This window comes from Cricetulus griseus, chromosome 5, assembly GCF_003668045.3.
Source record: "Cricetulus griseus strain 17A/GY chromosome 5, alternate assembly CriGri-PICRH-1.0, whole genome shotgun sequence".
NCBI classification, from domain to species: domain Eukaryota; kingdom Metazoa; phylum Chordata; class Mammalia; order Rodentia; family Cricetidae; genus Cricetulus; species Cricetulus griseus.
The window spans coordinates 110,864,160-111,008,338 of record NC_048598.1 but is presented as its reverse complement, the minus strand read 5'-3'; the positions used below and the strand labels follow the sequence as shown (position 1 = coordinate 111,008,338).

The 144,179-nt window shown below is 36.8% G+C and overlaps 2 long non-coding RNA genes across 11 annotated transcripts; both read left to right on the top strand.

Annotated features, from left to right (window-relative positions):
• The first annotated feature begins 55,710 nt into the window (after positions 1-55,710).
• LOC103162863 lies at positions 55,711-115,927 on the top strand. 10 transcript variants are annotated; one of them, XR_004770215.1, is made up of 10 exons: positions 55,711-55,770; positions 57,811-57,940; positions 58,541-58,718; positions 65,798-65,908; positions 69,569-69,710; positions 81,648-81,751; positions 85,636-85,692; positions 107,802-107,925; positions 108,459-108,580; positions 111,033-115,927. It is a non-coding gene; the product is annotated as an uncharacterized LOC103162863 (long non-coding RNA). The 10 variants fall into 10 exon arrangements; XR_004770214.1 differs by lacking the exon at positions 108,459-108,580; XR_004770211.1 differs by lacking the exon at positions 111,033-115,927 and having other exon boundaries at positions 108,459-108,976.
• On the top strand, positions 86,849-91,357 carry LOC118238873. The gene is made up of 3 exons (XR_004770221.1): positions 86,849-86,898; positions 88,301-88,414; positions 88,843-91,357. It is a non-coding gene; the product is annotated as an uncharacterized LOC118238873 (long non-coding RNA).
• Positions 115,928-144,179: the final 28,252 nt, after the last annotated feature.

The following is a 144,179-nucleotide window of genomic DNA, read 5'->3' as shown; positions in this document are numbered from 1 at the left end:
CTCCTCACAAACTGTCCAATATCAAGGCATGGTTATCACAGGGCCTTCAGAGAATGTAAACTTAACACCATTGGTTACGGAGAGAAAGGGGCTTTTAGCGGATATATTTCTCTTGTTCTAAACTACCCAATTATGGCCACTATAGGAAACTAATACATACAAGAACCATTCAGAAATGCTCACAGAAAGCTGGGCAGTAGTATCAGTCAAGTCCCTTTCTGGCTGTTTATTAGTTAAGCCAGATGGCTTTGCTTTCTGAGTCATTCCATTTTTGCTGAGGTTTCCATTATGAAAGGCCCCACCATTCCTTTTTGGTTTAGAAATGTTTTATTTCCCAATTCTAAAATCAGAGCACTTCAGTATTGGGCCAGAATACAAATTATGCCTGCAGATTTAGAAATGTATGTGTCCCTGGACTTACAGAGACTTTTATAAAGGAGCTTAGGTATTTGGGAAATTTTCTCATCCCAAAATTGACCCAACTTCAGTTCACCACATTTGAATTCTCTTTAAGCAACAGGGAAATGAATTGAGAACTAAGGAAACAATACTAATAAAAAGTGGAGAAAAAGGAATTGAAGGCTTTCCTACAAAATGCTAATCAATAGGTTTGGGAAATCAAATGCTATTTTGTAAATATTTAAACATCAGGAGTATCAACAATTGTATACCTGTAAAATCACATGATATGTAGAATGACTTACAAGGACTTTTGACATTCTTGTTTCTCTTCCATTTGCACGAACTACATTTGTCCTCATCACATACACAAAAATACATATCCACAATCACATATACCAACAAAATAAAATCCTGTGTATAATGAAGAGTATAGATGACCAGGAGGCAATAAGTCCACTTATACTATACTACCTCATGTATGGGACCATATTATAACTCTAAAATAAGAATTATTTTAATAGTTTTAATTCAGATATATTCTTAGATTTCAACCTGTAGTCTAGCCAACATATTATGGGTCTGAACTATCTCTCTGTATTCAAGGAAGTCTGCATTCAAAGATTCTAAAATGCATTATTTACTTTTTGCCCTATTAAATGACAGCCATTTTTCTCTTATGCATACAATTTCAAGCTATGTCCTGAAAATATATTTTAGTATAAACAAATTACAGTTTCAATAGAATTCTTCCAAGTATAGTACTTAATGATCATCTGGTATATCCTACATTAATATGAATATGTGTCCTATGCAAGAAGACAAACAGCAAAATAGACTTATACTAATGATGTCATCATATTTGCTTGACTAATCATCTTTATTTCCTCCTTCCATTTAACCAGTGTGACCCAAATCATTAACATTAGACAAAACCAAATTTGTACAATCCCATGAGACTATATCTATAGTTTTCAAGTAATAAATTCTTACAGTGCAACAATGTAAGGAATGCAAGAAGATTGCTGTGTTTTCTGTGAGTTTTTGTATATCTGCAGAATCTGAATGGCCTTGAGCAAAACTGCAGGCTCAGTTGTTGATACTCAGATAAAATTTCTTAGAAAGAATAGATGGAATTCAATTTAGCTTTTCAGTCTCTCCTCCTTGACCCCTGCTGGGAGATGGGTTTGCCTTTTGAGGGCACCTAAATTTATGAATCATCCACTTGGCAAACAATCATGTAAATTAATGACACTTGATAAATATGCCTTCTGCAATTGCAATAATGACAAAATGTGTTTTGTTAATGGGGCCATTTATAGCTCACTAATTTTAGATCAGAAAGAATGAGGTTTATTTGTTCTGTAATTGTTTTCAATGTCCTTGCTTTGTCTTTGAGTTTAAAATGATTCTGACTATGAAAAAGACTTCTTTACTAATCTTATAAATATTCCTCCAATACTATCTTTTACTTAAGTTCATACAATTTCAATTTTCAGGAAAATATGTTTACTGCTCAGTGCAGATATACTCAAAGAACAAAATTTCTTCCATTGCTTCACTCTTTTGACATTTTAAAGCTCATTGGAGCCTTTTCAAAATAAAATAACTGGACCAGAAACAGCACCACAGATGGGTAGCTGATGTTTGGTCTATTTACTTTATTACTGGAGAAGCTCTTGGTCTTTTGGACTCAACATCACATCAATCTCTTGTCACATGATCTTGGGTCACCCTTTGGCCTTCAGGCCATCCCTTCCCAGTCATCAACTGCTTTGGATTTGGAAAATATTTCTTCCCACTGTTCATGTCAACATTCTTTGAGATTTCCCTATCTGATCATCACACATGTAGGTGCTGTATCTCAACAGTTCCTTAAGAAGCCCCACACATTAACCTTTACCTTTCAATTTTCCAGTCTGTGCTGTGTCATATCCACTGTTGGATCTTCCTCTGTAAAACCTCAAACTCTATTATGGGCTGCCTTCACCTTTCCTATCCTAGAACTTACAGGAAATGATAGCAATTGTAGAACATACTGTGATAAGAGGGTTCAAGTTTCAACTATAATTTTAGATATATCCATGCCTTTATTTTAATTTTCCCAGCCTTGCCCATGTTTGATGATTTACACATGGGACTGTACACAATGAAAATGTTTCTTCCTGTTGATTACACAATTTTCCTTAAAAAATACTTTTCTGTAACTGTGATATTCCTCCTATCATATGTAATCCCTTTTGTATTCATGCAGTCATTCTAGTGTCAATACATTCTGTATACCTTTTCTTTACAGAACAATCAATCAATTTTTTGACACTTAAAATGTATTTTGTAAAGATGTCACTCAGCTGGGTCATGTTTTATTATTGTAGTAATTAGGTTGGGAATAATATCGAGAGAGTATTGTTGGAATTATTTTACCAATATGTATAATATTTGATATTCTTTTGAAGGATTTTGTTCAGAATTTTTAAGCATGATGTAATTCTATGTGTGTGTCTTTGCATATATGTGCCTTATGTTCTAGTATTCAATAAAAGAACGGCCTGTTTATTTTCAGGTGTAAAATAAGTCTAAAAATGTTATGAAAACCAAATGGAGTATTCTCAAAAAATAATAGTACACCTACTATTATCCAGGACTCTATATATGGGTATTCATAAAAAGACATAAAATCAGTCTGTGTAAGAGAAATCAGCACTTATGTTTTCATTATGTAATGGTTTATACCAACCCTATATTCAATCATATCCAATGAAGAATTGAATAAACAAATGTTATACACATACACACACACACACACATACACACTAGAAGACAATTCCTCATACTTAACAAGAAATTTTATTTGATTTGTGTTGACATGAAGGGTATTAGACTTTGTGAAATAAACCAAGAGGAGAATGATCCATTCTGCATATTTTTTCTTCCAAGGTCAAGTACAACTACTAAGAATGTTGACATAGTTAAAAGCCATTTGGAATGGTACATATTGGGGACTTGAATTTGGAGAGGAGGATTGTGACACAGCAAATTAAAACTAAGTTCCAGTTAGACAAGAAGTTTAAAGTGTAAATAAGTGAATGAAAATAAAGTTCCATCTGATAATACAGTCATATAATTCAATGCCTCTGTTAGTCCAGACATTGTGAAGTAATCATTGATATGTTGTCACTGAGCATTATTTGATTCAGTTTTTAAAAGTACATTTCATCACTGAAATACAGTATGCATTTTATATAATATATACACTCAGGATTATATACATGCTAATATGCACAAAAATACATTTATTAGAAAATATTAATATATACATAACCAAATTTGTTAAGAATAAAAAAATACTTTCAACTTTCCATGTCCTATATTTTAAAAATATTTATGTTCATTTTTATTTCAAGAACTTGGATATTTTACTTGCATGTTTTCTGTGCAGCACTTGTGTCCATGGGATTAGAAAATGGCGTTTGATACACTGGGACAGTAGAAAGTGATGGTTCTGAGTGACCATCTGGGTTCTGGGAATGAATCTAACCTGGGTTGTCTGGAAGAGCATCTGGTGTTCTTAACCACTAAGGCATCTCACCAGTGCCAATGCATTAGCATTTTAATGTCAGATATTGTATTACCCTGAAAACCACCACATATAACATGGGCCTACTCTCTAGGTAATACTACCATTACCAAGAATAATTGAAGATTAGAACACTATGTGGTAAAATGGAGTTTTGATATAGATCAATATAAGGAATAGTTTATTCTCAGAAATGACTTTAGTTGCAGTTCTTGATTTACAAGTTGTTGACTAAAGGATTTCTAATATCTTAGGAATATCATTAAAAATCTCCCTTAGACCTTAATCCGACATCCCTTATTAAAATCACATTATATAATCATTTCTGAGATTTAATGAATACATGGACGCATTACACATCATCTAACCATAAGTTCATGACCCTACTTTCAAACAATTATAGATTAAAACATTAATCTTTCTCTCAGATCTTATTCAGCACTAAGCCTCCCTGAACCACTGGATGGAACTTGGGAGCCTATAATATATTTCATAAACAGTGGAATATCAGCATTTAATGATCCAACCTGCACAATATAAGTGTTCCATGCCTCATGCATAGCATTTAGTCATATGTAATCAATCAATAGATGATAAAAACATTCAAATATTTTAATTAGTTTCAAAGAACCAATAGTTATTTGAACATGTTTTAAAGATATTTTATGTCTCAATTATATGATTGACTCCAATACAGTCTCTGTAGGTCCTGGATGTATCTTTCAAAATATCTAAAAGGAATGTGACAAATTATTTAAAGCAATCTTTATGGCCCTTGGGAAGAAAAACTGTAGGCTATTTCACATGAAAATCTTAAGTTACTGTAATGAAGAGTTCCATGCATGCAAACACCCTGAAGCTGAATTGCAAGTGTCTTAGAATTTCTATTGAAGTGGTAAAAGATCATGAACAAAAGCATTTTCGAAGAAGAAGGGGTTTATTTAAATTTTCCTTCTACATCACAGGCCACCATTGAAGAAAGTCAGGGTAAGAACACAAGGTAGGAAATTGGAGTCAGGAACTGAAGGAATGCACTGAAAATGTTCTGTTCACATGATTGCTGCCCAGGGCTTGCTCACACTGCTTTATTATGTAAATCACAATAACCTCCCCAGGGGTGGCACCAGTTACAGACAACAGGACTCTTCTACTTCAATAATTAATGAAAAAATGCCTTGCTTATAAGCCAATATTACAGATGTGTTTCTCAAGTGAGAATACCTCTTTTCTTTTTTTGCAGATTTTTTTATTTGAATTAGAAACAAGATTGTTTTACATGTCAATCCCAATTCCCTTTCCCACCCCTCCTCCCCTACCACCCTCCCAAATAAAACCCTACCTATCACATATCTTTTCTGCTCCCCTGGGAGGGTGAGGCTTTCCATAGGGGGCCATCAAAATCTATCATATCCTTTGTGCCTAGGCCCACCCCTGTGTGTCTTGCTCAGGGAATATCCCTCTATGTGGAATGGGCTCCCAAAGTCCACACCTATGCTAGGGATAAGTACTGAACTACTACAGGAGGTCCTCTAGATTTCTGAGGTCTCCTTATTGAAACCCACTTTCTTGGGGTCTGGATCAGTCCCATGCTGGTATCTCAGCTATCAGTCTGGGGACCAAGAGCTCCCACTTGTTCAGGTCAGCTGTTTCTATGGGTTTCACCAGCCTGGTTGGGAACCCTTGGCTCATCACTCATCCTTCTCTGAAACTGGATTCCAGTTCAGTTCAGTGATTAGTTGTGGGTGTCTGCTTCTATTTCCACCAGCTGCTGGATGAAGGCTATCGGATGGCATATTAGTCAATCATGAATCTCATTATCAGGGGAGGGCATTTAAGGTAGCCTCTCCTCTGTTGCTTAGATTGTTAGCTGTTGTCATCTTTGTAGATCGCCAGACATTTCCCTAGTGCCTGATTTATTTGTAAAAGAGAATACCTCTTTTCAAATGACTATCTGCATCAAGTTGAAAAAAAGAATAATGTAAATGACTTTTACCTCTCTTAAATGCTACAAAATTACAAATAACATCTTGAAATCTAGAAATCGACATTTTGAATAATAATTTGTGACATCGAGGGTGCCTCAATAAGGATATATATATATATATATATATATATATCTTTTACTACTGAACTTGGATTATTTATTCATACAAAAATACCATTAATCAAATAATTGTCCAGTAACTCTATCAAATGATAAGTTGTTTTCTATATCATTCACCGCTAAGCTCATCATTGTCAATTTTGAATTGTAATTTTCTCAGTTAAAAATTATTTACTAATATATCATATCCATCTTGTATCAAATTTTTATAGACAAACTTAACTGTAATATAATTTATTACATTTTACTTACTTACAAAAATACCCCAAACAAAACAATTCATGTATCTACTCATTTATGTGTGTTCAAATGTAATCATTTCCAAGATAAAAGAATGATACTAATTTACAATAAAGTTTTATAATGTATACCAATGATTTTTGCTGTGTATCAAAATATTGAGTACATATATGTTCATGCTAATATGGTTACTGCAATGTTCAGGCATCCTGCTGGCCTGCCGTGTTACCTAGCAGATGGCACTCAGGCAGTATTCTGATCAGCCCAGGGTTACATGGGTACTAAGTCTACACTCAGGTGTAGAGGACCCTTAAAAACCTGACCCAGGTCCACATATGCTCTCTTACACACTCTCTCTCTTACCCTCTCTCTGGCTCTCCCTCTCTCACCCTGTAATAAACTGGTTAATGTACTCTCTGTGGTTCGTGTTCCATTGCACAGGTTCCGTCTCTTGACTTTCTAATATTTAAACTTTTACAAAAGAGCAACAGTTGCCACTTTAAAACTTTACTAAATTAAAATTTAGATAGCTTAAAATTATCTCTTTAAACTATACAATTTATAGTTGAATGTTGAGTTTTCAAACCATCATCCACTCAGGTTTAGAATTCTTCTTTTGATCCTCAGAGGCATCTTGTGTTCACTAGGAAATACTCCTCTCAGTTGCTGGTATTGAGTCAAATTAATCTACTTTATATTACTATTTGTTTACCCTGAATGTTTACTGTACAGAAATTCTTATATACATTATCTGTGACTGGCCCTTTTCATTTAGCAATATATTTTTAAAAATACATTCATGTCATAATGACTATTGCTAAATTATTGTTACTGATAATTTATTTCAATAGAAATCAACACAGTACATCCTATCTGTACATTGAACCCTTTTTAAATTCTATGAGTTGTTTTCAAGAATATTTTGGGGTTTTTTTCTGTGAAACAGTCTTAGCTGTCCTGGAACTTACTCTGGAGACCAGGTTGGCCTAAAACTCAAAGAGTTTGCCTCCCAAGTGCTGGGATTAAAGGGCTGTGCCACTACCACCTGGCAAAATTTTGCGGTCTTATCTTTGAGTAGATATTTTATTTTTATGTCTCCTGTGGAATGGAGTGTCAACCAAATACTATCTCATTACTTAACTTTTTGAAAAAACGGCAGGTAATTTTAAAGTATCTGGCTTTAAAGTATCTGAAAGAAGGTATTTGCTTTCTCCAAAGTAATTCTATTATAATTTATCTAAGTCTTCACCAATAGTTGTTATTATTTGTCATTTTTGTATCAGAGCAATTAAGTGGTGTTCATTATGATATGTGGTTAATTTTCTATACTGAATGAAGACTTTTCCATTGTTATAAATTCTTCTTGATTATCTGCATATCTTCTTTCAAAAAATGGCTTCTGATATTTTATTTGGGCACTAGTAATTCTGTATTGAATTGTTATAATCAATTAGCACTTGAGTAGAAATCACACATTTGAGAGAGAGATTTGGAGCTCTTGATCCTCACTATCTTCCCAGACAAAAATCACTGGAGCAGTCCCCAGTGGTCTTGAAAAGGCTTAGTTGCCTCTGCACCTTGCTTACTCTACTTGTCCTTGTTTGGAGTATCCAAGTTATAAAAAGCTAGATGGAAGGAAAATGGTCCACAGTATTCCAAAGAACATTGTAAGTAATGAAAAAACATTTGGGTTTTCTGAATTAAAAATATTTATGAGCTTAAATTTTAACAAATACATTTATTTCATGATACAGAGAGAGAAGGAGCAGTGTTGGACTATTAAAGTGATAAACCATTTATCCATTTTACATTTGTGGTGAGATCATTTCTATCATGCAGGAAATGAACTAACAGTGAAAAGGTGATAGAAAATAGGGAAGAAATAATCATATCATGTTAAAGCTGTTTTTTTTCTTTCATAAATATTTTGATATGAAATTCTACCCAAGGCCCTTCCCCTTTCTCCAAACCCTGTTGCATCTCATAAAGCCCAACAAATGATAACTCCTCCCCAGAAATACTCAAGACCACTCCCACAGGCTATCTAAACTGCCTGGCAGAAAACACTCTTGGTTTTTTTCAGTCTCCCTTTCTTCTCTCTTCTGTAGGGGGCTAGAAGGCCACCTGGCAGTGTTGTGTCTATTAAATGTGGGCATTTTCTAATTTGGCTTGATTTGGCCTGATTTGGATAGCTGTATCATTGGAAAGGATTATCAGGGAGTAGAAACTTTTCTTCTAGAGGTTCCAACACCTGATTTCTCTATGCCCTAAGGCCTTGCTTCAATATATCCTTAACAATGGGATATGATAGCCACTAGAGGTGACTTTTCAATTTTTCTATCCTCCGTGATCTTAAAATTTTTTGACTGTATGGGGACCAATGAACAGAACCCTCATATGTCTAAAGTCAAACACAATGTGGAGTCAAAACTAGATTGATAACATTGTTTTTTTAGGAAAATACTCACACAATGGAACCAGTTACCAGGTTTACACTGAATGTCTGCTCATCCACTCAGCCAGGCAGGAGAGGGAAAAAGAGGGCCACATACATGCCTCTCTGATATTTAAACACTTGCTATGTCACTCGTGGGCATGGTCAGCCTTTCTCCCTACAATTAACCTTTTAGTCTAAAGAAGATTAAAACTTAACAGTGTAAATTATCTTTAATTACCAATCATGAATTCGAATTACAAGAAGATATAGTAATACGCTTATATCATATCCTAACTATGTGTATTCCAACTAAACCTTAAAATAATCTGAAAGAGATGTCCAAGCTTGAAAACCTCCTTCTAAACCTAACCTTAAACAATAGGAAACTAGCTCTAACTAGGTACCAGCAGTTGGGAAAGGGGGCATAGTGTTCTCCAAGTTACTTCCTGCTGAAATGGTATGACAAAAGCTCATGGTGTCCTGTGGTAAGAAAATGTTAAGAGTAGTGACAGTCTTAAGTGGATTATATCCAGTCTGTGTTTGGTGGGAGATGCTTGATTGAAGGTCTAGGTTGAAGTCCTTGTAAAGATGGAAAATACACAGAGACTAGATACTATATGCTATATTCTTGTCTTTAAATTGTTTGATTGCAGAGGAAAGAGCTACAGCTGCTAAAATATATTTGATTATAGGTGCTAATAACTAATCCAACTTATATATTTTTAAAAAGCTTTGAATTCTAAATTTAAATATAAGGACAGGTTACTTGGGAAAAGAGTTTTGGCTTGTGTTTCCACAGAAAATGGAAAGTTATTTATTCCTTCGAGACCAATATTGTTTAATGAAGCAAGACCCCCTGAAACAGTGTCCCAGGTGATCCAACATTTAAAACAGCTGAGATGATGCAGCCTTGCAGACTACAAAGCAAGGACCTGGCCAGGTTTCTGTATTTTATCATGATCCCCATGGTATGGACATCACCCCCAACCAGCAGGAAGCAGTTTGGAATGAACAATTCCCAAATTCCTGAATATTGATTATAATGTTTGTTTTCATTTAAATGTAGTAGGTTATAAATGGCAATGATCACAGTCAATATCTTTTTAAAGGAAAAAAAGGGAAATAGCCCTGACCTTGCTGCCTGAGACACTAGGCCCTCCCTCACTCTCCACCCTTGTCTGCCCATCCTCCTACTACAGGGCAAGCCACATGTTCCATTCAGTGACTTACATTCCTCTCATTCTTCCCTGTACCCACCTCTTCCCCTTCCTAAACCTCCAGGACAAAGGTTGAGTAACAAATTGCTCCTTATTACCTACCATCCTCTTTTCCCCTTCCCCCTATCACCCCTCCCTATGGTTCCATGCTACCTCCTCATTTCCATCTACACACTGGCCTATACTTGACCTCATCTCTATAGCAGAATCCACTCTCATAGCCACCCACTTCATTTCTCAGTCAGCACCAGATATTAGAAGCCAATTTTAAAAGGCTGGGAAGGGGTCCCTAAACTCCCAAACAGATGTTGGTGAAAATGGCTTTTAAAGTTTCAACACCCAAGATGAAGTAGCAGAGTCCACCCTACAGACAATGCCATGCTCCAAGCCTAAGCCTTTAGTAGCTGTCCTGAGGCCACAAGGGGTACAAGGGAAGTCAACCACCATGAGGCTCCATCCTGCTGGAACACAACCCAAGTCAACTCTGTCAGGAGCATGCCCCAAATGTGGGCAGGATAGCCATTTGGCAAGATATTGCCTGGACCTTCAGCCATCACTCTAGACACTGGAAATCAGAATGCTCCCAGGCTGGCTTATCCTCTATGTCGTGCCATAGAGGTCAAGCCTCACCAATACTGGCAGCTGAGACTGTGCCAGCCTTAGAAGTACTCAGCCTGTCTGAAGATTGATGCAGCCTAGACTTGGTGACTCCCATTACCCTCTCCCAGTCTAGGGTATCACTGCAAGTAGTGGGCAAATCCATTACTTTTCTTTTGAACATAGGATCTACATACTCTGTTTTGACCTCTCACTTGGGTTCCACAGTTCCTTCTCCAATTCCTGTCATGGGGATAAATGGGGCACCCTCATTCCCATTTCAGAAAAACCTGGGATCACTTTAGCTGAAAAATCTGTCTCACTTCTGCTCATCTACTTATCCCTCTCAGATCTGATGGCGTTTGCTGACTAGCATACTGATAGTTCATTAGTTCAATAAGTTAAGTTTCCTGATAAAATTGCAGTCATGTGTGCCTCTTTTACCGGTTTCATAGTCAGGGATTAACAGGTTTCAGATGTAACTTCAGAGTTTTACATATCCTCTGTTTTTTTTTTTTTTTTTTTTTTTTTTTTTTTTGTAAAATGTTCATGTCTTTTAACATAAAGCCATAGCCTTTTTCTATGACAACCATATGCAAACCTTGTTCTGAAGGGACATACTCCTGATTTAGCAGCCATGACTCAACATGTGTTTGCCTGGCTTTGCCCCTCCTGCCCCAGTCACTAGAGATCAGATAGTCTCCTCATGACAGGGAACCAATCAGAAGTTAGCTGGCAGGGCTGTGCTTTATGGATCTGTGTGTGCTTTACAGTATAAGTTCACAACAGTGACATGCAGAGCATAGCAACCACCCTGGGAGGGCCTATAGGGTATAACAACAAGTTGACCAATCAACACAGGACAGATCATCCAGGCCCAGAAGTGCACCCATCCTGAGACTGTTACATACCACTAGACATTCCCCTTGCTCTACCCAATATATTTCCTGCCTCCCAGCCTCTTGGGGTCCTTCTCCAAGCATTCACCACAATGAATAGAGGAAGGGCCTGAGCTAACGAGGTTAGCTTGTTACACAACAATAAAATACCCTTTCCTTTTGCATTGGAATGGGTCTGTCTCTTGGTGGATTGGGAGATTCATAATTTGGGCACAATACTTCTAGCTGTCATAAAGATACCTGTAATTTCCTGGGAAAAGTTCTGCTTGTATCAAGAAATATGGACTGTTAAGTCCCCATATCCCATTTTGACCCACCTATTTTTGAGCATATCTTACAGGTTCACTCTTCCTGCCTAGGTCAAGGCCAACTCACAGATGGTCCTCCAGATAATGCCAACACCTGCATTGGCCATCCATTCTGCAACCTGCCTTCTCTGTCTCCTCAAGGAACAGGTGCCTGAGGTCTATAGGATGGCAGCTAACCAAATGTTTCTCCACCCACACCTGCTGAGTATGAACCCACCACTCCTGACTCTACCCTTCCCCCCAATTGTCCATTGTCAGCAGGAAGAAACCAGAAATGAACCAGTGGCATCCACATACCCAACAAGTCTGTGAGGTTATGATGAAATTTTACCCAAAGCCCCTACCCTTTCTCTCTCCACTCTCTGCTGCATCTCAGAAAGTCTGCCAAATGATGACCCCCTTCACAGAGAAGCTCAAGACCACTCCCACAGGGTATTTAAACTATCCTCCAGGAAACAGACTCTGCTTTTTGCAGTCTCCTTTTCCCATCTCCTCTCCAGAGAGATGGAAGGCCACCCAGCAGCTTTGTATCCATTAAATGTGGGCGTTTTCTAATTTGGTTTGATTTGGTCTGATTTGGATTGCTGCTTTGGTGGAGAGACTTATTGGGGTACAGAAAATTTTCAATTTTAATTAGTTGCTGGCATAGATAAAGAATTCCAGGAGAGGCTTAAGAAAAAAGAAAACCCTTAGGATATAATAGAAACTCATAGAAGAATGAAGAACTATATAGATCAAAGTCAAGATAAATTCTAAACTTTATCGTGATTAAAACACCATCCTTGTGTAGACGCTATATTTGTGTGCACATTCTGTGGTTTCTGTTTTTAATAAATGAGAGTAGCTTTGTATTCTTATTGTCTTTGCACATCACCAATAACATTTAGATTTTCCAAAACAAAGTTGTGTTTCTTTCCCATTAGAAATAAAGTTTTCAAAATTTGAGATGTGAATATAGACTGTTAAGTCAAATAGAACAAAGACATGTAAAGTTCATTGAAATTATTTTCTTGACTCTCATGAAATAACCTCTTAGATGTCATTGTGTAATACACAACCATGATATTTTACACAAGTACACAGAAAAATAAAGTCATACTTATTTTGAACAAAGTCTGGAATACATCAGGTATCTAGTTCTCAGCAAGACATTTCTGTGGTTTGTCTTAAATTTTACCAGAGCAAATATGCTTGTCAAATTGTTTCTTTATGTGGTAGTTGAGTAATCAAGCAAGTCTATAACATTTGGAATTCAAAGACCAGTTTGGCTAGTTATAGAAGATAATATATGCCTAAATCTGCATGTTATGCAACAGAAATTAAACTGATAATTGTAATACTGTGGCCAACTTCTGGTAGTTTTTTTTCAAAACAGTGCATAAAGAAGTGTTAATGTTTACCCTTAAATATATTATGAAGTTCAGTCCCTTCAGTTAAACAGGAGGTTAGTCATTAACTGGAGAATATCCAGAAAAATGGCATTGAGAAAGGCAAATGATTTGGAAATAACCCTTTAAGAGTAAATGTAGGGAAGAACAAATATTTATCTTGGATAAAAACTGCTATTTCCAAACATTAAAATTGTCTTTAGATGATATGTGGGAGAAAATCTTTTGATCTAATATTTATAAAGCAGAAAAATTAACATAGTTGTTAAAAGAAGGCTTTATTAGAAATTAAGGTATTTCTAGACATATCTTTTGATTAACAGATCTGTGCCCTTGAGCAGTGCTTTGCTAAGTCTGGGCATCCATTCCCACCCAAACCTTCTCACTTTATGGTATCAAAAAAGCATGCACAGCTCTAAAATATTTTTTCTGCAGGATTGTGTGTGTGTGTGTATGTATGTGTGTGTGTGTGGTCCATAATGCCAAGCATAATTGTAAAAATCCTGTACAACATATATTTCATTCACTTCTGCTTCTCACATATAGTCAAAACATGAGCTACATGCAATGGTAGCAGCAATACGGACAAAAATTCCATGCAGTATCCACACTCAGAACTAGATTCTTTCTAACCAACTGCCTTTCTGAATAAACTTTATATTCATAATGAGGTACTGATAAGTATATTATCACCAATTTATTAACATTGCCAATATCAAAGAAATATATAGACACTGATTTCTAATAAAATAAAAGCTAATGGTGATACATGTATACTCCCTGGGTATTCTTTCTAATACATCTTCATGGTTATGGGTAGAAGATATTACCTTTTAAAAGCCTTAGGGAAAGAGAACAATGGACAACAGATGATAATTACTCCAGAGTGGAGAATAGTAACCAGAAAGATAAATCTTAGATTTTATTAATATTCTATGAAAGTAATCTGTAGAACAATAGGAATGTTGCTCACATTCGATCTTTGTTAGGCTAACCATATTATTGTGAGAAAATGCAAGGAATAAAACACAAATTTATCCATAAAAGGTTATAGTGAAGTTTGCAAGAGAGCATGCACACAACATACACACACACAAATAAACAAACAAACACAAAACAAGCCCCTGAATGTGGGTGACAGTTAGGAGGCATGGAAAGTCTTTGGGGTCTCTGGCAGTAGAAGCAGTAGCTACCCCTAGTGCACAAATGGACTTTGGGAGCCCATTCCCCAAAGGAGGTATCCCTCTCTCAGACTAAATACACAGGGGAGAGCCTAGGCCCTGCCCCAAATGACAGACTTTGATGATTCCCCCATGGAAGGCCTCACACTCCCTGGCAAGTGGATGGGAGGTGGGATGGGGGGATTGGTGGGAGTCATAGGAGGTTAGGAGGGATGGGGAACTGGGATTGATATGTAAAATATGATGGTTTCTAATTTAAATAAAATATTTAAAAATTTAATCGAGGTGGTATTTATATAAAATATATATGGTAATTTTATTTTTACTGACAGTCTCCAAAGAAGAATTGATAAGTTTCAGTGTGTAAGAAATTTGTAAGAAGTCTCCTTGAGGCAGTTGCAGGAGGATGATGTTTCAGAGTAAAGATCACTCACAGTGGACTGGAATGTGATTAATGCAAGGCAATTCTATAGACCTGTAAGCATGGCACACAAACAGCAAGTAAGAAAATGTGAACAACTAGGCCACAAAATTTGTTCTTTTTTGGTGGGGGGGGAGTTTGTACTATGTTCTTTTCTAAGGATACAATTCAAATAAGATTCCAGAAAGGGGCTCAGGAAAACCTGACTATAGTAATACTGGGGCTCAGAAGAAGCAACTCTATGAGGAGGGTGATAAATTGAGACTCAGTATGACATCTTGTTCTGTTTGATATGTCATGTCTTGGGGTTACTAGGGCACTGTCAAAAACACATAAAAGTGTGGCTAGTGAAATATTATTTAGAATAAAAATACTATAGCATGATTAGAAGTATCAATTATCATTAACACTTCCATATATGACTTCCTTGAAAAGACTACCTTATATGCCATCCTAGAGCCTTCATCCAGCAGCTGATGAAAGCAGAAGCAGACACCCACAGCTAAATACTGAGCTGAACTCTTGGAATTCAGTTGCAGAGAGTGATGAACAAAGGGTTCAAGACCAGGCTGGAGAGACCCACAGAAACAGCTGATCTAAACAAGGATGATCTCATGGACCTAAGACTGATAGCTGGGAAATCAGCATATGACTGTTCCAGACCCCCTGAATGTGGGTGTCATTGAGGAGGCCTTGGAAATCTATGGGGCCTCTTGTAGTAGATCAGTACTTATCCCTAGTCACAAATGGAATTTGGGAGCCCACGCCACATAGAGGGAGACTCTCTCGGCCTAGACACATGGGAGAAGGTCTAGGGCCTGGTCCAAATGATACGACAGACTTTGAAGATCCCCCATGAAAGGACTCACCCTCCTTGGGTAGCAGAAAGGCGATGGGATAGGCAGTCAGTGGAGGGTAGAGGAGGATGGGAGGGCGAGGGAACTGGGATTGACATGTAAAAAAGCTTGTTTCTAATTTAAATAAAACTGCAGATTATGGGTACTGATGATAATGGAAAAATGATGTATTGCTTGCATCAAAAATAACTAATTCTCATTGGAAATTTATTAAAATTGTCAAATATTTAAGTTGCAGTTGCTATTCTTGAATTTTCACTAACCTACAAAATGAATTTACTGAAAATATTATATGTATGTGTATCAAAACTCTTTCAGGTAACAATGATATAATTGTTATCAGTGATTTTTGAAAAAATACACTTTAAAATAGAAGCAGTATTCATGGAAAAGTCAAATATTTGCACTAATACATAATGATCAGATAATTGAAAGTAAAATATATATGTTTACATTGAAATAAAATACATTAATTCACTGTGTGTAGTACTTAGGTTAGGAAGATTATGCTTCTTGTTTTCTTCTCTAAAGAAGTTCTGAAAAGCAAGCACATTCATTTACATTTTAAAATATTACCTTGCTGTGAACTCACAAAATGTTTTTAAAGAATCTCATACACATCAGTACTATATGTTTATGTTTACATATAAAATTCATGTCAAACACAATTATTTAATTTAAACATACACATTTCAAAGTGGATACACATTTGCATAAATACACACAGAGTTGGGATTTTATAAGACATAACTACAGGATTCTCCATAGGGTTCATTCCTTCAGGTATTCTTTTAGATTGCCATTGAAGAGGCTCCACTCTTCGGAAATACAAGCCATATTCTTTTATACTTAATTTTAAAATCATGTAGCAATTTAGACTATACAGTTAGTTAATACTAATAAAAATTCGATGTTTCATTTTATCTTGTTTTTCAACAGAAAATAAAATTTCATTAGATGAAGATATAAACATTGACTCATCGATTAAGCGTCTTATTGATCATTAAAATAAATACTAAATAAGTTCTTGGAAATTTAAAGGAAGTAAATAATATATAATTTTAATTAGCATTATTAATTAGTAGCATGTGAATTAAAGGGATAGGAATCAGTACTCTGTAGTTGACCTTTCTTTAAATGACAAAGGTATGAAAATTATACTGACATTAAATGTCCAAAACAGTCAAATTACCCCATGCTTCTTTATGAGTCTTGGTATCATTCTTTTTTAAAAAATCTTATTTTACATACCAAACCCAGTTCCCTCTCCATCCAGTCCTCCCAGGTTCCTCTATCATCCCCCCCTCCATCCACTCCTCAGAGATGGTGAGGTGGCGCCTCCCATGGGCGATCATCAAAAATCTGTCACATCCTTTAGGGCAGGATGGAGGCCCTCCCCCCTGTATTTAGGCTGAGCAAGGTATCCTTCCATAGGGAATGGGCTCCAAAAAAAAACAGTCCTACTCAGTGATAAAAATCAATGACATCTTGAAATTTTCAGGCAAATGGATGGAACTGGAAGAAACCATCCTAGCTGTGGTAACCCAGGCACAGAAAGACAAACAAAGTAAGTACTCACTCATAAGTGGATATTAGACATAAAGCAAAAGAAAACCAGCATAAAGTCCACAACTGCAGAGAAGCCAAAAACAAGGAAGACCCTAAGAGAGACCGACATGGACCTTCATGGAGCATGGGGGTGGGTAGCAGGTGAGTGGGGAGGGGAGAAGAGGAGGGAGTGAGAACATGAGGGATAAAGAAGGTTGAGTTGGAGGAAGGAGAGAGAGGGAGTTTAAGGAAAGAGATATCTTGATAGAGGCAACCATTATGGGGTTAACAAGAAACCTGGCACTACAGAAATTTCCAGGAGTCGAAAAGGATGACCCCAGCTAAGAATCTAAGCAATAGTGGAGAGGCTACTTTAACTCCCCTTCCCCTATAATCACACTGATGACTACCTTAATTGCCATCTTAGAGCCTTCATTCAGTAGCTGATGGATGCAGATGCAAAAAATCACAGCTAAGCACTGAGCAGAACTCCTGGAATCCAGTTGTAGAGAGGGAGGAACAATAAATAATATGAGCAATGAGTTGAAAACCATGTTGGGGAAACCCACAGAAACAGCTGACTCTAGCAAGTGGGAGCTCATTGACTCCAGACTGACAGCTGGGAATCCTGCATAAGACTGAATTAGGCCCCCTGAATGTGGGTGAGAGTTGGGGGACTTGGACAGTTTTGAGCGCCACTGGCAGTGGAACCACAATATTTATCCCTCTATCATTCTTCAATTTCAAATTATCACAGCTCTCTCAGAGAAAAGTGAAAACCACACAATCCCATTTGTATCCTAAAATAATATAGAACTTATAATTATAATGCTGAAATAATCTAGAAAGCGAAAGTGAAAATTCAATGTTTTTACCACCACTATAGATGAGAGCAAAGATAAAAAGAGGCTTTAAGAAAAAGATAAAGCTCAGTGGTTTGATTCTTTAAACAGCAAAGAATTGCATATTTTCATGAAACGTTATTTTTTGAAAGTATGTCAATGAAATGTTCATTACTTCAGCCAGGTGGTAGTGGCATACTCCTTTAATCCCAGCAATTGTGAGGCAGAGGTGGCATATCTCTGTGAGTTGAGACCAGCTTGGTCTACAAGAGGTAGTTCCAGGACAGGCTTCAAAGCTACACAGGGTTCAAAAGAAATTTTCATTACTTCTTAGTTGAGTACAGTCACATGTAGATTCAAACATTGCCAATTGCATCTGTATTTTCATTCTAAAAAACATTCTAATTTCAAAAAGTACATTGGAGCTTCTTGAGACCTATGAAATTGTGTTTATATCTTCATCATTTCTTTAATGAAATTCTCACGTTTGTGAGTGTAAAACCTTAAAAAGTAGTGAATCTTTCATGTAGGTAGAAAAAAATAAAAACAATCACACCTGGCTTTAGCTTTCCACTATTAAAATGGATCCAAGCAAGGTATGTGTGGTACACGTATGTGTATGTGTGAACACCGCTGTGGGTTCAGGCGTGCTGAAGAACAATTGTAGCAGGCCAGAGTTGGAGGGAGGATTGATAATTGAAAGTATAGATCTTGTTTAGGTAAGATGACTTTAATGTAGGTTGCTTTCTTTGTTTCCTGAAGGAATTCTCAAAATTATGGGCTACACAATGAATATCCTTTATCTGAAATTTGTTTCTGAGTTTCAATTTTCTTCTTGGGATTTGGAATACTTGAATATATGTATTAGAATGATAAGATGAGACATTATTTGGGTGGTCAATAAATAATCATTTTTACTTTTATTGATATATAAGTTCTTCAAAGTAAAAACACTGATATATCATTCAAGCAGTGAGAAATATTGTGTTGGCAGTGACTGCCTTAAGAAAAAGCATCCCAAGATCCCCTGCATCAGCTGATAAAGTGCAAAACAAAAACAACTTCAGTCTCCACTTCAAAAGTAAAGTTTAATATCAGAAGCTCAACCTTTTGGCTCAGAACTGTTTGCCAGATATGAGAAGGCTGAAGACAGGGGCCGCATGGTGGGGCGATACTACATGGACCATGAATTCAGGGTTTTCCTGTGCCTATAAAGCAAGCTCAAGGCCCTTCAGTACAACTTAGTGAGATTCTGATAAAAGGAAAAAGACTGAAAATGGCTTGGGGTATTGCTAAAGAGTACAGCATATATTCATCACATATTATATTTTATGTTCCAGTGCTGACATCTCAAAAAACATAAAATAAATTAGGAAAGAAAAATATATAGTATCAGAAGCAGTTGATGTAGCAGGAAAACTCTGGGAATGACCAGGTTTCTGGTTCCTCCAGTCACCTGCCAGCCAACACCAACATATAATAAAGATATATGTCTTAAAATTCTCTCTTTGGTTACATAAAGAGAAGTGATTGCATATTCTATTGTCTTTATACATCAATAGCTCCCTCACATACTGTCAGCATTTTATATTCTATGTTGATTTTTGAAATTATCTTCATCACAATTACCAAAGTCAGCCTGATTTATAAGAACAATTAAAATATTTTTAAATGTTCATTCACTCCAATTTACAGACAGACTCAATATTTTCTTTAATATTTTATATATTGGGAGGTAGATTTTTTTCCTCCATTGTCAACAACAAATCTTCCATCACTAACGTCTTATGAGCACCTCTAACATAACAACTGGACAGAGATGTGTGACAATTTTTCAGGCATGTACACTTGTGTATTGCTACACTCTGCTAACAATTGTTACACCTGGAATCTTCTAAATAATAATCCTTTTGAAAGCCTTCAATGTCCATTTTTTTTAATCTGGTATGGTATTGTTAACTTTCTATTAAAACAGCACAATTTTTTAGACCTAACCTTGATAGCATGGTTGAATTGCTCAGTCATATTTTACAGAAAGTACAGAGTTACAAACATTCTCTTTTTTTTTAGAATTTTAGGTGGAGGATGCAATAACAGTCTTCCAGGAATAACAAAATCTTATTTCTTTTTAAATATAGATTCTTTTCTCTTGTATTTTAGTTTGTGGTTTGCTTTTGATTAATAGCAAAGTTCTTTTTTTCTGGATTATTTAGTTTTTAATCATCTCATTAAAAATCTTCACTTATTTATTTTTTTTAGCTTGCAGAATATAACACTATTGTTTAAAACACCTGTTCTGTAATTAAAATGCTTTCTTTCATTTCATATATCAAAGGCAAATGAAACTAATATCCATAAGTCCTACTCCTTTTATTTATTCTTTTGAAGATATGTCTGTGTTAATTAAATGGAAATACTAAAGTCAAAAGGTATGGCTTCCAAGATTACTCATTCCTAACAAGATTAGCTTGCGATTTGACAAAAGTAAAAGGATAAAATATTTTAGGTTTAATTTATTCTTTGTGTGAAATACTTAAGTATTGTTTACTTTGCCTCTGGTGTTTTATTTGCTGTTTCTTAGAATGGCATATCCTGAAAGCAATCATCACTGTGTAATGAAGAGTAAAGGGGGCTCAACAGCTGGCTACAAGCTTTTTGCTTGTGTAGCTATTTGAATGTGACACCAGTCTGCTTTCCCAGACATCAAAGTATCCCTGGCTGGATTTGACATTGGCTACATTCCTTAGGTCTCACTACAGAGCATCTGCACAAATTGCCTCTACTCATCTGCTTAGTGCATGGATCACTCCATTGAAAATCTGAGTTTGTTGTTTGAAATAAAGAGGCTGATCCAACAAATCCTCCCAGTTTCTCCCTGACTGAGTCCTTGCTTTAGAACACCAAAGACAACGTGAAAATGTATTTGAGAGACGCATATCTGAAACATCCTGTCTATTCTCAAAATCCAAAGGAACAAGGCATACTTCACTAAAATATGCATGCCAATTTCCACGTGGCATTTGCAATAAATACATCTGTATGTAAAGAAGCTGCTCTCTGGGGGACAGAAAGAACAGTAGGCTAATGATCTGCAATGCATGGAAGTCTTTGTGTTGTAGACAAGGTTGTCGATATCTTTCTAGCAATCTGCACTATAAATTCTTGCCTCTCATGCATGATATTTGTACACTGTGTGAAGGTATATGGTGTGGGTGGTTTAATAAAGAGTTGAACATCCAATAGCTAGGCAGGATGTATAGGTTCGACTTCTGAGCAGAGACAGGAAGAATATAGAGATTCAGAAGACATCTTGAGATGTAAAGGGAGTCAGACATACAGAATGAAGGAAAGGTAAAAAGCCACATGGCAAAACACAGATTAAGGGAAATGGGTAAATTGAAGTTATAAGAGCTAGTTAGAAACAAACCTCAATTATATGCTCTGCTTCCATAATTAACAAACTCCGTGTCATTTTCTTTCTTTGTGAGCTGGCAGCACAAAGAAATATCTAACTAGGTGCCTCAGCTAGATTTAGGTTTGTGACTATTAAAAAAAGAAACGCATGGAGATATTCTATTATTGTTCACAATGCTTTTCATTTTCCATGAAATGGAAAAAATAAATAATTGAGATTTAGTACACATTTCTAAACGACGTAAGATGACAAATACTGCATAGGTCTAGAGAATCTATGACTAGCCATGAAGAATTTCCAGAAAAATCTGCATTTCTGAGAAAAATCTATTAGTAAATCATTAGATTATACTTGAGTATTAACTGTGGATATTTTAACAAGGTAGCTAAAATTAAGTCAGTAAGTAATTCTTCTTCTTCTCCTTCTCCTTCTTCTTCTTATCCTTCTCCTCCTTCTTCTCCTCCTCCCTCTTCTTCTTTTATCCTGAAGCCTTTCAATCAGTTGCCATATATACATAATGAATAATTTTGCATTTTGGTTTGTTCCTTTTCTTTAGCTGAGTTTTTCTGCATGCACTTTTGTCTAGAACATGTTCAAACGCTTTCTCCCACAGGTGGCTATTATTCCAGAATATCGTAAGTGTCCTTACATTCTGCTACACAAGGAGCACTCTCTTACATGTGATAGGTTTCCGGTTCATAAACCCTAAAGTCTCATAGTGCACATCACAAATACCACAGAGAACACCTTCTTTCTGACATGTCAGGTGTTCTCTACTACCATTGAAGAACATCATGGACCATCTGGATTATAAACACTAGTAATTAATTTCACAAAGTTCTGAAGATGGCAACTGTCAAGGGCCATCTCTATAGATCTTACTGAATTCTTAAATGGCTGGCAGTGCAAACAAGCACCCTTCTACAGGCTCCATCTTCATGACAGTTTCATAAATCAGTTAATACTTTACAAAATGAAGAGTTGGGTTTCCATTTATAATTTAGAGTGTATGCACAAATGTGCAAACACTTGAACTGGACATTAAGCTTAACAAATGAATTTTGTAGACATAAACTGTGTAACCATCGTACAACTCTATTCCAACAAAACTATATTCCCCTCTTGCTCTATCCACTTCCCTGCAACATCTGGTAATTGCTACTCTGTATATTCATCACTGTTAATTACTGTTTTTTCTCAGTTTCATTGTGCACAAAAATCTTATAACTAAAAAGCTACAAGGTTTGTCATTGTACAACCAGCCTTTTTTTAAAAAAAATCCAAATAAATGAGAAGCATTCATAAAATTCAAATATAATGCCCAGTTTCTAAAACATAATAACCACAAAAAACTTCTTTTTGAAAGTACAAAGCAGAATAAAATGGTTAAAAAAATGGTAGTAAAAATTAACAATGGACTAACACCCCCACTCAGGGCAAAGGTGAGCTGCTTCGGCCCTGATTGGACCCAACTTCCACCTGTCCACTCTGGGAACTCCTATCCTGGGGTCTGCTTTCAGATTGACTTGGCCCCTGAGGATCAAGCAACCCAGAGTCTGCTCACATTTCTGTGCTACTCCTGCTCCCACCCACCTGGAGAACTAGTGCCTCAGACCTGATTGCATCCACCCTGAGATTTCTCAGAATATCCAACCCTCTTGCAAAAACCAGAAGAGAACCTTGGACCCATACACACAAGGAAAGGAAGATACACCACCTGCACCCACTGGAAGAAGAGATGGGAAGATGACAATATAAGAATACATCTAACAACAGGAAAACCAATATGACATCACCAGAGTATAGGGACTCTACACCAGCAAGCCCTGAACATCCCAACACAGATGAAGCAGAAGAGAGCAACCTTAAAAACAACTTCAAGCAGGTGATAGAGACCCTAAGAGAGGAAATGAGAAAATCCTTCAGAGAAATAGAAGAAAAAACAAACCAAAAGATCAAAGAAATAAAGGAAAGCCAGGGAAAGACTATTAAACAGCTGTAGGAAACAGTTAAAGATCTGAAAACTGAAATAGAAAAAAAAAGAAAACACAAACTGAGGGTATGCTGGAAGTGGAAAAGCTGATTAAACAATCAGGAACCACAGACACAAGCATAACCAACAGAATACAAGAGATGGAAGACAGAATCTCAGACGCTGAAGATAAACTAGAGGAAATAAACTCATCAAGCAAAGAAAATGTCAAGTCCAACAAATCCTTAACACAATATATCCAGGAAATATGGAACACCATGAAAACACCAAACCAAAGATTAATAGGTATAGAAGATGAAGAAACCCATCTCATAGTTGCAGAAAACATATTAAAAAAATCATAGAGAACGTTCCTAACCTAAAGAAAGACATGCCAATGAAATTACAGGAAGCCTACAGAAAACCAAATAGAGTAGACCACAAAAGAAAGTCCCCTCATCACATAAAAATTAAAACACCAAACTGTAGGGAGACACTGTAACCACGCCTCCTAAGGGCTGGCTACAGATGTGCTTAACCACACCTGTCAGGTTGTGGTCAAGGGATGTTCATGATGATGCGTGGGGTGTTCTTAAGGTGCTACAGACACGTGAGAGCCCCTTCCCTCTGGCCTCCCTAGCTTCCTGCCTCTGGGCATGTTCTGGCTTGCACGTGGCTGGTACTATCTGAATAAGTGTTTTGGATCTACAAGGCTTCTCCGTCGGTACACCAAATATACAGAATAAAGAAAGAATATTAACAGTAGCAAAGGAAAAAGCCAAGTAACATATAAAGGAAAACCTATCAGAATTACACCGGATTTCTCCATGGAAACTCTGAAAGCCAGAGGGACCTGGATAGATATTCTACCAACTCTAAGAGAACACTGATGCCAGTCCAGACTACCATACCCAGCAAAGCTTTCGATCACAATAAATGTAGAAAAGAAGATATTCCACAACAAAACCAGATTTAATCAATATGTAACCACTAATCCATCCCTACAGAAAGTGCTGGAAGGAAAACTCCAACCTAAGCAAATTAACTACACTCACAAAAACATAGGCAATATATAATCCCACTTTACCAAAACCAAAAAGAAAAAGCAGGGTAAACCCACACACAATACCACTACCAGTAACAAATCAAAAACAAACATGAATAAGCACTCAATGGTCCTTAATTTCCCTCGATATTAATGGTTTTAACTTGCCTATAAAAAGATGCAGGCTAACAGAGTGGATACAAAGACAGAATCCAACCTTCTGCTGCATACAAGAAACACACCTCAAATTCAAAGACAGACATTGCCTCAGAGTAAAGAGTTGGGATAAGATATTCCAATCAAATGGACCCAAGAAATGAGATGGGGTAGCTATCCTAGTATCTAACAAATTAGACTTCAAACTAAAATCAATCAAAAGAGGAGAAAAAGGTCATTTCATATTTATCACAGGAAAAATTCATCAGGAAGAAGTCTCTTATTCTAAACATCTATGCTCCAAATACAAAGGCACCAACGTCCATAAAAGAAGAATTATTAAAACTCAAATCACAAATAAGACCTCACACAGTTATAGTGGGAGATTTCAACACTCCAATCTCACCGCTGGAGAGTGCCACCAGACAGAAACTTGACAAAGAGACAAAGGAAACAACAGAAGTTATGACCCAATTGGGATTAACAGACATCTATAGAATATTCCATCCAAACACAAAAGAATATACCTTCTTTTTAGCACTACATGGAACCTTCTCTAAAATTGACCACATACTCGGCAACATAGCAAACCTCAACAGGTACCAAAAAATTTGAATAATCCCTGTGTCTTATAAGACCACCATGCTTTAAGTTAGAATTCAACAACAAAACAAATGGCAGAAAACCTGCCAACTCATAGAAATTGAACAACACGCAATTGTAACACTCCTAGGTCAAGGAAGAAAAAAAGAAATTAAAGACTTCCCAAAGTTCAATGAAAATGAAAATACAATATACCCAAACTTCTGGGACACTTTTAAAGCAGTACCAAGAAGAAAGCTCATAGTTCTAAGTGCTCACATGAAGAAACTAGAGAATAGTCACGCCAGAGATTTGACAACACTTCTGAAAGCTCTAGAACAAATGGAAGCAAATTCACCCCTGAGGAGTAGATGCCAGGAAATAATAAAAATGAGGGCAGAAATCAATAAAGCTGAAAGAAAGAAAACAATTCAAAGAATCAATGTAAAAAGAGTTGTTTCTTTGAGAAGAACAACAAGATATACAAACCTTTATCTAAACTAATCAAAAGGCAGAGAGATAACATGCAAATTAACAAACTCAGAAATGAAAAGGGTGACATAACAACAGACATTGAGGAAATCCAGAGAATCTTCAGGCCATCCTTTGAAAACCTGTACTCCCCACAAAATTGGGAAATGTAAAGGAAATGGACAATTTTCTGGGCAGATATCACTTACCAAAATTGAATCAAGAACAAATAAGCAACTCAAACCGACCTATAACCTTTAAGGAAATAGAAGTAGTCATCAAAAGTCTCCCAACAAAAAACATCCCAGGGTCAGATGGCTTCTGTGCAGAATTATACCGGAAATTCAAAGAAGAGATAATACCAATACTCCTTCCTCAAATGGTTCCACACAATAGAGGCAGAAGATTCATTGCCAAACTCTTTTTCTGAAGCTAAAATTACCCTGGTACCCAAGCAATACAAAGACACAACTAAGAAAAAGAACTACAGTCCAAAATCACTCATGAAAATTGATGCAAAAATACTCAAAAAATACTGCCAAACTGAATCAAGAACATATCAGAAAAATCATCCAACATGACCAAGTAGGCTACAGTCCCGGGAGGCAGGGTTTGTTTAACATTTGAAAATCTATCAATGTAATCCACCATATAAACCAACCGGAGAAGAGAAACCACATCATCATCTCATTAGAAAAACTTTTGACAAAATCCAACATCCCTTCATGATAAAGGTTCTGGCGAGATCAGGGATATCAGGAACATAACTGAACATAATAAAAACAGTATACATTAAGCCAACAGCCAACATCAAACTAAATGTAGAGAAACTCAAAGCTATTACTCTAAAATCGGGAACAAGACAAGGCTGTCCTCTCTCTCCATTTCTCTTCAATATTTTCTTTGAAGTTCTAGGTAGAGCAATAAGACAACAAATGGAGATCAAGAGGGTACAAATTGGAAAGGAAGAAGTCAAGCTTTCACTGTTTGCAGATGATATGATAGTCTACATAAATGACAGGAAAACCTCTACCAGGGAACTCCTACAGCTGATAAACACCTTCACCAAAGTGGCAGGTATAAGATTAACTCAAAAAAAAATCAGTAGCCATACTATATATGGATGATAAATGTGCTGAGAAAGAAATCAGAGAATCATCAGCATTTACAATTGCCGCAAACAACATAAAATACATTCGAGTAATGCTAACCAAAAGAGTGAAAGACCTGTTTCATAAGAATTTTGAGTCTTTAAAGAAAGAAATTAAAGAAGATACCAGAAAATGGAAGGATCTCCCATGTTCTTGGATAGGTATGATCAACATAGTAAAAATGGTAATCTTGCCAATAGCAATCTACAGATTCAATGCAATCCCCATCAAAATCCCAGCAAAATTCTTCACAGAACGTGAAAAATCAATTCTCAACTTTATATGGAAAAACATAAGATCCAGGATAGCCAAAACAACACTGTACAATAAAAGGACTTCCAGGGGCAGCACTATCCCAGATTTGAAGTTCTATTATAGAGCTATAGCCCTAAAAACAGCTTGGTATTGGCACAAAAATAGACAGATAGACCAATGGAATCGAGTTGAAAACCCTGATATTAACCCGAATGCCTATGAATACTTAACTTTTTACAAAGAAGCTAAAGCTATGCAATGGAATAAAGAAAGCATCTTCAACAAATGGTGCTGGCATAAATGGATGCTGGCATGTAGAAGACTGCAGATAGATCCATGTCTATCACCATGCACAAAACTTAAGTCCAAATGGATCAAAGACCTCAACATAAACCCAGCCACACTGACCTCATTAGAAGAGAAAGTAGAAAATACCATTGTACGAATTGGTACAGGAGACCACTTCCTGAATATAACACCAGTAGCACAGACACTGAGATCCACTATTAATAAATTGTAACCCCTGAATCTATGAATCTTCTGTAAGGCACAGTCAAGAAGACAAAAATGATAGCTCATGCATTGGGAAAAGATCTTCACCAACCCCACATCCGACAGAGGGCTGATCTCAAAAATTTACAAAGAACTCAAGAAGCTAGTCTCCAAAACACCAAATTATGCAATTAAAAAGTGGGGTACAGAACTAAATAAACAATTCTCATTAGAGGAATCTAAAATGTCTGAAAGGCACATAAGAAAGTGTTCAACATCCTTAGCCATCAGGGAAATGCAAATCAAAACAACTCTGGGATACCCTCTTACACCTATCAGAATGGCTAAAATCAAAAACACCAATGGAGAGAATGTGGAGAAAGGGGAACACTCCTCTACTGCTGGTGGGAGTGCCAACTGGTATAGCCACTTTGGAAATCTGTATGGCGATTTCTCTGGAAAATGGGAATCTGTCTACCACAATATCCAGTAATTCCACTCTTAAGCATATACCCAAAAGAAGCACATTCCTACCTCAAGGACATCTGTTCAACTATGTTCACAGCAGCATTATTTGTTATAGCCAAATCCTGGAAGCAACTTATATGCCCCTCGACTGAAGAATAGATAGAAAAAATGTGCTAATGGTTGTAGAAGCAGACACTCACAGCTAAACCTTGAACTGAACTGAAATCCAGTTGCAGAGAAGGAGGACTGATGAGCAAACGGGTCCATACCAGGCTGGTGAAACCCACAGAAACAGCTGACCTGAACAACCAAGAGCTCTTGATTCCCAGACTGATAGATGGGACCAGCATGGGACTGATCCTGACCCCCTGAATGTGGGTGTTAGTGAGGAGACCTTGGAAATCTATGGGGCCCCTTTTAGTGGATCAGTACTTATCCCTAGCATGGGAGTGGACTTTGGAACCCATCTCATATGGAGGGATACTCCCTGAGCCTAGACACAAGGGGGTGGGCCTAGGCCCTATCCTAAAGGATATGACAGACACTGAAGACCCCTTATGCAAGGCCTCACCTTCCCTGGGCAGCAGTATGGGTATGGGATAGGTAGGGTCTTTTGGGGGATGGACTAGGGAGGAGGGGAGGGAGAGAGACCTGGGATTGATATGTAAATTATTCTTCTTTCTAATTGAAATAAAAAATTAAAAGTTAAAAACGAGAATTAACAATAAACTTTGACCTTCATCATGAGCTAAACATAAGCAGCCAAATTATCTTTATTTTGAAAGACTTTCAAAAGTAAAATTTCACATATTTAAATTTGGAGTTATAGTTGTACCAAAAGGATTTGGAAATACTATAGCAAGAAATGAAATCTTAGAAATGTATTTGGAGGAGATGACCTAGAGAAGGACTGATCTTATTTTGTGTTTGTTGTTATAGTATTATCATCCTCTTATTAACTGGTAAGAAGAAGTTGATATTTAGCCAAAATTGAAATTTCTTTTGCTTAGAAGAAAATAATGCCAACTATGTAAGTAGGCTCATCTAATTGTTCTAGTGATTTCAGAAGAAATGAAATCTTGGAAATTATTTGATGTGAGCTGCTGGAATGTTCACAGGCAATGCCCACCTCCAAACTCATGATTTCATTTAAGTTCAGGGTTTCTCATGACTAAAATAAGCAAGCTAATGTATAAAGCAGGTTTTGTGGCCTGAGAAGAAAATTCAGTGTTAAAGTACTTGTCATGCAAGTATAAGAACTGGTTTTCAGTTTCCCAGAACCCAAGGAAACATCAGATGAGTGTGGTGGCCTTCCTGTTTTAGTAGTGGAATGTTGAGACAGGGTATCCTTAGAACAAAGTGGCAAAAAAGATTATTCATATTGATAAGAGCTGGAATTTGTTCAGAAATTTCTGCTGGGGTCAAGAATTTGTGTATTCATGACCAAAATGAGCTCTTCTCTCTCTCTCTCTCTCTCTCTCTCTCTCTCTCTCTCTCTCTCTCTCTCTCTCTCTCTCTTTTTAAAAAGAAATGCATAGTTTTTTAGATTTATTTATTTATTATGTAGACAACATTCTGCTTCCATGTATATCTGCACACCAGAAGAGGGCACCAGATCTCATAACGGATGTTATGTGAGCCACCATGTGGTTCCTGGAAATTGAACTCAGGACCTCTGGAAGAGCAGTCACTGCTGGTAACCTCCGAGCCTCCTCACCAGCTCAAGCTTTTCTATTATGCTTCCCAAACTATGTTTTGGAGAACTTCACTTCCTGAAACCGCCATGTGTATTCTCCCTTAAAACTCTGAGCGACTTTGCAGAGATGAAGCCATTTAGTCTTGTAGAAGTAGTTTCTGCCGACTTTTTTTTTTTCCTATGGATTCAGTGTTTAAGGAAAGGCCCACTGGAATTGATGGAAGCAGAAGCAGACACCCACAGCTAAACACTGAGCACAACTCTTAGAATCCAGTTGCAGAGAGGGAGAAGTGAGAAGCAGAGTCAAGACCAGGTGGGAGAAACCCACAGAAACAACTGACCTGAACAAAGTGGGCATCATGGACACCAGACTGATAGCTGGGAAACCAACATAGGACTGTTCCAGATCCCCTGAATGTGGCTGTCAGTTAGGTGGCATGGGTACTCTATGGGGCCTCTGGTAGTGGCTCAGTATTTATCCCTAGTACACAGATGGAATTTTGGAGCCCATTCCACATAGAAGGATACTCTCTCAGCCTAGACACACAGGGGAACTCCTAGGCACTGCTTCAAATGATGTGACAGAATTTGAGGATCCTCCATGGAAGGCCTCTTCCTCCTCCGGAGCAGAAAGGGAATGGGATAGGGAGTTTATGGAGAGCAGGGGAGGAATGGAGAGTAGAAGGTACTGGCATTGACATATAAAACAATATTGTTTCTAATTTAAATTTTAAAAAGTGAAAAGGAAAAAATATTTTCAAAGATATAAATCAGGTTTCTGACTTACATGGCCCTGAGATAAGTGAATCATGCAAACGAAATCATGAATAGCAACATAGTCCCTCCCACTAAAACATTGAGATACAGAATAAATAGGACTATTGCAAAGTTTGAAGTTACTGGCATTTTGCAAAGAAGATCTTTGCCAGCTGCCACAGTGATGTTGAGTTTTCCATGAATCTGACATTTTATCTGTAGAGACAAATGGAAAGGTCATTCTTCTATAACAGTTTTCTAGTAAAAGCTGCAAGCCAATATGTGCTGAGTATCCAGTTTTCATTCTCTGGATTGTTTCCTTCGAATCACAAAAGTAGCCCCAAGAAATCCAAAATAGAAAATCAATGGGGCCTATGTGAATCTAAAATACGTGTGAATGTATTTGTGTCTTTGGGATGATGTGCATAGTGTCCTCTTATATTCTTTCCTCTCCCCGACTCTCAATGGTCACAACATGTACTAATCTTTGAGTTATCAGGACAAATATCTCCCTGGGCATCAATATGTTTATATAATTTGGAAGCTTAAAGAGAATACTGTCAAGTGATCATGAAATAATGACTTGGCAATCCTCACTCCACCAGGCTTATAAATACAATGACTGGGAAGAAAGTAGTGGAGTCAGGAGCTGCCAAACTATGACTGTTGTGAGCTGGAGGCATTTTCTGGATCACTGACGTCAAGAGCTGTGCTCGAATGTGTGAGATTTTTATGGCCACTGTTCTTTGTATGGCATTTATTAAATTGTTTTACAGGTACATCAGAATTTCAGAATGGAAAAATGGAAAGAAAGGAATGAGGAGGATTGGGTGTGAAATACTTCAACAGTTTTCTAAGAAAAATAAAAGAAATGAGGAACTGGTGCTTTTGCTTTCAGGCCAAGGTGGGGTTAGTCAATGTTCTTGACGAAACTGTACCTGCTGGCTGTAATTAGGTCAGGCCCTAAAGAAAATGAAACACTGTATTTTACACATTTATGTGTCTCAATTTTTCATGGACCTTGGCAACAAGAATGTGCCTGCAACCAGCATGAGGTTTCTCTGAGCCTGGATACTGAACTTGAATGGTGAATCCCAGGACACAAGGAAACCACTGGTTCCCATTCTTCCTGCCAACCAATTATAAGTGCTTGTTTGATGTCCCACTGATTTGGCTGTGCATGGCATGTGTGGCTGGACTAAGATAACAAAGGGCTTCAGACAGTGGTGAGTTGTTAATTTCCCCCAAATAGAAGATCTAAATGAATAACAGAGCACAAGGGTGGGGTAGGGAAGAACATGGGAGTATAACTCAGCTTCAAGCTAAGTAGAGAATCAAGGGCAGATGTAGACAGAGCCTCCATACTCTTTTAAAGGAACATCTGCTTAAAGACAGTAGGTAAGCTAGAAAGAAATTTCTGATTCCAGATGAGCATTGTAAGGCCTATCCATTGCTGCCTTAGCAGACTTCTTTCTCCCAAATACACTGATGAATCTCAACTTCCTGTATAATGACATCCATTGTAATCCTTTCTTTTTCTATATCACTCTCCTCTTTTAATCTCTATCTTTAATGAAAAAGGGCACACAGAACTAATTGTGACAATATCAAAGTCATCTTCTCATGTTTGTTTCATAAATATCATTCCTTATTCTCTGCCATGCTTTGATAACATTCACTCTTTTACACACCATCCTGTGTGCACGTCCTTTGTAAAAATCCTAGTTACTGATATTATTATTATTTAAATCTTCATGTTTATTAATATGTCTGTGAATCATGAATGTGCGTAGGTATGAGAATATATATATATATATAATATATATATAATATATATAATATATATATAATATATGTATATATATACATATATATGTATATATACGTATATACATATATATATATATGTCTTTGTGAATGAGTGTGAGCATATGTATGATCAGAGGAAAATCTTAGTTGCCAATCTTCACCTTCTACCCTGTTTATGTTGTGTCATCTTGATGCTTTATAAACCAGAATAGCTAGCCTAAAAGCTTCTAAAAGTTCTCATGCTTTCACCTCACCCCTGGAAGTAGCAGCACTGGGGTTAAAGATGTGCACTGCTTCATCTGTTTTTTTTTTGGGGGGGCGGTTCTGGAATCCAAAAGCAGGTCCTCATGCTTGCTAACAAGTATTTACCTCCTCAGAAGTCAATTATTTTCAATGAATCTGAAAGTCCTTGAAAATAAGTACTATATTTTCCTCCTTTTTATTCATCTTCTATCATTGAAGCTATGATATTTTATGCTCTTATGTACTGGCGAAATCATAATTTCTTCTCTTTGCAGGGAAAGTACTTCTGGCAGCAGAATAGAAGCCACTGTCTTTCAAGAAACTTCATCCCAGATTTCATTTGTTCCTTGACCATATCCATTTAATCCTCATTGGAATTTCTCCATTTCTTTTTCCTATGGGGGTTCTGTGCCATAAGACAGGAAGGGAGCACACAAGTATGAGATACCTGTGTCCTCTAAGAAGACAGGGGGAGAGTTTATGGTTGAATAATTTAGCTTCTTCTATCATCCATGCTATACTTGGAAGGTCTGTTCTAAGCAGTCCTTTCAAGTGTTTCCAGAGGTTTTCTCTGGGCTACCAATGATGTAAAACCATATTTTATTGGATTGCTTCTTTCCTTCCTTCTCTGTAATTCTTCTTATGATTACTCATTTATCAGATAGAATTTCAATATATAACCACAATTAGTAGGAGTTGATAAGGAGTTCATAAGAAATCGAATTAAACAAATGCAGAACCACTAAAATGTCATGAGTGCTAGGAGAGGCAAACAAAAAGGTAATATCTAGAGAAGGCTGGAATCCCACTAGGAAAGTAAAAAATTTTTATCTACAGTAACTTCTTACCTTCCAAGAATATTTGGGTACTGCTTCTATGTTCCTCACTACAATTACAATTGCCAATTTCCATTATGTTCAAATATTTTCATTTAAACAAAATAAATTGTTCTGTACTGTCTTTTGCTATCTTTCCTATCGTTTTGAATTTTCTGGACCTGACACATTCTGTGCATACTGACTTACTAATCTACTACCCTTCTTAAAAATGCTTGTAGAAGTTGACATTGGTCCTACAAACAATAGTACTGGTAGGAATAGCCATACCCAAATGAGGTAACATACTATAACTTCTGGGTTCTCTCATGACTATACCTCTCACATCTTCACTTTGTACCTATCATTCATTTTGTGTATAATCATGACTTCAAATGATGATTTAAGGAGAATTCATGGAGAAATAGAAATTTCCAATACTCTTCTGCATAGATCTATAGATCTGCAACTGGTATAACTTCTATTCTCTGATGTATTCACTGTTCCTGCATTTATGTTGTGTAAATTGATTTTAGTACAGGGAAAAGTGAGTTTCAATGTTTCTCTTTTTACAAAACAGTTTTTTAGATTTATTTATTTATTATGTATTCAGTGTTCTTCCTGTATATATGCCTACAGGCCAGAGGAGGGTACCAGATTTCATTACAGATGGTTGTGAACCTCCATGTGGTTGCTGGGAATTGAACTCAAGACTTCTAGAAGAACAGCCAGTCATCAAACTGTTGAAGACATGGACATTTAAATTAATTTATTTTGTTATTAGTATAAAAAAGAAATCAGGGAAACACAATAGAGTGACCTCCTCCAACTCTAATGGAAGACCTCCAAATGAGAGACATGAAAAAATAAATTCAATATTTCAAAAATATAAGACGTTATAGTAAGATGTACTCTGCCCTTTGCCCTCCTAAGCAACATAATTGTATAATGATCTCACTTGCTGCAGAGAAGCACCCTGACATCTTTATTATATTTGCCCTTATCTAGCATAGGATCTGTTCAGGCCAGCAATGTCTCCATTTAATGCTTCAGTTAAACACATCCAATTAAAATATAGTGGTCTTTTAAAATAAAGCCACCTCAACTGATTCCTAACTGGAAACATACATGGATGACATTTCATCTGTCTCATTATGGGAGGAGGACAATTTTGGGAATGTTAAACAAAAATATATCCCAAGCTTAATCTTTAAGTTATTTTATTTTAGTTGTAACTGACATCTTGGCATTCCAGAAAATTATTTTTATGTCATAAATAAAAACTGGCAAGGGTACTTAATGTATAGTTAATCACCAATTCCTTATAAGATGACCTTGTAAGGGGAGTTATCAGGGTGGTATTTCAAATACTGTTACTGGTTGATTTGTTGCCCCCTCTCAAAAGAATTCTTCAAAGTCTAATTTCCCCTACATCAGAAATGAACTTGTTTTATAAATGGGGTTACATCAGATATAATTAATTAAAATAAAGTTGTGTTAATATAGGATGCTCCTCTTACATATTATGAGTTTTGTTACAAGAAGCTCAGCATGTGAATACAGACATCCAGAAAAATAAAATGTAATGAAGAAGAAAGTTAGAGTTACGTACTTACAAACCTAGGAAGGCCACAGGCTGCCAGTAAAACATCAGAAATAAGGAAGTGTCAAGGAAAATATTTCCTTCAGGTTTTGATAGAGCAGGACCCCATCAACCCTGTGACTTCAGACTTCCAGCTTTGAGAACAGTGGGACAATAAATTTCTGATCATTGAAGGCATATGTTTGAGGGCATTTTGTTGCAAGCTTTCTGGTAAACTAATGTAATACTTCTCACAAGCTAAGGTATGGATTCTGAAATAGCAAGAACAAGAAGTTACAGGGCAGATTAGGAAAGTAAGATGATACAACATCTTCCTAATAAGTGGCAATGTGAAATGCAAGGCTGGATGATGTTCTATATCCACATGATAAGAGGTTGCAAAGATTAAGACACAGGCATTCTGAAATGGGGTGGGGTGGGGAAACAGGGTTATGTGACAGCCCTTAAGTACAAGGCTATTGAGTTATTTCTCTATAGCTGTGTGTTCACCACTTCTACAGACAATGATCTTTGAACAATAGGACATTTAAGAGAAGACCTGGACTGCAGGTTCTTTATTAAAAATTCCTCACTCACACGGGCACTTATCACTGTGTCTCTTACCATCTCTACCTTCCTTTCACTATTGTATCTTTTGCCTTTATCCTTCACCCCTTCATCCATTCCTCCTCCTCCTCCTCTATTTCTGTTCCCCTCTTTTTTTCTTTCCTCTCTCCACTCTCTCTCTCTCTCCTAGTGAAACCAACACCACACCTTTTACACATTGGATTCAAAACCTTGATCTAATCCCCAATCCCAATCTTACATTTTGTTTTGGACTTTCCTACTTAGCTTGATAAATTTATTTTTTAAAAAAGCATTTCCTAAAATGATCTTAATTGAAACATGAGTAGCCTTAGGCCTCATAAGAAAATGGAAAGAAAAGGAGGTCAGATTTTGGATAAAATACAAATTTAAAACATAAGACCAGATGAACTATGAACAACTTAAACAAATGTATTATTTAAGGATATTGCTTAACTTTCAAATTAGCTGAAAACAAGCTCATTTTTTTCTTCCTCTTTAAATAACTTTTGTGAATCAATGCAAACCACACTTGAGTTATTTCATCTGAGCGTGTTCAATTTGTAAATACAGGCAAAGGACTAAAAACAACAAAAACATCCTATTAAAAATCAGCCTAATTGGCAGAAAGCCTTTTCAGCTCTTTCAGCAGATTTAAAACTCTTGGCCGAGCTCTAAATTTATGGTAGTTTTATCTTTCATCACCATTGTCAGGTGACCTTCGTATCTGTGCCCAGAATTCAGTTCTCTGTGGATTTACAAGGTCCAAGTCAGCCCTTGAACCTGGTTGTGAAAGGACATTTGACACAGAGTGTCACAGAGAGAGTAACATGCCTCTTTTTTATCAAAATGTTTACTGGAAAGGATATGTAATGGTTCTTCTCCCAATTACTCACATGTTAATTTCAACTTTGTTTTTCTAGCCTCCTTCTCCCTGACCTTGAGTGACAGGTATATTAGCTAAGTTTGTCAGACTAGTGTTGGTCCCCCAGAGAAAACCCAGGAAGGGTTGACCTCATGCTAACAGTATGCAAGGCCAGCTCCGACTTCTCTATCAGTCAGTGCCTGGGAAGGCCAGGCAGACTCTTAGCTGCCTTCCCGAGTGAGTGAGCTTGATAATAAAGTTTATCCCATCACGAAGGAGAATATTGGTCAGAGTCCAGTTGCATGGTTTATGTTGAGAGTGAACTTTTCGACACTGCAAACCTGCCATATCAAATTAGGCAGAATAAAGCCGGCTGTTTGCCCGATTATTTATAACATCACAGGAAACTTGGAATGACTTATTAAGAGAATGGAAATATTTCTCTTTCCTTAGAAATAAGCTTGCCTCTGCCAAGATATACAGCGACTGGCTTGGGATGGGAATGGTGCTGAAGAGTTCCCGGTTCCAAGGTTATTAAAACATACCTGGGCTCGCTGAAAGCCACAAACCAGGTGGTGACCAACAGTCTCAGGGCAATCTGGACTGGCACGGGGAGCTGCTTACGCAGCTGCTGCGCTATCCCCATAAAAGCCAAAAGTAACAGGAGTACCTGATTCTGCTGACCATGCTGCTGACCATGAGCCTTGGTCAAAGGTGTTTATCACCTTAATAAGCCCAAAGTAGTGCACTTGAAAGGGTGACTTCAAGCAGCTTCACCTTCTTTGCTCATTTGCTAACTGCATGCAAACAGAATCACTTGCAAAAAGCTAAGCGAGCAAGGGATTTGGGAAACATAAACGTTTTTCACATGAGAATTTTTGTTTTTCACTTGAAGGTTACTTTTTTCCTTTTCAGTGATCCAAGTAAATAATTTAAGAATGTGGTAATAGAGAAAGCATTTAGGTACTCAGAATATTATCACCTGGAGATTTTTAATCCTTATTAATTTGGTGTATACAAAGTGCATTTAACTGGGTCAAAGAAAATCAACACATTAAGGATTCTTGCTACTCACTACCTGACAGCATTCTACAACATGTCCAAATTAAATAGGGTCAGCTATGAGTACCCTGGAATAGAATGCTAAATTTTTGAATCAATATTGTATACCATATTCTCCTCTGAACTTTTTCTAGTGTCTTTCCCTTATAACCCCCAAGAAGGTCTGTGAGACAAACTGTAATTACTCCCTCCAACCTCCCTCGTGTGGTCTGGCACAACAGGCAAACATACATATATTAATGCATATCTGTCTATTTTTAATATTTTCAGTCCCCAGAGTCTGTTTTAGAGTTGCAATCATTTTGGCTATCCTCACTATAAAATACTGCAATGGCATTTAAAATTATAAACATACTTTAAAAGATACATTGAAACAATTTGTAGGTTTAGTGTTTGAATAATCAAAATATTGGCTAGCAAACAGAGTGCATGAGGTTGTATTGAAAGTACAGTAACATGTCATATGTAATTCACTATCTATATATAATCTTTAAAGATAAATCTATGCTTGTTTTCCTTACATGGTTTGAAAGCTCAGTGACAATTCAATTATACAGCAGAACTATAAGAAAGTTACAGGAACTGTCATGAGATGGCAACAAATAAATGAATTTGCTTATCCTAAAATTTAAGGTAATGAAAAAACAGTAGCATGCACGTGTGTGTGTGTGTGTGTGTGTGTGTGTGTGTGTGTGTGTGTGTGTGTGGACACACACACACAGAGAGAGAGAGAGAGAGAGAGAGAGAGAGAGAGAGAGAGAGAGATTGATTGATTGATTCCTGGTATTGAATGCCTAGCTAGTTCCAAGGAGCTATTAAAATAATGAACATTAGAAATGAATCTACTCCCTTAATATAGGTTACAATGGCGCAACTGGGACAATATATGAGGCCACTGGCAGTAGGCACAAGATCTCCCTCTAATGCACAAAATGACTTATTGGAGCCCATTCTATCTGGAGAGATACCGTATTCAGCCTAGACACGATGTGGGGATGGAGAGGTGCCTTGGTCCTGCCTCAAGAAGATGATGGGACAGATTTAGTAGACTTCCTAGGGAGGCTTTAACCCTTCTGAGGAGCATATGGGAGGTGATGGGGAAGTGTTGGGAGACAAAGATCTCAGGGCTTGCCATGAGATCCTAGGCCATTCTTGGCTGGCCACATAGTTGTATATTAACCTTTACATAGCAGCTCCATAGAACCTCAGCTCAACAAAAGAAACAACTTAACCCAGTCCTCCACCCACAGGCTCAGCCTCCTAGGCAACCCTTCCTGGACCACTTACTCATGAACTCTTTACCCTGCCAAACATCCTCTTTGTGGCTTCCTAATATCCTGCCTACACTAACACCTGGTGTACAAAAAACCCATTCTACCCCTCCCTATATCCTGCTCTACAGATCATATAAGCTAGCCTGAGAAAAATAAAGTTTGCCACTTGATCAGAATCCTGTCTTGTTGTAGTTCTTCTGTGTCTCTTGTCCCAATTCCCTATCCCTGGCTTTTGCCCCAGGTTGACTTCTTGCAGGTGGGGAAAGGGAGTAGGGAGGAGGGATGGGTTAGGGGGTCTGTGGGGGCAGGAGAGGACAGGAGGGAGAGGGAACTAGGATTGATATGTAAAACAATTTTTTCTAACTTAAATATAAAAAGTAAAAACAAATTAATAAAAATACAAAAATAATAAAAAACAACAAAAAAGAAAAGACTCTACTATCACCACTTTAAAAAACAGTATTTATAGATAACTATGCAAGTTAATTTTATTCTTCTATTTTGAGTTTATTAACTTGTATTTAGTAAGAAAATTATTTTAAAGTGGAGAATTTAGTTATCTGGTTGCTAAAACCATTAAGAATTTCAGCTTCAATAGCTTATAAATAGTCACAGAAAGGAGTATATACTATACATGTGAACATACATTTTTATAATAAAAATATGTCTTACAGACACACCCACAAACATATCCAGGATTCATTCATGGTTAAGTTACACATGTCTAAAAAAATTCAAGGATTATTTTTCTTAACATTTACCGTGTGTGTGTGTGTGTGTGTGTGTGTGTGTGTGTGTGTGTGTTTGTGTGTATGATTTAATTTTTAAAGAATTATAAATTTTAAAGCATAAAAATGATGGTGTTGCTTAACATTTTCTGTATTTCATATTATTAACAAAATTTATGTCCTTTAAGACTTTTTAAACTGTAAAGACTTTTTAAAAAGCCCCCTTCCACCTTGAAACACGAAACTACATGAAGTGAAATAGTTTTCAAATTACAAAGCCACATATACAAATGAAATAAATAGCAATGATATGTCAAGTCAGCTACCCCTGTGAAACTCACTTTAAAAAGTTTAAAAATAAAGCTCTGTCCAGCAGGGGATGCCCTAGCCTCAGGTGAGTCTGGGCGCTGCTTTGCCTGCCGCCCAACCTCCTCCTTGAACACCTGCTCGCTTCTGCCTGAAACACCCCACCTCCTGGACAAGAGTGGACCAGCCCAGACCGGAAGGCCCATCATGATTCCAGACATAACTCACCCCTGTCTACACCCTGCCTTCTGTCCAGTGATGGGTGCCCTAAACTCAGGTAAGTCTGGGCGCTGCTGTTTCCCAAACTCTCCCATCAACCCCTGCTCGCTCCTGCCTGAAACCCCCTCCGGACAAGAGTGGACCAGCCCAGACTGGAAGGTCCACCCTGAGTTCAGACACATCTCACTTCGGTCTACACCCTGCCCTAAGTCCTGTAGCGATGCCCTAGCCTCAGCCTCAGAAGTTGTGCCACCTGCACTCACTGGAAGAAGAGATGGGAAGAAGACAGAGTAAGAACACACTCAACAACAGAAAAACCAATATGATACCACCAGAATCTAGGGGCTCCACACAAGCAAGATCTGAAAAGCCCAACACAGAGTATGAAGAAGAGATGGATCTCAAAAATTATCTTAGGAAGATGATAGAGTCCTTTAAAAAGGAAACAAGAAAATCCCTTAAAGAAATAGAAGGAAAAACAAGCAAAAAATTACATGAGATGGAGGAAAAGACAAACCAAAGATTTCAAGAAGTTAACAAATGTCTCAAAGAATCTAAAGAAAGCCAAGAAAATCAACCAAACAAGTGAAGGAAGCACTCGAAACAGTTCAAGGCATGAAAGATGAAATAGAAACAATAAAGAAAACACAGAATGAGGTGATTCTGGAAATAGAAAGGCTGGATAAATGATCAGGAACTAAAGATGTGAGTATAACCAATAGAATACATGAGACAGAAGAGAGAATCTCAGTTGTTGAAGACTCGCTAGAGGATATACAGTCATCAACCAAAGAAAATCTCAAGTCCAACAAATTTAACACAAAATATATAGGAAATATATAAATAAATATATATAAATGTAAATGCTGAACCTAAGAATAATAGGTATAGAAGAAGGTGAAGAAATACATCTCAAAGGTACAGAAAACCTATTCAACAAAATCATAGAAGAAAACTTCCCCAACATAAAGAAGGATATGCCTATGAAAGTACAAGAAGCTTACAGAACAGCAAACAGACTGGATCATAAAAAGAAGTCCCCTCAACACATAATAATCAAAACACCAGACCTTCAGAATAAAGAGAAAATATTAAGAGCAGCAAAGGAAAAAAGCCAAGTAACATATAAAGGCAGACCTATCAGAATCACACCCGACTTCTCAATGGAAATTTGAAAGCCAGAAGATCCTGGATAGATATCCTATAAACACTAAGAGAGCATGGATGCCAACCCAGAATACTGTACCCAGCAAAACTTTCAATCACTATAGATGGAGATATTCCATGACCAAACCAGACTTAAACAATACATATTCACAAATCCAGCACTATAGAAAGTTCTAGAAAGAAAACTTCAACCCAAAGAAGATAACTACACACATAAAAATATTGGCAATCCAATTCTACCAAACACGAAAAGAAACAGGAGGGCGAAATCCGCACACAATGACATCACCAAAAATAAATCCAAAACAAACAGGAACAATCAATGGACATTAATATCCCTCAATGCCAATGGTCTTAACCTGCTCATAAAAAGATACAGCCTAACAGAATGGATGCGAAGAAAGAATCCATCCTTCTTCTGTATACAAAAAACACACCTCAACTTCAAAGACAGGTGTTACCTCAGAGTAAAGTGTTGGGAAAAGATTTTCAAATCAAATGGGCCCAATAAACAAGCTGGTGTAGCAATCCTAATATCTAACAAATTAGACTTCAAACTAAAATCAATCAAAAGAGATGAAGAAGGGCATTTCATACTCATCACAGGAAAAGTCCATCAAGATGTAGTCTCAATCCTGAACATCTAAGCCCCAAATATGAAGGCACCCACATTTGTGAAAGAAACATTACTAAAGCTCAAACCACATATAAAATGACACACACTTATAATAGGAGACTTCAACACGCGGCTTTCGCCATTAGACAGGACCATCAGACAGAATCTTAACAAAGAAACAAAGGATCTAACAGAAGTTATGACCCAACTGGATTTAACAGGTATCTATAGAATATTCCATCCGCACACAAAAGAATATACCATCTTCTCAGTGGCACATGGCACCTTCTCTAAAATTGACCACATAGTTGGCATCAAAGCAAACCTCCACAGATACAAAAGAATTGAAATAACCCCCTGTATCTTTTCAGATCATCATGCTTTAAGCTAGAATTCAACAGCAATACAAATTGCAGAAAACCTACAAACTCGTGGAAATTGAATAACATCCAATTACACCATTCCTGGGTTGAGGAAGAAATAAAAAAAAAGATATTAAAGTCTTCCTAGAATTTAATGAGAATGTAGACACAACACACCCAACCTTATGGGACACTTTGATAGCAGTGCTAAGAGGAAAGTTCATAGCACTAAGTGCTCGTATGAAGAAACTGGAGAACAGTCACATGAGAGAATTGACAGAACAACTGAAAGCTTTAGAGCAAAAAGAAGCACTGAGGAGTAGATGCCGGGAAATAATCAAACTGAGGGCTGAAATCAATAAAGTAGAAACTAGAAAAAGAATACAAAGAATGAATGAAACAAAGAGTTGGTTCTTTGAGAAGTTCAACAAGATAGACAAACCTCTATGCAAACTAACCAAAAGTCAGAGAGAGAGCATGCTAATTAACAAAATCAGAAATAAAAGGGGGTTATAACAACAGACACTGAGGAAATCCAGAGAATCATCAGGTCATACTTTGAAAACCTGTACTCCATAAAATTCAAAAATCTAAAGGAAATGGGCAGTTTCCTGGATAGATATCACTTACCAAAATTAAACCAAGAACAGATAAGTAGTTTAAATTGTCCTATAACCTGAATGAAATAGAAGCAGTCATCAAAAGCCTTCCAACCAAAAAAATCCCAGGGCCAGATGGCTTTACTGCGGAATTCTACCAGAAATTCAAACAAAATTTAATACCAGCACTGCACAAGTTGTTCCACACAATAGAAGCAGAAGGGATATTGCCAAACTCTTTTTACTAAGCTACAATCACTTTGATACCCAAGCTACACAAAGATACAACTAAAAAAAGAGAACTACAGACCAATATCCCTCATGAACATAGATGCACAAATACTCAACAAAATATTGGCGAATCGAATCCAAGAACACATCAGAAAAATCATCCACTATGATCAAGTAGGCTTCATCCCAGTGATGCAAGGATGGTTCAACATACAAATATCCATCAATGTAATCCACCATATTAACAAACTGAAAAAGGAAAATCACATGATCATCTCACTAGATTCTGAAAAAGCCTGTGATAAAATCCAACACCCCTTTATGATAAAGATCTTGGAGGGAACAGGAATAACAGGAACATATCTAAACACGATAAAAGCAATATACGCAAAACCAACAGCCAACATCAAAATAAATGGGGAGAAACTCAAAGTGATTGCTCTAAAATCAGGAACAACACAAGGATGTGCACTCTCTCCATATCTCTTCAATATTGTACTTGAAGTTCTAGCTAGAGCAATAAAACAACAAAAGGAGATCAAAGGATACAAATTGGAAAGGAAGAAGTCAAACTTAGACTGTTTGCAGATGATATGATAGTCTACATAATAACCCGAAAAACTACCAGGGAACTCGTACAGCTGATAAACACCTTCAGCAAAGTAGCAGGATACATAATTAACTGAAAAAAATCAGTAGCCCTACTTTATACACATGATAAATTCAATGAGAAAGAAATCAGAGAAACATCACTCTTCACAATATCCACAAGCAACATAAAATACCTTGGGGTAACACTAACCAAAAAAGTGAAAGACCTGTAAAGTAACAACTTTGAGTCCATAAAGAGAGAAATTAAAGAAGATACCAGAAAATGGAAAGATCCCCATGCTCTTGGATAGTTAGAATCAACATAGTAAAAATGGCAGTCTTGCCAAAAGTAATGTACAGAGTCAATGCAATACCCATCAAAATCCCAACACAGTTCTTCACAGACCTTGAAAGAACAATACTCAACTTTATATGGAAAAACAAAAGACCCAGGATAGCCAAAACCACTCTGTACAATAAAGGATATTCTGGGGGCATCACCATTCCTGACTTCAAGCTCTATTATAGAGCCATAGTTCTGAAAACAGCTTGGTATTGGCACAAAAATAGACAGATAGTCCAATGGAATCGAATTGAAACCCTGATATAACCCACACACCTATGATCACCTAATTTTTGACAAAGATGCTAAATCTATACAATGGAAGAAAGATTTCAACAAATGGTGCTGGCACAACTGGATTCGGACATGCAGAAGATTGCAGATAGATCCATATTGGTCACCACGCATAAAACAAGTGCAAATGGATCAAAGACCTCACCATAAATCCAGCCACACTTCTAGAAGAGAAGAATCTTCTAGAAGAGAAAGTGGGAGATACCCTTGAACGAATAGGCACAGGAGACTGCTTCCTGAACATTACACCAGTAGCACAGACATTGAGATCTTCAATTAATAAATGGGACCTCCCGAAACTGAGACCCTTCTGTAAGGCAAAGGACATAGTCGATAAGACAAAATGACAGCCCACAGAATGGGAAAAGATCTTCACCAACCCCACATCGGACAGAGGGCTGATTTCCAAAATATACAATGAACTCAAGAAGCTAGCCACCAAAACACCAAACAATGAAATTAAAAATGGGCTGCAGAACTAAATAGAGAATTCTCAACAGAGGAATCTGGAATGGCTGAATGGCACTTAAGAAAGTGCTCAAAATCCTTGGCCATCAGAGAAATGCAACTCAAAACAACTCTGAGACACCACCTCACACCTGTCAGAATGGCTAAAATCAAAATACCAATGACAATCTATGCTGGAGAGGATGTGGAGAAAAAGGAACACTCCTCCATTGCTGGTGGAAGTGCGAACTTGTAAGAACACTCTGGAAATCAGTATGGCGGTTGCTCAGAAAAATGGGAATCTGTCTACCTCAAGATCCAGCCATTGCTCTCTTGGGTATATACCTAAATAATGCACATTCATGCAAGAAGGACATATGTTCAACCATGTTCATAGCAGCATTGTTTGTAATAGCTATAACCTGGAAGCAACCTAGATGCCCCTCAACTGAAGAATGTATAGAGAAAATGTGGTACATTTAGACATTGGAGTACTACTCAGCAGAAAAAAATCAATGGAATCTTGAAATTCGCAGGCAAATGGATGGAACTAGAAGAAACCATCCTGAGTGAGGTAACCCAGTCACAAGAAGATAAACATGTATTTACTCACTCATATATGCATTTTAGACATAGAGCAAAGGATTACCAGCCTACAATCCTCTTCACCAAAGAAACTAGGAAACATGAAGTACTCTAGGGGATAAATGCATGGACCCCAGGAATGGGAAGGGGCAGGAACTCCTTAGCTAATTGGGAGCATGAGTGTAGGGGAAGGGGAGCTGCCAGAATGAGAGCAGGAGAAGAGGAGAGGAGAGGAGAGGAGAGGAGAGGAGAGGAGAGGAGAGGAGAGGAGAGGATAGGAGAGGAGAGGAGAGGAGAGGAGAGGAGAGGAGGAAATGGAGGAGCAGAACTATTGAATTGGAGGAAGAATAGAGGAGAGCAGGATGAGATATACCATATTGGAGGGACCCATTAGAGGTCCGAGGATAGATCTGGCACTTGGGACACTTCCAATGATCTACAAGGATGACACGAACTGACAATCCAGGCAATGGTGGAGGGGATAACCTAAATGCCCTTCCCCTAAAATGAGATTGATGTCTACTTTTTATGCCATCCTAGAGCCCTGATCCAGTGGCTGATGGAAGCAGAGGCAGACATCCACAGATACACACCGAACTGAACTCTGGAACTTAGTTGCAGAGAGGGAGGAATAAAGATCAAAGGGGTCGGTACCAGGTTGGAGAAACCCACAGAAACAGCTGGCCTGAACAAGGAGGGACACATCGACCCTAGATGCTGTCTGGGAGGCCAGTACAGGACTGATCCAGACCCCTGATCATGGATGTCAATGAGGAGCCTATGTATTATAGGAGGCCACTGGTAGTGGATTCGTATTTTTCCCTGGTGTAAGAAGAGACTTTGAGAGCACATCCCATGTGAAGGGATGCAGTCATGTCCTGGACACATGGGGAAGGTTCTATGTCCAGCCCAGGATGATGTGCTGGACTTGATGGGGCCCCTGTTGAGGGCCCTACCCTGTCTGGGGAGTGCAGGGTGGATGGGGTAGGGGGTATGTCAGCGGGGGTGGGGGGAGTAGAAGGGGTGATGGGAGGGAGAGGGATAAGGGATTGACATGTGAAACAAGCTATTCCTATTTTGTACTAATAAAAAAATAAATAAAATAAAAAGTTTAAAAATATAAGTTACAAAGTAATATTCAATAGACTACTTTTTTGGAATTGAAATGTAATTACTTTGTAAATGTGTATTTTTTCTTACAACAATTTTCATCTTGCTATTTTAATGACATGTTTTTAAATTATTTTTCTGTCTTAATTTTTAAAATAATTGATACATTTGAGGATCATTTTTTTCTTTGCTGTATTTCTTTTTTTGAAAAAAGAAGAATCAAGACAGATTTTTTAAATAAGACTTAGTAATGACTTGCAATGTATCTATGTACGGTGTTTACTAAAATTCAGATACCTAGACCTTGTCCCGATGCATATTACAACCAATGAACTAGAGGCCTTTTTTTTTTTCAATGTACCTCTTCAGATTCAGCTGAGTTTTACCATTATTTTTAGATGGCATCTTTTGATTTCTTACTCTTTTAAAATTCAAAATAAGCCAGATTTCCTCCCTAGTTTTCTCACTGTTTGCTTCTCAGGAACAAATAATAGATAAATAAACAAATGAATAAGTAAATAATATGCGATGGTTATTAATGGTTAATAATACTGCTTTGTGATAGTATATACCCTGTGTCTAGAAAAAAGAATTATCCATGTCTTTGAAGAGGAAGGCAGAGAAAAAAGGAGAAAACCCCACTTTGTCAAGTAGTTACTGAATTACCAATCAAACATATTAATGTATATGCAATGTGTAATATGAAATATGACTCATGGAACAAGCATAAAGATGCAGGTTTGAGCATTTCTTCATGATTTTGTTTCATTATGAAGACTACTATAAATAAATTTTATTTTCTTTCAAATCATCTTTTTCTGTATTAATCTGTTACCTACTGTATGTATCTTAGCCATGGAACTGGAATAGATAATGAGATCCTGTTTTTGGTTGTTTGCTTATTGTTTTCTCTTCTGCATTTTAAATTGTTAATATTGTTGCTCATTTCCATACTTCTATGCAATAAATATTCCTTTTTAAATTGTCATCAGTGTTTATCCATATCATTTGAAAATATTTAAATAAAACATGTTAAAGGAGAGCAAAATAAGAGATACCATCAAAGAGGGAGTCAGTATAGGTTTAAAGAGAAATCAGGCACTAGGAGGACACCAACTAACCATCTAAGCAGGAGTGGAGAGGCTACCTTAAATGCCTTTCCCTGATAATGAGATTGATAACTTGTATGCCATCCTAGAGCCTTCATCCAGCAGCTGATGAAAGTAGAAGTAGATACCCATAGCTAAACACTGAACTGAACTGGAATCCAGTTGCAGAGAAGGAGTGATGAACAAAGTGGACCAGACCATACTCGTGAAACCCACAGAAACAGCTAACCTGAACAAGTGGGAGCTCTTGTCCTCCAAACTGATCACTGGGAAAATAGCATGGAACTGATTCAGACACCATGAATGTGGGTGTCAGTGAGAAGGCCTCAGAAATCTATGGGGCCTCTTGTAGTAAATCAGTACTTATCTCTAGCATAGGAATGGACTTTGGGAGCCTTTTTTCCATAGAGGGATAGTAGACAAACTATCCCTTTCAGCGTAGACACACAGGGGAGGACCTAAGCCCTATCCCAAAGGATATGACAAACTCTGTAAACCTCCGATGGAAGACTTCACTCTCCCTGGGGAGCAGAAATGGTATGGGATAAGTAAGGTGTTAGTGGGGGGTTGGGGGAGGAGAGGGAGAGGAAAATGGGATTGACATGTAAAACAATCTGGTTTCTAAATTAAATTTGAAAAATGGAGGGAAAAAAGACAATAGTATATTGCACACACAGTTTCAAATAATTGTCAAAAAAGAATTTTGGTAAGAAGAAATTATACATGAGTAACTCTATATATACTTACATATTAAAATAAGGCAAATTAAAAATATTAAAAATCTCATTAGGAAGTTATTTGCTTCATTATTTTGTGTAAATCTACATTGTATAATTATGCTGGACTTTGAAATAAATCAGTAGTAGTTTATTTCTAAAGAAATATATGTATGTATCTGAATATGAGAATAATAACAACATACACATATGGAAGGTGATTTTCTCTATCTTGGTCCCACTGGACCACTTTTCTCTTCACCCACTGGGTCTTACAGTCACTTAATGAAGTAACCACCCTGAGAATTAATATCAGTTACAATTGTTTAGCCAATGGCTTAGTCTTGTTATTGGCTAGCTCTCTCAATTATTAACCCATTTCTATTATACATGGCCTTGGCTTACTGGTGAGTTCCAGGCTCCTGACCTCCAGTGGTTTCATAGGAGTCTCTTCTTTCTCCCTGCCTCTTTGTTCAGAATTCCCGCCTAGCTAAATTATACCTATCCATTGGCTGAAACAGCATTATTCATCAGCCAATAAGAGAAACATATAGTCACAGAATACAGAAGGACATCCCCGATCAACTCATCTTTTTGTCTAAATAAATGGAAGGTTTTAACTTTAACATTGTGAAATTATATATAACAAAACAGATATCAAGCAAGAATTACAGTTACAATATTTAGTACAGAAAATTAAAAGAAAATATTCTATCATCTATCCTATCATTGATTGAGTCTAAAGTTTTATATATAACTTATCTGTTATCATAATTATGGGAAACAATAATGATAACTATCTGTCTTCAACTCCATCAAGGACCCAGAAGGATAAAATATAACCTCTAGACAGTCATCCAAATCCCTCTGTAATGTTGGGGCATCTATCTTCAGCCTATAAACCCAGAGTGTTTGGCAGATGTATTTTAATGAAGCAGGACCCTTGCATGACCATCCTGTAACTTGGCAAGGCTAGTAGTCCCTTTTCTGTGGGTCATGTGCATCCAGTTTACACAGCATATGGTTAAGCAATCTAGGCAATAGCAGTTCCTCATCCAAATGGCTATCCTTTCCATATTGAAGACAAATTCCATAACAAGTTTCTTCTATGCCCATCATCCTCTCAGACATAATTGGTGGTGCCAAGTGCAGATGGGTGTCATTGCCACGAAAAGCCCTAAGGTAACAAATCCTTTTGTTTGTTTGTTTGTTTGTTTTTGTTTTTCGAGACAGGGTTTCTCTGTGTAGCTTTGGAGCCTATCCTGGCACTCGGTCTGGAGACCAGGCTGGCCTTAAACTCATAGAGAACCACCTGCCTCTGCCTCCCAAGTGCTGGGATTAAAGGCGTGTGCCACCAATGCCTGGCAACAAATCCTTTAAATACCATAATTTGTACATATTTACAAGGTTTTGAAGAATACCTATCCATCTGAAATATAACTCTGAGAAATCTAGAAAACCTAACTAACATGGCTATAAATTTTTATTATTTTAGATGACTATCTATTGATCTGCATTTTAATTAAACATTAAACTTTTAATTTAGCTGTATAAACACAATATCTAAAAAGAGTAGAAATATACTTATAACAAAATTGACCTTAAATTTGTACCAATATACTAAAATTCATACCAATACAAAGTATTTATTTCTGTATTATTTTTCCTTTTTTTAGAAAGAGGTTGATTATGAACATCAACCATTTATAATCACCCCATTTAAATTACATAATTAATAAAGAAATCAGGCTATAAAATGAGAAGAGAGAAAGGAATGGTATATAGGAGGGCTTGTGTAAGAAAGGGGAGGGGAAATGATGCAATTATGTTATAATCTCAAAAAATAAGTTTAAAAAAATAATAATACATAATTACTTAAGGTCAAATAAGTCTTTTGACCTTGAAGAGTATTTTGAATTATGCCAGTGAAGGCATTAAGGTATACTTCAAGAAGATTTATACTATTATCTCAGTCAAAATGGGATAATTACATGTTAACTGTGACTGGAATGATTTCTCACTAGTTCTGAACCTTGTATGCCCTTGCAGAGAGTTAGAATTTGATTCCCAGTACCCACATGACTGTGTGCATCTATCTATAACCCAAGTTTTAGCAGTATTGATTCAGCAGTATTTCTGATCTTCACAGACTATTGTATGCACATTGTAAAGAGACATATGTGTAGGTAAAATACCACATATAAAATAAGAATAAAATAAATCTTTTTAAATAGTAGTAATGACATCTTTCAAAGATCCTTTGTGTACTTGCATATAACAAATGAGCAACAGAATGTGGGCTTGTTTATATATCTTGACTTATAAGGGGGGAGATAAAGACATTAAAGACTTCCTTGAATTCAATGAAAGTGAATGCATAACATACCCAACGATTTAGGACAAAATGCAATCAGTGCTAAGAGTGAAGTGCTGAGTACTAAAATGCCTACACAAAAATAAAAATTGGAAAAATCTCATACAAGCAACTTAACAGCACAAAGCTCTAGAAACAAAAAGCTCTGAAAGCTCTAGAACAAAAAGAAGCAAAGCCACCTAAAATGGAGTTGAGGGCAGGAAATAATCAAACTAAGGGGTAAAGTAAAAAAAAAAAATTGAAACAAAGAGAACAATACAAAGAAAAAACGAAATGAGGAGTTGGTTCTTTGAAACAAACAGCAAGATAAAGAAACCCCTATGTAAAGTAAATAAAATACAAAGAGAGAATATCCAAATTAACAGAATCAGAAATGAAAAGAGGGACATAACAACAGACACTGAGATAATGGAGAGAATTACTAGTTCATAATTCAATAACCCTTAGTCCATAAAATTGGAAAATCTGACAGAAATTGTAAAGTTCTCAGAAGTTGTATTCATAATACTTAGAACCTGGAAGTAACCTAAATGCCCCTCACTTGAAGAATGGATAAAGAAAATGTGGTACATTTACACAATGGAGTAATACTCATCTGTTAGAAACAATGACATAAGGAAATTTGAAGGCAAATGGATGGAACAAGGAAAATCATCATTAAATGTACTCATGGATACATGATATTAGCTGTAAAGTAAAGGAAAACAGTGTTGCAACAGAGTGGCTTGGTATCAAGGAGGACCCAAGTAGGGGCACATGGATTTCCTGGGGAAGGTGACACAGAAGTGATCTTGTGAATAGACTAGGACAGGTGGAGATGGGAACACGAGTGATTGGTTGGATGAGGGAGGCAGGAGAGAGTACTGGGAGATATGACTGGAAAGGGTATGTATTTCAGGGTCTGGTAGAAACCTGACGAAAGGGAAATCTACAGTGATGACCCCATCTAATAATCTAATCTAATAAATCTACAATTATGACCACCCTCATAATGGCGGGTGCATAGCCCAAACTGTCTATCACCTGTGACTGGTCAGGACTTCAGGGGAGGAACTGGGATGCTGGCCCAGCTATAAAATCTTTCACACACATTCTGCTGTGCATATGAGAAGAGCTTGTGATTGGTGACTACCCCGATTGTCATCAGAGAGCCCTCATCCAGCATTTGACAGCAACACACATAGAGATTCACAGCCATCATTAGGGCAAGCTAGGGAAATCCTACTGAAGAGAAGAAGGTGTAGTGTATGAGTTGGCGGGGGGGGGGGGGGGCAGTCAAGAATATCATAAAGGAAACCACAGAAACTGCCTGGACTCATAAGATCTCATAAAGTATGAACCCAAAGCCAGGGAGCCTGCATGGTACCAATCTAGGCCACCAACATATACTCAACATATGTGTAGCAAGGTCTGCTTGTGGGAATCCTAGCAGTGAGAACAGGGGTTGTCCCTAATGCTTTGGTTGACTTTTGGGAACCTATTCCTCATGCAGGGTTTCCTTGCTCAGCCTTAAAACAAGGAGAGTTTAATCCTAACTTAGCTTTATATGCCATACATTGTTGATATCCATGAGAGGCCTATCCCTTTCTGAACAGAAATGGAGGAGGAGTGTGATTGGAGGTGTAGCAGATGAACGGTCAGGAAAGGGCATGTGAGGAGAAAGGGAAGAGGAAGCTGCAGTTTGGATGTGAAATAAATGAATAAACCTAATTAATAAATAATAAATAAAGGATGGAGAAATGGTAGTTTGTTTGTTTTGTGTTCTTTAGCTAAGTCCCTGTAAATTCATTGCCCAGATTCATATTATAGAGGAAAATGAGCAAACTTTATTAGCATACATAATTATGGGCATATGGAATCTTTGTTTATAAGATTGTTTGGGGGCTGAGGAGTTGGTTCAGAGGATAAATTTGTTGCAGTACAAGTAGGAGGAAACGAATTCAAATTCCAAGTACTGGGTTAAAAGTTAGAGTAGACACAAATATCTATAATGTTTGTGTGGGAGAAGGAGTTTAAAGTAGAGGTGAAAAAACAGGCAGAGATGGAGACAATGCAAGGGACAGACACAGGTTTTTCTCTGTATCATCCTGTTCAGCAAGTCTAGCCAACCAGTGAGCAAGATGTTCAATTAAAGATCCTTATAGTGGGAAATTACCAATGTGGAGCCAAGTAGAAATATAAGGGTATTTAATAGGGAAAAGCCTTACTTACAGAGTGACCTAGCCAGCCGGCTTGGCTGCAGTCTGTACGCAAGGCGAAAAGGGTGAAAAACTGAAAGCGAAACTCAGCCAACTGAAACTCTTACTTTAGGTCACCCTGACCACATCCTCATAAGCATGGTCAGGCAGAACTGTAGCCAGCCCCTGAGCAGGCATGGCTACAGGTTCCCCTACAATTCCCCTTTTAGTCTAAAAGAGGATTAAAACTTAACTGTGTAAAGTATCCAAAATTAACAGTCATAAAGGTGAAATATAAGAAGACACAACAATCTGCTTATGTTACATCCTATTTTAAATAAATCCTAAAGTCATCTGAAAGAGGTGTCCAAGCCTGAACAACTCCTTCCAATCCCAACCATAAACAATAGGAAGCTATCCCTAACTAGGTAAATACACTACCCTAAATGACAACAATGAGGAAAGGGGGTGTAGCATCCTCCAAGTTGCTTCCTGCTGAACTGGGACGATGATAGCCTTGTGGGGTCCTGTAGGAAGAAAACGTTACTATAGTGAAAGTCTTGAATGGATTGTATCCAGTCCATGTTAGATGGGATTTGCTTGATTGAAGATCTCGATTGAAATCCTCAACTTGATTGAAGTCAGTACCCGAAGCTCTTGCGGGAGTGTCAGTTGAAATGGAGCAAGTTGGATCCAGTGCAGTCGAGGAGGTATGGCCCATTTTCTTTCCAGGGTGTCCAGGGATTGCTGTCAGGCAGGTCTTCATTGGCTGTGTGAGACTACCCATGCAGTGTCCTTTGCCTTCTGGAAATGAGTTTTCCTGTGAAGATAAAAGCAAAACACTTCCCTTTCCTTTGGGGGTGTTTCTATTTAATTTATAAGATATACCTTAGTAAAATACCTGTCATTTCTCCTGGTCAAGAGGTTTTTGTTTTCACCTCGAATCTTGATCAACTTTGATGGTACCCAAAGTTTTTCTTCTCCTGTGAAAACCAATGCAAAACCCCTACCCCAATGTAACACATGTCCTGGTTTCCATACAGAGGTTAGTACATCTTTGAAATATACTGTCTGACTGAGTTCAGCAGTTTTTTCCATAGTCCAGTGTCTTTCTGCAGCTGTTTATCCTTTTTCATTGGTGTTAACAAAGTTTGGTGTTAATAAAGCATTATGCAACCTATATTTGGGGGGTTTAGTCTTCCAAACTTGTTTGTTGAGTGTCTCCTTAAGTGTTCTATTAGATCTCTCAACCACTGCTTGTCCTGTAGAATTGTGTGGTATACCAGTAACATGCTTTATGTTATAATATTTGAAAAATTGTTCCAATTTTGTAGAGACATATGCTGGAGCATGTCAATTTTTATCTGTGCAGGTATACCCATAACTGCCATCACCCCTAGCAGGTGTGTAATAACAGAATCAGCTTTTTCAGAGTTAAGAGCAGTAGCCCATTGGAACCCTGAGGATGTCTCTATATTACGATGTACATATTTCAAATTTCCAAACTCTGCAAAATGAAAGATATCCATCTGCCAAACCTCTTTCCCCGAATGCCCTTAGGATTACAACCTGCTGGCAATGGAGTTTGATTATAAATGGAACAAGTAGGACAGTTTCTCACTATCTCCTTGGCTTGTTGCCAAGTGATGGAGAAGTCCTTTTTCCAACCTTTGCTATTTACATGATGTTTCTTATGAAATTCTGAGGCACACTTGCAATTAATAAATAATCAATCTCATCATTGCTTTGTGCTAGTGGGCCTGGCAGATCCATATAGGGATCTGATATGTATAATGTATATAGGATTACTTCTGTTTCTGATTGTTTCCTGTTATTGTAAAAACAGAGGTAAATTCTGTATTATCAGGAACAAATTCTGCAGTCTCAATGTGTAACACGACTCTCTCTGCATATTGAGAATCAGTAACTATATTAAGAGGTTCTGTAAAATCCATAAGCATCATGAGAATTGCATATAATTCTGCCTTCTGTACAGGTGTATATGGACTTTGAACTACTTTACTTACCTCACCTCCTTTATAACCAGCCTTACCTGATTTTTTGGCATCAGCGTAGAAGGTAAGAACTCCAGAAATGGGAGTTTGTCTTACAATACGTGGAAGAATCCAGACTGTCTTTTTTTATGAATTTAATTCTGTCAATTTTGTGATATGTATATGTCTTCTCTTGTTTAGGTATTGTGTTTATACAGATCTTTCACCTATAGTCAGAACTTATAATTAGGTTAGTTAGGTTTTCTAGATTTACAGAGATGTATTTGAGATGGTTAGGTATTCGTCAAACCTTTCAAAGACCTACAGAAATATGGCATTTAAATGGTTTAGGGTTTTTCTTGACAGTGAGACACAACTGCTCCTGGCACACCAATTACGTCAGAAAGGAGGATGGGCATCAAAGAAACTTGTTTTGGAGTTTGCTTTTAACATGGCAAGATTAGCCATTTGGGCAAGAAACTGTTTTTGCCTGGACTGTTTGTTGCTGTATAAACTAGACATGCAGGACCCACAAGAAAGAACTGTTGAACTTACAAAACAAGACAGTACTGAAGGGTTGCTGTTGAAATGGAGCAGTGTGGCAGACACACTGTGGCCTATAGGTTGAAGATGGATGCCCCAACATTACAAAGGAACTTTGGGTGACTGTCCAGGTAGCAAGATGTCTCTGTCAATTCTAGAGTTTATATATTATCCTTCTGTGGTCTTTGATAGAGTTGAAGACAGACAGTTAAGGTTATAGTTTTCTTCAGTTACTATAAAAGATATGTTATCCTTCTTTTATTTAGACAGAAAAGAGGAGAAGATAGGGAATGTACTGTGTATGTTTATCTTATTGATTGTTAAATAAAATACTGTTTGGCCAATGAGACAGCAAGTTAGACAAGACTAGGAGTCAAAGAGGATTCTGGGAAATGTAGTAGATAAGTGGTGATCCAGGCAGGAAGTGACATAGCAAGGAGTGTCATATCTATGCGAGGAAACAGGAAGTGGCCCCTTTTCCCCTTTGCTTCCTCCAGTGGCAGGATATGAGTCACCGGCAAGGAGGGATGCCAATAAGGCATCCGATAAGGTAAGTCTTATAACATATATAGATTTATGATAATTAAGACTGAGCTAGCAGATGAGAAGTACTAGTAATTGACCAAGCAGCTTTGAACCTAAGACAAGTTTCTGTGTATTTATTTGGGCCCAAACTCAGGCGGGCGGCTGGCATAAAGCTCACACATGGCAGTGGGGCTCAGGTGGATTTTGGCAGAAAGATTTATCGTAACAGATCCTTTCTCATAAAACAATGAAGAGAGCAATTGAAAAGGAATTTTAGCCTCCACATGAATGTGTATACAGGCACATATGCACATATGAACATGCATACTATGGGCATTATGCACACAAACAAATAATAACAAAGAGTGGCTGAGTCTTTTCTCCACCAGGGACATTGCTAGAAATTAATACATTTGTATATGAGCCATATTTTGTGTTGGCACAGTCTTGAATTATACATGTTTTAAATACTAAACATGGCACATAAATAATGACATAAATCCACACTGTTCTTTCTCATTACCCCCAAAAGGCATTAGATAAATTAAATTTATTTAAGATTAAAGAAGAATTGATGACAAAATAGAGTTATAAAACATTGCCTAAAAGCTATTTCTACTTATGGCATTTTCTCTATATATTACCACAGAGTACCAGTACTATAATAGTTGACTAACAGGTAAGCAATTAAGCACCTGCAGTTACTCCACAGGATATAGACTTCCTCAATTGACAACTACTTCATAAATAAACAAATAGGAATGCATGCATGTAACAACAAGTCAAGTAGTGCTTCAATTTTAAATTTTAACAACCTGACAGTGATGTTTCTATGAAAGTCAAATGCTTTTGTTAGATCTCAGAAAAATGAAACACAAACAAAGAAGTTTTTTCACTATCCTTAACAACTGACCTTAGGGAAATAAAGATATACAAATAAGGCTTGGAATTAAAGTCACTCTAAACAAGTTTTATTCTTTTATATATCCCAAAAGAAATGAGAAGAGTCATTTTGTAAAACCATTCAGTCCAGACCCACCAAGGGAGTGACCTGTGGCTCTTGTTTCTGTCCCTAATCATTCAGTAATTAAGTCCATATTTCAGGAAGACAAGGTTTTTCAGTATGTCTGGACAGGCTTGTGCCACACATCATTTTTCTTTATTCCTTTAATTGTGATAATCTACTATCCACTGTATGAATGCAGAGAACTTCATTTTGGGACACTTGAATCTCCAAGCATCCTGAAGTCCCCTAAAATCATTTACAGATTATCTTTAAAGTATCTGCATTTTCCATTCATACCCTTCTCTATGAATAATAAGAATATAATAACATTCTTATATGAATATATAAGAATCTAAGTTGCAATGGTTTAGTGAATGGTCACAAACTTCGATCTTCTTCCTTGACATGATTATTTCCTTTTCCAATGTTGGTACATTTGTAAGCCTTCTCCTTTCAGACTTCCAACTGGATATTCTTCTGTTCTGTGTGATGGGTGTCATAAGCAGACAATGTAAATCTCCCTTGTAGTTGGTATCTGTGAGCTCTACACTACCAAGTGTTTATGGGTTAGCTTTACACATACAAGGATTCACAGCTCCAGGCACTTAGCAGAGTCCTATTGATCAAACTTTTAAAAGCTGGAGAGAAGTACATCTGGGTTTAGAGGTCAAATACTTATCATTCTAAAATTTGCCAGACTGACAGCATGCTGTGTTTGGGTATGGAGAGTCTTTGTAATTAACTCTCTGTTAGTTCTTTAAACTGTAGCATGAAAAATAAGACACAGAGACAGATATTGGGGTTCATGCTTCAAGTTGAAGCTCAGTAAAACAAAGCAGCTGGCCACTACCTCTTATCTCTACCTCAGTCTGAAAGGGTTGATCCTGTCTCAACAAGCTCTCATAAAGCCTCAGCCTGCTGCTTCTCCTCAATGTGGCTGGAAAATAAATGCCAGCTCTGAAACCCTGTTCCTGTCTTAGATACTTCTCATGTGTCCTGGTATTAAAAGCATGTGATCCCAAGTACTGAGATCATCTTCATGTGAGCTTTTTTCTTTAGGACTGGATATATATTGTGCATTTCAGTGTGTCCTTGAACCAACAGATATCTGTCTACCTCTGCCTACCATGTGGTGGGATTAAAGGTGTGTTCCACTACTTGAGACTGGCTTTGCTTTCTGAATCCTCAGGTGAGCTTTAATAAATCATAAATAATATATCACCCCAAGAAACTCTTCAATGAACTGGGGTTTCCTGCTCTTGCTTTGAGATCTCCATAGCTTCCTGCTTTCTGCATTTTTTATTTTCCACAGTTTCAGCTTCTAGCCATACTCTTGGAAAATTTCAACCCTATTTCATAGGGCAATACTGTATTTTGGGAAACCAGATCAGTCTACTCAATTTTTGATAAAGACTACAAGCAGGAAATAAGAGACTATTTAGGAGAAGTACTCATCAGAGCCCAATAATTATAGACAAGAACACAAGGACAGAGATGTCCTTGACTGATCAAGAAATTGCTCTCTTATATGACTTGAAACTGGACATTGCACATTGATGTTCAGATTTTCATTTCAAAAATTGTTATCATACACAATGTTCAATTTGATGAATCACAAGACTTACAAATGCAACCATTAGAACACACTCTTCTTAATGTAGCAGTCATAAGCTTTCACTCCTCTTCTGTGGTGAAAACGTCTGTAGAAAAAACACCAACCTTGAATTATTACTAAGGCTAATCTTTGTCTTGCCTGTATTCGAGTCTTACAAATTTGCTGTCCTGACAGGAATGATCCCCTGAATCTAGGTGTTATGGTTTCAGCAAGAAATTTTGTTGTGATGATCCTTGCAGGAAGAGTGTAGTTTCTTCAGAGCCAAGAGGTCTTCAAAATCATGAAAACAACAACAACAACAACAAAACATCTTGACTCACAGACTTCCTCTGACAGACTAGGCAGAAGGCAAGTATGTGTACACTGTTGTTATTTTTTGCCAGATAGATCAGTTTCTGCAAGTTTTATTCATTCATTCATTCATCCATCCATCAATTCATTCATAAACAAGCAATCAGGTTTATAAGACATCTAGAAAATTAATATTTTTAAACAGAATTTCACAGTACTTAAATTTATTTTTCATTGAAAATTGCCTCATATTACTTAGACTTTCAATAAATAACTTTAGGGAGTTAAATCCTTTTGATTTGTCTCATTATCTCCTAAATACTTTTACTTTTACTTTTAATCTTTGTAATCTTTGAGGGTTGGGTATGACATTGTAGATATGTGTGTGAGTATGAGCATATGGGTGCAGGGGCCTATAAATCGCAGAAAAGGGCACCATATCCCATGGTTTGGAGTTACAGACAATTGTAAGCTGCAACACATAGATCCTGGGAATTGAATTCAGGTCCCCTGAAAGAGTAGAACATAATTTTATCCTCTGAGCAATGTCTCCAACACCACACCAACCTCCTGCCTGTTTAATCTATTGTCACATTTCTACTGAGTCATCAAAGAGCAAAGGAAAAAAAAAACTTCCCTCCAGCATCTATAGATTCACAAAGTGAAAATCAAATTACCCTTTTTATCTCCCAGGGTAGTAATTAATGTCTTTCTTATTATATTTTAAGCACCAAAAATACATTTAATGTTAACAGGGCTCTTTCTGGGTTGTCATTTTTGTTATTTACTTATAAGTAACAATCATAAAGCCACCAAAATAGTATTATACAATGATTATGAAACCTATATTTTAAGTTCTCAGATGTAGATGGGAATTTACATTTCATCATTCATTTCTATAGATTTGATGGCTTCCTGCTATGTCCTTTGGATTTTGAGTGTTTCTTAGTTTCAATACTTAGAAATTTATTTGTAATTGTAATCAACTGGTGCTGTGTTGGATACAGACCACATTTTAAAGGCCACTGTATTAAAGACTTGTAATATAATATATGTCTCTGAACAAATTGTGGACTTACCTGTGAATGAGATTACAGAACATGATCCAAATGCCCCTTTGATAATTCAGCCATCCTACAACTATATTGTCCTCAGTATTTTAGCCGTGATGCTCCACCATAAATCTAGACAAACAAGGTCAATTGCTCATAGCCTGAAATATCCAAAGCCATGAGCTAAAATAACTGTTTAGAATATATATGCTTGTCATAGTTAATTGTTTTTGCAGTTTTGGAAAACTAGATAAGACAACTGACAATGGATCTCATTTTTATTTGTTCAGGCCACAGCCTCACATAAGCTGGGTTAACTATTTAACCTTCAGTTTTCTCATAGAAAAAAATGGGAAGCAGAAAAACGGATCATGACAGAATTAAGTGTGAGGTATCTGCTCTGAGAGACTGGATCAATGAGTCTGGAAAGGGTAATATAACTCTTTCATCTTCTGCTTCAGGTGTTTTTACCTTAGCTTTAGTTCTTAGTTTTGTACAACTGTGTCTTATGCTGAGAGTGCCTGGACCTCAGCTTTGCAGACAGACTACAAAAGCAGGCTGGAGTTTTCACATTGTTTCAACAAAACTTGAGTATCAAGGAACAAAATTAGTTCATGGAGTTCACAATATAATCCTGCATGCATCATAAAAGACAAGTAGAACAGGGAGAAAGGATAGTTTAACACTACTTAATTAATAAGGACAGTGATAACATCATTAATTTAGAAAATGTGTACTGTGATTCAAGTCATCATTCCAGGCATCTTAAATGGGTTATTTTAGAATTTTATAAAAATGGTAGATTAAAGTAAGGATGGAACTTTAGAAAATACAATGTAGAATAAAATCTTGTATTTTAAAATAAATAATCTGGGATGGGGCATTTGATCTGACATTAACTTTCAAACTTTTTTCTTTTTTTAATGTGTTTATCATTTTTTAAAAGATTTTATTTATTAATTATGTATACAACATTCTGCCTCCCATGTATGTCTGCACCCCAGAAGAGGGCACCAGATCTCATTACAGATGTGAGCCACCATGTGGTTGGTGGGAATTGAACCCAGGACCTCTGGAAGAACAGCCAGTGCTCTTAACCTCTGAGCCATCTCTCCAGCCCCAACTTTCACACCTTTTAAATTGCTTATATTCCTACAGATCACTGCAACCATGGGTAGTAACAATAGTGATACACCCACTATGAGAATTCATGAATAGAAACCCACTTCTTACACTATTACCTGACATGGAATTATATTATAGTGTATAAATAAAATTAAAGGTCTCAGGAAAGATACATAATGATTTCTAAAGATAAATTTACAGGGACTGGGAAGGAATTTCACAAAACCACATTTTGTTTTGTTTCTATAAAGTCTCAGAAAGCTCTTAAATCACCCAGGTGTCCACAAAGATAAGTGCCAATGTCTACTCAAGAAAACATTTTTGAAATCTTTGCCTCTGAAGTATGAATTCCCTTATTTATTTCATATCAAAGAAAACAATATTCCTGAAGGACTAGAGATAAAATTTTATAAAACAGAAGATGGCAAATTTTAGTTAGTTATTGTTGTCCTTGATTAGTAACTTAATTATATAATACATACAAGCTGTGTGGTATAAAATGCTTAGATTTTATATAAGATATTACATTTTTAATCAATCATATTAAACATGATTTCTGTTAAAATATGAAGTTATTCCTTAAATAAAACTGCTAATGTTTCCTTTAAATCTGACCTGTTTTGAAATTTAGGGATAAAATGAAAAGCGGTCCAGAAATCTTACTTATTTAAATAGCATGAGTTTTATTGTTAAAAATCTAAATTCCGTACAGAAAAAAAGGGTAACATATATCTCAACCACTTATTTCCTCTGTCTTGTGCATATGCAATAATATCAAAAAATTTTCATTTAAAAAGAAGCATGGAGATCATGTCTTTAACAACCTGTTTTGAGCAGACAAGTGTTTCCTGCTCACAGTTCTACAGACCTCATCACAAAAGAACTAGACAGAATTTGTTTTTAGCATGAATCTGAGCACAGCTTCTTCCCACAGATAACAATTACAGTTGAGCTTGACCGGCCTCACAGTTGGCTCTGCTGTTTCCCAAAGGAATTCAATGAAAGCAAGTGAGATGAATAAGGGAAACTGAAGCTTGTACTCTGTTATATACATTCAAAAACTTGCCAAGTTTAAAGTCAAATTAAGAGGTGACATTAAACCATAAAAAGTTGGTTGCAAAGGATAGGATAGCAACTAAAATTTACAGCAGAATAAAATGTTAAAGACCCCAAATAAATATCCAAGAGGAATATATGCTCTAAGAAAGCATACTTATTCCAAGGTTATCATAGATTCACAAAAATGTTTCTAGTTAGTCCCCACATAAAAAGTAAAGAGAGATACTTTAACAACCCATATAAGAAATTTTCTTTTTTAATTTAATCAGTTTATTTATTTTATATCCTGACCAGTGCCCTCTCCCTCCTGTACACCCATTTCCTCTCTCTTCTGCTCTGCAACCCCCACAATCCAGTCTGTCTCGGATTCTGTTCAGAAAGGGGCAGGGCTCCCATGAGTATCAATAAAACATGGCCTATCAAGTTTCTGCAATGCCAACATATCCCATTGCATTGAAGCTGGGCAAGACAATCCAGTATGAGGAAAGGTTCCCAAGAGTCAGCCAAAGCTTTAGGGACAGTCCCTTCCCCCATTGTTAGGAATTCCACAAGTAGAGCAAGCTACACAACTGTCACATATATGTAGAGGGCTCAGTTCTGTTCCATGGAGGCTCCCTGGTTGTTAGTTCAGACTCTGTGAGCTCCTCTGAGCCAGGTTAGTTGCTTCTGTGGATTTCCCTGTGATATTCTTGACCCCTCTGCTCTACAATCCTTCTGCTCTTTCTTATGGAGGATTCCCCCATCTTGGGCTAGTGCTTGGCTATGAGTCTCTGCTTCTGTTTCCATTGGTTACTGGATGAATGTTCTGTGATAACATTTGGGGCAATAGAAATCTGATCACAGAAGATGGCCAGTTCAAACTGTGTATCAAGAAATTCTCCTGAGTTGATTAACCCAGACCCAGAAAGATAAACATGATGTGTACTAACGTATAAGTGAATATTAGATGTAAAGTAAAGAACAATCATGCTACAACTTTAGTCTTCTTAGGTTACTGTAAAATTGTTAATAATTTGTCAGATATAATATACTAATTATGAGATTCTGAGAGTCACGGCAGTAGATGAAAAATTAAGATATTCATGAAATTGACATGATACTTCATCCACCAACAAACCACTACACTCATGATAAGAGTTTTTCTGGTTATTTCATTCTCTGCTCTTCACAGTAGCCCAACCACACAGTACCCTAGATCCAATCCTAGGTTAAATAATATTACCTAGTACATAGGTAAAATATAATAACACAAGTCACATGCAAACAGGAGAGTATGGTTTTTGGTATTTTGTGGTAATACCATATTTTAATAACAGAAGATTTCAATAAAATGAATATACATCATTCACATTGTCATAACATTTTAGAAAACTGATCTGTGGGGTCAAAATTTCCCCAATTTCCAAAGCAATTTATTCTCACCTTTAGTCAAAATCAGACTAGATATGAATATATATACTATTTCAGTATATAATATCAGACTAGATATTATATATATACTATTTTCTTACACTGAAGTATCTGCTTCTGAGGTTTTTCCAAAACTACAGGAAGAAAGGAAAAATTTGTACATCTTTATGTTCTAAATATCTGTCAAAGCAAAGATTGTTGAATTTTAAATTGATTTTATAAAAATCAAGAATTATTTTACGTTGTAAGTATGAGAAATTTTCTATGAATATTGATAAATACTCTATCTTCAGGATCTGGCCTTTCACTATAAACAGGTCAGGGGAGACTCTAGAACCTCAGCCAGGTAAGGACAGCAGAGAAGAGTTTCAAGTTAGAAGCATTTTAGCTGTACCGAAATGAAATAGAAGATAAAAATACGGCATCCCACTTACTTAAATGCTTGGTAGAATTTTCTGTATATCATTTGCTAAGTCAAGTGTAGTACATTATTAGCTGTGTTCATCATCAAGAGAAAAAAATAGGTAAGTTTCAAACTGCTACTATGTATAATCTGAAGAAGAAGAATCTAAGACTTGAAGTTGGACTGACAGCTTGCCAAGGACACAAGCTAACATTTTACAGAATTGTCTTCCACACTATGAACTATACTATAAAACTGAAAGGGCATACAGAATCCTGAATGGGACTCTTCCCAGTTTAGTAAATACCTCAAAAGACATGTTTTTAAATATGAAAGGAAAAACTTAAACAAGTACAAATTATCCATGATACAAAAGGGCAACATTTAAGTGTATTTGAAGAAATTCTAGCACAGCCCAGCTTCCATGGCTCCAATTTCATTCAAAGACTTCTGGAAAGTCTTCCAGTGGCTCCACTATCAATAAGTATTTATTTCTTTCCCAAGCTATGTGTAGTGTACACATTGGGCAAAGCTTCTTTTTATGTGCCAGTTTTTCATCTACTCGAGTATCAGGCTGTGGGCAATGACTTTACCTATACCTATCACCATTTCCATATCTGATAGAACTGGAGTAATTCTTCACATCTCATTATATTTTCCTGCCTTAGTAGTATATAAGACATTTCACTTCATAACTTGTCATTCAGAAGAAAGGACATAATCTGCCACACAGTAGGGACACTGGGAAGAGATATCTATCAAGGACTTAGAAAAGTAATGGGAAGAGACACATGGGACGGTTAGTTAGAAAGTCTTAAAGTTGTCTGTAGAAAGCAATAATATACTATCAAGGTAACTTATGAGTCACTTTAAAGTATGTATCCATGTTTCAGTGTCTTTTCCTATTCCTGTGATACAATACATTGACAAAAATAACTTCATGGAGAAAGGGTGTATTTGCCTCAGAGTTTGATGTTATATTCTACTATGATAGGAAAGTCACAGTGGCAGGAGCTTGAGAGAACTGGTCAATTTTTATCTGCAGTCAAGAGCTAGAGATCAAAGAGCATATATTGTTGCTCAACTCACCTTTTCTATTTGTAAAGTCCAAAAACTTAGTGATGGAAATGGTGGTGCTTACCATAGTAAACAGATCTTCAAACTTGGGTGAATGAGATGAAGATAATTTAGCACAGGCATTGCCAGAGGACCATAGCCAGCATGATTTAACATTCCATCAAGTTGGCAACCAGTAGTTATCATTACAATTCCTTATTAACCAATGGAATAAAAGTTCCCAAGAATAATAGCTTGGGAAGCAGAGTTTGATTGGAAAGCATTCTTAGTCTGAAGTTATTAACCTTACCTTTATCTTTACCTCTATCCCAAGGACACAGAAATGTCATACATATACTCCTTCTTTCAGTTCCATGGGATAGATTACATTAGTAGTTTTGAGTCCTGTAGAATTGGGGAGCTACTGAAATCTTGCATTTCATCTCAAATAGATAGGCACCCCAAAAGGCTAAATGAAGCAGCTTCTTTGGTAGAATGAATGTTGCTTGATTCAGTTAGGATTCACAAGAAAGCAGAGCAGAGAGATAATGCAGAGAGAAAGGGAAAATGAGACAATGGCCAGCAAATGAGTATTCAGAACCCTTCTTCGAGTATACTAAAACTACCTAGACATACAGTAGAATTCCTTCTGAGCAAGGCATAGGGGGAAATCATCTGAGAAGCAAGGTCAACAGGGGCATCCTTAAGCAACAAGCAAAAGGATGTTTGCAAAATGATTGCTCCTAGAAAAAAGGTTCCATAGAAATAATGAAAAAATCTAGAATGTTGCCTTTGAGATCTGCCTATCACAAAGGATACTGTTGTATGACAACACTTTTTCTGGGGAGACACAACACACATGTCTACAGACAGGGAGTCTACAATAGATCAAACTATGGACAACACCAAAGTCCAATTTCATGAAACAATGGATTTTGTTGGGTTACTTAAATCAGTATTTATTGGTGAGTGATTACTTACAGAAGCAGAAATGGTTCAAAGACAGCTGTATCAACAAAGCCCATTCCATCACAGGTGACAGTTCAAAAAAGCTGTAAACCTGAAGCACACTTCGCAGGCTGCAGGCAGCTCAGCAGGTTGAAGACTGCCCTTCCCAGTGCCTCAGTTGCTCTAAACATTTTTCAGGTAACTTGATTGGTTTTTATTTCTTCTGTTCAGCTGATCTGGTCTCAGAGTCTTCCTTGCAACTAGACATACCTGAGATCCATTTTGCCATTTTACTTGTTTACTCTGGGAAGGAGGGGCATAGTGAATTTGGTCATATTCAGAGACTTCCAGAAGCTATTTTCAGTTATTTCACTTCCAGCTAAATGAGCCTCTCAGCAGGGTGGAATGCTTCAAAATCGGGGAAAGCTATTATACAACACATGATGCTAAGAAAATCTATTTTCCTTTCATCAACAATTCTCATATTTATCCTTTCTGTGCCACCATGAGGGACCAGAGCAAATAGAATAGATAAGGGGAGTTAAAAAGAATAAACATGTGCTTATTTTGGTAAACAGTAAATGAAGCCAAGGAAGCCACACGGCATATTTACTGCAAGGCTTCTTCTGTACAGCCTCCTGAGTGGTCGGAGAGATAGAGCAAGAGACAGGAAAGAAGCAAAAGGAAGCACTACTTGATAGTTTAAATCTTCACACACACCAAAATTAAAGTACATATCATAGAATTCAGTTCTCTGAGAAATCCTGGGAACTGGAAGTATCAATATGGGCTTTGCAGAAGATACATAAATCATAGGAGTCATAATTTGAAGAGAATTGTGGAACTCTGGATTCTTCCACTCTCTTACTTCCTGTGCATGAGGTGAGCACATGGTTGATCATGCATCTGCTAATACAGTCATCCATTCCCTGCCACCCACCAAATAATTACTTCCAGAGAAATAAATCCAGCAGATACTGGACTGGATCTTGAAGAGCAAAAGTTGAAAATAAACATTTATCTTAATGAAATAGTAACACAAGTTATCCTGTTATAATAACGTTTAGTTGAATAAGGTTCAGAATAGCTTTTATAACTCTTAATTATGCATATTAAGTAAGGGCTAATGGATAAACTGGAAAACATTTATTTTCTGAGATGGGCCCGTGGAGCTGTATACATTTCCAATCACTAAAGAGAAATAATCCTCAGTTCATAAAAATTTACAAATGAAATTTCAGTCTTCTCAAAGGGAGTTTAACCATGGAAACAATCTGCTCTTAAGGATAGGCTGCTTTATCCATGTTTGTAAAAGAACCATTAATAAAGTTCAAATCACACATAAGACCTCACATACTTATAATGGGAGACTTCAACAACCCAGTCTCACCAATAGACAGGAGCATCAGACAGAAAATTAATGAGGAAACAAGGAACTAATAGAAGTTATGACCCAATTGGGTTTAACAGACATCTATAGAACATTCCATCCAAACACAAAATAAGATAACTTCTTCTCAGCAGAACCTTCTGTAAAATCGACCACATACTTAGCAACATAGCAAACCTCAACAGGTACAAAAAAATTCAATAACCACTATATCTTATCAGACCAGCATGCTTTAAAGTTAGAATTCAACAACAACACAAACTGCAGAAAAACTACAAACTCATGGTAATTGAATAATGCCCATTTGCACCATTCCTGGGTTGAGGAAGAAATGAAAAAAGAAATGAAAGATTTCCTAGAATTCAATGAGAATGAGGATACACCATATCCAAATTTATGGGACACTTTGAAAGCAGTGCTAAGAGGAAAGTTCATAGCACTAAATGCCCACATGAAAAAACTGGAGACTAGTCACACTAGAGAACTAACAGCACAACTGAAATTATTTATCCCTGAATAATGCCAATTGGTATATTTCACTACTATCATGTGATGTATGTCCATTTCTACATCTCATTTCAGTTTTACTAAATATCCAAAACTATCTTCATTAGCCTACAAACCTAACAGATTTATCTTTAATATTTATTGTCAAATCTCTCTTTCTATAAACATTTATTATTTTATTTTATTTGTATGTGTGTTTTACCTTCATGTATGTTTCTATACAATATTGTGCAGTGCCCATAGAATCCTAAAAGAGGATTGTATCACTTACAACTATAGTTAAGTCAGTTGGTAGCTGCCTTGTGGGTCTTTTGGAAAAGCACCCAAAACTTTCAACTGCTGAGCCATCTCTTTATCCTTTTCTCAAATCTCCTTAGTCTCTGTTTTCATAGAATTAGTTCCCAGGCTTCTGTGTCCTTTCTGACATGAGAATCTTTTATCACAGAGCACTTATGTCAGTGAGTACATTTCATTTTGAGGCTGTATTTTGTTTTTGCTCAATCTGGTTTAAGTCTCAATCCCTGTCAGGTTGCACTTGAAGTTACTATTTTCTTCAACTCAGGACTCTTGTGCTTGTTGTTGTCTTCAAGGCCTATGAATAAAGACCTATGTGCCAGTAGTGTCCACTGGATGTTGTTTGTCTGAAATTTATAATTAATAGACACTTATTCAAGTGTAATCTGTCACTATGCAAATATTCCAATGTTGGACAAAGTTATTTGTCAATTAATTTATTATTTATTGTAATCTGTTTAGTCCATGGATAATAATGTTATTACAGTTATTTGTTGCAATGCATAATTCATCCCACATCTTATCAGTAGCAAGTATCATAAGCTGTTTCCTATGCTCTCTTGACCAAGACACAATATTCCACGAGAATATTTTAAATTCTGAAATGTTTTTACATTTTTTTGTGTTTTCCCCTTTTCAAAGAAACCAGCCATTCTGTCAAAGAGTTCTAGATATTCATAGATGCTAGTGTTATTTAGATATCAAAGTCCAGGCCAGTGGTGTGCTTAATCCCTGTGGAATGTCAATTCTTCTTGCCTGTTTCAATGGTCATAGGTAATTTTATGAAGTAAATAAAAATCTAGACTACAGTGAACTTAATAGTTACATTCTCTTTCATTGCATCTATTATATGACCCTAAACATAATAAAATGAGAGCAACATTTAGGTAAAGTAATTATTTCATATGCCTAGAGTCTATGTAAAGTTTGGACGGTCAGTGTTATAAAAAAGTATACACATTAACATGTTGTCCAACTATTCAAGACAGACCTTGAGATGGTAGGGCTCAGCAAAATGTCTTTTAGTCATGCACAGAAATCAACCTTTTCTTTTTCCTTATGTACTAAGTGTCTTAGGACTCTGTGTTCTGGGTATTTTTTATGTCAATGGAAAGCTAATAACATTATAGGTGTCCTGATAAAAAGTGGCAGTGGTGTTTTCATTCTCTCACTATATTTCTGAAACATGAGTTAACCAGTTCTTTGGTTTGGATTTCCTAGATTACAGAATTGTGACAAATTTGTATTGTCTAAACAATTCTGTTATTTGTTATAAGAGAGACAGAATATATCACATGAATTCAAACAGAATAAAGATTCATCTTTATACTACTATTTACTTATGTACTGCTTGATGTATTTTTAAGCCCTATGTTAATGATTGCATTTGAAGTTGAAACTTAATCTAAAAACTAAGCTAGCTTTTACTCTTGCCACATTCTAAATCACTCTATGGTGGTACTTTTCTCATATTGTAGGCTGTCATGATGCTCTGAGAACACCCTTAATATTCATATGCTCCTTAACCTATTCTGAATCCATATACTTATTCCCAGGCCATTGTTGGTACTACTCCTTGTATATACAAAGAAAGTATTTGTATCAGGTTTGGGATTTATTTACCTATATGAAGTTTAGTATACATGCAAATATTCCTATCCTCACAGATTAAACCCAACACCAAGAAGTCCTTGTCGTCACTGGGCTTCAGTGCTTGAAGACACTGAAATTGTCTATTCCACTGACCTCCTCCTAGTATTCCTCACCCAGATGGAGCTGACTACCATGGAAAAATGCAGTTAGCTCCAGGTCAGAAAAAAACTATTTAGAAGAGAAAATGGAGAAAAACAAGGGGATTGCCTAAGCAAATAATTAAAAATTAACTCTTTAATGCAATCAAAATAATTCTTCTATGATTTCTTGTTTTATGTTTTTATTGATAAATTAAGTTAATAAAAAAAACAATCACAACAATCAAATCAATGAAAATGAAGATTTGAGAAGATAGTCTAATTCTAGTGCAAATTTTCAAACTCTTCCATTGTTCTCCTTGGGGCTCGGTTTGTTCCTCATCAGGAGGATATTTAATATGGAACTGTCTCTTCTTAGGAATTGCAAGAACACTGCTCAAAAGTGCCCACTCAGTTCTCTGGCATAGGAAATTCAGTTCTACCCTAAGGAGTTTGTATTTAAGTGTTAGACTCTGATATCAGAGATCTTTCTGTCACCAATATTCTTTGAGGATCAACTCAAAAAGATTTCCTTTCTTCATCTCAATTATGCTTTTGTAAGTAGGTGTATGTTCCAGAAACATGTCATTCCTTGTCTTAATAACTAAAAGATGCATTAGAGGGAACACCATGACCCAGAGCACAGGACATTTCACATTTCCATGAGAAGCCTTTTAAGTGCCACATCCCTACACTTACTGCTTACTTTAACTTCCCATCTTTCTTGTAACAAGACTTGCCCTCTGCATCCCAGATTTTCCATCATTCATGAGAGTAGGTTCATGTAGTTTAACTAACATTCTAATGTAAGAAAGAAGAATTTTCCTTGTTTTTTTTTTTCCTTTTTCTGTTTTAAAAGCTTTAATGCTTAGGATTCTCTTTTGGGACAGATAACAATTTCATCCAAGTTGCAATTCTAGTAAACAGATTATCAATTCCTTTTCATTCAGATCTTAAAGACATGCACTTCTTTATCAGTGTAATAAACTTCAAATTCAAAGGCAAATAAAATTGTTATTTTAAAGAAATTGGTAAAACTTCAGTTATTGTTTAATATAGCTTCTTTGTCAGTTGATAATTACTTTCAATCTAAAAAATTGTGTGGGAAAAATGAGAACATAAAAGCCAGGGGAACAGAGTCATTGAGTAGAGAAATAAACACAAAGTTAATGTGATAGACAAATGATGAGAGGCAGCAGCTGTGGTGGAAAACAATGCATGAATCCTCAGGTAAGTCATGTCTTCTGCACCTCCTTCACTGAGAACCACGAATCTGTTTTGTTGTGAAAGCAATTGCTGTTAGTCTACTTACTACTTGGCTTTACACTTAATGATTAACTTTAGGGATAAGAACCATGTCATCTTTTTCTCCATGTGACTGCCTCAACATTTAACAGGTCCATTGGCACTGTCAAGCCAACACACAGATCTGCTGAGCCTTATGAGCTGTGGTTTGCAATCTTAGAAATATGTGAAACCAAGCAAAATGCCATAGGACCAGGTCTTCAAAGCAATATCTGTATTTATTATAACACACTAAAATTTCATATTAACAGAATGAAAGAACTATTTTCCCTTTTCTTACTCACTCTCCTTTTCTCCTATGTGAAGACAAATAAATATATTTAATAAAATCCAAAATATTAAAAGTACTGTTTCCTTAGAATCTCAAGGCCAAACTGTGTAAGAAGCAACCTAGAGTGTTTCAGGAGTGTTGGTGCATATTTCACCCAGTGACAGTTTTAGTGATATAAAAATTCTTTCTGACCAGTAAGTGAATATATTTTATGCCTGGGTATCTATTCTTAAATGAGTAAGATTCTTACTGCTTTCAGTTATAGTTATAGCTATCAAAGTCATTGGTAAAATTTTCACCTTTACAATGAGCAAAACCCTATAAATCCAGAGTTAACTGAATTTATTAAGATGGAACATTCACAAATACTTCTCCACTTTAAAAATACATGGAGCTTTTTAAAAGATAGCAAGTCCCAGGTCTCCACCTGCAATCATTGTGTGTAATTCTTTACACTCTGATGTTATATTCTTTTTTCTCCATCTCTGGCTTTTCTATATATCTCTAGTATTTCTCTATTTCTACCTTGGTGTATACCTATTTCTCTCTATTTCTAATTTTATCTCTATCAGACATTCAATCTCTTTCTCTGTATCTTCATTTCTTTGGATTCTGATGTTAGAGTTCATTTGATTCTTCTTTTGATCTACTCACAAGTAGGCTGCATAGATCCATTTTCTTTTCCCTCCTCTTTGTTCCATCCTTTGTTTCTTCATATAGAATTCTTTTGTTTTCACGGCCCAAATCTTAAAGTCACCTCACAACCACTAAAGGTTCATGATACCATAATTATGACAGTATGGTTGGGATTCTCTGCAGCTGCATGCTTGCTGAATTGAGAAGTACAGTGAAATACCTGGTGCTACTACTTGCTAAATTAAGGGCTGTGCCTAGGCCAGCCCAACAGATGTCCCCAATGGTATGTCAAATACCTGTGGTGCTTTCTTTGTTCATCAGATGGTGATTTAACAAAGAGACTCACATCCGGTCAACATGTATAGAATAAAAGACTATGAAATTTTCAGTGTAAAACTGGACATTTATCACATTCTCCATCCCAAGCCACAAAGATAATCAAGGAAAAGGAGTCAAAAACATCTAAAACCAAAGGAAATGTACATGTGAATTAAAGAGAGCTTGCTTCCTGTCACAGGGCTTTTACACACATAAGTTCACAGCAGTTGTGACTGCATAATAAGACCTGTAAAAGAACAAAGCAGCCAAATGTTGTTTGATGCTTTTGCTCTTTTGGGTCTTTGGCTTTTGGGGGAGCCTGTCATCCAGCTCCCAAATAAATCATACAGGGATTTATTTTTACTTATAAATGCCCAGCCTTAGCTTGTCAAGTTTCTTTCCAGCTTTTCTTATCCTAAATTATGCTGTCTATATTTTCCCTCTGGGCTTTTATCTTTCCCTTCTGTAAATCTTACTTTTACTCTTACTCTGTGGCTGGATGGGTGACTGCATGACTAACCCCTCAAGTCCTTCTCTCCTTGTTCTCTTCCTCCTCCTCCTCATTTCTCTTTCTCTCTACCAGCCAGCCCAGCCTATCCTTGATCTAGCCTTACTATTGGCCATTCAGCTCTTTACTAGACCACCAGATGTTTTAGACAGTCAAAGGGTCACAGCTTCACAAAATTAAACAAATTCAGCATAAAAAAATGTAACACGCCTTAAAATTAATATTCTACCACAGCCAGAACCATCATGGATGGCGGAGTAAATATTGAAGTTCCATCCATAGCCAAGGAGATACTAGCTATTAAATGGCTAGTAGGGAAAGGAGAGTCCACTCTCTTTACATTTTTCTTAAGGTAACAAATAGAAGGTTTTGAATTTTACCTTTATCTCCATGAGAATTCCTTAAACATTTAGACTGAGTCACATTCACCTAGGCATCAACACTGATGGGCCCCAAAGCTCACAAATTGACCTTCAGATGTAGGGATGCAGGAAGTTTCTCAAAACAAAGGCCACTAAAACTGGAGAAAGCAAACACTATTAATAATTAAAGTAGCCAGTGGGCAGGACTTACCTCACTAAAGGAAAAATGCCATGCTTAAAAGCAGGTTGTTCCAGCACAATAGTTTTCTCCTTTCCAAATATTTCTTTTACTGAATTGCTTCAAACTTTACCCTGTGTATCTTCTACATCAGCTGGTATTTTGGTTTATTTATTAAAGCCTCTAAAAAGAACAAAAGACATCTTCAGAAAAATATTTAATGAATTCCCCAGGCTTTTAAAGTTGATTTTGGATTCTTTGTTTTTGTACTTTTATAGGAGAAATTATATTTATGATCATCAATTTTGCATTGGGGCATCACTTTTTTCAGCCCTTTAACTTGTCAACAAATATGTAAGAAAATGTTTAAATACATCTAATGGTAACATGCCTATGAATAAGCTTATATGCATACATACATACACACAGCACATACACAGTATATTTATACATCAACCAATCATAACAGTAGATTTCATTGCCATGACAGGCATTGGACAGAATTAAATATTGAGGAATTCTAATTTGCATTTGGTGAGTTAGTTGTTTTATTATGATTGGAAATAGATTCTTCTCTCATACAATATATCCAAAGCACATTTTTACATCTTTCTGCTCCTCCTAGCTCCCCACTATAAATCTTTCCACCAAGCTGTCTTAGCCCTGCTGCCACGTGGGCACCAAAATAACACAGAGAGATTTCTATTAGGTACAGTGTTGCTGGCCAATGACTAGGATTTCTTATCTGCTAGCTCAGTCTTGATTATCAACCATAATCATTTATCTATATATTTATAAAAATTTATCAAGGATGCCAACCGCATTTAAATGAAAACAAACATTTATAAACAATATTAGGGAATTTGGGCATTGTTCATTCCAAATTGCTTCCTGCTGGTTGTGGGTGATGTCCTTAACATGGTTATCATGATAAAACACAGAAACCTGGCCAGGTCCTTGTCTCAGCTGTTTTACATATTGGATCACCTGGGACACTGTTTCAGGGGGTCTTTCTTCATCAAATAATATTGGTCTTGAAGTAATCCATAGCTTTCCATTTTCTGTGGAAACAAAAGCAAAAACTCCTTTTTAAATTGTTTTAAGCAAAAACTCTTTTCCCAAGTAACCTGTCCTTATATTTAAATTTAGAATTCAAAATATTTTTAAAATGTTTAAGTTGGGTTAATCTAGCAGCACCTATAACCAAATGTATTTTAGAAGCTTTAGTGCTTTCCTCAGCAATCAAACAAAACACAACAATATAGCATATATTATTCACACACTCTGTGTATTTTCCATCTTTATGTGGCTAATTTATTGTTCTATTTATTTACTTCCTTTTTTTTCTTCCTGAGACAGGGTTTCTCTGTGAAATTCTGCCTGCCTCTGCTTCCTTCAGCAAATCCTACCAGTGTGCACAACCACCGCTGGCTTCTCCTTCTTTTAACTGATTCTTTGGGAATTTAACATCATGCACCCTGAGCATACTTATCTCTAGTCTTTCCATATCTGTTTCCAACCTTGTTACCTCTCCAAATTTAAAAAAAAAAAAAAACATTTAAAATACAAGTCCATGTCCAATTTGTATTATCTATATACTTTGTATCACTCCTTTGTAGTGATAATGATGAACCTTTGAGAAAGAGGGTCTTAGAAGGCTTCTTTGACAACTGCTACACCTGCCCCCCCCCCCCCCGCAAAGTAACAACACAAACAAGACACTGCCAAAGAAAATCATTTCTTTCTATTTTTTAAGTGAATTAGAAACAAGATTGTTTTACATGTCAATCCCAGTTCCCTTTCCTTCCCCTCCTCCCCTCCCACCCCCCCTAATTCCCTACCTATCACATACCCTTTCTGTTCCCCAGGGATGGTGAGGCCTTCCATAGGGGGTCTTCAGAGTCTGTCATATCCTTTGGGATAGGGCCTAGGGCCAACCCCATGTGTCTTAGCTCAGGGAGTGTCCCTCTATGTGGAATGGGCTCCCAAAGTCCACATTTATGCTAGGGATAAGTAGTGAACTACTACAGGAGGTCCTCTAGAATTCCAGGGCCTCCTCACTGACACCCAGGTTCTTGTGGTATGGATCAGTCCCATGCTGGTTTCCCAGTTATCAGTCTGGGGACAAAGAGCTCCCCCTGTTCAAGTCAGTTGTTTCTCTGGGTTTCACCAGCCTGGTCTGGATTCATTTGCTCATCGCTCCTCTTTCTCTGCAACTGGATTCCAGTTCAGTTCAGTGATTAGCTATGGGTGTCTGCTTCTACTTCCAAAGGCTGCTGGATGAAGGTTATAGGATGGCATATAACTCAGTCATCAATCTCTAAATTAACTCTGATAAGGATGCTGTTCTTCTTTCATTATATGTAAGAAAAACTAAGGGTTCTAACTTGTGTTTCAAACACAACCATACACACAAAGTCAAACTGAGAGACATACATACACATTCACACTCACATATGTGCATATATGCACACTGCTGGCAGAGATAGGATAAGGAAGGACACAGATTCTTTTACTTTTATCCAAAGTCTTCACTCCCCTTGCCTAGACTATGCTGCCTCTTCATTTCTGGAATTCTAGTTAATTCCAAACATATCCAGTGGAGGAGAAAATGAGGCAATTTGTTGCTTGCCTTCACTAGATTTATAACATAAACACTCAGAGGTTGTGGTTGAATCTCTATGGTGGATAAAACTTCCAGGGGATTTTGCTCCATGATAAATGTGCATTGAGCAAATTACAGTAAAAGGGTGTTTATTTCATGAAACACCTGAGTTTATTTTCTTAATTGAACCACTCTCTTGGCAATATGAGCCCCGAAGAGCCAGTGAATTGACATCATGTGCACTGTGCTGCTTCTCAGAGGCAGCTACAAGCAAGCACAGGAGAGTAAGAAAATATTTAAATGTTTAAAGGAGCACTGTTGGTTCACTGTATCCCTGGTTTCAGCATGCTCAGATACAAACAATTATGGGTCAAGTAGAAGAAAGACACTCTTTCTAGACTGAACGTTCCCAGATATTTTTCCTTGACATTTTTTTAAAATACATGTAGCATTCATCTATTTTCATGTGTTATAAGTAATCTAGAAATGATTTGAAACTATGGGAGATTGTTTTATGGATATTTGCAAACACATAGCCATCTTAAGCAAAATAATTGAGCATCTTAAGGTTTAGATATTTATGGATATCATGGTAATGATTGGCTCAGATAAGGAGAAACAAGTGTAATGTTGAAAACACCAGTCATGAAACTTTGAGTAGAGCTGATAATTTCTGAACACATTAAAAGCAATGGTCTTTTTCTTCTAGCCCTTGTCCACTACAACTTCTGTTTCTAATTTGTATCCACCTTATTGCATGCTTCCATTCTCCTTTCCATCCATCCTTTGTATCATCTCTTCCCCACCATGGTATTTGACATCAGAAAGTTTCTCCTATGAATTTCCTTATCCTTACTTTCATTTTTTGTTGGTTTCCCACATGAATCACCTACACATATCTGTAGATTATGAACTCCACAAGAACAAACAACAAGGCTCTTCTGTTTCTTGTACTAGTGCAGCCAGGAGTCTTACTATCACTTTTTATCTTGAGTAATAATATAGCATGTAAATTCGGATAGTTTCATTTGAAGACTGCCAGGAATTACATGTTAAATGTTTGATTCTGAACTTAGACATTAACTTGGACAATGTGTGATTGGAAATTTTTACTGTAACTCAAAGTGGGACTTCTATTCTTGAAATATAATGCTAGTTCTGAATAATGGGCGATCTGCATCAGATCCTCAAATAGTATCATATTCTAGGATAATGGGATTAGAAACTATCCATGGTGGCATGACTGATAATAAACCTAACCAAAAGCAGGCAAATAACCAGAACATTGAGCTCCAGGGGAGAAATGCCATAGAGATCTTCCACTTTTAGAAATCTTCATCTAGCTTCATGATGTCAAGGTAACACGTGAAATTGTACTGTTTCAAGAAGGATGCTCAGTGATATAAACTGGCACAAGGAGTTATTTGGCCAGGATGTTTGAATTCCATAATGTAATAACCCCCTTCTTCATAATTTTTTTCTTAATAATATCTGGACTCCTACCTATTTGTCTTTATTAAAATAAAACTGTAATATATGATGTAAGGCTTAACAAACAATGAATATTTATAACTCAGTAAAAAATGTACATTTCCAGTTTTGATACTCGTTGGACAGACATTAGAAAACTATATGATTTTGCCAGTACAGAGAAATTTGGAAAACCCAGTCTGCTTCAGAGCCTCCAATTCATGGATAGAGCATTAGCATGTGGACGTATTAAATGAATGGTCTCATGTGCCAAAGCAGTGAGTAGCAGCATTAAGATTTCTTGCCTCAGGCCAGTGCTTTGCTTCATTCATGTGTTTACCTCTGTGGATTTGAGGAGCTTAGGGTGAACAATTTTTCATACATACCAAACTCTGGCCCTCTCTCTAGTTATAAAATGCCATACAGGCCTATGCAGGTTATCTTCTGTAAGGACAGCAAACTTGCTTGCATCTTAGCAGTTTGAACCATATCTACAAATAACCCAGAGGCATATTCTTTGTTGCTTTGTGACCCTGGGAGAGCTTATTTAAATCTCCAAAGACACTACAAAGACAAATAGCTCTGTGCCTCATGGGCTTTCACCATGCAGGAGGCCAGATAAAACAAGTGTATGATGCAGGTTACATTTTAGCAAACAGTGTCTCTGGTGGATTACATTCTGCTGCTTGAAATGAAGGGAAGGAGTAGATTTTTAGATATAAATGTACATTAAGAGATGCAAAGGCTTTCAGTAAACAGAAGTAAGAGGAAAAGGCAAATCATACAACCCAAAGGGCATCAGCCTTGGAAGTGTGTGCACTGGGAGCCTCAGACATGGCATACAAATGTACTCAACATAGTGTTCAAAACAAGGTTCTTTCAAGTTACTCTGTTGTGAGATAAACCATGAAGAGCACTGGCAACTTCATACTTGGTTCTTTTGGAGATAACCACAAACATATTTCTCAGTGCCTCCAAACAATTTCCTAAAGTCATAGGTTGATTTATTACTCTGGATTTCACCTTGCATTAGTGCCCAAGTTACCTTCTGAATCCCATCCAACAGCTAGTATCCTATTGAAAACACCATAGTATTATTAGAATCTCAAAAATGTCAGTAGAATTTCTACACTTAGCTGGATGCCAAGAGTGCAGCAATATCTGCATTCTATTTTATTAGGAATTATTTTTTGATTATTGGTTGTTGATTATTGATTATTTGATTATTCAATTCTCCTTCCTAAACACAGGGTCTGGTAGAGAACTAGGTCTTCAGTAAAGTCATGTGATACTATGGTAGTGTAGAAGAGAGTTGTTGGAATTTAACTCATTGGTCTTTTTAAGGAGTTGGAGATGCTCAGAACAGAAACTTTCCTAATAAATGCTACTTTGCATTAGATGTCTTTCTTCCATAATATATCCAGTGGAGTGTCTGAATCCAGTCTATACTGTTACATACCAGTAGTGCTACGTATGTCTTCCTAGAACTCATTCTGAAACCACAACTGCCCAGTATCTCAGAATGTAACCTGTTTTGGGATTACGGATTCCAAATATAATAATTTTCATGTTAAGATGAGCTGGCTAGCCTAGGTTTTAACTTGATGTATGGAGATAGGTGTACGTACATGTGACCTGAGGCAGAGACTGGATGATGTTTCAGTAAATGCATTTCAAGGAGTGCCCTCAATCACCAGTAGACAAATGGAACCTATGGGAGAGTATGGATCAGATCCTTTCTGATAGATCTCAGAAGAGATTAATGTCACCAATCTGCTCATTTCATATTTCTGGACTGGAATATTATGAGACAGCAAAGGTTTGTTGTTATAAGCGCCACACACCATAAGATGCTGTCTCATGACAGGCACAGAAAACTATTACAATAATATTATGTAATTTTAATTTCTCTATAGTTTATAAAAAATAACTTTTCTAGTTGTAGCTGGGCAGTTTCAGTGTGAATGGCAAGCCTGATGCTTAATACCCTTCAACTCATATAGCACACAGAGTTCACCTCCCTGATTTAGTCTAAGACAGAAAAACTTGGTGGTAAGATAATACCACTCATAACCAGATCTGTTAATACCTGTTCTATAATGTGGTCTATACTGGAAACATCAATTTGAGAACTATCCCACCAACCATGTGTAGCACTGCACCTGTTAACAGAAGACTGTCTATAATTTAAGCATAAATATTTCAATTTACATGAGACTATTAGACATATAGAGTACATAAGGCAAATGGGTTCAGGGTTTATAATGTGTAAGGGACATTTGGCAGGATGGAGAAAGACTCTCTGATTTGGTGTTACTGAAATTAAGACTAAATAAAAACAAAAGAAGTTATGGTGTTACTGAAAACTGAGGTAGCAGAGACCAGAAAGATCCAAGAGCAACAAGAAGGATCAGAAAAGGAACACAAAAGCAGTCAGTGTTGTGTTGCTGAAAAGCAAGGAGACAAATTAAAATTGGGTTAGAAAAATTGACACCTCTTGACCACACGAAATCCTAAAGGCTTTGCAGAGGTCTATGGATTTCAGTAAGCCCAAAAGCAGGCCCTTGGGGAAAGAGCTAAAAGTTAAAATCTTATTGTTATCAGTTACTTTGTCAATGCCAGCTTCTTTGAAGCAAACAAATTCCCAGAAGACTCACACTCTCTTACCATTTCCCTTTTAAGCCCTTTGCTTACTTTCTATCTCTCTGTATTTCCTTTGTCTTTTAATGTCTTTGATTTTTGTATTTAGATTTCTTCATTTGTATTTTTTTTTCTTTTTTTGTCCTCAGCAGTGACACACACCCCTACACACACACACCCCTCGAGAGACCAATTTAGCTAAGCAGGAAAAAGCTGCAGAACCCACTAGGGGTCACTTCTGACCCACTGATGAGTTCTTAGCCCTCAAATTTTGACCTCTTTTATGGTTACTCAGGAAATCTTTTCTCTCTCTTTTTTCCTTTTGTTTTCACACCCTATCTTTTTCTCACTTTGTGACCATCACCACCACTTCTATCACAAGGCCTTAAGTAAAAGGCAGTGTCATCCACATCATCTTTGGTCACAAGCCACCTCAGGAGCCAGCCAAGCTATTAAAACTGGCATGCCCCAGGTGCTTCCCTTTGTCCAGAACAGACAAACAGTCTTGGGCTGGAAAATTGGCACTTTGACAAATGTACCATCATTCTGTAAATTGGGATGTCATAGGAAAGGCCATGACTGTGCCAGGAAGGCCAGGATGTCTGTCTGCTCATGCTAGCAGGCCCCTGGGCATCTACATCCAGGCTTTCAGGAACTTCCTTCAATTGTCTGCACACAGAGTTCTTTACCCTCTTAAAGACACACATACATGCCCTCAGCCGTATGCAAAATTCCCTTCTTCCAGTGATTTATTTCTAAACTGGTCACTTGAAAACTGACAGTTTTACTAATCTGAGAAATTATAGAGGCATCAGGGACAAGTAAGGCCCTTTGGTACTCTTCTTCATGGACATTTATGGCATATATTAAAAATGCCCCCCACACTGACTACAGGAACACATATATCTGTCATCATGTCTGAAGTGAAAAGGTGAAGCTAACCTTTATATACATTTCACTCCATAAATTTCAGATTCTTTGTAAAGATCAGGATAGCAATAATTTTGCTGAGATGAATTACTGATTTAAATCTGGTAAAATAAAAGATTTTTCTCTTTCACATTTTTGTGCTGTCCATACAAACAGGAAATTTAATTAAATATTATTTTGTGGAAATTCTTGACAAAATTATCATTGATTAGATTAACTGTCTCAAATGGACATATAAATCAAATGAAATGTCATCATTTGTTTTATAATTTTCTATTATCATTTTACTATAAATGTTTTACGGAGTCTCCCCAAAATTTTGCCTCTATTAAGATAAGCAACTCAAAGAATTTGTATGTCTAGCATGTCACAATTCAAAGACCTGGTCTAATTTTAACACAGTTTTAGTGGCCTATACGTAACTTTTTTTTTAATGTAGTTTCAGATGGTAAATATTTAAGATGTGCGAATAATATATTCTCTGTGACAACTGCTCTGCTCAGTTTTGTGTTTGGGACACAGGACAAGTGACAGACAATTCATAAGGCTATGAGTGTTAATGTCTTGTACAAAATTTTTATCTACAGAAAATGAATCCTGGGTGTCTTATAATTTTCTTGGATCATGGAATGCCATTGTTTGTTTGTTTTAACTATTTGAACAGAAGGGAATTTTTTTTATTTCACTTGCTCTAGCAAAATCCATGGCAAATAGGATGAAGCCTGTGGAGTACAATTTGTATAACTAGATATAGATAAAATTATGAACAAGATTTCTGTCACCTTAATTGTAGATGCCAATGGAATGGACAATTTAAAGTCTTCATAGTTCTTCATCACTGTAATTCATCTGATGGGTCTTCCTTCAATCAACTGTCAGGCATTAATTTCTGTAAAGGTATCTCTAGAAGGAGCAAACATTAATTGCATGGATGTTCTTAAGTTACAACAGCTAAATTATACCATTAAAATATATGTAATAAAGAATATGAGTTTGCTTATAAAGGGTTTTTTGTTGTGTTTCATTTTGTGCTTATTTGATTATTTTTTTTTATTTTGTTTTGTTTGGCATGAGGGGTTGAGATAGGTTTTCTCTGTGTAGCTCTGGCTGTCTTATAAAAGCTGGTCTTTAACTCAGGCATCTGCCACCTGAGTGCTGGAGTTAAAGGCCTGTGACATCACTGGTGGGAACTTGCTTTATGGGCAAAAGTAAGATTCTTTTCCCCAGGAAAGTCAACACCTTTATTCTAAATATGTAAGGGAATATAATGCAAATTAAATTGCAATGTTACACTGACTCAAAAGAAAGGAGATGTACCAATAAATGTACTTCTAATAAATCAGTTACTCAGATTGTAACAGTAATCCTGTACATAGAAGATCATATGCCAGGCCAGTTCCGTTCCTCCAGGATAATCACTTGGGTTATGATGATACTTTTTCACAAAGTTAATGAACAACTTAAGAGCAGTCATTGGGTAAGAGCAAAATTTAATTGAAGAGCAAGATACTGGATAAAATCTCAATGACATTTTACCTCATATTTGTAGAATTTTCCTATCCTGGCAGCAGCTTTCAAAGAAATGTAGAGACTTACTATTAATTATAAATGCTCAGCCTATATCTCAGGCTTATCACAAGCTACCTCTTACAACTTGAATGAACCCATGATTATTAATCTACATCTCTGTCATCTTGCACCTCCCATTTCCTCTCCATGTCTGGGTGATGAGTCTGCTGACTCTTCCCTTGTTCTTCCCAGCATCCTGTCTGTCCCAAATATCCTGCCTAGCTATTGGACAATCAGCTTTTTATTACCAATGAGAGCAATACATATTTACACTGTTCAAAGGCTGTTTTATAGCAACCTCAGTCTTGATTAAGATAACAACTACTGAAGTTCAAAGTCTATGTTTATGCTTTTATGTAAAACATGGTAAATATATATATATATGTATATATACATATATATATATATATATATATATATATATTTGTGTAACTCTTATTTTTATCCATTGTATTTTTCTTATTTACCTGTTCATAAAATACTTTAATGTCCAAACAAGGCAACATTATTTAAATTATCAATATAGATAATTTTCTTTAAGCATTAGTCCTGAAGGCATGAACTTGTGGGTGATTCTCAATATGTAACTTCTCTGCTTCTTCCACAGTAGGCCATACCTGGTCAAAGTTAATCCTGAAGGAAGAAGTATATTACTTTGTCATATTAGTGTTAACCAGTCTCCATGAACATCACATGTAATCTTCCCAGAGTTGGCTCAGGGTACTTGGTTTCCAAGTTTCCACATTTTACATTACAAAACCAATACATATATTTGGCACTAACTACTATAGAAAAGGTTGGCAGGATGTATGCCTGCTATTTTAAGTGGGGAAATATTTGATGATTATTATGGAAATTGTCCAACATAGACTCCTCAGACTTGTGGCATTTTTTTTATTCCCTTCTGTATCTGACAGCATTCATCTTTGGCATGACATGTTTTTTTTTTGTTGTTTGTTTTGTTTTTAACTAGCACTCAGGAATGCAGAAGGCATAAGAAATAAGATCCATTTATAAAATCATGTTGTTGGTAACACAGGACAGATCAGCACAGCAACAGCTTTCATATCACTCGGCTTTATTTTTAGAGGCAGTATTCTGAAGATAATAAAGGTTAACTCTGCCAGAACATTAACCTCCCATGTATTATAGATATTAAAATTTATTTTAATAAAGCAGAAAATTGTGTGGACAATACTTAGGATGACCATAAGGCTATATATAGTGATGTGAATAGCTTACATTTATCAAATGCAAACATTGTACTATATGCTAATGTTCAGCAAATCATTTTCCACAATAGCATTAATAGGTAAATACTATTAGCATGCTCACCTGTTTGAATGAGTAAATGGAGGGGTACAATGACAGTGAAACACAATTTATAAGAAAATGAGTCACAGTGTGATCAATACAATTATTGAAAAAAAAGCTTTAAATGTTAAGGAGAGTAGAGAAGAGAACATGGGAGAGTTTGGAGGGAGGAAAAGAAAGAGAGAAATGTATTTACATTATAATCTCAAATATTTTTAAAATGTTTACAATTTTAAAAAGCTAAAAAGAAAAAACTAAATTTTATGCAGGTAGACTGGATTATATTTACTGATGCAAGTCATTCTTGAAGATGCAAATAAGCAGAAATGTTGGGTGGTAGTTGTAAGATGGAATATCAAAGTAGTTTTGATTTGCAGTTCCCTAATTGATAAGTATGTTGAAATGTGAGTTTCCTCTATTTAAAATGCTCTTTTGTAGGTCTGTGCCCCATTTTAAATTGGATTATTTGGTTTGCTGACACATAGGTTTTGAGATTTTTATACATTTTGGAAACTAACATTCTGACACATTTGGAGTTGATGAAAGTCTTTTTCCATTGTGTAGGCTGTCATTTTGTCAGAATGATAGTGTCTTTTGCCTAACAGAAACATTCAATTTTTATGAAGTACCATTTATTAATTGTTGATTAGAGTATCTACAGGATTGGTGAACCAGCATCTCCTGTGCACTGTGTCTGGCTTTATGTTGAGATATTTATTCACTTGGACTTGAGCTTTTTTTCGGGAGATAGATAAGGATCTCATTGCGTTCAGATATTGTTTGACCAGCACACTTTGTTGTAGATGCTGCCTTTGTCCAATGTGTATTTCTGGCTTCTTTATCAAATATCTGGTGTATACATGTATGTGGATTTATGTCTGTGCCTTCTACATAATTCCATTGATCAATGTGTACTTTTATGCCAATTTCTTGCTGTAATACCACTTGAAATCAAAAATGGTGATAAAGCCATCAGATATTTTATTGTTCAGGATTGTTTTAGCTATCAGGATTTTTTTTCTTATGTAGACAAGAATTGTCCCCTCAAAGTCTATAAAGAACTGTGTTAGAATCTTGATGGGAATTTCATTGACTCTGCAAGTTGCTTTTGGTAGAATGACTGTTTTTACAATGTTAATCTTACCAACCATAAGCATGGAGGATCTTTCTATTTTCTGATATTTTGACCATTTTCTTTCTTCAAAGATCTGAAATTTTTATTATACAAGTCTATAAGTCTTTTATTGCTTGCATAGAGTTACCCAAAGTAATTTTATATTATTTGAGGTTACTTCTTCTTTATTTTCTTTCTTTCTTCCCTTTCTTTCTTTCTTTGTTTTTTCGAGATAAGGTTTCTCTGTTCTAGCTGTCCTGGAACTCACTTTGAAGAACAGGCTGGCCTTGAATTCACAAAGATCTTCCTGCCTATGCCTCCCAATTGCTAGGATTAAAGGTGTGTGCCACCACCTCCCATCATTTCAGTCTATGTCTAAGGGTGTTGTTTCCCTAAATTCTCCTTTAGTCAATTTGTATATAAATGGATACTGATTTTTCTTTCAGTTAATCTTGCATCCAGTTACTTTGCTGAGAGAATTTATCAGCTGGTAGAATTCTTAAGATCACTTATGCATGTTATTATATCTTCTGCAAACAACAATACATTGAATTACACCTTTCCAATTTGTATCCACATGATATTCTTCAGTTGTCTTATTTCTCTAGCTAAAACTTTTTAGTATATTGAATAGATATGGAAAGAGTAGACAAGTTTTTGTTGTTTCTGATTTTAGTGAAATTGCTTTGAATTTTTCTCCATTTAATTTGATCTTGGCTATAGGCTTGCTGAAAATTGGCATTATTATGTTTGGGTACATCATTTTCATCCCTAATCTCTCCAGGTATTTTGTCATGAACCATCCTGAGTGAAGTAATCCAGACCCCAAAAGCCGAACATGGTAAGTACGCACTCATAATTGGACATTAAATGTAAAGAAAAGAATTACCACCTTACAATCCACAACTACAGAGAATCTAGGTAAAAAGGAGGACCCTGAGAAAGACACATGCAGAGAGCCCCAGGAAGAGAAAATAGCTAAGATTTCCTGGATAATCAGGGAGGGGGTTGAGGAGAGTGCCGGGAATGGGAATATGAGTGTAAAGGTGACCAATTGGAAGAGGGGCATATATCTCGGTAAAGGGAGCCTTTATGGGATTAGGAAGCAACCTTGTGGTAGAGAAATTCTCAGGAATCCACAAGAATGACTCCAGATAAGACTCCTAGCAATAGTGGAGAGGATGCCTGAACTGTCCTTCCCTTATAATCAGATTAGTGACTACCATAATTGCTATAATAGACCCTACATCTAGTAAATGATGGAAGCAGATGCAGTGACCCACAGGCAAGCACTGGGCTGAGCACCTAGAGTTTAGTTGAATAGAGAAGAGGGATTAAATAAGCAAGGTGGATCAAGATCATGATGGGGAAAACCACAAAGACAGCTGATCTGAGTTAGTAGGAGCTCAAGGACTTTGGAATCACAGCTGTGGAAACTGCATGGTACCAAACTAGGCCCTCTAAATGTGTGTTACAGTTATGAGGTTTGATCTGTTGAGGGGGTGGCAGTGGGACCAGGACTTATCTTGGGTGCATGAACTGGCTTTTTGGAACCCATTCCCTATGGTGGGTTACCTTGTTCAACCTTGATACAAAGGGGAAGAGGCTTGCTTCTGCATCAACTTGGTATGAGGCAGCTGCAGCTGACAAGTCAACTCAGGGTAGGTTCCCAGCCCAGAGGTGTACCAATTGTGAGACCGTTACTATGCAACTAGCAGACCCGCAGACACCCCCTTGCTCTACCCCCATTATATGCCCTGCTACACTGCACCTCTGGGTCCCTCCTACTCCACCGCTGTGTCAGATTGTCGGAGGACCAGAGTTAACTCATAATTAAAAAGACTCCTTGCATGACATGAACTGACAATCCAGGCAATGGTGGAGAGGATAACCTAAACGCTCTTCCCCTAAAATGAGATTGATGACTACTTTTTATGCTATCCTAGAGCCCTCATCCAGTGGCTGATGGAAGCAGAGGCAGACATCCACAGATACACACTGAACTCTGGAACTTAGTTGCTGAGAGGGAGGAAGGAAGATCGAAGGGGTCAGTACCAGGTTGGAGAAACCCACAGAAACAGTTGGCCTGAACAAGGGGGGATGCATCGAACCCAGATGCTGTCTGGGAGGCCAGTAGAGGACTGATCTAGACCCCTGACCATGGATGTCAATGAGGAGGCCTCTACGCTCTAGGAGGCCCCTGGTAGTGGATTAGCATTTTTCCCTGGTGTAAGAAGGGACTTTGAGAGTCCATCCCACGTGAAGGGATACACTCTGGCCCTGGACACATGGGGAAGGGCCTAGGCCCAGCCCAGGATGAGGTAGTGGACTTTGAGGAGCCCCTGTTGAGGACCCTACCCTGCCTGGGGAGTGCAGGATGGATGGGGGGGTAGGTCAGGGTGGGGTAGGAGAGGTGAGGTAAGGGGAGGGAGAGGGAGAAGGAGAAGGGATTGACATGTGAAACAGGCTTGTTCCTAATTTAACTAATAAAATATATTCTAATAAAGAAAAATACTCCTTGCTTTTGCATGGGGTCTTATCTCTTGGCGGTTTGAGGGTGCAGACATTGGGCACAACAATTCTATTTCTATTTTCAGATCTGGGAGAGTTTTATTCCATTCCTTCAATTTTTTGGTTTGTGTTTTCTTGGACTTTTTTTAAAGGAATTATTTATTGATTTGTTCATTTCCTCTTTAAAATCCCCTATCATCTTCATATAGTTGGTTTTAAGGTCTTTTTCTTGTGTTTCAGCTACATTGGAATAGGTAGGACCTTCTGAGGTATGGTAGCTGGGCTCCAGTACAAACACACAGCACTGGTTGTTATTGATTTTGTTTACACTCTGGCATCTAAGCATCTGAGTTGGAAAGATTATAGTTGTCTTTGTTGGGTGGGAGCTTTGTTCCTTAGTTTCTGTTTCTTTCCTGGATTTTCAGAGTGTGATGCCGTGTGTTGTTGTTTTCCTGGGCTGCACAATTGGTGTGCTCACAGGAAATGTCTGATAGTGTTGAATACTGGGATGCTGTGATGGGAGATGGAGGGATGTTGGAGAAGAAGGTCTTTGTGATCCTTTAGGGATGGAAATCAGAGAGGAAGTGAAGATCACAGCAGATTTCCTGCTATGGATGGAACTGGGTTGGGGTTGATTCTCAGGAGCAGCAGGATGAGTGTGTGTCAACTTTCAGCCTATGTGTTTCCCTGGAAGGAGAAACCCTTGGTTTTGCCGGTGTGGGGGGGCTGCTGGGATTGGGGTCTGGGACAAAGAAACACGCAGAGGGATGCAGGTTAGAAGGGGGAAGATCTATGGGATCCTCAGGAGACAGGAGTGGAGAATGGGTGGTTGTCAAGAGTGTTCTGCTGGAGAGCTGGGATAGAGACTGGAGGATCAGAATTGGGAGAACACAGAAAGAAGAGAATGTCTGTGAGAAATCTACTTGTTTTGTTGGCAGATGTGGCCTTGTGGATTGTCTGGAAGATGCCTACTAGAGTTGGCAGCTGTTTCCCTTGTTCTGCTATGCTGGTGTGTTCACAGTGAATGTCTGTTGGTGTTGGAGGCTGGAATGGTATGATAATGGTATGATTTGGGGAATAAAGGTTGGGGAGAAGATCTTTTTTTGCAAGGTTGGGGATAGTGTCAGATAGGAAAGGGAGACTGCAATAGATTTCTGGTTACCAAACTGGGGATAAGACTGGGGAGGGGACTCTCAGAGCAGTAGGACAGGTGTAGCTCCCCCTTCAGGCAACGTGTTCACCTTGGAGGAGAGGCCCTTGTATAAGGAGGGGATGCCTGCTGGGGTGGGGTGGGGGTCTGAGACAAGGCAACAAGTCAGGGGAGGAAGGTTAGGAGGAAGATCTGTGTGAATCATGGGCAACAGAAGGGGAAGCCGGATGATTGCTAGGAGTGCTCTGCTGCAGGGCTGGGAATAACTGGGGGGTGGATGGGGGAAGAGAAAAAGAAAGTCTGAAGGCAGCCTGCCTGGTTTTTCTGCAGGTGTAGCCTGTGGGTGAGCAGGGAGAACCCACTGGAGTTCCGGTTTGGGAAAAAAACAACAAATGGGCTGAATGAGGTTAGAAAGGGAAGATATGTGTGATCCACAGGAGACAGTGGTGAGACAGCAGCTGTGGCTGGCATGGGAGGGTGTTCTGCTGTGGAGATGGAGATGAATCTGGAGGATTGGATCTGGGGAAAACAGAAAGGAGAATGCCTACAATCAGACATCCCAGTTCTTCTGGCTGGTTATTTCTTGACATTGTCTTTTCCCAAACTACCATCAGAAACTAGATGAAAATACCGGTTAGCTAAAGGTCTGGAAATTCAAGTGCCATGTGCCAAAGTTCTGATGCCAATATGTGCAGCTAAACTTGACTCTGCATCCTGGTCCGCAGAGAGGAATCATGAAATATGTGCAGTGTTTTGTAAGCTGAGTTGCTTCATATTTGAAATGCAGCCATAAAAGCGTCTTTAAAGAGATTTTTAAAAACAAAAACTGAAAGTGCTTTTCCCTCTTGGTTTTATGCTATGTCAAGGGATCGTTTCATTTGTGATTGCTGAGTATTGCTCCAATCATGAGCAGGAATAAATGCTTAAAAAGAGGAACAAGTAGCAAGTGTCACATGAGAGCAGTTTCTCTGGAATCTCTCATCACAATTTTTATTCTTTTAGGGTCACAGACACTGGGCCCTACCTTTGTTTTCAGGGGTTATTGATCACACAGCCTGGGGCTCCAATGGAAACCAGATTTGACTAAAATAACAGTGGCATTACCTGTAATGGTAGAAGTTTTTAAAAAGTAGTGTTTTTTTTTTATTAAAGATATTCTATGCCAGGCCATGGCAATTATTACTATGTTTATTTTACCCTTGAGAAAAATGTAACCAAATTAACCTAAGTAATGTCTTAGAAATTGCTCATATCTGAGTGCTGCTTTGTTCCGGATATTCATTGTATCCTTCAATAACTTCTTCCATTCTTTGCTGTGTTGAGACTGACTTCGAAGAAAAGTCAAATTTCAATCTTGCACACTAAATTCAGAACTCTATTGAAAACAAATGTGACCATTTACTAGAATAACAGTCTGGTATTATTTTTTCCATATGTATTTTCCTCTCTAATTTTCTCCTATTCTTATATCCCTAAAGCACTGAGTTTGCTTTGCCTGACTTTATTAATCATATAAAAAGACTGCCAGGGTTACTAGAAATGAAAACTTGGAAAGGTGCACAGGTGGTTGAGACAATGCCAGAAAGGTAACAATAATATATGGTTGGCCCCCAAACTGGAATAATTTACTTTTTTGTTGGGAAGGCATCTATGAAATACCATTATGTTCATTTAAGAAAACAGTGAAATATACAGTAGAGAAAAAATAAATTGTCCTCTTTGAGTCACTTTTATCTATAGAGACATGTCTTCAAAGAAAAATACGTTAAGGGAATTTTTATATTAAACACCAGCTCCTAAGAATTGGTCTTCTCAAAGTTTAATTTTCATCTCCTGCTCCTGTCTTAAGGTTCCCTCTCCTCTTCCTCTTCCTGTTCTTCTCTTCCACTTTCTACTTCTTTTCCCCCTCTACTTTGTCTTTTTTGACCACGCCTCATGGAGCTCAGACTGCTCCCCAATTTATGTACTATAAAGCCAACAAAAATGACTTTGAACTTCAGCTCTTTCTGTCTCTACCTCTAGAGAATACATTGTTCCAGTTACTAGTTTTTGTGGTAGTAAGGATCAAATTCATGAAAGATGATTCAACCAACTGACCCAAATCCCCAGGTCTGAAGACTGATTTTCCTTCTTAGAGTTACTCTGCTTCAAGACCAGAAATGTTTACAGAACTCTCCTTATTTTCACATGATATTGAATGTTAGGTGGGGTTTAGTAAGTTATGAGTCTTTGCTAAATAATTTGTTGTGCTTAACAGTATGTCTGCATGACAAAAATATATTCTGTATGTCTGAGAAAATCTTCAAAAGTGAAGATTCCAGAAAATAAACAAAAAGAACAATTTGGACATTAACATCTCACTTCTAGGCAGATAATTTCTTCCACCCCCAAAAGAAAAGAACTCATCTCTGCATTTCCTGAAGGGTCTCCTTTTCATGAGAATTTCACTTTAATAAAAAGTGTATCACTCCCCAAATGTGACTTTTTTTTCAGTTTGTGCAAATTGACATTCTTCCAAGCTACCCATGATGTCTACTTTTGCTTCACTTCTTGCCTCTTATGGTTCTACTCTGCTCAAGAATATCAATGCTAAAGACATCAGTCTGGCTTCAACCAAGTACTAACCTGATCCTTTAATTCATTTGTTATTTTCGTATAATTTAGCTAGCTTGAGATTAAAATGTAACCTAGACTGCCCTTGAACTAATTTTTAGCTCTCTAATTCATGGTACTATTCCATATTGCTATCCCATTAAATAAAATGCTAACTCATCTAGCAAATTTTAGCAGTCAATATCTCTGTAGGAAAGGATATGGCATCAAGGACATGCCCTCTACCTGTGATGGAATGTTAGATGCTCTAATCCTGTGCCTACATCTATTGCTACTTTGTATTAATGATTGCAACAGCAATGTCATAGATGTATGGTAGTATTTAATTGGATTTCTCCCCATCTTTGGGCTCCTGAATTCACTCTACCACATTGTCTACTCTGTCCTGTCTAGGAGAAGAGCTATCATATAAATGTCCCATTAAGGGCATAACCCCCAATAATTATTATCCTCAGTACTTTGACCAGATGGGAAAATGTAACCAAATTACATTTTTTGCATTAACACTGCAAAAAAATGAACTTCCCTACCTGGGTCTGATAGTGACCTTAGTTTGAGCGTATAAGCATAAATTATTAGAAGACAGTTTGATAATGTGTCAATTTACAGAAATAACAATAGCATTTCCCTGCCTGGGACCATAACCTTCACAACCCTAAGACTTTTGACCAGGTAGATTACATCACCATATATTTATCATATCATCCAATCTAACTCCAAAATTATACCTTAAAGCTGTGGCACTGTTACACAAAAGGGCATAATTCACCAGGAGGATCAGTATTGCAGCTCTCATGGATTACAGCTTAGAGTGATCACTGATATATTTTCTCTCCTAAGAAGTCTGCATAGCACCCATCAGTCACTATGAATACAGTATGCACACTGTGAGTTTCAGCAATCCTGACTTTTTAGTTCAGTTCCAACTTGATTTCTTTGTGCTTGCAGAGTGTATAATATCTTCAACAATACATTCTTACCACTGAGTTTTGGTTTATAACAAAGGTCAATGGCAGTAGCCTTTTTCCTTTTTTATTTTGGAATCTCTCTGGCCAAACATCTCAAAGGGAGTTATCCTGTACATGACATTGAGATTAGTATTTAAAAGACTGTAACTTCTAGAAGCACCAATATAAACCTATGAAGAGTAACTATAGTGGAGAATATGTTTGAGCAACAACTAAATAAAATTGAATAGAATATGCCTCTAAAATACCCAAGAAACATGTTTATACTAACATGACTCAAAACAAAGTTGTGTATTAATTATAAAAATAAATTTTTGAAATTCCACAGAAATCATGCAGTAGATGAAAATTAAGTAGCTCAAACTCCTGAGAACAGTTCCCCTCAATTAGTTGGAGAAGACAGTAAGACTGATGTTTGTAGGCAGAAGTACACTGACTTCACTCCTGGCTTCTAATATGCTTAAGTATAATTAAATGTTAAGAGTCACTCATTCTAGATTTCATTCTCAGAAATGCACCGTTATTTAGTGGGTTCTGAAAACAAAGCACTCATTATCTTATGTGTCTTTGAACAAGAAGAACATGAAACAGTGACTTCCAGCTCATCATGAAATCACCACCCAAAAAGGGTAACATCCAGGAACAGGTGACAGAACTCTCAGGTATTGAAAGGTCTGTGTAAGTAAATTTACTTGAAGATCATAAACCAGTGAAATTCTTTGTTGAAAATGGAGGTGTTTTATAAGACACAACTGGAGTTCTTTGCAGAGAAAATATGAGCTTAGATTCAGCTACTTATATAATCAGAGAGAAGTTTGTCAGTACTGCTCAGAGTTGTGAGTCTTCATGGGAAACCAGAAATGCTGTTAATATGGTGCCCAGGACATGTCTATGGTTTTTTGTAATCATATCTACTGAAAAGTCTATTTCCTTCTCATGCAGGAGCTGATTCTACAATATGAGCTAGAAGAATAATCAAAGCGAATAGATATTTAAAAAAACTTGACCTATTCTGAATAGTGACATGTACACTAATGGTATCTATATACATTATGATAGAACACATTTTGCCCAAATTGGGCAAACATGTGTGAACTCAGATGAACTATATATTACTCACTTTTAAGATTGTAGAGAGTAACCAGTGCTCACATGCTTTCTAGTAGTACTACTAGGAGGAGTGGGATGACTCCATGCCCCAAGTTTCCCAGAGAAAGAGGGAATCCTGCCGCCATAGCCTGCCCTGTCGGGCCGATGAGAGGCATCAGAGCAGCTTCCATAGGCTCGCACCGTCCCAGGGCTTCTGGAGTTTAGACTCGGCACTCCTAGGATGATAAAGACAGATCCAGATGGAGTTTGCTTTCATCATGGCTAGATTAGCCATTTGGGTAAGATACTGCTTTTGCCTGGACTCTTTGTTGCAGTTTGTTATAAGCTGGACATACAGGACCCACAAGAAAGTGACTACTAAATTTACAAAACAAGAGAGTACTGAAGGGTTCCATGTTAAAATGGAGAAGTGTGCTAGATACACTATGGCCTATAGGCTGAAGATGGATGCCCCAATGTTACAGAGGAACTTTGGGTGACTGTCCAGGTAGCAGATGTCTCTGTCAATTCTAGAGTTTATATATTATCCTTCTGTAGTCTTTGATAGAGTTGAAGACAGATAGTTAAGGTTATAGTTTTCTTCAGTTATTATAAAAGATAAGTTACCCTTCTTTTTATTTAGACAGAATAGAGGAGATGATAGAGAAAGTACTTCTGTGTATGTTTATCTTATTGATTGTTGAATAAAATACTTCTTGGCCAATGAGACAGAAAGTTAGATGGAACTAGGAGTCAAAGAGAATTCTGGGAGATGTAGTCGAGAAGTGGTGATCCAGGCTGGAAGTGACATAGCAAGGAGACTCATATTTAAGCGAAGGAGAAACAGGAAGGTCCTCTTTTACCTGTTTGCCTGCTCCAGTGGCACGATGTGATCCAACAACAAGGAGGGACGCCAATAAAGCATCCGATAAGATAAGTCTTATAAAACATATAGGTTTATGATAGTTAAGACTGAGCTAACAGATGAGAATCCTAGTCATTGGCCAAGCAGCTTTGAACCTAATACAAGTTTCTGTGTATTCATTTGGGCCCTAACTTGGGTGGGCAGCTGGCATAAAGCACACACGTGGTGGTGGGGCTCAGGTGGCTTTTGGCAGAAAGATTTATCTAACAACTGGGGAGCTTACTTCTCAATTTAATACATAATCAACAATGTCTTATTAATATAAAACAGATACATTTTCATTTTAGAGTAACTGAAATACAATACAATTTTGGTGATAGGTGCATTTTGATGGAAGCCTTTTAAGGTTTAGATTTAAACTTTGATTTAGATAGAAAAATCTAGTGGAGAGAAAAAGAGAAACTGGAGAGAGGGGGAGGGGTGAGAGGATGACTGTGGGAGTGGAGGAGGGGAAAGAAATAACAAGAATATTTAGGCTTAAAAAAGAGTATTTAGGATTTGTAGGGAGCCGTCCCTGCATTCTCCATTACAAGATGGCGCCTGCATCCGGCAGGCACCGAATGTAAACAAGATTATTGCGCAGGCGCTGGGTAATTTTCCATTCCTTGATCTCTGCCTATTCCATGGCGTCATATGGCCCGATGAGCTGCAGCCAATCATGGGGTGACACGTCCGAGGCGGCGGTTGCCAGCCTTTATTAGGGGACGGGATTCTTGGCTCGGGGTCTCCGCTCTGGTAAGCTTATGCTCTCCTCTCAAGACGCATTAAATCTTTACTGCAGAAGGATCCGAATGTCCTGTGTGGTTCTTGCCGGCGAGACTATCGTGCAGGACAAGGATTCATGTAAAATGTGGATTTACAACATAAAACAGATTTCTGCTTGGTACTGAGTAGAAAATTATTGAGGAATATAGTGTTTAGAGTAAACAGTATTTAACATTTATGTAAGTAATACATATCCAAGTAGATATAGAAACTGTTGTCATGAACAATGTGATTTACTCTCTAGAAACTGCCACACTAAAAACAATACATTTCAACTTTGCATCCTCAGTCACTCCGAAAAAATAGAAAAATTGTGAGTGTGGAAAGTAGTACTTGCAAGTGTAGAAACTGTCTGTGGATCTTGTAAAATCTGGATAATATGGCTTCTTTAGACCTAATGCTAAAACCCTTTGGGGGCAGGATCTGCCCCAAATCTAAGGTTCAGAATGATAGTGAAAACAAGCTACAGCTGCTCTAACTGGTTGTCATTTTGGAAGACAGAACATGGCCTAGGAAATGAGCTGTGTGTCTGTGAACAGTTAGATGGGGCAATATGGGAACATTATAGAAAGAACTTGGCAGCTTCCAGCCACATCTCTTAAAGGAGACAATACTAATTATAAGAAAGATGTTGGCAGACTTGGTACATCATGAGTTGTATCTCATAAATCTCTCAGGTAAATTCTGATTTGTTTGTGACACAAGTAGTACTGTACTTTGGTTACAGAAAGAAATATTTGGTTCACAGAACAAAGTGAATAATATGGTGGTTGAGGGTGCTTTCATTCAGCCTAAGCTAGTCTAGAATTTTCTATGTAAATAAAGATAACAATGTTGCCTGGTGATGAATTCTGGAAACTTCTATCCTACCTATGAGTGCTGAGATTAAGTGAGTTAAAAATAAGTCCATGTGCAGCTAAAATACCTCAGTTGGGAGAACATTAGACTGAACAAGTAACAATGAAAATAATTTTATGGTTGGGGGTCTCCAAACATGAGGAGGTATATTAAACAAAGGGTTACAGTAGTAGAAGGTTAAGAATCTCTGTCTTAAGGTTATCAAACCTTGGGTGGGCCTCTTGGCAGGAATCCTCAGCTATAGCACAGGTGAAGCAAAGGCAATTGAGCTCCTCATACTATGGATAGATATCTGAGCTTAGGGAAGAGAGTGGCAATGAATTCTAATCTTCTCCTTTCCTTGCTGCCCATGTGTTATAGAACTAAACAGTTCTGCATTCATTGTGATACAGAAGCTCGTGTTCTGTTTTGCTGGACTTGAAAGTGGGTAATCCATACCTACTGACACTGATTCAAACACTATAGTTGCCTAAACAGCACGCATGCAATGACAACACCAGTTGATATGCTACGTGGATGGTATAAATCTCACAAGATCTCCCCCCAGATGAAGTGCTTCTGGGAATTAATGGCTTCTAAGTAAGGGAGAATGAGTCTTCTCCAGGACTAAACTCCTAAATAGGTTGTTTAATCCCAAGCCATCAGCCATAAACACATAAACATGTGAGCAACGATAAATGGATGTGAGAGACTAGGAGGTAGGGAGTGAAAGAAAGAAGGAGAGAACTGCATGGTAAAAGTACTAAATGAACAAGTCATGGATCTGAGAGTGAATGGGGCATCATTGAAAGAAATGGAGGAAAAAAAGTGAAGTAGAAATGACATAAATTCTACATAGATTTTTAAATTTTAATTTCTATTATCTAATCTACCTAGTTAATTATAGAACAATTGCAGGGTTTCTTTTTTTCTCTTTGGGGACCCACAAACCATCTCCCAAATAAATACACAGAAACTTGTTGGTACTAATGAATATCCAGGCCTTAGCTTGTCTTGATTCTAGTCAGCTTTTCTAAGTTAACTTAAATTATCCATTTTTCTCTTTAACTACAACTTGCCTCTGGGCTTCTTACTTTTCTTTATACTATGTGTCTTTCTTACTCTGTGTCTGGCTGTGTGGCTCAATAGCTGACCCCTAATATCCTTCTCTACTCCTAGTCATAATCCTTGCTCTTCTCTTTTTTCTAGCCTAGATTTCTCCTATTTATTCTCTCTGCCTAGCAGCCTTGCCTATATCTCTGTCTGGCCTAGCTATTGGACATTCAGCTCTTTATTAGACCAATCAGGTGTTACAGGTAGGCAATTTAACACAGTTTTACAGAGTTACATAAATGCAACATAAAATAATACAATACATCTTTGTATCTGTCAACAAATAAACAAATAACAGAATAAACAAATGTAGCATATCTTAAACTACTATTACAAATAAACAATTATATAATCAGATATATAAATCTCCTTGTCTGTTTTATCAATAGTTTGTTTTTTTCTATGTTTCATAACCCAGATTAATGCCATATTGCACATTATTTCTTTTCATTTTTTTTAATGTTTTAGCTTTTATCTCCTTAATCCTTTTTCATTCCCTTGCAGTTTACTGAGTAAATAATCAGACCTTTTGTTTCTTAGTATTATCCAATTTTAATTTTAGTATTATATTTTTATGCTGTTATTCAACACTTGCCTCTGGCTGAATTCTCCATAATTTGGAATTAAACCTAGTTAATAATTAGTTTTAGATCCAGTTACATGGCATTTCATTGTGTGTTTATTTCTAAATTGACATAAATGAATAGTTTAATTCTTTATACTTATCACACATGATACTATAATAAAATCCCTATGTATGTCTTTGCTCATTCATCTCACTAAATTTATTTTAAGTGAATTATTTAAGTTTCATTACAGAAAAAATCCAAATATTCTTTTAAAAGTTTGTCAGATCGAATTTTCAAAATCAGAAAAAAACAACTGAGAGAGTGGAGATTGTCCTACTCTGCCTCCACAGAGCACGATAACAAGCATGCATCATCCCTGCCTTCCTTTCAATGTGGATGCTAGGGATCACACTAAGACCCCTATGTTTGTGTGGCAAACATTTTGATACCCCCTGCATGTTTTACTTATTCTAGAGAAACCACAGTGGCTTCCGGATTTTTCGTTTATTATTCTGTAAGCTGCTCAATGCTTCCATTATAATTCGTCAGGCTTCCAGCCTGAGATCACACCTTCCTACCTATAATTCCCTTGAAGCCAGACTTGTCTTCTGAGTTGTTCCTGAAGGTGATCTTGCTTCTACCAGAGAATTTTCACAGAAGAACATCTCCCCTTGCTGAATTGCACATTCCTTAGCAGCCTGTGGGGGTGATGTCAGGATAATATATTGGGCTAATTCATATTATCACCTTGGGAGTTTTTAGATTCTTTCGGTATTTTGCTAAGAAATCAGCAGTTAATATGAGGGATTTCAGAAACAATAAGGATTATTTTTTCCAATTTTCCTCTCTTTAATCAACTGAAAATGAGTTTTAGAAAATTATTAATTTGGGTGTTCAAACATTAACAGGTAAATAAAGAACTAGGACCAAAATCAAACTGAATGAAAAAATTAACTACAGGAAAATATGAATACATTGCCAATCAAAAATCAAAGCACATTGAATATGGAACAAAGCACAGCATATCCTATTCTCTTTGTGTTAGGGTTTGTTTCAGTTTGAACTGTCTTTAATACCCTCATTCACAATAGTTGTCTTGAAGTCCTACTGCCAGGACTCTTGTTTCTAAATTTGTTTTAAACATGTGATCTTTGGGAATTTTTATAATACTAAAATGAATTTATTACTGTGGGCCCTAATTCATCATGAGGGAATCATTTATAGGGTTAGAAAATGGTGGGGGAATTTGGATTGAGCAAGAAAAAACAGTAGAGTATCATGGAAAAAACAAAAGATGCCTCATAAAAAGGGAAACAGATGTTGGAATTACACTGTCTCCAAGAACAATGAACTCTTTGGGCTGCAAGAAGCTCCAAGAGGCCCAAGCTGGCCTCGAACTCGTGATCCTCCTGCCTCTGCCTCCTTCAGCAAATCCTACCGGCGTGTGGAAGCAGAAAGGTTGAGACAGGTGTAGATGAGAATAAAGGACATATGATAGGTAGGATTCTAGTTGGGGGGTGGTGGTAGGGGAGGAAGAGAGTGAGAAGGGAACTGGGATTGTCATGTAATTCAATCTTGTTTGTAATTCAAATATATAAAAATATAAAAAACTAAAAAAAAAAGAAGCTCCAAGAGGTAGAATGTTTCCTTAACTGAACTTCAGAGGATACCCAAGTCCTGGCATTTTATTATGACAGCCACAAGAATGCTATGCGGTGACTACTTCTGTGAACATAGAGAATGCGTGTTTGAAGGAAGAAGCAAGAATCTGGGGATTTATATCAACTCTTACCACACAATTGCTCATCTATACTTTTCTCCTGAGTAGGGTGTGAGCTTATTCCCTAAAATAGTTTATAGACAGTTGGTTCTTGGTAAGTGTATCACTGCCTTGGAGATTCAACGAGTTACATATACAAAATATCAAGAAAACATTGTGCCACTACTGAATGCACACAGCGTTTTGCCTGTAATTATTACATATGTGAATTAATTCAGTATGATAATTATTTATATATTTATTACATTTTATTTTATTATCATTTTGGAAATTTATCTAATTTAGAAACAATCTTATTTTACATATCAAACCAAGTTCCCTCTCCCTCACATCATCCCATGCCCCTCACTCCCCCATCCACTCCCCATGGATGGTGAGGCTTTCCATGGGGGGATCATCAAAGTCTGTCATATCATTTGAGGGAGGGCCTATGCCCTCCTCCCTGTATCTGGGCTAAGAGACTACCCTTCCATTAGTAAATGGCTCCCAAAGTCCATTTGTGCACTAGGCATAAATACTGGTTCCATTGTCAAATATCCGATATCCTGCCCAGGCCTCCTAATTGGAATCCACATTCAGTGGGATTGGTCTGGTCCACTTCTGGTTCCCCAGCTTTATGACTGGGGTTCCTGTGCTCTCATTTCCTCAGGTCAGCTGTTTCTGAAGGTTTATCCAGCAAAACCTTGACCCCTTTGCTCATCCTTCCTCCCTCTCTACAACTGGACTCCAACAATTCAGCTCAGTGCCTAGCTGTGGGTATTTGCTTCTGGTTCCATCAGCACCTGGATGAAGGTGCTAGGATGCCATTTAAGGTAGTCATCAATCTCATTATACAGGAAGGGTATTTAAGTTAGCCTCTCCAATATTGCGTAGCTTCTTAGTTGAGGTCATCCTTTTGGATCTTTGGACATTTCCCTAGTGCCAGGTTCCCCTTTAAACCTATAATGACTCCCTCTATTAAGGTATCCCTTTTCTTGCTCTCCTTTATTCTTCCTCCTACTCAGTTTTCCTGATCTCTCATGTTCTCCTCTACCCTCCTGCTTTTCCCTTCCACTTTCTCCTACCTTTTCCCCTCTTGCTCCATGCCCCCAATTTGCTCAGCAGGTCTTGACTCTTTCCTCTTCTCCAGGGGGCCAATTAAGTCTCTCTTAGGGTCCACCTTGTTTCCTAGCTTCTCTGGAGGAGTGCATTGTATGCTGGTAGTCCTTTGCTCTATATCTAATATTTATATATGAGTTAGTACATGCCATGCTTGTCTTTCTGTGACTGGATTACTTCACTCAGGATGGTTTCTTCCAGTTCCATTCATTTGCCTGTGAATTTCAAGATTTCATTAATTTTTTCTGCTGAGTAATACTCTACAGTGTAACCGTACATTTTCTCCATCCATTCCTCAGTTGAGGGGCATCTAGGTTGCTTCCAGGTTCTGCCTATTACAAATAGTGCTGCTATGAACATAGTGGAACAGATGTCCTTGTTGTATGAATGTGAATCTTTTAGGTATAGGCCTTAGAGTGGAATTGCTGGTTCTTGAGGTAGATTGATTCCAATTTTCCTGAGGAATCACCATACTGATTTCCAAAGTGGCTGTACAAATTGCACTCCCACCAGCAGTGGAGGAGTGTTTCCCTTTCTCCACATCCTCTCCAACACTAACAGTCCTTGGTGTTTTTGAATTTAGTCATTCTGACAGGAACAAGATGGTATTTCAGAGTTGTTTTGATTTGCATTTCCCTGATGGCTAAGGATGTAAAGTTGCGCACTTTTTAAAGTATCTTTCAGCCATTCTAAATTCCTCTATTGAGAATTCTCTATTTAGTTCTGTACTACACTTTTAATTGAACGGCTTGGTGTTTTGGTGACTAGCTTGGTGAGTTCTTTGTATATTTTGGAAATCAGCCCTGTGTCAGATATGGGTAGGTGAATATCTTTTCCCATTATGTTTGCTGCTGTTTTGTCTTACTGACTGTGTCCTTTGCTTTACAGAAGCTTCTCAGTTTCAGGAGGTTCCTTTTATTAATTGTCAATTTCAGTGTCTGTGCTACTGGTGTTAGGTTAAGGAAGTGGACTCCTGTACCAATTCACTCAAGGGAACCTCTCACTTTATCTTCTAAGAGGTTCAGTACACTGAGTTCAGTACACTAGAGTTATGTTGAGGTCTTTGATCCATTTGGACTTATGTTTATTATATGATGATACATATGGATCTATCTGCAGTCTTCTACATGCCAGCATCCAGTTTTTTCAGCACCATTTATTGAAGATGCTTTCTTTTTTTCTTTTTGTTTCCATTGTGTAATTTTAGCTTCTTTGAAAAAAATCAGGTGTTCATAGGTGTGTGGGTTAATAGCAGGGTTTTCAATTTTATTCCATTAGTCTACCTGGCTGTTTTTATGCCAGAACGAAGCTGTTTTCATTACTATAGATCTTTCATAGAGCTTGAAGTAAGGGATTTTGATACCTCTGGGAGTTCCTTTACTCTATAGGGTTTTTATTTTTTTTTTTTTTGCTATCCTGGGTTAGTTTGGTATTATTCTTTCAAGGTCTGCGAAGAATTGTGATGGGATTTTGATGGAGATTGCCTTGAATATGTAGATTGCTTTTGCTAAGATTGCCATTTTACTATGTTGATCCTACCTCTCCAAGAACATGGGAGATCTTTCCATTTTATGGTAGCTTGTTTAATTTATTTTTTAATGACTCAAAGTTCTTGTCATACAGGGATTTTACCTGTTTGATTAGAGTGACCACAATATATTTTATGTTGTTTGTGACTATTGTAAAGGGTGATGTTTCACTGATTTCTTTCTCAGCATGTTTATCATCTGTATACGGTAGGGTTACTGAGCTTTTTGAGTTAATCCTGTATCCTGCCACTTTGCTGAAGGTGTTTGTCAGCTGTAGGAGTTCCCTGGTAGAATTTTTTGGGTCACTTATGGGTATCATCTGTAAATAGTGAAATTTTGCCTTCTTCTTTTCCAATCTGTATCCCCTTGACCTCCTTTTTTTTTGTCTTATTGCTCTAGCTAGAACTTCAAGTACTATATTGAAGAGATATGAAGGAAGTGGAAATCCTTGTCTTGTTCATGATTTTAGAGGAATCATGTTGAGTTTCTCTCCATTTACCTTGAAGTTGCCTGTTGGTTTACTGTATATTGCTTTTTTCATATTTAGGTATGCTCCTGTTAACCCTGATCTCTCCAAGACCTTTATTATGAACGGGTGTTGGATTTTGTAGAGGGCTTTTAAAGCACCTAGTGAGATGATCATTTGGTTTTCCTTTTTCAGTTGGTTTATATGGTGGTTTACATTGATGGATTTTCATATGTTGAACCATCCCTGCATCCCTAGAATGAAGACTATTTAATTATGGTGGATGATTTTTCTAATATATTCTTGGATTTGCTTTGCCAGTATTTTATTGAGTATTTTTGCATCAATGTTCATGAGGGATATTGGTCTGTAGTTCTCTTTCTTAGTTGTGTCTTTGTGTGACTTGTTTACCAAGGCAATAGTAGCCTTGTAAAAAGAGTTTGGCAAAGACCCTTCTGCTTCTATTGTGTGGAACTCTTTGAGGAGTATTGGTATTAGCTATTCTTTGAATTTTTGGTAGAACTCTGCACTGAAATCATCTGGCCCTGGTCTTTTTTGGTTGAGAGACTTTTGATGACTGCTTCTATTTCATTAGGGGTTATAGGTCTATTTAAATTGCTTATCTGTTCTTGATTTAGTTTTGAAAGTGATAATTTTCATTATCTTTTATAAATAATTCTGGAGTCATTCACAGTATGAGAGAAGAGATTTATGATATTAATCAAATGATAAATAATTTTATATATTGGATATGACCCATCATGATTTCTTTATGTCTGAAAGATCCTGAAACAAATTCTTTTTTTGTTTTTGTTGTTTATGGTTTTTTGAGACAATATTTCTTTGTTTCACTTTGGCTGTCCTGGAACTAGCTCAGTACACCAGGCTATCTTCAAACTCACAGATATCTACCTACCTCTGCCTACTGAGTACTGGGATTAAAAGCTTGCTCCATCACCACCCAGCAAGAAACAATGTCTTAATGGATATGAAAGTATGGTTAAACATCTCTGATATATTGCAAAATCCCTGTCATAACACCAATGAACATTATCTATATTGACCAGCATGTTACGACTTTGAATCCTATAAAGAAAAGATAACTATTTTGTGTTTCTGGTTGGTCTTTCCTGTTAATTGAAGCAGGAAAAAGAAAAGCAGTGCCTAGCACTATGTCACTATTATTGTGTCTTTCCATGTAATTAGTATATGTATTCTGCTCTTCTCATTTGTATTTCCTAAAAATGGCTGTCCATACATATACACAAACCATAGAATATGGATCTACATGAATATGATACCTTTAGCTGAAGTGTTATTTTACTGAAAAATAATAGAGCACTAAATTATACACAATAGAAAAATAATCATTTCCCTGCTGAAGCCAAAGTACAGTGAAAGATTTGTAAGGAACCAGATAGCCCCTCCCTTCAAAACAGTAACTTCTAAAAACTTCTGAAGAGAAACTGCTTGGTGATTGCATACATCTTTCCAAAGCAATAAATAAGCATATAGAATTCATTACTCACCTTTTCACTAACAAAAACACGATACTACCTTTTCTTTTGAATCAAATGCATGAAATATGAAAACCTCCGATTTCACACAGTCATTGTGTTATAATCCTATTTCTCATGTCTATTTCTTGCAGGTAATTATTTATTCTTTTCTACCCCTAAGTGAATCTCTGCACCTCTAGGCAGCACAGCAAATTACTTTTTTCCTTTCCTTTCCTTTTTCTTCTTCCTTCCTTCATTTCTTTCTTTCAATCCTTTTTTCTTTCCTTCTTTCTGTTTTTGGAAATACTAATCGGTTTTCTTTCAATTGTTCATTTCCTGATAAATATTCCATTCCTATATTTTATTATCAACATCCTGTATAAATTCAATTAACAACAAATGAAATGTACACAGAATAACACCAAAACATCTGTGTTCATTATTACTTTATCTATTAGGCTATCGAAAGTAAATATTTTGTTGTTTGTATCTTCACAAAAATGCTAGTATTTACTGGCTTTCCAGGTTATAGTATGAGATAGGGAATATTTAAAAAGATCATAACATTTAAAAAGCCAGATAAGTCTGATATTGCTACATTACATTATCAAAATGGATTATTTGTGGTTGCCTGTTCTTGGGCACCACAGTTTTATCTGGCCCTCAATGGATAGGATGTAGCCTAGATTTTGTCGATCAGAACCCCAAAGCAAATGCTTCTCCCCTCAATGGATAGGATGTAGCACAGATTTTGTCGATCAGAACCCCAAAGCAAATGCTGCATTGAGGAGTAATGTTACCTTCAGAGCCACATCTGGCAGCCAGCGACTTGAGGGAATAAACCTTGTGACTCTCTGTGGCTGCCAGCTCTACTTGGAGGATTCCTGTGGTCAGAGGGGAGAGCAAGACTTCACTCTCAGAAGCAGCTGTCATCAACACAAAGCAGCCAAATGAAATCCTTTCCAGCAAAATCCCTTATCAGGGATTTCCTTTCAATCCAATGATACATTCTATTCCAAAATGTAAAATGGTGTGGCATTTCTCAATGTTGATAGCGTGCCATTCCTTTTCTTCGAAGTCAAAAGCTCCCCGAGGATGGCAAGGCGTCCTTGGAGGAAAGCTAAGCTGCTTCTTGTGTATTCATAGCTGTTATATTTGCTCACATTTTGAGTGCTCATTCTTAAGAGTAGGGCTGATGGCTTACTGAAGTGACCCTCCCCTGGGGTTTCTGAAATTGACTATCAACCTCAATCGATAAAAATGAATTATTCATATGGTGACTTATCTCCACATTTTCTGCATTGACTCTAGTATGTCTTTTTAAAATATCAATTTTAATGTTTGACTTGATGCATGTTTGTATGGTTTCTTTATTTCTCTTTAGAGCTTCATCCTGCATAGTGTGTCATATCCTATCATAGGTAACTGAGAGTTCATGCTTTATGGACATATGCTGAGTTAAACATCAGAAAGAGATGATTTTTTAGAAGAATAACACCTTTGTTTTTTTTTTTCTTTAAGAAGCCAACATTAACCAGCATAGGCTGTTCTTATAAACCTTGGCTACATCCACCTGTGAAGAAAGGTCTAGGTGTTTCAAAAGCAGGACATGTATGTTTTAAAGTGGCTTTTGGAAAACATGAAACATAAATTGTAGTGAACAACCATTTAGGTGTGTTGTTCTGAGTTCTTGAGGGTGATTTAATATTCTGTGGGCTTAATTAAGAAATATTTAATTTTGGAAATAATAGCTTTGTCCTCAATAGAACATAGTAAAACTATTGCCTATGCATATGCCAGAAAACTATGAAATAAGATCTCTGCATGATATAATGATAAAATTGAATATTATTGTACAGGGGAAACATAAATATAGTATATATGATATAATATAATATAATGTCATATAACATAACATCTCTGTTTATGAACTTGAATGGCTTGGCAGATTATCTGAATAAATAGAAATTGATATATACAACTCTTTCCTCATTTATCAATTAATGTATCTGAATAAAAGCAACAATCAAAGGAACCGGCTAACAACAAGGAGATTTAACTAAGGAAGAAGGAATATTGGTTTCCTTAAAATGTGTCATATTTTGTATGTTTTGCATTTCATACATATTTTATGACATTTCATAGAGCAATATCATTATTTTCTATCAGAAATGTGACTATTTGTGGCACTGTTAACAGAAACACAGCTTCCTTCATAGTTAATACAGCAATATATAAACAACTTCAAATACTATAGAGTTATGCAGAAAAATAAATGTCATCTCTAGAAATAAAGTTCAAAAATTCATCAGGATTAAGCTACTTTTGGGTGGAAGGCACTTTAAGTGATAATGAAGAGTCTATGTACAATTCAGTATCTGGTTCTAATTCATTGGTGGAAGTCAAATAGCTTAATGCTCCAATACAAACCCCTTCAATACCTTTTAGAGGACATAGATTAAAATTCACTTAGAGTAGAATATTTTAGGGCATAAAACTTAATAATTAATCACAGGTAGAACAAGAACAAGGAAGAGGGAGTGAGGAAGAAGAAGGAAAGAATGAAAGGAGAGATGAAGATGAGGAAGGAGAAAAAGAAAAAACATAGGAATAGGCTAGGTATATTATAAAAAATCATCAGTGAAAATATTAATCATTATTAGCAGTGCTGTTAGGCTTATTAAAGCAAACATCTTTGTTCAGGTGATCTCCTGTAACTTGCTTACTATCTAAAATGTAGTGGAATTTAAGAGACTGGTAGTATCCAATAAATGATAGAATAAATCACTCATGTAATTCCTACAGTAAATAGTATAGGATTATTTGCCTTTAGAAAATGAACTTAAGTCTATTTTGCATTTGCATTATTTTGAAAATACCAAAATTGAGAAGTACAGAAATATTATTATTAAAATCAAATTTATACATGTAATAGATACACATTATATATTGATAATCTGCTTATTTATAGCTTTCACTTTCATATATTATGTATCTTATTTTGTGTGTTTCTGTATGTGTGTATGTGGGATACCCATAAGTGTAGAATTCAGAAGATAACTTGAGGAAGTCAATTCTTTCCTCTTCGGTTTCTCAGTCTTGTGGCAAGTGTTTACACCTCCTTAAGCCATCTTTCCATCATGGAAATGTAACTTATCACTACTCTTTATGCAACTTAAGAACAACATGCCACCCATTGAATGGATGCCTATTCTGAATAAAGGTATTTCGAGTATTATCACTGTATTTATATCTCCAGTCATTAAACATGCAATTAAAATTATAACACATTGCTTAGAGGTCCCAGAGGTTCCCACATACAATAAAGGCTTTGCTACTTTTTCTTAGTTTCCTACTTGAATTAGTTAGTAAGACCATGTTGCTGAAGATACAACTCTTATTTATTGAAAAAGTATAGAAAATTAAGTTGGTACTGAGCTGGTGGATCCTCCTGGCCAGCTACCTATCATAATGCATAATGTGCTATACAAGATGCTGGGAGAAAAAGGGCTTCAACAGTATGATTCAGCTATGAAACTTAGAAACTACAATACCAACCTGCCAAGAAAGATATCCCAAGTGGTGCAAATAGTGGCATGGCTATTATGAGGTAAACAGCCACTCTGATTGAATCTGAGCCTCACTCAGCAGCAGGGAATTTATGCCTGGTCCTGTAAAACCATTCAAAAACCTATGGCTTAAGCCTTAGGGGAAAACTTAACAAAGTTGTTTAGCTAAATTACCATGGTGTCAAGGTGCTTTATAAATAGTTTATAGTCATAAATAAATACTACTGCTAACTTTAATCAGTGAAGTTTCTCTTTGCTGTGAATGGAAGAGAATACAAACACCCCTAGCTGCCCAAGGTACTGAGTATAAATTATGGTTGAATGCCGAGCCCTAAACAGGACATTTTATCACTCCTTATAATGGTCAGAGTCATTGCTGATCATGTGATGAAGAATGTAAATGCTAGAAGATAGCTGTGAAAGGTTTTCTGGGTGTAGCAGAGTTAATTCAATTATGATTTCCCAGCAGCTGAGAATCCCTCCGAAGACTCTCTAGAAGACTGGACCTACCAACGGTCAGCTGTGGACTTGGGAGGAGCTCACAGGTCCCTTCTCTTCCCCACTGCACTCTTCTGAAGGATTCTTGGCAAGAGGTATTGCTTGACCTATTTGGGTACCCACTAATAAGTCCATCAAGTGCCAATGAACATAGTTACATGAATGACTTTGTTCAACTCAGTGGGTTAGGCTCAGATGTGAATGTGGAAAAGACACTGGTATCAAAGGAAGCATGGAGCTAGAGAATATTAAAATGTCATTAGAGTAGAAGATCCAGTAGTCACAATACACTTCATTTCACACATGTACGTTCAAATTCTGTAAAAGTTAGTTTTAAAACTTTGTGATATGCGGTAAGGCTCAGTAGATAAATTGATCTCTGTATAAGCATAAGGACCTGAGTTCAGATCCCCAAAACTCATGTAAAGGCTGCGTGTGGCAATAAGTACATATCAACTCAGTCATGGAAATGAGAATGGTGATAAGTGATGAAAGAGAGATTTGGATCTCTGGGGCTTGCTGTCCGGACAACTAACCAGCTCCAAGTACAATGAAAGATAATGTCTGTTCCAGACATTAGGGAGGATTGCTACAAAAACTGTCTTCTCTTGCCCTCATAAATCTACAGCTTCTGTAATTGCCTGAACAAGACATGCACAAGCTCAAGTTGATAAACACAGACAAAGGAGCTGTTCATTAGGCTCCTTCCCTGGCAGAGAAGCTTTTGGCAATGGATGACACCTGGAAGAGGTAGAATCAGCTTTCTTCAGGGGTGTGTCCTGGCATACGTTGATCATGCACCAGTGGGTAGTTTCATATTCGTGAGAATTTTTATAATAGTACTTTTGGATTTATTTAGTTATTTTAATAAAAGAACATAAAGTGGGGCTGGACAGGAGTTTGAATTTGGAAGAGTTAGAGGGGATTGTGAGATGTGGACATAATCATAACGCTATGTATGCATTTATGAAATTATGAAAGAATGAAAGTATATGTTAAAACAAATATAATAACCAATTGATTCCAAATAATGAATTAAGGGAAGGAAGTAATACTGAAATCTTAACTGAGTTTTGTTTGTAATATGTATCTGTATCAAACTGTGAACAGAAGAGAAAATAAAAGATATGACTGTTTGAAAAATTAGAGAAGCAATTGAGAAATATAACTTTATATCAACTTCTGCTTTCCACATCAATATTAATGGAACATGATACATTGCTCTCAGACGTATACTACCCACCCCCACACACCACAAAAACAAAGTTATTTAAGTACTTATTTTACAGAAATTTATTGCAATGTTAAATAATTGTTATTATCTATGATTTTTACAATTGTTTCCTTTCATCGATCTGTAGCCCTTTGGCTGAACACAGTGGTCCAATATGAGCATATAAAGGGAAAATAAGAAAAATAAAAACAAGATTTATTTAAGAATCCAGGGCAACGTTGGTGCACCAAATCATTAGTTACAGCTCAAATGTCATCACTCCACAAACAACAGATATAAGAATGACTACCCCAAGAGTAAAAATGTGTACCAAATTCATTTGGGAGAGGACATGGGAATATAGTAAGCCTGAAGCAGCACACACTGACAATTGAATTTCTGAACCGATAAAGTGATGCTGTTACTACTTTTTTTCTTGAAAATATAAGGAGGAAACTGAACAAGCACATTCTTTTCAAACCTTTGAGAGTGCATGGAAGCATACCATAAGAACCAATACCCAACTTTGTTAGGTGTCTTTTACAATTAGGGCTATGAAAAAATATTTCTTAACACAATTTCCACAGTTTAGTTTCTCCATGTGTAGCACTCTGGACACCGTTTATTCACCCAAATCCTAGATTCTTGTTTGCCTATTGGGAGTAATATCAACTTTTATGTAGCAGATCATCACAATTTATTTGGATAGGACAATGGATATCATTTCTCAGAGAAACAGAACACATCAGGAAGCACAGATGTTTTCTTTCTGCTGAAGCAAGTGGTCCTGGCATGTGTATTCTTCAGAACTCTGCAATGTGTTCAGAATTTTTCTTAGTCCAAATAAAAAACAGAATTTTCTCTGAAGTACTTTAATTTCTAGGAAGAGTGGCGGGGTCTTGTGAGACATGAGTTGGAGTGGTTTAGCTGTCAAGAATTTATAAACAAAGTGCGCCCAAAGAGTGGTCAACAACAAGAAGTTACCTCATCAGTCACCCTAGTTTGGGATCTGAGAGTGGAATGTGATTTTTTTTTCCTCTAAGTATCAAAGTGGTCCTCATTTCCCCGGAAAATTTAAATAATGCTTCAAACAAAATCCAAAGTTGAAGAGGCTTTTGTTTGTACTTATGTCTAATTTCAGTTGGAATAATGATACATATGGAGTAAAATTTTTCTCTGGAGGTCAGTAAAATGCTTAAGGGAGAAAAAAAAAACAAGTATGCATAAAAAACAACAAAACCAAACAAAAAAGAAAGAATTATAGCAATTACAGAGACAGAGTGTTTTTGGTGTCTTAAAATATAAAGTCTTCAGATTTCAGGGTGCTTTGGATTTTAGATTGTCAGCATATTTATAAAAAGGCTATCTTATGGGAGCCCCCTTATGCTTCATGCATGTCCTTTACATAGCTTAAATTTTTATACACTACTTTGAATGAACTTGAACTTGGTGACAAACCTTTTGGAGTCATGTATAGAATTTAACACTTATGGCTTCAGGTTGTAGCTCAGTTTCACATTTTTAACCTTTATGACTTAGGTTTTAAAATTAGTTATTCAGCTGTATAAGAAGTCTAAGGAATAGTCATGTTTATAAAGCTGTATTTGATAAAGGTATCATTTAAAAGTGCTCCCAACTGTAAAGTTAACTGTTTATAGTTGCTGCATTCAATATGCAAATCAGTGTGGAAAATCCTTTAAATACTAAAGTCTCTCATGTGACACAGCTATACTTGTCATTCTTCACAGATATTTGCTCAAAAATGTTCAGTGACACCTTATTCACAATTGACAGGAAATGCAAAGACCTAAATATTCATCAACTCCATAAATGGATAATGAACATTTGGATAGACATGGTGGCATACTATTCATCTACAAAGAAAATTGAAACTTTTGCTCACAAATAGTTGGGCTTAGGAAGATTTATATATGGTGAGGTAACACAGATTCAGAAATATGAACACTAAATATTCTCTCTCATCCACAGCTCCTAGCTCCAAATCCTTGGAAGTGCCTATGGAGCATGAAGTAACCACAGAAACCAGGAAAGTATAAAGAGATTATAGCCAGGGTTTGAGTGAGGGGGTAGTGGGGATTTAGCTGCCAAAATCCTGAAGTAGATGGGGTAGTTTATCCTCAGGTCCCACCCCTTTCAGAGGAGCTATATGTAGTGGATGGTGTCTGAGGGAGGGACAATCATTTATTTCTGAGGACGCAGCCATGAGGACATTTCTCATGTTCCAATAGATGGGTCCATACCTATGCATGTAAGGGCAGCTCTAACTGAATTTAGATATCAAAAATGGATTACATAGATAGATGATGATGATAGATAGATAGATAGATAGATAGATAGATAGATAGATAGATGGATGGATAGAACAAAACAATTGGGAAGGACATGATATCATCTATAGAGGCATTTGGAGGGAAATTGAGGGTATATATGATATTTAATTGTGATATATGTATACATTTTTCAAAATGAAAAAAAGATTAAAAAAAAGCAATGAAAGCTTTAGACTCAGCCTGGCATGTTGGGCATGCTGTAGACTATGATGATATGGATATCAAAATACCAATGGATGGTGTATGGATTGAAAAATCTTACATATTTCAACAGTATATTTATTAGCAATTGATCTTTATTACTCCAAAACTAAACTGGAAAATCAATTAACAATATACAACCATAGAAATATGTATTTCTCAGATAAGTACGCAGAATTAACACATATGTTACATATGATAAATACAAATGTAAGGTTCCAGTTCATATCTGGGGGAGGAAATACAAGAAAGTATTTGCAGTCAGCCGGAACCATAGCATAACTAATCAAGTGGAAATCTCAGTCCCCTGTTTTCTCCACTTCCCATCTCTTTTCTGGATAATGTATTACAAAGTTGTCCTTTAGTTGGGAGTTGGCTGCAAGATATCCATGAATATACAAAGCTCCCTGGATCCTGATAACCATTATGTAGACTAGTATTTAGTGTATGCATAACTGTATACACACACACACACACACACACACACACACACACACACGAGTGTGTGGGTGTATATATGTATGTGTTTCTGTATTCTTTAGATTGTCTTTAGGTTATTCATAATGCCTAATGTATTCTAAGTGACTCATGAGAACTTATACTATGCTGTAGGAAAAAACTGATTAAAGCAAAATTAATCTGTTCATTGTGAGTGAAAACACAGTACATCAGCAACAATGAAAACAGGAGAAAGATAAGAAGGAAGACATTTCAAGGAAAATAGGTTTTGTGCCCAAGGGAACATAAAAGTCATTATCACATATCCACAATTGCACTTAAGGTTTCTAAAAAGTATTCATCAGTAAGTAAAACTGTATAATATGCATTGGAAAATATACTTTACATTTTTAACCAAAATTTAATCTTAAATGAAAGCAACAGTAACACAAATAAAACAAACTGGAATATGCCCCTAAGTATTACAAAGACTAAGTTATAAATAAAAAGCCCTTGTCTAATCGTAGTTCAAGCAGTGAAATAAGAGGAACTCTTATACAATCTAATTATTCATTTGCAATTTACATCAACTCAAAACTAACTCAAAATAGAAATTAGTTCTGCAGAATGGTGCTAAAAATATGGCTCAATCATTCAGGTTCTAGAGCCTTATGTTTATAGTCTGAAATTCTCTTGTTATATTTTAAAGAAAATATATTTAAGATGTATGAAGCAATGCCAACCAGATGACAGATTGGTTATGTTTGAAAGGAGAATATTTGAAGCAGGAGAAATCTCCTGGTTTATGGACAGCTTCTCTCTTCCATAATTACACACACACACACACACACACACACACACACACACACACACACACACACACGTGTAAACAGACACTTCTCCAAATACCCAGTTGCAGAAAAAAAATGACAGGTTGATACAATCAGTGATGAGTAGCTTAGACATTTTCTCCTTCTAAATTTGGGTTAATTTGTTGCAACAATAAAGACAGAGTGCACTTAGCTGTCTATAAACATACCAGGAACTGTGACCTAGGTATGATTTGTTTAGGTATTCATTTCTACTATCCAATGGTCCTGAATTTAGAAAGTGTTATAGATTGAAATTATTGTAATTATTTTTATTTTTTATATAAATTTCATTTAAATTAGAAACAATATATTTTACATAGCAATCACCAGTTCACGAGCCCTCCCATTCTCCCATAAGCCCCAACTACTCCCCTATCCCATCATCCCCCAGTCACTCCCCAGGGGTGAGGCCTTCCATGAGGGATTATTAAAATATGTCAAGTCATTTGGGTCAGGGCCTAGGCCTTCCCCTGTGTATCTAGGCTAAGAGAGTAATCCCCCATGGGAAATGGGCTCCTGGAAGTATTGTGACCATTTTTCTCTGTTGTATTAATTTGGGATCAAAGTTTACTATAATTAGCTGCCCAAACACAAAGAATAAACTTTTTAAAATTGACTTCTACAAATTCTATTGATACTAAACACACAATCTCCAAGATTGTGTTGTATCCTGAAGACATCTTGCCTCCTACCTTCCCAAATTTGATAAGGAGGAAAGTGTTCGAGTATGTCTTGAATAGATGTTTGATGGCTCACTGCTTTAATTGGTATGCTTCTCATGCTTGGGAGGCTGATGAAAAATGAATACTTGGAGTCAGTGCATGCCCCAAAATATCCAGGCAACACAGAACAGCTCAGTCCAAAAATTAAACAAAAAAAGTTTGTAAAAGACAATGTCTTTCTTTTTTAAAAAGCATATTATGATTCCACACATAGTCATCAATTTCTATAAATCCATGCCCAGGGAGAAATGGCTATATTGAAGTTATACAAGAAAATGCAAGCATGTCACCTACTTCCCAGGGAACAATGCATGCACCTGATGTAAAAAGAGTCAAGATATTGCTCAAACTAAGCATCAGGCATAAGATATTTTCAATTTCATCAGATTTGGAGTTTGTTACAAGAAAGTCTTTGCAAAAGGAATTCAAAGGGAAAAAAAGTCCTTAGTTTTCTGTTTTGGGGATTGGAGAGGGGGACACAAATCATTCTTTCAGGATTGTAGAGGTCAGTAAAAGAAATTATCTCAGTAGAAATCCCATGTCCTTCTCAATGCTACATTTTTCTTTCCAATGTAAGTGGTTATATCAAGACAGAAATATGATTAAAGTCCTGGTAAACCTAGAAATTATATTTGGCCTTATATTCTGTGTGTTTATGTGCATGAGTATATAGATGTACATGTGTGTTTGTATACTTGTGTCTCAGTTTGCATGTGTGTATATGTGAGAGTGGACATGCATGTTTGTGCACACATGTGAAGGACAGTGGGCACTTTAGACCTTTCTTTGAGACAGGGTTCCTCTCAGGCCTGGAATTTACCAAGTAAGCAAGGTTGATTGGCTAGTAAGTCTCAGAAATCTGCCCATTTCCATTTCTTCAGTGCTGGGATCATGAGTTTCATTGCCTCATCCAGATTTTTCTCAATGTGGGTTCTTGTGATGGATTTTATGTTTATGTTTAGATTAGAACTAAAATAATCTCCTCGTTCCTGGCAAAAACATGCTTTTTAATTAGGATATAGTCGATGTAGAAGAAATGCATTTGCCTAGATATTTCAAGAGGCATTTTACAAATGGGAAAATGAAAGCCTCTCCCCAGTTTGTTGTGCTTGCAACTCCAGTACCCAATGCACTTTAAACTCATTGGCATGCACACAAAACATTCACTTAGGAATGTAAATTTATGCATGGCCATGAGAGCATGTGCACATCTTGAAATCAATCTTGTTGTTCTGTTTGCTCCTTTGTTAACCAAAGGAAGAAAGTTAACATGCTCAGATCCTTGTAAGGGACCCACTGTAAATGTTGTTTGCATTCAGCTGTGAAAAGACAACTTTGCTTTATTACAACATTCAGTGGGTCTTCAACTGACCCAACAAATTTACTTCCCTTTTACATCTTGGCTGCTTCAAAACAATATTTCTTCAGTAGATAGCACACCAGAGGGGACTAGGAAACACCTGTCTTTATTTAACAAACTGATACCTTGCAGTTATCTTGTCTTCAGCATAAATGTATTTGAAGGAGGTTAATGGTGCCCAGTAGCACTGTTATAATTAAGATCTTGCCACTGTTTTATAACAAATTGTAGGTTTCTACACACAATCTGAAAATGATTTGTGAGGAGTTTGTTCTCTAGCATATGAAAGATTTTTTAAAGGTACCATCACTAAATGTGCATATAATGCGTGTGTGTGTGTGTGTGTGTGTGTGTGTGTGTGTGTGTGTGTGTGTACTCCTCACACAAACACAGGCACAGACATATACACATATCTAATTTTAGCTATAAGGATAACTGTTTAGCATGATGCTGGTCACCTTAAAATGTATATAAAATAAACAAATTCAGAGCAAAACATTTGTTTTGAGTCAAGACATCAGAGATACCTGTCTCAGAGAGTAGAGAGGGCATGATACTATATAACAGTTCATGCCATGGATGGTCCAGATGTAGAGAGGGTGCATAAAGACTCTAAATTGACTTTCTCCTCTTTGCTTTTTCTTTTTTCCAGTCTGCCTACAGAATGGGATGTATCTACCCACATTCAGGGTGACTCTCCCCTGTCAGTTTATCTCTTTATGGCTAGTCCTTCACAAAAGATACACTCAGACATATTCTTTAGAAATATCCTAGGAGACTTTAGGTTAATTTGAAACATTACACAATTTTTGTTTTATAAATTATATTTAAATTTGAACAATCTAATTTTGCATATCAATCATTGTTCCCTCTCCCTCCCATTGTTCCCTCTCCCTCCCATCTTCTCATGAACCCCATGGACCCCCCATCCCATTCCCCACGTACTACCCAGGGAGGGTGAGGCCTTCCATGAGGGATCATCAAAAAAAAATCTGTCAAGTCATTTGAGGCAGGGCCTTGGGCATCCCCTATGTATTTAGGCTAAGAGAGTATCTCTCCATGGGGAATGGGCTCCTGAAATCTATTCGTGCAGTGTGGATACATGTTGGTTCCATTGCCAGAGGCCCCATAGACTGTCCAGACCTCCTCACTGACACCGACTTTGGAAATCAATATGGTGCTTTCTTCAGAAAATGGGAAATCAGTCTACCTCAAGATCCAGCAATCATATACCCAAAGAATGCACATTCATGTAACAAGGACACCTGTTCAAATATGTTTATAGCAGCATTATTTGTAATAGACAGAACCTGGAAGCAAGCAAGATGCCCCTCAACTTAAGAATAGAAAATGGAAATGTGGTACATTTACATAATGGAGTACTTACTCAGCAGGAAAAAAAAAACAATAAAATCTTGAAATTTGCAGGCAAATGAATGGAACTAGAAGAAACCATCCTAAGTTAGGTAACCCAGTCAAATAAAGACAAACATGGTATGTATTCACTCATATATGGATATTAGACATAGAGCAAATGATAAGCAGCCTATAATCCACACCATCAGAGAAGGAAGGAGTACACTAAGAGGGAAATACATGGTCCCCTGTTGAAGGGGAAAGGGACTAGTGCTTCGGAATAATTTGGGAGCATGGGGGAAGAGGGAGGGAGTTAGGAGAAAGAGGAGGGGAGAGAATGAGAGGGGGAGGACACAAGGGATCAGGACGATTGAGTCCAGGGATGAATAGAAGAGAGCAAGAAAAGAGACATATCAATAGAGGAAGCCATTATAGGTTTAAAGAATGATCTAATACTAGGGAATCGTACAGAGATCCACAAGGATGATCCCAACTAGGAATCTAAGCAATAGTGGAGAGGCTACCTTAAATGCCCTTCCACTATAATGAGATTGATGACTACCTTAAATGACATCCAAAAGCCTTTATCCAGTAGCTGATACAAGCAGAAGCAGGGATTCACAGCTAAGCACTCAGCTGTACCCCTGGAATCCAATTGTAAGGAAGGAGGAATAAGGAACAAAGGGGTCAAGACCACAGCTGAACTGAGCAAGTGGGAACTCATGGACACCAGTATGACAGCTGGGAAAGTAACATAAGACAAAACATTATACATTTTAAAATAGATAAAAACACAAAATCTAGGTTTCCTCTTAAGAGTTAATGTAATCTTTCCTACTTATGTACAATGAACCAATTAAGAATATGGTATCTCTCAGTCAACAGATTCTTGTGGAATATTTTCTCCAAATATCTCCAAAAATGCATAACTCCATATGCTATGTTAGAGTGTTTTCTTATTTTGTGAGCATTTTCTTATTTTGACTAATGTCTCCCAAATAAACCCAATGACTTAAAGTACCAAAACATTTTAGTTAGCTTTTGTGGTAGAGCATAGTTATCTTTAAATGTCCTTGACTCTCTTTGTAGTGGAGGATGAACATGAAACTGTATCTTCCTCCTCACCCAGCTGTTAGGGTTGCAACTGTCAGCAATCATGTCTAGTTTGACAACTTGCTAGGAGTCAAACTCAGACTTATTTAGAGGACCTTGTTTTGTTGATGTCCTCCATCCACTCTGGCTCTTTCTGTCTTCTCTACCATAGGGTTCCTGAGACCTAAAGGGAAGGATTCATTGTAGACATAACTTTTAATGCTGAGAATTCCAAGGTTTCTCACTCTGCATATTGTCTGCATGGGGATCTCTGCATTGGTTTTCATCTTTTGCAGGAGGAAGCATATGTCATAAGTGCTGAGCAAGAACTGATCTATATGTGTAGCAGAATGTAATTTTATTGCTATGTTCCTTATTAATAGAATAGTAGTAATTGGCTTTATTCTAGATGCCTGGGCTATCTAATCTCAGGTCCTTGGTCACCCAAGTAGTATTTAGTACGAGTTCTTCCTGTGGAGTGTGCCTTAAGTCAAATCAGTATTGATTTGTTACTTTCACAAGTGTTGCACCACCACTAAAGTAGCATATCTTGCAGCCAGGATATCATTATAGATTCAGGTTTGTGTCTGGGTTGCTATTTACCTTTCTCTTTTGGTAGCTTACCAAATAACTTTGTGCACCAAGAACACTATCCTATAGAGCAAAAGCTCTAGCTAGCAGCCAGCTCAACTTTTCAGTGTTCAGTATGTTCTGTTGGTGTCATCAATAAAGACTTGCAATTACTTTTTAGAGAACCACCCACAATCTTGGGGAGAGCCTGAGATGTTATGACGTTACCATGAGACCACAATGACTAGCAATACTAGTGTCCATAGATGTGTATTTATGTATGTGTCTTCAATTTAATTCCATTGATCAACATGTCTGTTTTTTCGTCAATACCAGGATGATTTTATTAGATAGTTCTTAGTACAATTTGAAGTCATGGATCGTGATATCTCCAGCAGTTACATTATTATTCAGGATAATTTTAGCTATCTGGAGTGTTTGTGTGTGCAGCTGGAAATTGCATTTTCAAGATATGTAAAAAATTGTGTTCAAATTTTGATGGTAATTGCACTGAATTTGTAGATTATTTTTGTTAGGATACTCTTTTTTTTTTTTTTTTTTACTACATTAGTTCTACTGATTCTGAGCATGATAGATCTTTCTATAATCATATATCATTTTCATTTTCTTTCTTCAGTGCCTTAAAATTTTATAAGTCTCTCACTTGGTTGGTTAGAGTTACTGCAAGGCATTTTATATTATTTGAGGCTACTGTGAAAATTGTTGTTTCCCTGACTTGTTTCTTAGTCCATTGTCATTTCTATAAAGGAAGACTACTTTTTTTGTTGTTGTCGCTATTGTTGTTTTTCTTTTGTTTTAGTTTGGTTTTTTTGTGTGTGCATGTGTGTTAAGTGTGTGAGAGTTTATTTTTGTACCATGCTACTTGGCTGAAAGTGTTTATTAGCTGTGGAAGTTTTATAATTGAGTGTTTAGAGCCAGTTATATGTACTATTACATAATCAGAAATAAAGATACTTTGGATTCTTCACTTCTAATTTGTATACATAATTATCCTTCAGTTTTCTCATGTTTTAATCTAAGACTTCAAATACTATATTGAATAGATATGGAGAGAATAGATGATTTTGTCTTCTTTTTTTCTGATTATAGTGTAATTGCCTCTAGTTTCTCTCCATTGAAGTTGATGTTGGACTATTTTTCTTTGACTTGAGAATCTTCAAAATGAAAGTTTCTTTAAATTTCTTCTCAATCAGTTGCTAAGGATAGGAAACCTAGCAAAATCTTTGAGACCAGTTGTTATAACATTGTCATCTTTTCAATTTTTATTCAGAGCATCAAGTTTATAGGTACTGAAATGAGCATAGGTGGTATTTTATTATCTTGGATACCCGTTTCCTTGAATGTGTTGGTTTGTAAGATTTTGTTTGTAATATTTTGTTTATTTTTGTTCCATGCTTATGAGTATTTTCCTGCATGCATGTGCAGTCCAAATGTGCACTTAGCCTACAGAAGCAAGAAAAAATCATCAGAACCTTTAGAACAATAGTTAAATAACTTATGAGCAGCCATGTGGGTGCTTGGAACAGAACTCAAGTACTATGCAAGAGTAGTGAGTACCCTTAACTGCTGAGTTCTCTTTCAGCATCCCAGTTAGGCTAATAGTTTTATTATGAAATCCTATTCATCCTCACCAACTTCCAAATCCTCTTCTTTAATGCTGATCTAACAAAGGAATAGTAAGTCCAACAAGAGACAAGGAAAACACTCTTTTGCAAATGACTCTATGGAATCTTCTCTGTATGATTGTTCTCAGTAATAAATCCTGTTTTCTGCATTATCTCTAATGAGTCTCATTCTGTATAGAATAATAACTGATGCATAAATTCAGGGCTGCTTCTTGATATCTCCTCTTAAGTATTCTCTTTTCTAGAGAAAATGGAAAATTTAAGGGCATGTGACAATGGATTTAATTATAATTATGATGATCTGCATTTGAAATGTTTTCAAAAATTCATCAGAAACAAAATAAAAATTGTAGATAGGGAGTATTTGGGGGAGATACACAATTTTGTAAGATTCTATCATATTCGGTATAGTGCTTTGCAACTTTAGCCTTATCTTCTATTTACAAGATATATCCATATATTCTTTGTACTTTTACAATTCATTTTCCTAGCGAGTATTTCCATAAAATAAGCCTACAGCAGTCCTATTGCTCCAGATACTTCATGACCCACCATATCTTTTTGTGTAGACAAATTTCTGCTTGTGAATTTTCTGTGTAAATCATTTCACTACACTATCTGTGGATGGAAGTTTCTGTATTGCCCTGTCCTGCAACCATTTAGTCCAAAATAAACACACAGAGGATTATATTAATCATAAATTTGTTGGCCTATTACTCAGGTTTATTACTAACAAGCTGTTACAATGTAAATTAACACATAATTCTTATCTGTTTTTAGCCACAAGGGTTGGTACCTTTTCTCAGTAAGGTATTCTCATCTTGATTTCTCTGTGTCTGGCTGGTGACTGCATCTCCACCTCTTCTCTTCACAGAATTCTCCTAGTCTGGTAGCCTCACCTATTCTTCCTGCCTGAGTACTGGTCAATCAGCATTTTATTAAGCCAATATGAGTGACAAATCTTCACAGTGAACAAGAGCATTATCCCATGGCAACCACAATTTTCATTCTCAACTACTTCCTTCTTCAGTTACTCTCCATTATTTCCTGAAATTTACATACTATGGAGGTATACACAGGAACGTTATGGCTGTTTGTTGTAGAAATCTATTATGTGATGCTAAAAAGTATGTAGATATTAAGTTTCTATGAACAATATTTCTTTATAACCATTGTTTGTTCATCATGTGGCTCCTCAAACTCCACAGTCAGCATGGCCTATCACAGAAATTGTGGAGCTAAAGTTAAATTTACTCAGTTAATTCATTTTGTGTCCTTTCTCTCCCATTTTCTGAAGACAATGAGCACACATTTTCAATAGCAGAAATAATCCTTATTTTTTTGTATTTACTTTTTACAGAAATCAGCTCCACACCATAATGTTATTTGAAGTTACAGTGCATTAAGGCGATCTTGCAACAGTAGTACATTATTTATATACATAAGTTATCCCATTTTCATAGAGACAATACCAAAACTACTTTTATATTTGACAGCACTGGGACTCATCCTGATAACAGATATAAAACAAAGAAACATAACCAAATTACACAGTTTCAAAAAGCATGAAATCATCAGTGCTTTGGAGTTTGTTCTATGACAAGGAATTCTTCAGAGACAGAATTAATATAGTAGTGTAGCTGTTAGCTGTCAATATTTCCACAATCTTGAAATCTCAAAACAACAACAAAAGCAACCAATCAAACACAGAAAAAATGACAAAATCAAAAATATATTACCATATTAAACAGATTATTGTTAAATATCAGAGCTATGAGCTTAAGAATTAAAGTATCTACACTCATGGAAAGATTAAGATGCTTGCTAACTAAAATCGTCTCATCTATTGTGATTAATGCTTTGATTCTGTTTTTAAATACTCATTTTTTTCTGACAAAATGGCATATGTTGCTTAATAGTTATATCCTATATAGACAGAGCCTATTTTCATATAATAATACATGTGTGGTGCTTTATATAAACTTATGAACATGCCATGAGAGATAATAATTGGAAGAGTTTAGAAATTAGATTCCAAGAGAAATTAGATGCTTATAGAATAATGGAATAATGTTGAATAGTAACAAGGTAATTGCCTCTGAAGTTTGGCATTATCCAGGAAACAAAAAGGATATACTTCATGCCTTTCAATTTTATGAACATCGTGAATGCAAGGGTTGTTTTCTCAGAAAATGTTCAATCTACATTACTTTTACTGTATATTGTTTTTATTATTTCAGGTATGTTCCTTTTATCCCTGATCTCTCCAGGACCTTTATTATGAAGGTGAAGGGCTATTGGATTTTGTCAAAAGATTTTCAGCATCTAGTGAGATGATCCTGTGGTTTTTCTTTTTCACTTTGTTTATATTTTGGATTATTGATAGATTTTCGAATGTTGAACTAACCCTGCATCCAAGGGATGAAGCCTACTTGATCATGGTGGATAATTTTTCTAATATATTCTTGGATTTGTTTTGCCAGTGTTTTGTTGAGTATTTTTGCATCAATGTTCATGAGGGATATTGGTCTGTAGTTCTATTTCTTAGCTGTGCTTTGTGTGGCTTGGGTGCCAAGGTAATTGTAGCTTTGAAAAAAGAGTTTGGCCATGAACCTTCTGCTTCTACTGTGTGGAACAGTTTGAAGAGTATTGCTAGTAGCTGTTCTTCGAATTTTTGGTAGAAATCTGCACTGAAGCCATCTGTCCTGTTTTTTTTTTTTTTTTTTTTTTTTTGGTTGAGAGACATTTGATGACTGCTTCTATTTCATTAGGGGTTATAGGTCTGTTTAAGTTGCTTATCTATTCTTGATTCCATTTTGGTAAGTGATATTTGTCCAGAAAATTGTTCATTTCCTTTAGATTTTCCAGTTTTGTGGAGTACAGGTTTTCAAAGTATGACCTGAAGATTTTCTGTATTTCCTCATTGTCCATTGTTATTTCCCCCTTTTCATTTCCTATTTTGTTAATTTGCATGTTCTCTCTCTGCCTTTTGGTTAGTTTGGATAAAGGATTGTCTATCTTGTTTATTTTCTCGAAGAACCAACTCTTTGTTATATTGATTGTTTGAATTGTTTTCTTTGTTTTGACTTTATTGATTACTGCCCTCAGTTTGATTATTTCCTGGCATCTACTTCTCCAGGGTGAATTTGCTTCCATTTGTTCTAGAGCTTTGAGTTTCTTCATGTGAGCACTTAAAGCAATGAACTTTCCTCTTAGTACTGCTTTCAAAGTGTCCCATAAGTTTGTATATGTTGTGTCTTTTCACAGTGTTCCATATTTCTTGAGATTTTGTGTTATGGATTTGTTGGAATTAAGATTTTCTTTGGTTGATGAATCTGTTTCTCCTAGTGTATCTTCAATGCCTGAGAGTCTCACTTCCATCTCTTGTATTCTCTTGGTTATGTTTGCATCTGTAGTTCCTGACCATCTACTTATCTTTTCTAATTCCAGCATTCCCTCAGACTGTGTTTTTTAATTGTCTCTATGTTGGTCTTCAAATCTTGCACTGTTTGAATTGTTTCTTGCAATTTTTAGTTTGTCTTTTCTTCCATTTCTCTGAAGGAGTTTCTCATTTTCTCTCTTAGGGTTTCTATCATCTGTATGAAGTTGTGTTTAAGTTTGCTCTCTTCTGCTTCATCATTGTTGGTATGTTCAGGTCTTGGTGGCATAGTGTCCCTGGACTCCGGTGCTGTCATATTGGTTTTTCTCTTGTCAGATGTGTTCTTCCCATCTCTTCTTCCAATGGGTACAGGTGGTGTCTCTTCCTCTCCTGATGTATATGGGACCATGGTTCTCTTCTGGTGGGTGCAAGAGTGTCTGATGTGTCTCAAGCTGGGTATAGGCAGGTGTTCTGAGACACTGGCTCTCCAGGTGGTTGGGAGCACGACTAGCACAGAGATGTCACCAGATTTTGGGTTGCTAGGTCCTCAGTGGCCTGCAGACCCCAGGTCAAGGGTTACCAGATTGGGCAGGTAGAAGGTAGGCCCAAGGCAGGGCTGAAGTAGCTCACCTCTGCCATGAGTGGGGGCAGGAGTAGCCCTGAGATCTCAGCAGACTCAAGATTGTTTGGTCCTCAGGAGCTAAGTTGGCTTGCCTGCAGACCCCAGGACAGTGTTTCCCAGAGTGGACAGGTGGAAGTTGGGCCCAAGGCAAGGGGCGAAGAAGCTCATCTCTGCCCTGAGTGGAGGCAGGAGTAGCCCAGAGATCTCAGCAGACTCAGGGTTGGTTGGTCCTCAGAGACCGAGTTGACCTGCATGTCGACCACAGGTTATGGGTTCTCAGAGTGGTCATGCAGAAGTTGGGCCCCAATCTACTTTACTTAAGGGGAATAGCATTTTAGGGATAATGTCTGAAATTCTTCAAATTTGGAAGATGGCAAAGAAATCAAAGAAGTTGGGAGAAAGGAACCAGAAGGAAAGATATGGGGAGCTATCACTCTTAGGTTTAGAACCTTAAATCACTGAAGAGGTCATAAGCTGTCGGAGCAATCCAACTTAAATTTTCTCACTAAAAATGTTTTTTTTTTTTTAATTGCGGAAGGAACAATTATAAGTTTATATTGGAACATGCAAAAAGAGATAGAAAATTAAGAAATGTGAAAGAAAGAAAGAAAGAAAGAAAGAAAGAAAGAAAGAAAGAAAGAAAAGAAAGAAAGAAAAAAAGAAAGAAAGAGAGAGAAAGGAGGGAGGGAGGCAGGGAGGGAGGGAAGGAAGAAGGAAGGAAGGAAGGAAGGAGAAGGAATAAATCAGTGAGGAAGGAAATAATTTTACTTTTAACTTTAGTCATCTTTAATATGAAACCTGTGCAGAGAGATAGAAAATGACCATTTAATGGAACTTCAGTGGCACAGCTGAGGGGGCTACATTATATACATAGTATATATCATATACTATGGAATGATTGGGCCAAGAATAAGATGCATAGTTATCATCACAGGAGCTTATGATGTTAGCATAGGGAAACCTAGCAAGAATAAATGAGTAAACTCTAAAGGTGCCAAGAAATAGACAAGTGATGTGATTAATTGTATATATGTGACAAAAAACCTCAGGATGCCCAATGGAAGCATGTGAACATGCCCACATCAGCAGGCACCATAGTTTCTACACAGTGACAAAGGTGGAGAATAGTGTTCCCTCATCTATCACCAAAGCTTTAGGATTACACAGGGCACATTCCCCACACTCTGATGGCACATGATAACGAAAGCATGGGAGAAACATAAAACAGCAAAAGTCTATTTAAAGGCCCACCAGGCAAAATATAAGATACACAGAACTCATGGCTCTCCCAATTCTCCACTTGCTAAGCATCTCTTTTAACCTAAATGCTTTGATCTTCACTTCTCAGCACACCTCTGTAGCCCTTTTGTTTACTGATGCTTGACTTTCTCTACAGTTTCCCAGAGGAGCCATTCCAAAACACCTTCAATTTACTTAGGCTCTCAATTCAGCCCAGTCTCCTTTAATCACATCTGAAGATGTTGTCAGATGTTGTTCATGATTGAAACTGACATGCTTGAACTTCCTATCAAAGAGATATTCAGAGAGAATTGAACATACAAGCAGTACATTCAAAAGTTCTGGTTAATAAACTGTATTAATATCTAATAATCACCTTCTGCATATTTACTTTCATTCAAGTATTATATGTCTTCTTGCCCCTCCTTTTCTTTTCCTGATACTACATCTAAAAGAGGATTCAAAACAAACTATGATAGAAGATTTGATGACAAAAACAAAAACCAAACAAAAGTAAAATCACACAAAGCTGATCATCTGATTAAATTGCTCAGAAAATTGTTCCAGTACCACAAGACTTCCTGGATTCTGAGAAGACAGGAAGTTTTCCAAAATCAGTTGCTGTGATGCTGCTGCTGCTGATGATGATGATGAAAAGTTTTATACTGATGTTGGTGATGCTGATAATGAAAGGTAAGACATTTCCATCGAAACAGTATATTCAATCCACTCAAAGGTACAGTGAGATGGTATAATCACTTCAGGATGAAGTAAGACCCTCAGGTTTCATTTCCAGATTTCTCTGCTTGAGATGGCAATGAAGGAAGATTCAAGCTCAGGTCTCTTTGTCACAAAGGCACATGTTTCCTCACCAGGTGTGACCAGTCAATGAACCATATATTTACTACCAAAATCTGACTAGGATCCCATCAAAATGCCAGAAACTCAAGCATTGATCTCAGGAGGTACTGGCTAAGTAAGGCATGCCCCCCCCCCCCGCTTGCTGATATAAATTCACTATGTGAAAATGAAAAAACATCCTATAACTTTATATGGAAAACTGTGTGGACTACTAGAAGACAGAAAAGAAGAAAGCCAAATAATATTTTATAGTAATTTATTAAATGAAGGAAGAATGGAATATCAGACCATAGTCTTTTCCATGGGCTTTATACTTTATCTTCCATGATATTTCCTTGCTTACAGTTTTGCTTTTTTGCCTACAGATCTGAAAATTCCATTATCCACTGCTCTGAGATTTGAGTAAGACTGTTGTTGTATGTGTTGTAAATCATGAATCTTAATATATGTTATAAAGAATACTCATCTATACTGTCTTTAGAAATCAAAAACAGAAATCTAAGACTGAGTGGGTTATGCATTTGCTATTAAGCACAGATTTAAAGTCTGTTAAATGATATTTGACATATGTCATTGCTCTCATGGTTGGACATGCTGTCAATTATCTTAAGAATTTCATGGACTACAGCTTATGGTTTCCTGTTATCGAATGCCTATTTCTTCAGCCAACAGTGTGCTTGCTTTAACCGGTACTTACTATGTTTTGATTTAAAACTTTTTGTGCACATATCTTTAGTCATGTTTCCTCAATTAACATTATAAGTAGCAGATCTTTTTACTTGCTTTACCCCAAACCTATAAATTCCTTTTTAAATTTCCTTTGATGTTTGGCAAGTTTTCTAAATTCCTTTCATGTGCTGAGAAGAAAAATGATAAAGAGCCTTGGATTAGGAATCAGAAGAATTGGATTCTATTAAATTTTGATGCAAAGTATTTGTAATTTATAAATTACATTAGTCTTACAAATATTTTCCCAGGATAAAAAGAGAGTATGATCCTGGAAGATTCGAAACAATGATTCTAAATTTTTTTTAAAGCTACATCATAAAAGTAGATTTCTGTTTATTTATTTTTAAGAAAATGCACTCAGAATTAAGTGTCAGAAATTTTTGTGTCTGAGAAAGACTAGCTTAGAGTTTTATCTCTATAATTTGCTTTTAAATTTCCTTATATATAATTCACTTGGTACCTAACATAGTTTTCTCATTATCTGCTTATATGTTGGATAGCTCTTCCCTCTGAATTGAAATATTCCATCTGATCATACTATCTCTACTGTTTTAGCATATCCGGCAGATACACCAGGGAAGCTCAATAAAAGTTAGAAAAAATTCTCCTTTGTTTCTTTTGGTTAAGCCTATATCCAAATCCTTGTATTATCATTTTTAATATGAAAAATACTGTTGCTATACATAATTTAAGTATGTGTCTACACCTGGTAAAATGGAAAGTGCCACCAAAGGAAAGATGAGCAGGGAAAGTTGAGATCTTGAATGCTAGTAATATAACATTGTTTCTTTTCAAAATTTATAAATTATGATTATGGAAACCCAATACTAGACATTCTTCTGGCTGGGATGCAGAATACACAAGTGAACTTTTCTTTATAGAAAAGCCTGTTAAGATGCAATACAAAGCCTGGTGTTGATGGCGCATGCCTTTAATCCGGGTTCTCGGGAGGCAGAGGCAGGTGGATCTCTGTGAGTTTGAAGCCAGCCTGGTCAACAGAGCGAGATCTAGGACAGGCTACAAAACAATACAGAGAAACCCTGTCTTGAGAAACAAAAACAAACAAATAAACAAAAGATGCAAAACAAAGATTACTGTTCGTGAGTGCTAGTGTTAATGGGGACTTGCCAAGAATAAGAAATCCCTGGGACAATGTAAGTAAGCCTCTGGGGATTACTTTATGTTACTTGAGCAGGGAAGACTTACTCTCAGAGGATAGCAATGTTCTCTGGATGGGATCCTGGACAAAATCAGTGAAGAAAGTGCAGCAGAGTGTACATTCATTCCACTCTGCTTCTTGAAGGTAGCTGAATGTGACCTGCTTTGAGTTCCTGCTGCCTTGATTGCTTCATCTTGATGGGCTGCACTGTTGATCTATGATGCAGAATAAACATATTTTCTCTTAAATTGCTTCTGTAAGAGAGTATTATATCCCAGTAGCAGGTAAAAACAGACATTGTCCTTATATTATTAGGGTTATTATAATTTTTGTTAGTATGTAAACTAATATTTCTCATCACAATATATATATATATATATATATATATATATATATATATATATATATCTTCATTCATGTCTCTGCCCCAGTTCCCTTCCAGTTCCCTTCCAGATACAGCAAAGAGTAATAAATTTGGCTAGGGAAGGGGTGGGATAATACAGGGATAAAGCTATTGTCAAATATGTATAAAATACTGGGATGTACCTCTAATAATGTTTTCAAGGAACAGAAAAATTATGTAATATGCTAATCACATTTGAAGACTAATAACAGCCTGAAGAGAAAGACATTAACACTGTCCTTTCATATATCAATATATTTCCTCCAGACATCTTGGTTACGCAAGGTATTCATTAATTATATCAGTGGGGATGCATCTATTATACCAAGCAATTCTCTGACATGTTGATTGTGTATAAGTTGTGCTCTTAAAGCAGCAGTAGAGACCAACTTCATTATTCATGAGAGATGATGAAAAATATAGCAAAGCACAAAGAATGAGGTGTGCTCTGGAAGAGGAGTGTAAGTCAACAGAACCTCCCAGCATCTTCAGCTGCTAATCCATTTTCCTTTTCCTTGGCACTAACAAGTTGAAGGATTAAGTGCTTAATTCCAATTGTTTTACAAGGCTTTGCAAAGACACCAGGGCACTGAAACACAAAGCACTTTAAAGAAACAAATCCCCTTATGTAAATGAAGTGCTTAAACCAGCCCCCATAGCTATAGATATTTAAGATCTCCCAGTGCCTTCTAATTATCCCCACCTTCTAACACCTTGACTCACTGCATCACCACACTTAGCATTTGTCATAAAACTAGACTACTTGAAAAGTTATGTTTGTCATGGTTTTAAACTTGATGTGGGAATGTTTATTTTAATCTTCAATCATTATTTTTGTGTTCACTTGTGTATGAGTTCATGTGTGTTTGTATGTTATATGCACATCAAATTTTGATTATAGCTGCTGAATTCTGTGTCATTTTAAACTACTGATGTATCAATGAGCTAAAATACAATATCTCCAAAGTATCTAAGCAATCCCTAAACTTCTCCAAAATATGGAATATTTTGTTTTTCACTCTCTGTTGGCTTGCCTGCTCCATCCAGCAGGCCTGAACTCACACACACATACACACACACTGACAAATAATACCATCTATGTGAGTGAACTCCCATCTTTAATTGAAATCTCCCTCATTTCCTGTTAGCCATAGCCTGGCCACCCACAATGCTAGTTGAATTCAAAAAAGTTTCCTGCTTCTTTAAGCAGGTTCCTGAGGCAGAATTTGTGGAGGATTAGCACTCTAAAGCATCCTTTCAGCACAAGTCTCAAATCATTTTACACATTTGAATTCAAGTTTGGAAAGCCACAGAGAGAGGAAGTTAGCTGGCATGCCTCTCCTTAAAAAGGAAGAGATTCAAATAGATTGGATATGTTTAACTCAAGCATATCAAATCGAGCATGAGGCACTTTGAGAGGAAATGCTTGGATTTTAACCTAAAAGCCTATTATTCTCATTCAAACCCCAAAAAGGTTTATAATTGTTCCATCGTAAGTGCACAATTTTGCAAACAAATGTTTTATTTAAGTTTTTAAATGATTACACATACATAGGCTAAGAATGAAGACAGACACAGTGAAGAATAAATGTTTATAATCAAAGTATAATTATGTAATTTTATAAGTGGCTTATAACATAAAGGTCAACAAGATCCTTTCATTATATGTATGAAAAGTATAGCATAATATATATATATATATATATATATATATATATATATATGTGTGAATGAAAATTTTTAAAATACATCTGGTCTACCCTTGCTAACAGTCCATAACAATATAAATAAGTAATTAAATACTGAATGAAGTGTGTAAAATGAAGTAAAACAGAAAATTTTGTTTTACAAGTGTTCAAATATATGGTGGGATAGAATTCCAACATGCACAGAACTTTGATTTCACATATGATAATGTAACTAAGAAAGATAAGGTGTGTACATTGAGATCATAAACAGAGGACAAAACACTTTGCATAGATGAGGTAACTTGGTTCCCCTTCAGCTTCCAAACAAGAATGAAAACAGCTAATGTTAATGTGTTTTAAACAGTATTTCTCATAAAATGCCTATCCCAAAGTAACCTCTCTAATTTCCCATACTTAAAAGTAAAAGTAAACACACATTATTTTAAGGCCTGAGGGGAAAATATTACTGGTCTTATTATTTCTAATAATTATATTTCTTTTAAAAGAATGAGAGACATGACGTTTTGCTGAATAATTAGAAAAGTTCTGTATATATAGAGTTAACAATGTAATAAACACATGTATATGTATAGGAAATTATTCAAAGGTACAGCCATGAGAGGATCACGTGCATATAATTATATGAACGGTAAGATAAATGAAACTATAATGTAGGAGAACCAAGTGAGTGAAGTTTAAATGTCGTGATTGGAAATTATCACTAAATATAGCCAAATACAGGAGATTAATTACCCTTTCCTAATCTAATAGCCTCCTAATATCTCTTCAGTGGTTGCATGTAGGTTCAAAGCCCAGTACTGATTTGTAAAACATTCTTTAAAAATGCTTAATAATTTAATTGAATAATTAAAATTGAATAATTAAAATAATGTATGTGTATAGTTATAGCCAATGATTTCTAATGTGTTCTCTTGTAGATTATCAGTTAATTGTTGAATATTTCCATCATTCCCCAATGAAAGCCTTAACTAACTTTTAATTTTAGTTGATGAAATTGTTTAAAACATTTATATCTTCTTAGTCTTGATCACTGAAACATTGTAACTATGTATATTTTGCAATTCTTTCATTAAAAAAATAAGCATAAAAATGGCCATATGTATTAATGTAGAGTGTTAAGGTATCATCTAGGCAGCCTGCTTTTTTAAACTATTGAGGTTTAAATCCTAATTTTTGTAAATATGAATCTTGATTCTATGGCAAATTGTTAAACCTCTTTATAGTCAGCTTTCTCATCTATGAGCTGGGAATGAAGGTAATAATGGCGTTAATTCCTGACACCAGTTTTAAAAGTTACAAAATCCAAAAATGTGAAGTATCTAAATAATTTCTAGTATATGTACTAACCATTTTATCAACACAAATAGTTTTAGAACTGTGGTATGTATCAGGAGAAAATTGGTTATGTTCAGATTTCAGTGATAACACAGAAAGCTGAAAAGAAAAGGGCATGTGTTTCCAATTTCACATGTTTTAAATCTAAACAAGGAAACAGTTTTCCTCGTTGCATACATGAAATGATTTAAAGTCCTTTTCAAATTATGTTAATTTGTGAGGGAAGCATACCTATTTGGAAACTATATATCTATTTTAAAGTGGCTCAGTTTTTTTCTTTTTACTTAGAAACATATGAATGGTAAATTTACAAGCAGCGGTACCTAGTCACAATGTTTGTAAGTACTGAATTTAGAAAATGGTGAGCCTGCATTAAGAGTGAACCAACAACTAGTTGCAGGTCAGTGCAGCAGCACTAGAGCAATCCCTCAGGTGGCTCCAATTAACTGCATCCGGCAGGATGTCAGTCACTGCTGGAAAGCCTGTGTTTGTATATGTTCAAATTACATCCCCTTTGTTTGGAAGCCAGAATATGTGTCTCAGCAAAGTCCCACCCACAGCAACAGACACGATTCTGTGCCCAGCCCTCTGCATCGCACCAGCATGAACTCACTGAACTTTGCTTGAACTTCCCTGTGCAGCCAAGTACATTTTTAATGCAATCGACTCCAGTTAAGTCTAATTTGTATTTCATTTCACAAGCATGTCATTTAACACAAACCAATCAAAATAGATTTTAGAGCAGCAGCTAATCTGAAACCTAAATGATACTCCTTTTACCCACCAAGGACATAATTTCTGTTTCTAAAATCCATGCTTAGGAGAAGGAACAGGCAAGCATCTCCATAAATAGAAATCCTTGCATTCACAGCTCCTGAATTGCCTTTTCTTGTTGTTGGAACTCTTTACAGATTTGTTTCCCCCTTGGAAACTGTAAGTTCTTTCAGTATTCCATGAAGGGTAGAATACAGTCCATATTCTCAACCTCCAAGAAGCAATAGTTTTACTTATGTGATTATCAGCCAGGCATTTTGCTGACTTGGTTATGATAGATTACGATAGATTATATGTTAAGACAACTTTCTTGTCAAATAAGAGGGGTGATGTGCTTAATTTTTTTTACAGAATTCTTTGCATTCCAAAATATGAAGCCTTTTATTAACTCAATTGTAGGGAAGATAAATCTTAGCTGCACAATTATTTCTTGAAGTTCAGATGGCCACACATAAATTCTTTCCTTGGATTCAGCACATTTTTAAGTTATCTGGTAGGAACATTAAGTCTTAGAGTATAGACAAGTTCTTTTTCAGTTGTGGGGTGTACTTCTTTTCCCTTTAAATACATTTCATATTTATTGTGTTTGGACAGGGCTTTTGAGTTGTTGCTGCTAGTTGCCAAAGCACTTTGTGCAATGTGATTCCTAATTTAATATAAAGTGTATAGAATAAATGTATTTCCTACAAGTCATAAAACTTCAGTCTTGTATCTAAGCAGCAGTCTTAAACAGAAGTCTTAGGTTAAATACCTTTCTGATTCACATATTGCCAGTAGTATATATCATTAAAAATTACCCGTTTTCTGTCAATTTAAATATCTTCATGGCAGATAAGAATATTAATTCTTGATTGTTTTGGATTTGGTGGTGGTGGTGGTATTGTGTGTGGATTCCCACCCCCTCTTTTTTTTTTCTTTTGGCTGTTGGTAAATTGGTATTATCTATTGCCTATTTTTTTGTGAGTGTAGTTAGTGGAGAAGAGGAAGGGGGAGGAGGACATGAGTGACCAGGAAGATTGAGTCAGGGGAAGAATCGAGGCGGGCAAGAAAAGAGATACCTTAATAGAGGGAGCCATTATAGGTTTAAAGAGAAATCTAGCACTAGGGAAATGTCCAGAGATCTACAAGGTTGACCCCAACTAACAATCTAAGCAACAGTTGAGAGGCTACCTTTAATGCCCTTCCCCTATAATGAGATTAATGATGTGACAGACTTTGATGATTCCCAATAGAAGCCCTCACACTTTCTATGGCCTCACACTTTCTATGTTTCTTAGTCTCAACACTATTTTAAAGTACAAAATCAAAGCCTCTTCCGAGATTCAGGGTGGTGTACTAGTTGTATACCCATGTAGAGTCAAAAAACAAATCATACACTTTCAACAAACAATGTCCCAGAGTATACACTGCCATTCTAAAAGGAGAGAGAGAGAGAGAGAGAGAGAGAGAGAGAGAGAGAGAGAGAGAGAGAGAGAGAGAGCATAGTGAGGCAATATTGGATCAAAGCATAACCTAAACCCAACAAATCATACTCAAAATCATGTAGGCCTATGTCTGCTATAGAAGGGCTTTAATGACTGTGTCCTTTTAGCTTTGCTGCTTGTAATATGCTTCTTTCTCCTGGGATCCTACCACTGTTGGTAAACAGCTCTCTGGAAGAAATTCCTTGGCTCTGACAGCTCTAGAATCTTGGGCTCTCCAATGACATTCAGTCTTCATTTACACAGTCTGAAGCAATTGCATCTCAAGCCCTCATTACAGGGACTCGTCTGCCATAGTTCTGGCTTCAGTGGGTCTCATTAACCTCAGAGGTGGATCCTACAACCTATTTACTTTTGAATACTTCATGACATTAAAGGCAAACCCTGTGAATCGCATTGCCAAGTCTGACAACAAAATTTCATGAAACGTGGTCCCCTTGAATCACATTCATAGGAGTTTTTTTTTTTTTTCTGCTAATTTTTTTTAGGAATAGAAAATAACCTAGGCCTTATCTTTCTGTAAACTGAAAGTTTATCTGGGATGGAGTCTTTCACTGAAGGCACATTTCTCATTATTTTATTTCTATTCAGGCCATGTTCTTAACATTCTCATCTCTTTTACCAACAAGAATTATTTCCAACATTAAATTTCCTGGTGCTCCTTTTCTCTTTAAACTGTGTGGGGCTTTTTTTAAATGACTTTTTGCACAACTTTCTTATTTGCATTGCAGACCTGCACATGATAGTGTCCACTTCTAGGCAATGGAGTCAACATTAGGTTGCTTTGAAATCTCTTCTGCCAAGAGAATTGCTCCATTGCTTTTCAATTTAGCCTCAGGCAAATTCTTAGGAAAAGGGCAGAATATCTCTACATTCTTTGGCAAAGTAAGACAAGAATGACTTTAGATTCATTTGCAAATATTATTTCCCCATAAAACCTTTGGAAATTTGGCCTTCATCGTTCACATTGCCCTTTGCACTTTTGTCTTTCAAGCCCTCAATAATAGGATGGCTTATTAAGCTCAGTTTACGGTGTCCAGCCGTTTTTTCTAGAAAAAGTCCCAAAGTCTTCCACATCTGTTCTAACACCACATGATCATCCCTTATGCAACAACAGCCAATCACTAGTACTTGTTTTTGTCTGTTACTTTCTTTTGCAGTGATAAAAACACCATGACTGCCTTATGATTTCAGTTGGTTAGAGTCCATGATGGCCATGCAAAGGAACAGCTGGCCATGCAAATAACAGCTGGAAGTATGGAACGTCATGATCAACAACCATGAAACAGAGATCTGGGATCACCTTGTCTTCTGAAACCTCAAAGCCGCCCCCAGTGACATATATTATAGACCCTGACAATACCTCCTAATTGTTCACAAACAATGACACCAACTATGAATTAATTATTCAAATATATGAGCCTGTGGGGCTCATTCTCATCCATCCATACTGCCACAAATGCAATCAGAAGGCAAATGTTGATAACTGTCAAAATGTCCCTGCTTTCATAGAGTGCTCTAATAAGACGTTTTATTGAGGTTATTAGTATTAAAAGGCATAAATGTTGCCTTTTATGTGAATAAACCAATATATTAGAATGACGAGTTTGGGGAGGGAATCTGAGAGGGTGCATACTTAAAAATATCTTTGTTTTGTTAAACTGTTGCAAAGTTAAACTGTTGTAAGTATTTGAACCTTTAGTCAAATGTTTAGGGGCTCATATTTATTGTTTTCTTTTATTTTTTGCACTCAAAATTTACTCCATAGGATGAGAGATCACAGTTTACAAATACATGTAGTCAAGTAGTAATCATCCCTAAAACTAGCAGTGTTAAATATCTCTATTGGTCCTGACACTGGTGCAAAACAAACGTTACAAATGGGTAATATCCAATTACTATTTTCAAAGACCTGTTGGGATGTTGGAAGGAGAGAATGAAGAATGGAAATGAGAGGAGTCACTTAAGGAATGAGATTGAGAAAAAGATAGGTTTGACTAATAAATAAATGTTTCAAAGAGCAAAGTGGAATGAAGATAGGAAAGAGGGAGAGAGGAGTGGCATGGAGCCTGAAAGTTAGAGAGGTCTGCAAATGGAACCAGGAAGCAGTGAGGAAAGGAGAAGGCAGGAGCTGAGAGGAATACCTGGTACAAGTGCTGATGTTTTTACTCCACTCTTTTGCTTATGCTGTTTCCATTTCCTGCTTCTGATCTTAACCATACTCTAAGTACTGTGTTATTCTCTCAGGATAGCAACTGCAATACTTGAATATCCAAAATTACTAATCCCAGCCAGTATAGCAAATATTAAAATAACGGAATAGTTATTTTATTGTAATTTTAGACTTGTTAAAAATAAGCCAGCAAGTTGTCTTGGAAGATAGGCTCCTGGCCTCCAAATGAGTGATATATCATGTATGCAAAAGCATTCACACACATGCACATGTGTGCGTGCGCACACACAGATACACGTACACACACACACACACACACACACACACACACACACACACACACACTACATCATACACACATATTAATACAACATACAAAACTAAGAGAAAGGCAAAAACAATTTGTAAAATAAATTCAGAATGTTTTGATAGATGCTCATCAGGGACTCCTGCTCGAAAGACCACAAGGACATAAACTTATATTCACAATAAAGTTAAAGGAATTTTGAAAGCATCATGTGATCTTGAAATTGCTAGAAGAAGAGGTCAATACAGGGGAGATAAAGAGATAGCTCAGAGGTTAGGATCATTTACTGCTCCTCCAGAAGTCTTAAGTTTAATTCCCAGCAAACACATGGTGGCTCACACCATCTATAATGAGATCTGGTGCCCTCTTCTGGAATGCAGGCATGAGTGTTAGTGTTTAGGCAGCTGTACTGGCCTATTCTTGGGGTTATTGCAGGATATGCACTCAGCTGCAGCTACTAAGAGCACCATCTGTGTATATTCACTAAGTTTCCTTTTAATCCAGCCCTGCCTACCTCTCATTGGTCTCTCTCCTTTTCTCTCTCCCTTTCTGTCCTTTCTCCTCTCCTGCTGCTCCTGTCTCCAGAGGCCTGTCTCCCCCCTTTCCTTTCCCCCTTTTATGATCCCTTTCCCTAATAGAAAACCCTCTGCTTGAACCCAGTCATATGATATCTTTCTCTCCTGCACTGCTTTTCTTAAATTACAAAAATGTGTACAGGCAGTACATTGTCTATATAATAGACAAATGTTTTTAAAAAGAGGTCAATAAAAGGAATAGAATTGTTTACAATCCATAACCTAAGTCATATAGACACAATTCCAAATAAGCCCACCATCAAAACAGAAAGATGTAAAAGGTACATACCCAATGTCAAAGATTCAACAGCTAACAAACAGGTTTTGTCAATTATCTGCTTTCTACAAAAATACTCAAGCTTGCAAATTTGAAAAGAAAATATTCACATTTCTTGAGGTTTAATAACACTTACACAGACTAAATGGGGATTTTCTAACAGACAGCATCACAGTGTGGAGAGCACATGGAGGAATGACAAGCAGTGATGCAGATGACATCCCTTAGGAACACAGGGTACCATAGACACTAAGGCACCAGAATGGCTTGTTTTACTGTTGCCACTCATGGGGATTATCTGGGGTCCTGCAAGAATATATTGATTCTTTCAAGTGTGCTGTCTAGAATGATCTTTTCATATTCCATTAGACCATATAACTGGAAAGATCTAAAGCATTTTAAAATTAATATACTAGGAGCCAGTCTTTGAGAACAAGTACATTTTGAACATTTACTCAAATTACATCCAGCTATAGCATATGTTATGTAAAGTCAACAGATTGTCTTTGCATTTATCAAAAGTACGTGAGAATCAGGGCTGAAAGGACAGCTCAGATATTAAGATCATTGGTTGCTCTTTTAAAAGACAAGTGTTTTACTCCTAGCACCCACATGACATCTCACAACTGTCTGTAAGTGCAATTCCAGGTGATGCAGTGATCTCTTCTGTCTGTTGTAGGTACCAGGCACATGTGGCACACAGATGTATATGTAAGAAACAACCTCATATAATGGGGTATTAACTGTATTCATTGCTTTTTCATTGTTATGAACAAATTTTCGAACAGTAATGATTTTAAAAGAGGAAATGTGTATTTTGTTCATAGCTACAGAGGGCTCAGTCCATCCTGGCAAGAAGGCATGGTAAAGCAGGTCAATTCATGTTATGGTTTGCCTGGAACATTAGATATTTAAATTCATTTTGCTTTTTGTCTTTAATTCCTTCCAGGACCAGAATCTGTGAGACTGTTCTTCCTACATTCAGGATTTTTTTTTTTAATACTCAAAAATTTTCTACTATCCTCCTATTAATAACATATTTTTGCAAACATTTTGATTATTATTCTATGGTTTCCTTTATTATTTTTCTTCTTTAAATGAAAAATTTCATTATATTAACACTTTAAATGCAAGAGCACATGAACACTAATAATAATAAATATAAACTACCAGTTCCCATAGTGAGATATCATTTTCAAATAGCTCTTCAAGTATTAATACTCTATAAAATTAAAAAAAATAGTTGATTCTTAAGTTGGTCATATTAAAAGCATCCAGGGGGTACAAGTCCTTATGAGTAGGTTCTAGTATGTGCCTACAATCTCAACTTTAGCAAATCTACACAAATATTTTCTGTAAATTATAACCACTGTGAATTTTTATACTTATAATATTTTTGAGGGGGATTTTGGTTCTTATACCCATGAAGTTAGAATATTTTGTAGGTTATTTTAGATATAAAATATGGAAATATATTTTTGTTCAATTTAAAATAAAACACATTACTCTTGGACATATTGGCTTATATCTGAATTTAACTGGAAGTTGCAGAATTGTCAGAACCAGGCAACCTGTAGAACCTTACCTGAAACAGGGTATGAGGATTAAAGGATAAATAAAGAGACAAGACAAAGAGTTGCTCATGGAAGGACTATCAGGGAGATTTGACAGTAAGTAGCACTTCCTCAAGTTTATTCTCCTCATTGCTTGTATACAGCTCAGGAATGAGTAACATCATTACAGCCTTCCTTATCTGAAAGTACCTCAGGTTCAAGGAATGGTTAAACCATGTCAAGATATCCATTTCAAAGAGATAACATGTATGCTTTTTTTTTCTTGGCAAAACATCCTGTTTGCCCTATTTCAGCAAAGCTTAAGCAAAACAAGTATGCACTTTTGACCCATAGACCAAGATGGAATAACTAAAGCTCCCACACAGAATGCATTTGAAAATGGTAACATAATATAAGTAAAGTGATGAGCCAGAGCTGTTGTTCTTTTGGAATGTGGTACCCAGTTTCTCCCCAGAACACTATTCTCACCAGCTTCATTGAACAGATATGCCCTGACAGATTCACAAAGATTGAAGCAAATGTAGAAATAATTGACAAAGAAATCACACTGTTGTATGGAAACCAACTGAAGTATTTTGCCTAAAAGCTAATACATATATTTTATTTTAGTTATTGAAGAAGTAACTAGAACAAATATCATGTTGACATTTACACTTAGATAAAAGTAATTAATAATTATATGCTTTTAAAACAAAACAGTATTGATAAAGATATTTCATTTATATTCCTTTGTTGAGGAGAACATAATTTTGAACAAATATATTTTCAGTTCATAAATGTTCTAGACCCTCTTTCTTCTTCAAGAAAAGATATACTTATCTCTTTCCATGAAAAAAGTATATGATTTATTGAATCTGCAAGTGGTGATATATAGAGGTAAAAGCATGTCTTACTACAAAATCTACAGTCTATAAAAGAAACTATAAATAAAGTAACAAATGGCAGTCTTTCAGCCTCTGAGGAAGTCATCTACTAGGATGTGCAGCAGTATCCAGTTCTCATCATTCTGAAGCCTACTAGCTCAGGAATTTTCCTTTTTGGTTGTGGCTTCTAATTTTAGTTTTTAAAGTGCCTTGGCATCTACTGTGTTCTGTAAATCAGAAGACAATTATTTTTCCACAAGTCAGAATGCATTCTGCCTAAATCTTCTGTTTCTTTTATTTCAACCTGTAAAAGTTGAGACTAAGAATATTCTTAGAACATTTCACTAATAGGCACATCTGAACATCACAGAAGTTTACTGTCATCTTGGTGACAAATTAACCTCAGCAAGCCAACTGGAATTTAGATAACAAACAAGAAAAAAAAATGAAACAAAAACACCATCATGATAAACAGGCAGTGGTGATCCACACCTTTAATCCCAACACTCCAGAGGCAGGAGCAGGCAGATCTCTGTGAGTTCCAGGCTAGCCTGGTCTACAAAGTGAGTTCCAGGACAGCTAGGGCTGATACACAGAGAAAACTCATTTCAAAAAATCAAAACAAAAAAAATTAGAAATGGGTGATTCTTTCCCATTTCATCACCAGAAAATTATGAGGAGCTAACAGATCTTCACCTTGGTAATATGAAACCATTGTCCAAGTTTCTTTCTTTCTTTTTAACTTTCTCTTTTTTATTCTTTGTGTCTTTCACATCCTGCCTAATAATCTCACTCATCTTCCACACCCCCAAATAAAACGAAACAAAATTTAAGAGAAAAAAGTAAAGGAAGAAAGTGAAAAAGTCTTGTCGTTGAAGCAGCAGAGTGACATAGTAAGTCAATCAATAAACCCCTTTTCCCATATATCTTTACATGCAGGCATTCATCTCAAAGAATCATTGCCATTGGTCTGGTTCAAGGCCCCTGGTCTCAGTGATACCACCATTGCTGGACCCTCATTGGGACTCTTCCTAGACATCCTGATGCTGCCCTGTCTCAGAGTTCCCACAGCCCTGGGTCTGTATGACCAACCCCCTACCCCCAACTCCATGCTCCAGCAAGATCACGGATAGGGTGTGTCGTGACCGGCATGTCTCAGCTTTAACCCACAATAGCCATGAGGTTCTACCTGAGTGTGGGTGGACCTGGAAGCTCCTAGCAACCCAGTGACGATAAGGACCAAACACAGGCATCTTGTCATCCTCAGAGAGCTCTCAGTTCCATGTTGTAGAACCAAAGTCATTTCTTTATTAGCCATCTTTTCTGGTGTTTCTTAATCATCCTGCCAACACCACGAGGGAGCCATCTTTCTTTGTGCTCTCTGCTCTGGTCACTCGCCCCTAACTCCTCACCTTCTGTCCTCACAAGTTACTCACACACCTCTGCTCTCCCTGCCCAGGTGAGGGACTATTCAGATGCTTAGGCACATACAGATGCAAATAAGAGGCATATTACCCTGAGGCCATGGTAAACAATAGTAGCCTTACTGGCATTAAAAATACAATAGTGGGCCAGAGCTTTCAGGTGCTTCATGTTTAGTGAGACCAAAGGCTGGATCCCAAAATATTACATAGCGGAAATATTTTGGTTCCCCACAAGGGTGGATGTTGGGATGGGCCAACACATAACCATTATTCTTGGAATGGGCAGTTGCAGGGTTGGTCAGCTTGCCAGCACTCCTCTATCTTCACCACCAGGATGAACTCTCCAGCATTGTCCTGGCTAGTTCACTCCTTGACCCATTGCAGTTATGAGCAAGGGACAGGGCCAATTGTTTCTCTTTCACATCATCAGGATTGGTCCTCCCCATACTTAAAACTTCTCTGGTGTTGCCCAGGTGAAGTGTAGGAGTCACTGTCCCTAGTGCTGCAGCTGATGAGGAGCAGGGAGCTTGAGATGATCTGCCAGCTCTTCCACCTCTCTCAGGCATTGATGGGCAGGCAGGGTGGAAAGCAGGGATGTCTCTCCTCTACCCATGAAACCACATGACAGATGAGTAATGGGGATAGCTCTCCCATGCTCACAACATTGGGCTTGCCTCACTCACACCATCATCTTAGTTTTTTTTTTTTTTATTTTTTTGGAAGCACTCTTCTTTACATATCAATTTCCCCAACCCTAGCCCTCCCATCCTCCCATGCTCCCCAAGCACTCCCCAAAGATAGTGAGGCCCTCCATGGGGACCATCAAAGTCCTTCACATCTTGGGGGAGGACCTAGGTCCTCTTTCTTGTATCTTGGCTGCAATAATACACTTCCATATGGAATGGGTACCCAAAGTCCATTTTTGCTCTAGGGATAAACACTGGCTCTAGTGTTAGAGATCCTATAAACTGCCCTGGCCTCCTAGCTGGCACCCACATTCAGAGGGCTTGGTTCTGTCCAATGCTGGTTCCCCTAGTTTCTTATTAACTCTAATAGGAAGAAAACCAACCAAAGCCATATCCCAAATTCAGTGGCAATTAAATAATAATAATAATAATAATAATAATAATAATAATAATAATAATGATAGTAAATTTTTCAACTCTCTAACACCTGTGTTTCCTAGAAAGTTACCTAATCTCAAATTGCTTATTATTGCATTTATGTTCCGTACCACTCAACAGTTAATAAGACACTAATTAAGCCAGGTAATGGTGGCACGAGCCTTTAATCCCAGCAATTGGGAGGCAGAGGCAGGTGCATCTCTGTGAGTTCTTGGCCAGCCTGGTCTACAAAGTGAGTTCCAAGATAGCCAGGGCTGTTACACAGAGAAATCCTGTCTCAAAAAAAAAAAAAAAAGACACTTAGTCACAAGTGTCTTATGTGATTTTATTAGTCTGTGGTCATGCTAGTTAAGCATCTAATTATAAATACCAGTCATTAACACAAACTCAAGATTTAGCCTTTCTTTCTTCTGAACAACCCCATTTCCTTCTTCTGTGACCTCCAAAATCACTGAATATTTGCCTCTGGGGCAAACAGTGATACCCTTTGCCTCTTTGTTTTGCTTTGTTTTGTTTTGTTTTTGAAGACAGGGTTTCTTTGTGTAACAGCTTTGCATCCTGTCCTGGCACTCACTCTGGAGACCAGGCTGGCCTGGAACTCACAGAGATCTGCCTGCCTCTGCCTCCTGAGTACTGGGATTAAAGGTGTGTGTGCCACTAATGCCCGGCCCCTTTGCCTCTTTATACTACTCTTCTCAATCTTAAAGAGGATATGTTTAGCCTTTGCACCATGTGGCTTCTTCATACCTTCACTGTAAGCATTTGAGTGTCACACATTCTTTGCCTCAGTTAATTATCTCCCTTTCACCACTTCCTTTCTTTTGGACCCTCCCTAGAACCCTAGATAGAATTTGAGGATTAAAAATGTTCTAATTCTTGAGAATATCATGTATATATGCAATGAAATAAAATCATACACACACACACACACACACACACACACATACACACACACACCGATTTTTTCATCTCTGACTTCTTAACATCCCCCTTCCACATCCATGTTTGTTTATGTTTGTTTATTTTGGTTAATTTTTTTCCCAGTTACCCACTAAGTCTGGTCAGTGACATGCATTCTCTTTTGAGGATATGAGCACTGATAGAAAATTTGACTCTTACTCACTTATGAATCAGTTACTTTTCTGCAAAATAGCAGACTATCTCTAGTGCCAATCGAACACCTAGAAGCACTGCTATAAGTTAAGAAGCCCCAGAGAAGGGTCTGACACAGATGTAAATGATAATCCCTGCTAAGGACTTCTCAGTAGTAACTGAGAAATGTTGCAAACTGTCTGAGTTCCTGTGGTCTGACTCATAAAGCGATACTGAAATCAAACACCTGCTTTATATACAAAAGGAATGGACTCAATGTGCAATAGCTATAGTTATCCTTTTTTCTCCCACCTTTGTCTGTACCCACTCTGTAGATTCCAGCGTCTTATACTGATTAAGTAAACTGCATAAGTTTCTTGTAGAAGCCCATGTTGTCCCTCTTCTGAAACACTATACACAAAATAAAACAAAGCCTTTTTTTTTTGCTTTGTTTTCTGCTCAAATTTGCCAATAAAGTGGTGCAATGCTAGAAAAAGTAGCATTCATGCAAGAATCTATTTTATAACTTTCTTTAATATTTTATTTTTAAATTTAGTTTTGAGAGTTTTATATGTGATTATCATATTTTCCATCTCTTTCTCTGTTTCTACCACATTGAACCTACTATGCTCTATAGAACCCACGTGACTGATTCAAAACAGTCTCACATTTAGCTGGTTCTCCTTGTATGAACTAGCTCACTTTTCAAAACTCAACCCTAACGTATTTCTCATTTGATGTTACCACAATATCATCTTCACACATCCCTGGCAGCACAGGCTTTCTGTGTCTGTTCTACCTGTCTACTGCTGGTGTTGCAGATCCTCTGTCTGCATTACATTTCTCTGAGATCAACAAAAGCCTGGACTTCAGTCTGTGTTGTTTCTTGGGAAGTTCTAGTTACACATAGTATTCCAAGACTACTGGTAGTCTCCACAGATACATCTGAGATATATATATATATATATATATATATATATATATATATATATATATATATATATATATATATTGAATTGAGAGGTGGAGGAAACGACCTGTGCTTGGTATGTAAAATGAATACAAAATTTTAAAATAAAAAGGTTTTTATTAGGAGGCCTGGACAGTCTATGGGACTTCTAGCAGTGGAACCAGTATTTATCCCTAGTGCACAAATGGACTTCAGGAGCCCATTCCCTATGGAGGGATATTATTTCAGCCCAGATACACGGAGGCAGGCCAAGGCCCTCCCACAAATGATGCCACAGACTTTGATGATCCCCCATGGAAGGCATCACCGTGCTTGGGGAGCAGGTGGGAGATGTGTTGGGGGGAGTTGGGACGTGGCATGGGAGGATGGGAGGGAGAAGGAACAGGAGATTCATATGCAAAACGATTGTTTTAAATAAAAAATAAAATAAAAAATAAAATCCCTGCTTTCCCACATTT